Raw genomic sequence first — 144,179 nt, 5'->3', positions numbered from 1 at the left:
CAGCAACTGAAAATGAAAAATGTAAAAATAACATCTGTAAAAATGTAAACAAATAAAAGTAATGGTTCCACAGGGAAACCAAATTCAAGCAACAAGAATGGACGTTGACTCTCCTGATTGGAATTGCTTTATTTTATTCCTCAATTACTTAACAACCTCCAAAATGTGGACTTTCTTTCATCAAAAGTCTTCGCCCCCCCATTTTAGCTCACCACTTGGGACGTCTTGCAAATGAGAATGGGTTGAGTTTAGGCCAATGGCTGTCAAATAGTAGTAGTTGTTTATGATCACATTCTGACGTGAAAAAAAGAAGAAATTCCAAACCCTCCAGCTAAGAGCTAATGCGTCTCAGAGCACATCAGTATTTGTCAGACTAGGACATGATGACACTACAGATATGGACATTCAGGATCAATGGGTGAAGTATTTATCAGATAGGGACCTAACCCAACCAGAAAAGGATGTTTTAGCCAAAGGAGTCAACTTTGCCATTTCTCCACAACAACTTTCAGTGATATACCTCATTACAGCTACTGAATCTGCAATAGAAATGTAAGGTTCAGAAGTTAATATAATTTATATTTGAGTTAATTTACTAAAATGCATTTATAAAGTTATAAGTTTTATAGTTAACTATTTACATATTCATGTTACACAGTTATTATTTATATATTTACATGTTTAAATATTTACAATTGCATCTTTAAATCAGTTAAGATAGTCTGTGGAATCTGCTGTTCTGATTCTTTCATTTTTACCTCAGGTTAGGTCCTAGCTTCTGATTGGTTAGTTCAGTCACATGAAAACTGTGAACAAGGAAGTGTTGTTGTTGTGAAGTGTGGACCCAGATTAAAAGGGCTGCTTCAGAAAGTTATCTGTCTCCATCCTGCTGTTTCCTCTCCTCAAGAGAGCAATCTGCCCTCATCAGCTAAATAATAAAGTGTGCACACAACTTTTTTGAGCACACTGACAGGTGATCGCATGACAGTGGACTGCCCCTCGATATGAGGACGTAATAATTCCGACAGCGACAGGAGTGAGGACCGGGACATGCGAAATTGTCACGCCATTCCTCTGGGAGTACGACTTGGCCGTGTAAAATCAAGGCAGTAAACAGCGCCTGCAAAATAATAACCACCACAGTTCTCAAGGCATCCATGCTTCTTCAGTAAACAAAGGTCGCACTTTAGACTTTAAAGCAGATTTGTTGTTGTTTTGGCGCATATTGTGACGTTCGAAAACGCAAAACTCCGGTTATCTCTGTCTACACGCAGCTGCATAAACGGAGTTTTCAAAAATCTTCACTTTGCCCGGAGTTTTTAAAAACATTCGTTTACGATGCGTTTTTATGCGTTTTCATGTGGATGACAGGTCCAAACGTAGAAAAATATATTCGTTTTAGCAGATACCCGGCTACGTGTGGATGGGGCCCAAAACATCACCATTTTGCCAGCATACAAGGGAAGATGCAGTGTGATTCTCAATAGAGCCGATTATCACAGAAAAATAATGACATCGCTGAGTGATAACACCACCTACGAGGCCCTGAAGAGGGACCTTATAAACAACTATAAGAAGAAAGGCACAGATTACCTTCAAGGCCTGGAAAAAGACAAAGATATTGACCGCTATTTCTACCACTGACTTTTCCCTGGGGAGGCCACACCGTGCATCTATGGACTTCCCAAGATACACAAGGAGGGAGTCCTACTCACACCCATTATCAGTAGCATCAACTCGGTCACCTATAACATTGCCAAACACTTTGCCTCCATCTTACCCCCAACCCCAGGAAACAGGAAACGGCTGCAGAAAGATGACTCAATGAAAGAGAGAACCAACTTCACTCCTGATCTGACCTGTGTCCTGCTGAACCGTTGCCTCTCCACAGAAACAGAGTTGTGCCATGCGATTCTCCAGTGCCCCCCATTGTGGCAAACATTTATATAGATCCATCTTTGAACTGAGGAGGTGGTCTCGCAGCACCTACAATGCAGCATTGTCTCTCCACCTTAGGCAGTTCACAACCACTCACACCTTGGATCCTGTGACCAAAACTCGCCCTTTCAGTAATGTAGACAATTCAAAAGTGAGAATGACTTGAACGACAGGCACATTGATCAGGGGGTTCAGTGACACATGTGAATGTAGTGACCCTCTCTGCCTATAAGGTTTTCAGATGAGAGGTGAAACATCTTCAAGATCCAAAAATAATTCCAGGTTCCTTTATTCAAGCTCTTAGGGTTACCATGACTTGGAGGACAGAGAATCTACATCATTACACTGAGAATTTACATCAACAATCTGACACAAACTTTCCCAGCTTTGAACACAAACTCTAGAGTGGATGTCAACCAGTGTGTGTTGGAAAAAAGCTACCAAAAAACATTGGAGAGGCACAGAGCAGGCACACTTTAATTGGCCATCGGAGGGTGGCTGTTGCTTAGGAGATAGAGCAGTCATTCACCAATCAGAGGGTCTGTGTTTCACTCCCCAGTTCGGCTTCTTGTTGAATCTCAAGTTCCCCCTGATATGTGAGCCTGTATATGATAGAGAAGAGCACTTCACGTGTGTGTTTGTGTGTGTGTGAAGAGAATATGGGCTTTAGGTAAGTAAAGCATTTTGACTCGTCAAGTAATCTAGAAAAGGCACTACATAAATGAAGATGCTCCCCCCTTTTCATCAGCAAGTTCACTGTATACTGAAATTATCATCATGTTTCTATCGTCACTATGAAATTAGGAAACTCAAGTGTAATAAAGACAGAGTGGCGTGACAAGATGAGGTCAAAACTGAAGGAAAATTGACCAAGACAGATTTCTATGTCCTACTGCCATCTCCTCAACAAGACTAATTACACTGACCCTCAGCATGCATTTGCTCACACAAATGAACGCAAGTCTGTGTTTGCCAGATCCCCAATACAGAGCATGGTGTGTTTGAACAAGGCAGCCTGTTAAAGTGTCTGATTAGATCCCTGTTTGAACAGAAAAAGGCAGCGACCTATCAGCACACGGCAGGGCCAGCCAATCATTGCAATGGCTCATCTGCTGTGTTGCTTCTGCATCAAGCTGGCTCACACAAAGACGAAGAGAGGCACACTGACTGACACAATGACAAAGACGTATAGAAAGGCTAGACACACCCACCCGCTAAGCACAATTTTGCCCATAATACATTTATTCGTTCTTATGTGAGTGCACAGCAAATTTACACTAATTTGATTGTCAATGACCTCCCCACTGTGTAGCAGGTGTGGGTCACTGTGGCAAAGGAAAGTCACAATTTCATTATTTTCTCTCTTTCTTTTATTGTTCACAGACAGTGGGATAGTTCTAAGAAATTCCAACCGATTTTTCTTGTCTCATATTCGCATTGGAATAATACATATGTGGTGTACAAAGCTAGTTGTAAGAAGCAACTTTTCGCCATGAAATTTGATATGGATTACCAGTGCACACCAGTAACCACTCCGGTGAGTTGATTATTTTGAAAACGGACGTTTATTGTGCTTTTACGGACCTTTCTAGACATGCGCATGACTTGCCATTCTGAAGCAGGTTGAGAAGAATCAAAATTAGGCAAATACCGGAGACAGCAGTAAACATCAAAAAAGCGGTGAGGGGGGTTCTAAAACATTGCAGACGACTCAGAAAAGAGGCTTAATGTTGAAAATACCGCAGTTCCCCTTTAAAATATACCACTACTTATTTTCTTGTATACTCAGAATGGAAAATCTGTCACTATCATTTACAATAGTTGCCAGAATCTATGTGCCCTCAATAGATTGATGCCAACCCAATCCCTATCCAATCCCAACCCATGTATTCATGGAGTTGGCGGCAACTACAACAGATGAGTCAATGGCTTCTCTCTTTGTCATTTTTATTTCCTTGGCCTGCCCTTATGAAGTTGTAACCATTACAAATTAGTTTTGTTTTTACAAAAAACTCAACAATATTGCCAAAAAGATTGCCATTTTATTCTCATTTAAATGGCATATATATTTATAATACATAAATACATGTTTCTGACATGGTGCATCTATACGTATGTGCCACATCAGCAACAAAGTCTGTGTTGTGACGGGTGCTGTGAGGGTTGGTGAGAAAGTGTCAGGACTTTTGTCCTGAAGACCTGGGTGTGACTCCATTGTGAGACCATTGTTGTTGTTTTTTCCACTTGGCTTGCCTTGGACTTTCTAACAAAGCATCGATTTTGGTTCAGAAAAGCTGGATTTTCTTACATACATATGTAAGGTTTGCGTAACATGTCTTAACCAAAAATTTCAACATCTTACTCTGGATGACAGTCATGCTTAAAAGAAACAAAAATCACTCCTACGGGGATTTGCTTTACTAAATGTGATTAACAATAAACAACATAATTTCTTTGTGCATTCTATTCAGAACATTTACAGGACACTGACACAAGGAACTGAAGCCTCTTTTAGAATGGACATAAAACCAATAAACATCTGACTTTTGTCTTCGGTGAGAAAGAATAATATCTGAATCCAGTCTTTTGTAAAATGCCTGCTATTATTTATTGTCGCTGACGATGTCGCACTTGGAGTACCATCAGTGAGTGCAGTCCAAAATAAGTTTTAAAAGCTTGCATTCATCAACGGCAGCATATGAGCGTACTGATAGTGGGAAAAGAGTCAACCCCCTTATGTTTGCTTGTGCACACTGATTTCGGTATAAAAACAGTGTCATGTCTGAACTCTACATATTGTATGAATATGTTGTAGACTAAGTGAAGGTCAGCCTAAACATAGCTATAACAATAACTTTAGTTGTCAGCAACCGATTTTGCGAACAATGACAACATGACAAATTATTTTTTCGTTTTGTTTTTGTGATTGATATAACCAACTGTTGCATTAGGCTTCATGTAAAACCTATTTGCTGATATCAATTGGTTGTGTATGCACAAATTGGTCTCAGGCAACAGAGTTTAACATGCAGTGGCATAATGTGATACAAAGCTTTTGATCAGCTGTCTTTCAGTGGTTCAGTTCCTAGAGGTTGGCTTAGTCTGTCAGGGTTCCAAGTGCTTGCCTATTGTCTGAACAAGTACTGGAAGGAATAATCTGGGTGTGCGTGTGTGTGTGTGTGTGTGTGTGTGTGTGTGTGTGTGTGTGTGTGTGTGTGTGTGTGTGTGTGTGTGTGTGTGTGTGTGTGTGTGTGTGTGTGTGTCTGTGCGTATATGTGGGGGGGTTGTAATGACTCCTCCTTGACTGCCTCTCCTATCTCTGACTGTCGTCTAGACCCACAGCTAAGTCTCTGCGTCTCCCTAAACTCCCCAGCACAGGAGACACAGACAGTCTGTCTCTGTCAGCAGGCACAATTTCACTCTCAGCACTGACCTTTCACATTTGATCGTTCCTAGACGGATCCATTCTTAACCCCTCACCACGGGTTCCTACCTCAGTGCCCTTCTCACCTCTACAAACACACCCACGTACATGTCAAGTCGCCAGTCTGTCCACACAGTCTTGCTCTGTCTTTTTCTGTCACAAATTTGCCCCTTTCTTTTTGTCAAACCTAACCTGCACTCTATCAATTAAGCCTTAGATTCCCTTTCCCTCTTGAGGTAGCGCCAGCTAAATATTTACTTGTAATTTGGTCAAAACAGATGAGAACGAACAGTCACTGTTTACTTCTCTCTCAGACTTCCCAACCGTAATAAATGAAAAATGACCTAATAATTAAATTTGTGTGACTGTCAGTTAGTTTGTGCCACCTTTTAAATGATATGGGTATTTTCTTTTCAGAAAATGATTACAATGAAAATTAGCCAGGGACCGATAGAAATATCTTTGTTTTGCATATGTAACAAACTGACTTTAGATAAAGGAAGGAGTGACAGCCTAATGAGGGCCAAGTGCAGATTAATAAAAGAATGACTGACTACCATTGGGAAAATAATCACCACACTGTTCAAGTTCTGCATTTACAGGTCATTAAAAATTTCATCTGATAGTACTAATAGACAGCAGGCAATGGAGGGATACTAATTTGACTGAATAATAAGTATAATTACGAATAAATGAGGAGGCTGTGCACGTACAGTTAGGGCAGGATAGCGGTGCCTTTTCCTTTATTTATGCAAGTATATTTCTAATTTTGTCTGAAACAAGACAATTTGACAAGAAGCTCTTGAAACATTTGTCTTAACTAAAGGCCACTCATCATGAGTGCATGCTTAAGTTTGACCTCGAATAAGGCAGGCTTCACCTGGAAGAGGTGACAAATGAGAGAGAAATCCAGAATTCTCTACCAGCTTCACAAATATCTGGAGGAGACTTAATTTACTCTCACACATCAAACATGCCTTCTGTGAACTTTCATCCTCTGAAGAGACGGTGCAATTTTTTTGATCCTAAGATCAATAAATAAGGGTAACTGGACTTCTTCTTGGTTCTTGAAGACGTTTCAAGTCTCATCCGAAAGGCTTCTTCACTTGGTTGGTGGGGAATATCGCCTTAGAAGTGATGGAGGGGCTGTTCACAATTGGTAAGTTGTTACAACCATGTGTGTCACTGAGGCTACGGCTACACGAAAACGAAACGAGGTTTCTTTTGAAAACGGGTACGAAAATTCTTGCGACCACACGACAACGCGCTGCTGTAAAGACTCAGGTCCAGACGAAAACGGATGAAAGCGATGAAACGATGCAGTACACACGCCACTGTGTCACGCCACGCTGTGAGACAATAGAGAAGTGTTAAAATTGGCTCACAGCGTCAACGTTTGACTGACGCAAAAACGTTTTAGCTGTAACAATGGAAACGAAACGAGGCCGTTTTCAAACTTTCCCACTCTGGAACCCGTTCTCAAAAACTATCGTTTTGGGGTAGTGGGAACGCCGGCTCCGTGTGGCCGCGACAGCGAAACGATAAGAAAAAGTATCGTTTACAGTGAAAAACGTTTTCGTGTAGCCGCAGCCTGAGTCTGCCGTTGTTTGAACAACCCACATACCACCACTTTGGTCAGGTGACTAATGTTAAATGTTATTGTTAAATAATGAATTGCTTTTCCAACCATAATGCTTGTACATCAAGTATTTAGCGGAGCCAAAGGAAAACCAACTCACTGTTTTTAAGTATGTGAACTTTTGGAAAGATCATATTGACTGCAATAGTTAAAAATAGAAAATGGGAAAATGGGGGGTTGAGTCTTTTCTAGCCATATTTTGTAGAACAAACAGTGAGTGAGAGTCACCAGAAATGAAGGGCATGATCTAAACTTTGTAGGTCGTGGATGTGGATAGAGACTGTACTACTGTGGGAGTTCTTGTAAAATGCTGAAACACCCAAACCACACATTTTCCTCAACCTAAACAAGAAAGTTTAGTGGCGACACATAACAGGTAGTTTTTTGCTAAAGCCCAACCAAAAAGTCACTAAAAATAAAAGAAACAAGATGCTCAAGTATAAAGTATTGAGGTTACTACACAGTATGCAGTTTTCAAGAGGTTGAGGTTATTTCACGTATTTCTGTTAAATTATTTTGTAGTTTTGAGATAGAACACTGTTGCCTACCGAATACAATCATGTTTGTCATCTGAGTTGCTCCAAATTTTGCTTGGTAATAATGTCTTTATCCCTGCTTAAAGCAAAAAGGGACTGTTGTCTTTTACATAATGTTACCTCTATATCAGCTGATGATTTGCATGATGGATTTCCTTAATGGGATAGTTCGCCTCTTTTGACATGAAGCTGTATGACATCCCATACAAGCAATATCGTTTATGAACAGTGATACAAAGGGAGAGAAAATAGCGCCAAGCGATTGTGAGGTCTGACTTTTTCCTGGAGAACGTTTTTGTGATGCTAATGTATTACTCTTTTGAACGCATATTGTTTTGAGAATCAAAATGCTTTATTTTTTAAACCCCAGACAACTAGCCGGACTACCTTCGTCAACGCCAAAATGAGACTGGAACTTGTCTCACAGGACACAAGTATGGGACAATATTGCTAGTATGGGATGTCATACAGCTTCCTGTCAAAAGAGGCAAACTATCCCTTTAAGACAGACATCCAACAACCTGTGAAGACAGAAGAAAAACAACAATAATACAATACAATTTGACATGTTACAGTAATTGGGCTGTGAATTTAGATCATATTTAAGCTATAAGCTAAGCTAAGTCAGAAATCTAGTGAGAATTATAAGGATGCTACGAGAGTCTACCAAATTAACTGCAACATCTAAAGAAAACAAAAGGATGCGTGCACTGCGAGCCTGATCTTTCCACTCGCCTCTTGATCACCACCAGCCGCAGCAGAACAGAGGATGATATTGTGTGCCAGCTGCAGCTGCTCTGAGGAGGGCAGTCTGCTTTTTGTGTTTCCCCTTCATCAGTAAGAAAAAAAAAAAATCCAATTCTGGGTCCCACAAACACTGAACACACTCCTGTTTGTGACACTTTTCACCCACAGCACATACCACACCCATGCCTCTCCCAGCACAAAATTTCCTGCATTCTCGTCTTCATTCCTCCCCCTCTGCACATACCCTCCACATGCCCTCTACTATCCCTCCCTGTGGTCATCTAAACTGCCTGTGCTGAGCATTTAGGAGCATCTCTATATTTATTCTATCTCCACCCTGCTTCCACCCAGGCAGACCGTGCTATGCATCTTTCATCCACGCAGCTGAATGACCTATATTCACTGTCTAGCCCCATGCAAGCATAGTCCACTACTGTTCAGCTCTGTCGTGCTGCTCAAGCACTGGCCCAAGGCAACAGCTGTGGGTGTGGCAGCCAGGCTGGGAATGGTCACTGCGTGTACCGACTCCTGTTCAAAGAAATCTATCCTGGCTGTCTAGGGCACACTAGATATAAAAAAAAGAATTGACAAAACTACATTATATTGCACTGAAATCAAGAAAAATGACCAGTAACAGGCCCACATAAATGATAAATATTTGAAAAATCTACTGTTTGCTCTATTAGATACTCAACACCACTGAATATAGGTCAAAGCCTTTCTCATAGTACATGACCCAGTTTACCTGTTTTTTGGTAGTTTTTTTCTAGAGCAACATTACATGCTCTAATATGATTCAACTAATTATCGCTTCTTATAACATTTCTGTAGGCTTATGAGCACAGGAAAAATAGATCAAACAGCACATAAAGACGAAGATAATTTGCTCATCAAGAACGCACTCCTAATTCACTGCTTGTTGTCCTTGACACAAAGTTGTTTTTTTTTTTCTTCTTTTTGTTCAGCAGTGAATAAGCAATCAAATATCTATTGATCCAGGTCAGTGGGCTGCTCCCAAACATTCATTCTCTGCCATTATCTTTGGATCTGAGTTTAACACTATAATAAAATGTACCACCCACATGTCTCACAAGAGCAAAAAACTAGATGCAGTAAAAAAAAATTTGTGAATTTTCTTCGTGAAGGTGGTGACATTTTGCTAAATGCAACAGATACAGAGTTGTTGGTACCAAATCAGGCAATGGATGTCTTGTGCCATAGTCGACCTTGTTATTTTATTCAAATGTTCTGTATTGTAGTCAACTTTATTTATCAATATTTCTTTCTGCACCTTCACTAGCTGGATTTTGTTCAGTTTTTCTTCCCATCCTTGTTTCACTCCTGTTTTCAGTGACTGACAGACACCTGTGTTAAGTTTCACCTCCCTCAGTATGCTGAGGGTATCTTATCTTGGTCTTGTCATGATCTTCGCGAGAGTTTGAGCCCACGTGCAGATTACACTCAGAAGACGGGAGAAGGTTAACAGTCTTTATTAGCAAAAACCTGGAAGCAGGAATAACAGGCGTCTTGATGACTTGGAGGTAGAACCGGGCTGGCGTCCTGATGATTTGGAGGTAGAACCGGGCTGGCGTCCTGATGATTTGGAGGTAGAACCGGGCTTGGCGTCTTGGTGGATAACAAAGCGAGCGTCTGAAAGGTTTCCCTCTTGGTGTGCAAGGATCACCTGGAACAAGGTAAGTAACAAAAGTTTGATTTTTAGGAGGTTAGAGTTTAGCCTAGAGGTAACAAACGTACCATAGGAGTCGGATGCCCCTCAAAATCTCGGGCGGGAGGAGGGGCTCGGCCGGAGGGCACAAAGGGCTGATTTGGACTGGTTTAATCTGTGATACATGAAACGTAGGGTGAATGCGAAGGTTGGCTGGTAAACTGAGATGGACTGCAGTGGGACAGATGGAGGTTATCTCGTAGGGACCAATAAAGCGAGGTGATAATTTCTTGGACATGGACTTCAATGGGATGTCCCTAGTGGAGAGCCAAACCTTCTGACCGACAGAATACTGAGGAGCGAGTGTCCGTTTCTTGTTGGCAAATCTTTGATTTTGATTGACTGTGTGTTGAAGCGCGAGGATAGTGTTAGACCAGATGCGTTTACAACGACGGATATGGTGGTGAACAGAGGTGACAGAGATACTTCTTTCATCTGAAGGGAAAAGAGGTGGCTGATAACCTAAAGAGACTACAAAGGGAGATAGTCCCGTGGCGGCAGAGACATGGGAGTTGTGCGCATACTCCACCCAGGGTAAAAACTAACTCCAATCAGAGGGGTTAGACGATGTGAAGCAGCGGAGGGTGGATTCCAGTTCTTGATTCATGCGTTCTGTGATACCATTGGTCTGAGGGTGATAACCTGAAGACAAGGAAACCTTGGCATCGAGAGCAAGACAGAACTGTTTCCAGACCCGAGAGGTGAACTGAGGACCACGGTCCGAGAGGATCTCCAGAGGAATACCATGAAGCCGGAAGGCGTGTTTTACAAGCAGTTGCGCTGTCTGAAACGCTGACGGAAGTTTTCTGAGGGGAACAAGATGACAGGCTTTAGAGAAACGATCGGTGATTGTGAGAATAGTGGTCATACCTTAAGAAGGTGGTAATCCAGTGACAAAGTCCAGAGCAATGTGTGACCACGGCCGTTTAGGAATGGGGAGAGGTTGCAGTAATCCGGAGGGAGTTTTATGTGAAGGTTTGTTTCGGGCACAAATGGAGCAGGCTTGAACATACTCCCTAACATCTCTGTGCAGAGATGGCCACCAATAGTGTCGGGAGATCAGAGCTATGGAGCGACTAGTTCCTGGATGGGCCGAGAACTTGGATGAATGAAACCAGTGAATAAGGCGGGAGCGAACCGTGGAGGGAACAAAAGTTCTGTTGGGCGGACCTGAACCCGGATCTGGCTCATCCTTCTGGGCTTGCAGGACCTGGTTCTCGATTTCCCAGGTTAATGAGCCAATTATATAACTGGGTGGAATAATGGTAGTGGGTTTATTGACCGTCTCATCTGGGGAGTATTGACGAGATAAGGCATCTGGCTTGGTATTCTTAATACCTGGGCGAAAAGTGATATGTAGGTTGAAGCGTGAAAAGAACAGGGACCAACGGGATTGCCTGGAATTTAGACGTTTGGCAGATGATATGTAAGATAAATTTTTATGATCAGTCCAAATCTGAACCGGGATCACCGTACCCTCCAGCCAATGGCGCCACTCTTCAAAGGCCAGCTTGATCGCCAACAGTTCACGATCTCCAACGTCATAGTTTCTCTCTGTGGAAGACAGTTTACAAGAGAAAAAGGCACAGGGGTGGAGCTTACCATCTTGATCAGAGTGCTGAGAAAGAACTGCTCCCACCCCGGTGTCCGAGGCATCCACTTCTAGAATAAATTGTTTCTCCGGAGCTGGGTGAGTGAGGATGGGAGCCTGGGAGAACCTGTTCTTGAGAATTTGGAATGCCGTATCAGCCTCTGGTGTCCAGGTAAAGGTTCTCTTAGTAGATGTGAGTGCAGTTAAGGGTGCGGCTACTTGGCTATAGTTCCGAATAAAACGGCGGTAAAAATTAGCAAAGCCCAAGAAGCGCTGGAGCTGCTTACGATTGTCTGGGATGGGCCAGTCCAGAACCGCCTTGATCTTGTCAGGATCCGAACCCACCTTCCCACTCTCTAGAATGTAACCCAGAAACGTAACTGAAGGCTTGTGGAAGACACATTTCTCGGCCTTTACAAACAGTCTTTTTTCTAGGAGACGTTGAAGCACCAAACATACATGACGGCGATGTTCTGAGAGTGTCTTTGAGTAGATGAGGATGTCATCCAAGTAGACAAAAACAAAGACGTTCAAAAAAATCCCAAAGGACATCATTTATCAGTGCTTGGAATACGGCCGGGGCATTACACAATCCAAAGGGCATCACAAGATATTCAAAGTGTCCTATAGGGGTCTTAAAGGCCGTTTTCCACTCATCACCCTGGCGAATACGAACGAGATGATAAGCGTTGCGAAGATCTAACTTGGTGAAGATGGTGGAATCTTGAACGGGTTCGAAAGCAGATGAGATGAGTGGTAATGAATATTTGTTCTTTACAGTGATCTGATTTAACCCACGATAGTCTATGCAGGGGCGTAGTGAACCATCCTTCCCAACAAAAAAGAATCCTGCACCTAGTGGCGAAGTAGAGTGACGTATGATTCCAGCTGCTAGGGATTCATTAATATAAGTCTCCATGGTAATTCTTTCTGAACGAGACAGGTTGTAGAGCCTGCTAGAGGGAAGTGGAGCACCGGACAGCAGTTCAATGGTGGAGTCATAAGGACGGTGAGGTGGTAAAGACAGGGCCTTAGTCTTGATAAAGACAGATCTCAGATCATGATATTCCTTAGGAACAAGGGACAGGTCTAATGGATCTGGTTCTTGGGATGACAATGATGGTTGACTTGTCGGGACAGCAGATAATAAGCAAGAGGAGAGACACTTAGTAGACCAGGCAACAATGCTTAACTTGGACCAATCTAGGTGAGGGTTATGTTGTCTTAGCCAATCAAACCCCAGAACTAAGTCCGACTTCTTAATAGGGAAAACGAAAAGGGTGGTTAGCTCCTTATGGTTACCAGAAATAATCACTTCCAGGGGCCTAGTTTGATGTGTAACCATGGGCAGGGTTCTTCCATCCAATGCTGTTACATGAAGCGGAGAGTTAAGAGGTTCTATGGCTATCTTAGCTCGAGTGACGAAATATTGGTCGATCAAATTCTTATCACAACCAGTCAATTAAGGCAGAAAGGTTGTAACGGTGGCGATTAGTTAAAATGGCTGCTGGCAAACTTAAGCGTGAGGAACCAGACTCCTGAGTATGGTCCACCGGTCTCCCCACTACAATCGGCGGACCCCCCCTTTTTGCCGAATCGGACATTTAAGTAAATAATGCTCGGAAGAACCACAGTAGAAACACTGGTTCTGTTCCCTGCGTTGCTACCTTTCTTCTTGACTTAGCGATGTGCGACCAATCTGCATAGGTTCGGGCTCGGAGACAGGTGAGTTACAGTAAGGCCGCGACATGGTAACAGGTGGAGACAGAAAAAAGGCTCTGGAAACCGGCCTTTCTAATTTAGCTCGTCTTCTCTCTGATTCGGTTGTCGATTCTATTAGCTAAAGAGAAACTCGTCCAACGTCTTGGGTTCCTCTAATCTAGATAATTCATCCTTTAAAGATTCATCCAGAGCTTGGTAAAAGACTGCTTTCAAAGCCTTAGCGTCCCAACCAGAAGCGGCTGCCAACGTGTGGAATTCTATGGCGAACTCAGTGATAGGTCTACCCTTCTGCCTAAGTGCCCATAATCTACGTGACTCACTGACCCCATCTATCTCTGGCGAAAAAGTATGTTTAAATTCAGCAATGAAATTATTAAAAGAACAACCAAAGTTATTTATGTCAGTAAACCGGGCCTCCGCCCATTTCAATGCTTCGCCAGTTAGTAAATTTATCATAAATGAAATCTTAGCCTGGTCATGGGGAAAGGACCAAGGTGACCAATAGAGAGAGCAATGGAGCAGAAAACCCCCACAACTACCGGTCTCACCAGAAAATCTTTCAGGAATGGGGGAGGTGACGTCACAGGGAGGTGGAGTCTGCTGTTGGGGGCTGGCAAGCGAGCCCCCTGGCGGCCCAGAGGAATCTCCAGACTGATTCTGCTGGCGGAGTCCTGCGATGTGCTGTAGCTGCTGAGAGTCGCTTTGCTGTTGATCCATGAGACGTTTGAGAATGGCTTCATGAGACTGAAGTCGCTGTTGCTGGTCCGAGATCGCTCTTCTGAGTGCGTCTGCTGGGTCTGATTGGTCACAGTATTCTGTCATGATCTTCGCGAGAGTTTGAGCCCACGTGCAGATTACACTCAGAAGACGGGAGAAGGTTAACAGTCTTTATTAGCAAAAACCTGGAAGCAGGAATAACAGGCGTCCTGATGACTTGGAGGTAGAACCTGGCTGGCGTCCTGATGATTTGGAGGTAGAGCCGGGCTTGGCGTCTTGGTGGATAACAAAGCGAGCGTCTGAAAGGTTTCCCTCTTGGTGTGCAAGGATCACCTGGAACAAGGTAAGTAACAAAAGTTTGATTTTAAGGAGGTTAGAGTTTAGCCTAGAGGTAACGAACGTACCATAGTAGTCAACCCTCTGACGGTGAGTTCCTGGCAGCAGCTTCTCCTTTATGCTTTCCACTGATGAGCTCTGATGGAGAACACCTGCCCAGGAACCCAGCAGGAGACCAGACGCCATCTTCAGGGGAGACAAGGAAGCAGCAGCCAAGGACAAAACAGAACACAGCCAGAACCCTGACAGGTCTTTACCAGTTGTACCTCTGTTCCACTCTTGAATCTCTGGATTTTACTTTTTGGGGTACCCGCATGTGAAGTGCTTTTAGTTTGTTTATCAAAGGTTTTGTATGTTTGCTTGTTTCTTCATTTTAATGCCTTCTCTGTTTGACTCCTCATTTGGATCCTCCATTTCTACCAGACATTTCCTGTTCTTTATAGTGTTGCACATAACTCAGGGTTTTATTTATGCTACCACACTCCACTCCCTGTATGGATCAATCAAACAGAAAGAGCTTTTCAGTGAGTGTAAGCGTCTGGAAAACAAGCAAAAATCTTGTGAAGTGGACACTAGAAATCTCAGAAGCTGTGCAGTTAAGAATTTTGTACTTTTACGTGGTGATAAAAATTTGCTCTCCTTCAGTATAGTGGCACTGATGCATTCAAAAGCTGCAGATATAAACATAATGATATTGATCTTCTCAAGTTTGAAAGGACACATCTATTTATTAAAAGTTATTATCCACGCTCGATTTTCCATGCAAAGTAAAAAGATGGCACCAACAAGAAAAATGGTAATCTGATTTGCTTTCCCCGGGGTATGATTTGTATTGCAAATATAGCAGCCCTCTGAAGCGAAGCTGCTGAGTCACAGTTGTTCCCACACCCCCCGGAAAGTGACCTCTCTTGAGGAGAAGACAGGTGTCTGCCCCTTCCCTCAATGGCAAGACCCTCAACCACAGTGTCACACACACACACAAAATACACAGGCATGAATCTAAACACTCAAGCCAGCTTCCAGGTTATGAGGTCACTCTGACATTCACAGGCCAAGCTGTCATGTCAGGCTTTATTAAGAGCCTGAGTGTCTGGGAGATTTAATTAGCGTGGCCTGGTGGAGGCAAGTCCCTTGTGCAGGTTTGAGCTGGGGTCTAATAGTTTTTCTCTGACTGGAGCTGGACCATGTGCAGTTAAGGCTGAAAGCTACATGTGACACGCCATTCTAGCTTTCCCAGTGTGGATTGTCATATTTATTAGTGATAGGCCCTGGGTTCTGAGTTCATGTAAATCAAACAGAGGGAAGGAATCAGGCATTGTGTCTAGTACCATAAAAGATTAGATTCAGATGTTCTGAACAAGAGAAACAAGCCACAAAAACCAAAATAACAACCTATTGTGCATACCTTCATTTAGAATGTCATAGTTACTTCAATACTACAAGATGTCTGCTCATAGGGGTACATACATACAAGTCCTATCCGTCATGTTTGTCAAGGCCAGAATTATATTTCCTTTTAGATGCCGACATGAACAACTGCAAATATCATAATGACTCTTAATTTTACTTTCTTTTATTCTGCTTTCAAACCATTTGGAGGATGTATTCAGGATGCTCTCTGCCAACTACAGCCAAATGTATAACACTACATTGTGCATGCTGTATAAAGCAATACTAATTTAAATAATTTACCAAAATGCTGATTGTTGCCAACTTTTTAGAAATTTCTTTATGCAATACCTCTTGCACAGCAACGCAGAATTTGCAGCTGTGAATTTTATGCTGAAAAATGACATTTTAAATCATCAATATTTCAAAGAGAATTAGATTATTCATCTGGATGGTCAGCAGACCTGATTGTGGTTTTCAGTTGTTGAAGTTGTTTTGGCATGGTGGAGATTTCCCAAAACTGAAGTTTGTATCTTTAAAGGACTGTAACTGCCATTAAATCTTTCTAGTTTTAGAAAAACTAAAAGTTCAGCTAAGTTCGTTATGTCACTGTGGTTATTTGTAAATTCTAAATGTTAGAAATCAAAATAAATGGTTATGTCATTTTAAAACTAGCAACTAAATTTTATCAATAACAATATGTCTAATTTATATGTCAAAAGATTGAGGGAATATCACTTAGTGTCTCTACTTCAAAAAGTAGAATAGGCCACACATACTGTCACACAAACACTCAAAGCACTTATCATATACAGTTTTTGCACTCACGGCATTTTTTTATGTTGTTTTTATTTTTTATCACACACCTCTGAGCACACTGGGGGCAATGTGGGGTTTCAGTGACTTGTTCAGGGACACTTCAAAACTTGGAGGGGTATTGGATCAAACTATCAATCTATCAATCTTCCAACTGGAAGGCAACTACTTTATTGCCCGAGCCACAGCCGCTAAATCTCAGTGTAGTTTTACTACTTCCACTGTGCTTTAACCACTGTGACTATATTGTCAAGGCAGTCTCACACCCGAATGTGCAATGGCTACATTGGTCCACAGCACAAAATGTTAAAGTGTCACAAAAAGGGCTCAAAAATGGTAAAATTACACAAAATTGTTACAAGCCTATGTCTGCCTTTCCAAGTTTTGCATTGTGCAAGAAAATGTACCTTTGCGCACATTTTCTTGAGAGACTGGGCTGATATTATAAAAGTGAATGTGTTACTATAAGTGATGTGTTTGAGTGTATAGCACGTGGCTCTCCAGAGACAACTTTGCCTTTGATGTAGGTGCCAGCCAGCCGGTTGGATGACTGCTCAGCTGTTTCTGAAATGGGAAGAGAGGCTATCAGGGATTTCAGCTCCAGACCCACAAGCAGATGGTATTGTGTACATACACAAACATTAACGTACAGGGATGGATGCACAGTTTTAGAGACTGTAGAGCATACGTATACTCTCACATGCCAATACAGAGACATACAGTTATTCTAATCCACGCTTGCACGGATCCAGCTACACAACTTCTCTCTTAAGTAACAGCAGGTCCAACATGACTAATCAAATATTGACAACAAGAAAACCAGAGGCTTCTTAGACACTGTAAATTACTGTGGCAATAATTGTATTAGTGTAGTGAATGAATTTAGTGGCTGTATGCTTGCAGGCTCTGCAGCAGGACAGAGCAGAGGTCTGCTCTGCTGCAGGTTGCTCTCACAGACCCTGTCGTGTTGTCAGCTGTTCAATGTCACACACCATTACCTGCAACAAGTTTCACAGACAGACCTGCACATGCAAAATCATGCAGTCCTTTGTAGTTAGTATCAAGGGTTTATTGTACATTTTAACTCTGTCAAAATGTGGTTCAACAGCAGGTGCATCATTCACAGCTCTTTGACCCATGTTGTTTGTTCTGTAGCTACATGTAGCTTACCATTGAACACCTGAGGATACTGTGCAGGCAGTCAGGCAGATACAGTGCAGATGGATAACACTAACAAACTTGCCTGCTTGTCACCATATTGATGCACACATGCACTGCAGGACAGTGGCAGTAAGCACAGCCAGCCAGGTGTAGGTGTTGTAAGCTTCATCTCTGTCAGTATCAAAAGTCACATCACATCAGAGATGCTTCTGGTCACAAGCTAAGGGGCTTAGCCAGCTGCTCGCCTGTGACCTGTTAAGCAGCTGAAAAGCCTTCTGAGCACATCACCTGGTGAGTTTTGCATGTTAGATAGAATATTAATAAGTTAGAAATGTTTTTAGCTTTCGAAAATCTTTGAAAAGTCTTAAAAGGCAGATAGCCTGTGGCGATACCACAAAAAACAGCAAGCTTCTTCATTCTTTTCTCTGACTTGTGTGTAAAGAAATCATTCTTCACTTCAGTCTGTTAGGCTTTCCTTATTGGTTACCAGGGTCACTTGAGAAGTCCTCCTATAAGAGAGAGCATACAGATTGTTTGTTGTTATCTTAAATATGACCTTTAACAGCATCTTGTAAAATAACACCCCTACATGAGGCAGGAGAGAGAAGGACTCACATGAGCATTTCCTTATTAGAGCAGAAGTCCTTGTCAAGCCTTTATTTCAAGAAGCCACACAGTACTCGTAACAGAAAGGAAGGAGGGTGGATATTACAGTTACACACAGCACCTTAAAACACGCGTCTCATGTGTGACGTCAGATCAAAACCAACATATGACAACAGCTTTTTCACTTCTCAGTTCAGGAAATACAGCAAAAACACGAAATGCAAACTATTTCACACATTCTGCTTGGGTTTAGACAACAACAATATTTGGGTACGGCTAAAAAATTACATTGATTAGAGCTAAAATACACGCCAAAATGGATGTCATTTCGCTGGTTGTCATGCTTATATGTGAACACTTGTGTTGCTTGGCTTTATGCAGTAACATCTCTAGGTTAAAAAAATTCTTGGTAAAGTAAGAAAAAAAATCATGGTTGAGGTTGAAATATATTATTTTTGTAACATGACGGTAACCCTAATGGATCTGAATTTTTTTACACTTAGCAAAATACTCTTCTCACGACTACGAAAGGTCAGATGTACTTAAGCTGTTTCTGTCTGCATAAATGTATGACCCGTGGGCGTGTTTCAGGGAGGACAGTCTTGTGATATGAGCTCCCCGTTTGGGAAAATTAGTTTTTGTCTGACTTTAAATCAAACCTGAATGTAGCAAAGCAATCAACCAAAGACAGACTAACAGCAAAAAGAAAAACAAGACGCTATGACCTAACCAAACATCAACACACTGGAAAAGTTCAAGTAAAATATCCTCTTTTACAAAAAAATTTATAATGAGGAAATCTACCCCATTTCCAGGTTTCAAACCAGGAACTCTTAACTGATCACTCCACCTTCTTTCGATCAAGAGTGGATTTTTATGGGTCTTTAAATTTCTTCAAATGACCAAGGTAATCACTTGGTCAAACAAAAGTTGAATGTCAAACTTGATCGGAGTGAATTTGTGTGTCCACTGCAACAAATCTGGAAACAGACTTTCTGTTGTTCCAGTGGTGGCAGCACATAGTTTAAAATCATCACGTGCCACAATAACAAAAGACGCTGTAAAAACTTGTCAACTTGTATCTGTTTTGCCAGCAGACAGACCTTGGTAAAGATATTGATTTTAAAATGGAGGAAATGGTTTGGACTAATCAGACAAACGGAAGCTTTCATTGTGGTGGAGGTTTAGGTCAATACCGCAAAATGAAATGAATCCATATTTAAGGAAAAATCCATAAAGTAAGAAACCTAATTGGAGCACATTGACAGCCATCCAGCCATATTTCTGCAATCAATCTAAGCTGAGCAGAGTTCACGACACCAGAATTGTCCAATCTAATTTAGACACGGGGATCTAGGCAAGACACGGTGTCAACGCCCATGAGCTGGAATAAGATCAAACCAAGGAAACAGCCACAATTACCACCACAGCCTGAGCTGGCATCCCTCCGAATGATTATGTTACCATATGATGAAGCTTGAGCACAAATGGGGAATCTTATTTTGTGGGGATAGCAGTTAACATGGCACGAATCCAAAGACTACTGACTGAATAAGGTTGTCCTTTGGGGTGTTGCAGCTGGGACTATCATGCATTATTTCCAAAGTATTAAATAAATACAGGAGAGATTTCTAGAAAAAAATACCTCAGTCTATACAGTGAAGGGCAATGGACATTAGATTTCACTGAAAACTGTTCTTTCCTTCCAAGCTCATTTACATTTGTCTCCTCAGGTTTTGAACTGAATATGCTATTGTGGCAAGAGTCGTTTCCCAATATTGCGAGTGTGTGTGTGTGTGTGTGTGTGTGTGTGTGTGTGTGTATGTGAAGCTGAAGCATCTGAAGGTGTCTTAATGCCTGCGGCAAACTGGCACACTCAGCAGATGGGAGAGACTGATCCCCTGGTTGTTGACTGTGCACTTTAACGTGGATGTTTGTGTGGGAAACCTCACATCATAAACCATCTCCGATGAGTGGTAAATAAATCATAAACAATTCGCTCCAACCCAAAGACCAGTCAGATCCTCTCTTCTTTATATGTGCTTGTGTGTGCGACAGCGAGAGAGAGAGCGATGGGGAATATCTACGGGCTTTGTGCTTTATAAGTATTGAGGTTAATACATGCATGAATTATTAACTTCTATGGGCAGCATTCAATCTGTGGGGGTCAGGAGTAAAAATGTGAATCTGATTGGCTCTAAGGGAAGAAACACCAAAGACAAACACAGGAGTTATTTTAGATCTGATAAAAAAAGACATATTAAGTCAAGCAGACAAAGAGATGGAAACAGTGACAGAGAAATAGAAAGGAATGACGTCCATCATAAATGTTTCATAAGCCTCTCAGAACTGTGAAGGATTCATCGGACCCAGAGGGAGGTCTCTGGACCTTGTACCACTCCCTCCTCTTCAGTTCCTGGCATCTATTTTCTTCCTCTCGCTCTGTCTATTTTACACACACACATACAGGAGCTTTATATATGAGCATAGATAGAATCAGCTGCAGACTTATCATCATCTGGCTTTTCATTTACCAGCTCTATTAGCCCCATTACCCTCTCAGCCAGACCCTCTGCTTGCCCTTCTGCTCCCTTCTCACAGCAAAACCATGATTATCCTTATTATTATCCTCTTAAACCCATCTATTTTCAAAGTATTCAGCTGCTTCCTGCAACTTGGCTGAATACGTAATAAGCTGGCTGAAACACCTGTTTGCTTGCTTCCTCGCTGGTTGACTACCTAGCTCAGTGGTGACTACCTGGCCTGTTGTCATTTAAGGCCAGAGTCCAGACTAAACATGGAGAAGCAGCATTTAGCTGTTATGCTGCTAACAAGTGGAACAAACTGCCAGTGGAGATTAAACTTTCAGCAAATGTAGACATTTTTAAATCCAGGTTAAAGACATTTCTGTTCTCATGTGTCTATGCATGAAATATCTTTTAACTTATCTAGACTGTTGCCTGTTTTTAAATTCATTTAAATGATTTTATTTGTTTCTTTTTATATTCTTTTATGTATTTTTAATGCTTCTTGCACTCCCTGCTGCAATGCTTTTATTTTATGTAAAGCACTTTGAACTGTTTGTACATGAAATGTGCTATATAAATAAATTTGATTTGATTTGATTTGATTTGAAGGTGCCTGAATGAGGAATTCTGCAGTGGGTGAGGAGCAGGCAAGATGGCTTGGCCTCCAAATTCCCCTCCATGTGTATGTGAGGGAAGGTGGTGGTGGGGGGTGTCAACTGATGGAGGGGCTCTGTCACACAACGCACCAGAACTCAGAGCAGCATGTAGCGGACCATGATCCAAATCCCACAGCATACCCATACACACAATAAAAATGATGAATAATTATGATCAGAGATCCCTCGTGCAGATCAAAGCGAGTTGGCACCAACGTGGTCACATTCATTAACAGCCATGTTTAATGCATGACAGAGTTTCTGAAAAAGGGTGGTGTGTTAATGAAGTGAGAGGAGTTCAGCTAATTAAAAGTCAAATGCATGAGTGTGTGATTATGTTTGTTTAGTGTTATACATTGTAATGAAGTATCTCTAATGTGGCTCACTTCATATTATTGTGAAAAACAGCTCCACAAAGACAACCTGAGTCCTTAAGTGGAAGTGACAAACAACAATGAGACCTTTCATATCTGTAATAAAACTGATGTCTCTCCTGATAACTCTTAGCCTAATCAGTTATCATGCTCATATTTTGTTATACTTTTAGTGTATTTACAGAGAATTTACCAAAAGCTTGAATTATACCTCTACATAGTACCTACTCAGAGTCTGAGACCGGATGTGCATTTGTGATTCTTGAAGAAAAAGCTCTCTCCGTTTTTTCTCATTTGGATGTCAACTACAGTTGTTCTATTTCTCTTCTTCAAGATTTGTCTCTGGTTAGGACAACTATTTCTTCTTCCATATTAAAACCACTAACAGCATTGACCACAATGCCACTCGTCCACGCTATGCAGCCTAGAGTATTTGCTTCAAACAAGTCAATGGGAACATGTCAAATTCATCTTCCTTTTTTTTGTTTTTTAATATATTACTTCAGAGCGCACCACTAGTGAATAAAGCCCAGCTGCTGTCTCGCCCACATCTTTTGGACTTTTTTTTTTCGGGAATCGGGTGGAAAAGACTCTAGAGCAAAAGCTGCAAACATTTGCGTTTCTGAATGCTACCGCCCCTTCAGAACAATTCTACAACATTACAATACTGCAAAGGATGTGTGAAAATATCTTGACTATAATGTATTCCTAAAGAGACAAAAGAGTCAAAATGAGCATTTTAATGAATTCTGTATTTTTCTTTATCTAATCAAACATTGGCACTGAATGCAAAAAAATGCACTAGCTCTTAGTATAACCCACACTTTGGCAGATTCATCTAATGTAAACTTTTACATCCAGCAATAGAGGAGTCAATTTTCAGGAGAGCCATATGTGGACATGTGTTAACCTGTGGCAGATAAAGGCAGTAAGACACAAGAACAGAGAGGTTAAAATGCAGTGAAAACAGTAAAGGACATATTTTCAAAACACACGTGACACTCTGCTTTTTATTTTCCTTTGCAGAGCAGCTGTGTTAAACGTCTGTTTCACCGGTTGAGGCTCAGCTGCATGTATAGTGTGAATCAGCCCAAGGCAAGATGGCATTTCAAGGTAGACAAGTCATCAGAATGACTGACAAGTATTAATACAAGCACTTTAACATCAAATGGAGAGACCAGGCCTATAAATACATAATTATGGCCTTAAGGCACAAGGTTGTATATCTACTTGCACATTTCCGTAAGAGCTCCTGAAGATCTAAAGTTTACCTCCATTATGCTGCAAAAATTATCAATTTTCTTAGAATTAATCAAGTATTATTCATTTCAGTGCAATTATATTCAATGATAGAAGGTATTGGACAATTAGTACACAGGTCAAAAAAAAAAAAAAACATGACAACACCTCGGTCCTGCAAATAATTAGGATTCTGTTTTAAAAGCAAACAAACACGGTTTGTTAAATGTTTCACAGAAACAAGTGTAGTACTGTTGCTATGACAAAGCAATTATTCAGACCTAGCTAAATATTTATTCAGCAAAAAAATCTCCCGCATAACCTGAGGTTGGAAATATATCCAACAGAGTGATAAAATAAGCTGAACACCTTTCATGACAGGAGACGCTTTGAATGACAGTAATAGGCCTCTTTAATGTACAAAAAGGCAAGTCTGATGGAACCTAGAGATCAATAATAAATTAAAGACTGCTCCAGCCACTTCACACTAAAATTACTTCCCAAGAGATAAAGCCAGCAAAGTGTCTTTATCTCTCCTGATTTTATCTTCCTTTTTTCAACAAGCAACATTATTCTGTAAAATAACATACTTATTGGAAAATTTTACATAATGTTTCTCTCATATACTTTCAAAAGCAAAGTGATAGGCATTGCTCATACTGAACATGATCACTAAATTGGCTTTTCCACTTACCTGCTCTGCACTAAAAAGTCTTGCATATGTGGCTTTGTTATTGCTGCGTTTTTCTTCTGGAGCCTTTTCACTATCTCCCCAAGTACCTATTCAGATTTTGCTCCCTGGAGACAAAAGTGGTAGAAAGCACTAGTAAATGACAAACAATGGGAGAAAAGTGGTGCGCTGTCCCTTTGGACTGAACGAACGCACAGGAAGAGGGGAGAATTTCCCAAAAGAGGGAATGAAACATAACGTAATGACATGAAGGTCATTCTTTGGAGAGTTTCGAGTGAAACACAATAACAAGAACATTTTATTCAGCTCATGGTGATTCAGGTCGGCCTGTTTGCACTAACTGAGTTCTTATTCAGATGACTGCTGGAATTAAATTATCCATGTTTACTCATCTAGTTAGTGCCACTTAAAAAAAGTTTTAAACTAAATATTTCCTGAAGTAGAAGATAATTAGGTCATAGGTTCTCCTCTCTTTCAAATGTTTGAATTAAACAAAAATAGCAATTGCAGAGAGTGCTCAATATTGTGTGATTAAAGGATAAATGGGGAAGCACATGTCTCATAGAGTAGCTTAATGTTGACTCTACTCAGTCACTCAAAATAAATCCCAAGACTGACTCACTTTCCTGTTTGTTTCCGTTTTCTCTACTGACCAATCTGTTTACTTCAATTTGTTTCCTCTCCTTTAGTGGCCTGCCTGCTTTCTACACTGGCAGAATGTGTTTACTTTGAGGTCCATGTGTAACTTGTCTGGGCTGTTGGCCTTCTCTCAGGTCATGTCACTCCCTAAAGATGACAGCAGGCTTGCAGGGTGAGGTGGATGTGGCCAGGTGGCCAAATATGCAGGGACAACCACCTCTGTTCATACGTAAGACAAGGGCTTGCTCCATTATTTGCCAAATGTTTGACGCTAGTGTTTGGCATGCAATCAGGCCACAGCTTAATGTTCACATCGGTCAAACAGCTCATCCCAGCCCAGCCATGTCCCTGCAGCTACAGCTGACAGAGGAGCTTATTAAAACAAGAACAACATCACTGCTCACGCATGCAGCCAACTTGGATATGAGAATGTGCAGACATGTGGCTCTCAAGAGAGGTAGTCTTTGCCTGCTGCTTGGCACTTTGGCTCTTCGTTTTCTGGCAGGAACCATTGAAATGCAGACCGAGTGGTATGGATAATGGACTGTCCCACAGTGGCACAGTGCTCGGCACATTCTGCCATCCCCTCAGACAGACACTCCTGCTGTAGTCTGCACTACACATCCCCTCTTTTCAACCCCAGGGGGGTGCTGGCAAGAGGCCAACCATCACTAAACGTGTGAGCAGCTAAATATGTGCTTGTGTGTGACTTTTGTGTGAGAATGTAGGAAGCACTTGCTTGCCAAGAGCTATGCTTATTAATGCCCTACAGACCAAGTGCTCTCCTGGCGCTCTGCTCTACACCTACCCAACTCTGCCAATCTCCCTTGCTTTCTAAGTGGTCATTGCAGAGAGAGACATCGGGAGGTGTTTCTGGGGGACAGGGTGGGGTGCAGGAGGAAAGTAGACGAACAAAGAAGAAGATAAGAGGTAGTACACCAGCCGGTTTCGACAATGCTGCATTCTCCTGCTGTCTCCCAGCTGCCTGTCCTGTTTGATGCTGTGAGCGATCAATATACTTAACTCAGAGCTGCGCCTCAGATCGTCTCACACTGTTCGCACTCACCACATACATAGCTCATCAACTCTCACCATGTTCACAATAATAGAATACAGTACTACTGCCAAGCACACCTGATTACTTCTGTTCATACGCTTATTAAACACACAGCAACACGAATGAGTCATAAATCTTCAGGCAGTCAGCAAATGCCTTCTTTGTGCATTAGCAGGACCCGAAGAAGCCCACAGTTTTTTACTTGTAGCTATAAATCCGTGTCATTCACTCACACAGAAATGTCTCTGGTTTTCTGTGTGCAACTTTGTGTGGTTACCCATGTGCTTGGACCTAATATTATTCTAATAGTTCAGCTTACACAGGCTGAGATGGCCATAACTATATGAGTCTGTTCTCGGAGTGTGTATGAAGGTGGCTGTGTAATGAGGCACCTGGGACGAGGCGTAAAAAGGCCCATTGCTCCGGTCTGAGCGAGGCAGGGAAAAGAAACCACAGCTAGTTTAAGCATATTTAAGGGCACTATAAAGATAGCATTGCCACTTCCATCTACTTGAAATACGGTTCAGGCTGAGACTTGTTGTTGCTTTCCCTGGCTGCACATCCATCCTCTAATAAGCCGCCCTTTTGCCGCATCTATTCATAGCTATCTCTTCTTTTCCCAATGTTCTTCTCTTTTTCCAGTGGGTATGAATGGCGGTGTGCCACTTTGCCCTCGGGGCACCCTCGTCTGATTAAGAAGAAGAGGTTTTTGTGGCCATGACATCTGGCTGGGTCAGTCCGCATATAAGGAACAATCCTGTATGCATTCTCCAGCACAGAGCTAACAGAGAGAAACGCTCCTACTGGACCTTCCTGAAAGAACCACATGAATGCAAACAGACCCCAGCACTGTAGAGTGGACCCCTGAATGAGGGGTCCTGTTTGATTTAATCCCAGCAATGCGCCCTGAACCCCACGCACACACAGATTTCACAGGCATTACGTGGGGCCGCTGTTTGCACTGAGGCTATAGCGCAACGCAGAGAGGTAACCCACTGAGGATGCCAAAGGTTTGGATTTTCCCATGATAGCAACCCCTCTCACTGGATAGAGGGTGAGTAACCAGGAAGGAATCTGTCCCTTTTCAATGGCCACTGAAAGAGGAGCTGTGAAATTGTCCAAAATTTCTCTGTGTGTAAACAGAGGACTGAGGGGGGAACCCAGGGACCCCGCCTGGGCCAGACTGCTTGCTTCCCTGGACTCTTTCTGTCTGTCTTTGCCCTTCCTCTCTTTTTCACTACATGCTTCTGTCTCAAATTAATTTTCTGTCTGTTCATCCCCTTCCCCACTGTGAACAAGTCCCACACTGTGAGGACATGGGAGCATTTTTGTACGCTGTTCTCAGATGGTATTAATTAGTTTTGAGCTTCTCTTATCGAGAGACAGATGCTAAATAACTTAAATAACAAGCAGAGTACAGACTGTTTATCTCCCAAAGCAGAATGTTGTCTCATAAATAGAGACCATGGAAGACAGAGGGAAAAAAGAACACCTGTCACATCTTTATTTGTTTAAGCCTCATCTGACAGTGTCCAAAAGTGCAAAAGTATTTTTCTACTTCAACAGTTTAAATCGTCTTCTGCTTTGAGTGAGCGTGACCACACAGAGGAATTTCCCTAAACTTTCTGCTGGTTGCTAGGTGATGGCTTCAGTTGCCGTGAGCATGCTGTGTGAATAAGGAGGGGGTAACTAATGTCCTCACCCAATGACCACACTCTCAACAGACTGCTCTTGTCCAGTGAAAAAAAAACATTATGCTACTTCCACAATGTAATCAAACACACTGCAATGGGCAGGCTGAAAAGCACTAATACTCAACATGTGCTGTCTGATGTGTTCCAAAGTGAAAAACAAACTAACAATGCAAAGGCACTTAAACGTGGGGATATTACTCGAAAGGTGGTGAACATCATTTTTCATTCATTTCTGTTGAGCACGTTATTTCACCTGTTTCCTATGCAAGAGCACAATCATGTTTTGTTTTCAATGAACAGATGGGAAAATTAATTTGTCTAATTTGCAAATATTTTCCAATGTTAAGATGATTTTCTGATTCTTTTAAAAGAATGTGATGACTATAGTGATAAACTTTTCTGATGTTGTGGTGTCTTAAGCAATTTTTGTTTTAACTTGTGATGTTTTACAGTTAACATTTATGACATCTATGTGTATATATTATTCATTTTGTGTTCAGTGTATGCGCATTGTGGTGAATGTGCTGACATTTTGGTCTGGATCCTTTCCTTGGTTAATTTACTGTTGTTCTAAATAAGCCTTTGCTGAGTATTCACAACCAACTAAACTCTTCCTCATTCCATACCTCCAAGTAACAAGTGGTTGTATTTGATAGATTTATTCTAATAAAGTTTGAAATTAATAAAAACTAAAATCATAATACGGGTGTGTTGTGGTCAAGTGGCCCTTTCTCATTGGGAAATGCAATGAATAGTATTTACCACTTAAGTGTTGGTTCATCTTAAGGAACAAGTATTCAACTATTGTGACACGACAGTCTTGAATTAAAGATTGGATATACAATCAACAAGTTGAGATTTCCTTCTGACATGAAAGGGTCATGCAGTTTATCTAGGTTTATCTCTTGATATGCCACTTTTGCTGTGGCCCAACCTCTGTGGAGATAAATGTATCACTTTCTCACAAACTTAGCTAAACTTTCCAGAAACACAAACATTGACACACTGACAAACTGCGGCCCCATCTGCAGCATTTTGAAGTCTATAGAGGAGACTAAAAGGACAAAATTCATCATGGTGATAAACAGCATGGCTTTACTGATGATGCCATTCAATTCACGTTAAACAAGGTGACTCTTTTATGATAAAAACTACAGAAAAACTAAAACAATATGCAATACCAAAAGCCAGTAAGAGCTACTTCAGATGTCCTCTCACTGTGGGAAATATGAAGGAGAGCATACAGGAGGCAGGGCATGTTGCAAAAAGTGCAGAGATGAAATGGCTGGGTTTTCTTTACAGAGTTTAGAGAATAGTTGAATAGGTGCCTTGATGATTTTTTTATGTTCATTTTCACCACATGTATCTACATGTGTCCACAACAAGTGGAAAATCATATACAGGTTAGAAGAAAATATTATGAAGCAGCAAATCTTACCAGCACATGCACTTGCACTCTCACTCTCACTCACTCAGATGTAAACGTTCGAGAGGATTTCGCACATCCTCTCATCTGCTGATCCCCATTTTTTAGGAGGGATGTTGGGTGGAAAACACCAGAGAGTCCAGAGCAAATGATGCAGACATTGTATCCTCACATGCCACCTCGCCATTATCTCTCTCGAACATTTCAGGACTGCAGTGCATGTGTGGAAATGGCTACAGATAAATAGATAGAAGCAACAGCTATGTGATATCACAGCAAACTGCCTCTTGCCCAAAGTCAGCTGTGATAGTTTTCAACCTCTCCAAAGGATAAAGTGAGAACAGCTGTTAATGGATGAATTTTAGAATATGTTTTCAAGGCTTAATGACAATATGCTCGTGCCTTATTCTTTCTTTAGACGGGCTGAAGTCTGTGAAATGAGTTTCAGTACTGTACTACCAGAATCCCCTCAATGACGAGCATCAGTTTTTCAGGCACGCTTCTTGTACACGCACAAACTGACACATGCATGCCAGAAGAGCATGCCCACACATACTGCACACCAGAAGTAAAAACAATTGGATCTCAGTGAGTGGAATAACAATACCTCCCAGTCGTTGAGCTTTAAATCTGCCACCTCTGCTTCCTCATCTATATATTCCTGACAGGCCTGACGTTTAACTAATTTGCTTTAAAACATATTTGTGTCAAATGAATGATCCTATAATCAATCTCTCTGCCAATGTCAGAGCCAATGACAAACCCATCCAGTTGCTCTTTCAGGCTTTCCTTTTTACTATGAGAAAAACAGCCTGCTGAATAACCTATTGATCTCAAAATGTGTCCATGTTCAGGCTTCCCACTGCTCAGTTTACTCTGTTTCAATGCTTTTAATTCATCAAATCAACATAGATACAGTCAGAAAAATATGAGACTTGAGTAAAAAAATAAGAGCTGTGCACCACAGGTAAATCATATTTTAGTGCACTTATAAAACCACTAGAAGCCTGGGAGATGTCCTCACTGCACGGGTGATGGTTAAGGGGACTCTGAGGTACCGCTGGTCAGAAGCCTTTCAACCAACACGGGCTACCAGATGCTCACTCTAAAATGTTCCCTTAAAGTGCTACTCCATCACACGTTTTTTTGTGCCATATGCTCAGAGGTCTGTGTCTGAGAAATGTAATATCCATATTCTTCAGTTAAAATTCAAAAAGTGAATGCAGTCATCTCTTTAAGGTTCAGGGCACATGATGTAAGTGAATTTAATATTGTCCACGTGGAAGTTTCCTGTCTGTGTGTGTAAAATATATACTTCAGTATGTACTTTAGACACACAGGAAATAGTACTCAAACCCTTATCAAGAACTGAACCATTTATTGTCCACACCAGCCCATGTGCATTATTCTCCTGCTATTGCTATTTAGGTTGATCAAGGTTTATTGAAAATCCAGTCTCACATATTCAGCCACTGGACAACATAATTTTCTATTCACAATTCGACACACATTCCACACTTTTTGCTGAAGGCGCAAAAACCTATAGGAGTTGTTTTTTAAATGCATAAAGAAATGTTGGAAAATTTTATCAAGATATGTGTTGTTTTATTTATTTACAGAATACATGGGTTGTTTTTAATGATGTTTTCTTGGTTATTTTGGAACCAAAATCATGTGTGTTTCAAGCAAACTAACCTATAGAGGCAGCTGTAAACCAACAACTCCTATGTTTTGCAAAGTAAAATCACTCTTTTTGTCATTGGAGCCTGGTGACTTTGATGAGAGCATAGGTGGATATAGTGACTTCATTTGAAGTGTCACAGGACAAGATAAAGTAGGTCAAATATTCTAAACTGACCTCTTATAGCTGATGTCTGAAATAGGTTTTGCTCCTGATATCGTTCAGAACTGTTCATGGTTCAGATTGTGTTTATAGAATTGTTCTAAGAGTTAATAATTTCTAATATCGTGAATATTCTTTCCATTGTTTCTGCCTGTTGCCATAGGATCATTATTTTATGTAACATCTAGAAAACTATAAAATAGAACTAGATATTATGAATCTCTTGCAATTAAGATAGGAACAGACATTCACATACACACATTCAGACAGTTGGAGGAAACTTTCATGTGGGCAATGATAATGCAATGGTGAAAAATGCAAGACTTTTAATTTAAGTTCAACACAGAAACAGAATAGAAAACTTGACAAGAAGAAATTTTTTTTTACATCAAACAGATCGGACCATTACAAACAGAATAACATCCTCACAGCCGTGATAGAGCTGCATTGTTAGAAAACAGCTGTTTCATCACAAATAAATTAACCAGAAACCTGTGAAAGCTTGTGTTATTGAGATGGAGTGAAGTAGAGACAGTGTTTAGCTGTTAGATAAAGACTGATCTATGTTTGGAACAATGACTACTCATGAATACTACTGTTGTGATAAATGTGTACACGTCTCAATGTTCCATTTGGGAACAGTGTTGTCAGTAACTCTGAAGCTGAATGTATTTTATCAACTCAAATCAAACTCCTGAAAACAAATGCCCAACTTAATCTTAGACGGTGTGTCTCATTAATAACCTGTACAAACCTGTCCCTGGCTTCTGGGAGTCTTGGCCCGAGAACATACTTGCTTTTAAACCTTGTGCTCACATAGGCAGTCATCTCTTATTTCAGCATAATTGTCCACAAACTTGCCTGTGCTCTGTAACTAGAGGGCACACTAGTGAACCGAGAACTTAGAGTACTTCAGGTTGTGCAGGATATAAAGAAGGAACTTGAACTCATTAAGGAGGTTAGTATTTGGTTTATGTTAAGATGACAGAAACATTTAAAAAAAAAAGTGAAAGCTGTCAATGGTGTGATGATATTTAAAGCCATCAAATCAAGGAAGTTGGATCCGTGCTCACATTTGCCTTAACACTGTCTCTCCATTTAGTGTTTTGTGTGTGCACACTGTTCATTTAGGAGGTGCACAACAGATACTCCAAACAAACACAGGATACATAAGGTAGTTCTCATACACAGGAATGCACATAGTCAAAAGAAAGTATACTTCTAGCCTTAGCAAGTAAACTGGTCGCCTTTTGTATTTGCTGTAATGTTTGTGGACCACTGTTGAAGCTATACAGGAAAACCTAATGTGAAAACTTTATCCTGCAGAAATGACAGTTTAACCTGCTTAACTCTTATGTCATAGAAAAGTTTGTCAGCTTCTTTACTCTGGAATTTATTGAGGCAACGTAAGAGCATCTCACACCAGCAGCTTTAGAGTTGGAACATGTGTTAATACACTCCTATAATATGGGACATTTCTTTGGAGAGGTACAGAAAAGGACTCGCCACCCAAAACTGGAGCTGTCTGGTATGTGGCCAGCGGTAATTAGGGTGGTCACCCTAATCACCCCTTCCTTTTTTAATGTCCACACCACAGGAACTGTGTATGATCACATGTAGCTCATATAACCTTGTTTGCTCTTGTTGTGCTCATAAGTCAGAGTGGGTACTCTTCCCAAAAATTACAAAAAAAGAAAGAAAGAGACATTTGTAAAAACACTTCTCACATAAAGAACATTTCTCAAACTGAGTCTTAAAAACTTAAAACACAGAGGAATAGACAGACGTTGAAGCCCAAAATTTATTGAATGATAGAGGTTTAACAATGTGATTGTAACCCATCCTCTACCCACTGGCTGGCTGTTACTGTACGTCACTTCAGAGTTTTTATATGCCGTGCGAATGCAACAAGTAAAAAAACTCTGCGGTATATAGTCCTTTGGGGAACTCCCCAGTCCCTCTTAACTTCAGCAAGTTGTAAAACAGTTTGATCCAAAAGCACCTATTGGTAGTGAGATGGTGTATCTGGCAATTCTTTACACTACACACTTCACCATTGTTATGCAGCAGCACAGAAGAAAATAGCTATGCCTCAGGGTGACATGCAATCCATCATGCAATCTCTTACGATGCTTGCATCTGCAATATCATGGTAGACTTGTCAGCACCCTAAATCATTGTATATGAGGATGTGCCCATCAGCGTGGTTATGGTTGAAGAATGTACTCAATGTGTAGAACAATAGAACAGTGTCTGTGTGAATGGATAAATGTAACTTACAAGTTTAAAAATCCTAAACAAATACAGCCAACTCACTATTTGTCTGAATATCATCTAACTAAGATAAGTGGTACTGTAATAATACTCTTATAAGGATAGCCTGTCTTATTTATTAGTACTGTATTTGCAACATCCACTTGATTTTTGGGTTAAATAAATTACTAAATTCACACAAAATTTAAAAAAAATAATAATAATAATAATAATGTCCTCTCTGATTTTGACATTGTCCAATATGTAGACTGGTCAAACAGATGATGATGAAGCTAAACTTTTCAACAACTAATGCGGAAGTGAGTTATAATATTCATTCTCTTTTATCAACGCTACTCATCCTTTTAAGTCCTTTTGGGAAAAAAAAAATGTAAATACCTAATCAAGAGAGAACAAGTACATTTTGAGCATTTTCTGAATATTTACGATGTATTTGCCCTTTCCCTTGTGACAATAGTTTTAATGTTCTGGTGACATGTAAATCCTTCTTGTTTGTTTTGACTTGCACTTAGAAATGCTAATAAGGTTTATGAGTATCATTCTAACTTTTGATTTGGTTATTTAACACTATGATCAATCCTCATTTCTGCATTGAAACTTATCCTCTGGGGTCTCGTATGGTGGCAACATCAGTCTGACATTAATCCAGTCTCCGCCTCTAACTTGTGATATGGTTATTTTCTCTGCTCTTATCTAAAGAGTTGTTCTCTATAACAAATTTTTTTATGGCAGGCATTAAGAGGCTTAGTAGCACCAGTGCTTTAGCAGGCAAAAGGTCACTTTTGCAAATTGGGTTCATTAATCTTCAAGAGTATGGCAGCCCTAGTGGGACACTCTTCACACGAAGACGCAGATTAAAGTGGGAAAAGTGCTCATAGATTAGCCATAAAAAAAGAAACTCTCGGAACGATAAAGAGTCTTCTGATCAAGTTGAGACTTGGCTCTCTAAAGTCTGATTGCCAGTTTTACTCATATCAGAGGGCGCGCTGCTCAGCTGTAAAAGAAGCGGGGTATAGGAACCTGGAGTAAAGTTTGACTGAGCTATGATAACACCATCACAGATGATCATAGTCAGACATTCCTCTGACCCAGTCCATAATAGGATCTCTCAGTTTCCCCTCTCAAGATCTCAAGTTAGGTGCCAACTTTCTCAAAAATACCTGCTCGAGACATAACCCCTAGCTTGCAAAGAAGTAAGGCTTTCTAAATGTATTACTTCAGGCTCACTGACCTTGTTAAAACCAAGGAGAAAAAAGTATTTTGCCATATTCACCACCAGAAACTAGTTATATAGATGAGGCTATCAATCATATCAGTAGAGTGAGCCCAAATCATAACACCATCAATCACGTCCCAAATGTTTTCAATTTGACTAAATTCAAAGCTTAAGTAATATATTTATTTTAGCTGCTACTCGGTCTATTTAGCATTAATTACTTCTATGCAAAATCCAAAGATGGGTTTGCTTGAAGTTATTCTAACCTATTATTGTTACCTAATCATACCAAAACTCATTGAAATCCATATCAGAGAGAGTGGAGTTAATCAGCTTCTCATCTTAGCTTTCTATGAGAAAATATACATAACCTAAGCAAGAAAGACTGCACATTTAGCTATTTTTCAGTTACGGATCTTCCCAAAACATCAGTCCTGAAACAACAGCTGAAATAAGTTGCGATCAAATGAACCAGACTCTGACTTTTGAATTCTTTATAATCATCGAGTGATCCTGAGAAAACAAACTGTTGATTTGAAAGATGAGGTTAGTTGATCTTGTCTCCAGGAGACAAAATGCTACGTTTTCGAGATAATAAGATAAATGAACCTGCTATCATGACAAAAAAAAAAAAACATTGTCTCCAATTATCTTTCTTTCAACAATTTCAGGTTCTTTGCTCCTCTACTCGATAATCACCTTTTACTATCAGCATTGCTGTAAAGTTCTACTGTGTAATAGCATAGTAAGTCAATTATGAATGAATAAATCATAAATAAATATTATAATAATCTAGTGACTGAAATGCAATATTACATTCATAAGTGTTTTATTAGTACTTTAGAATCACATGAAACTGTCCCCCACTGTGCACCCACAATACTTCTTAGCGATGCAAGGTGTGCAATTATTGTGTAATTATTGTGCTTTCGCTTTAATGATTCCTTTCAAGCTGTTGTAAGCTATAGACTGGTGTTTGGCATGCCTCTTTTCATTAGTCATTCATTAGCACAGATGAAGCACCTGGCAATTTTTTTATTTATTTTTTCGTTTGAGTTGAAACTAACAAGTTGTTTAGCTTTCATCACCTTTGAACGAGCAGCTTCAAAGGTCCCTTCTTCCAAGCCATGTCGCAACGCAGTGTAACTACAGTAACCAAGAAGGGACAAACAAAACAGTCATTAAGTTTACATGCACAGTTAAATCAAGCTACAGTTGCAGCTCGACTTGGCCAGTCAACAAAACTCCCCTCCTCAGTCCTAGGGATGTCGAAATTTAAAAAAAGTCTTGACCGACCACTGAGCCTCATTAGTCGATTAAAGTCGGTCACCGAAAATTCTATAAGTGCCATTTATGATATCTGTGTCCTGTCGTGCGTCTTTCTCTGCCGCGTGGAACAAGTTATGCCCCCATTTTAGACTGGTTAGGCTCCCACCACACAATCAATGTTAGTTCGTGTCCTTGGTATTATACATTTTCCCCAATCATTGACCACTAGTTCTAGGCGTACTTGTGGAGGAATAAGGGTTTTGGGTAGAAAAATAATTGCTGTGCCTGCGCAGACACGCACAGCCACACATTACGCGCAACGGCGCCCTTCCAGTCACTGTACTTTTTAAACACGAATCAAACGCGGCACCGAACTCGGGCTGTTAAAAGCCCCCGTTACAAAGTCACACACAGAGAACGGTGCATTTGGCGGTGTTACAGGAAAGTAGGTTAACCAATGACTTCGTTAAAAAAAAAAAACTTACCGAATGCCAACAGCCTCTGTGGCGTAGCCTATGCTGCACAAAATCCTTTGCAATAAGTTCCTGTCGTCATGCCATTTAAGTACATATGAATATATCACAACAAGTAGGCTAAGTTAGTCTTGTGTCTTTTGCCATTACAATGTTACAATTATCATTATGTTGTAGTCCACACGCAGCCACATTGGCTTTATTTAGGTTAATAGTGGCGATTTTTTTTTTAACTGCGCAGACAGGACCCGTCATGTACGGCGTGGCCTACAAGTTGCAACCGGTGTAAGAGAGGACCTCTGAGGAGGGCGCTACGTGAGCTCTGCTGCGGTTGTTCTTCCATCGTGGGATGGCTCATGCTCACATAACATTTCTAAAGATATAGTGATTTTTTATTTTTTTTTATTTTTTTTTTTTAAACCGACGGCAGAAAAATTCTAACCGGATGACGTTGATTCGGTCAACCATCGGTCATACGGTTATCGGTTAACATCCCTACTCAGTCCAAGTATGCATACAAGAGAGGGGAATCGATTTAGTGACCTAAGTGTGTCTGACGTCACGACACTAGACTGAGACATTTAACTTCTGCTGCTTCAAATTTATTCTGTGGAAGGTCAAAGTGTATAAAAATTTCCAAGATTCATTGCACAGACATTGTCTTTAACTTACTTAAATGGTGATTTTTTTCAGATGAAACTAATTTCTTCTCTTCCTGTTTGATATATTTATGTAATAAGAAGACCAACTTGGATATGGGCAAGGTTGGATAATTCAACAGGTCACAGGGAAAGGATGCTCACTTATTAGAAACATGGGCATAATAATATACACTTACACTTTACTATTCTTATTAAAAAGGTGCACAGTACCCCTATCCTTGGCTATTCTTTGCTAAAGCTTCTTCTTCTGCGTCTTGGATGGGAACTGTGGAACATGTGTAGCACCCATAGGCCAGTTTGTGAAGTGGAGCTGTTTCTTGTTATGTGGGTACATTAATCCGGCTTTTTGAACTTCAATTTTGTGCGCTTTTAGTTGGACTTACATGATTAAAGTGGCCTAATTCTAAAAAGATGGATTTTAACACAATAATTGTTTGGGGGGGTTTCCAAGTGTAATCTAAACACACTGACTTCCTCTAGACGAGGTATTTGATGTTTGCCATGGTCACTGTTGGGCTAAGGGAAGCTGGGAGACTTTCAATTGGTTTAAGATATATACTGAACTGACTCACGGGCCAGATCTTCCCATATTGCACCAAGATGGAAGATCAGCAAAGATGGCCATCATTTCATTGTTCTTGTAAAACTAATCCAAATCTTTACTATGTAATAAAAGTGAAGCACGTCTGCATAATGATTACACTCTGAAAACAGCAGCTATAAAAGTTAAGACGCCTATAACTGTACCATATTTTCAGCATGATTATCAACGTCTTGACCCCAAATATTCTCTTGAAAAAAATGCAACTAATGAAGGTGAATTAGATCTACATCCATAAATAAACATACTCTAAGTTTCATTTATCCATTTTATCTTTTAAAACCATCCTTATAGTCCAGATGGCATTGTGTCTTTTCACTCTGCTCTACCATCAGGATGTTTATCAATAATGTATGTCTCATAAATGACTTATCGCTTCCTTCTCCATCTCTCAGTTCCTTTTCCTCACTTATGTTTTGGCTCTTTACACACTAAATGGATGGTCAGTGTTGGTCCACAAGGCCAATGAAAATGCATAACCTGCTCTGGGAGCTCTAAAATTTCAACCTGGTAATGAATGCTTTGTTCAGTTACTTGTGGTAATACTTCCGTTAGAGCTGCTGTGGTCTCAACAGCTGGATTTTATGTCAAGCCACATTTTATATAGTTGGCTGATGTCCGTTCTGTGCATATATTAAAATATGAGATTCAGGCCATGACGGACAAGTTATAGCTCATAAAGGGAACAGTATTCTATCCCAAACATCATCATTAAGGAGAACTTTAAAGACTAATTAAACTATACTCATAAAGACTTCCTGTAATAATCAGCACAAATGCAGATGGGATTTGATGCTGCTCACACTCCCACATACAGGGCACACACACACGTCCAGAATTCGCATTTCATATTCTATCCACTGGGTGTGTAATGACGCCCGTTATTAAAGCGGGTAATTGTCTTACAGCGGTGCTGTGTTATTGGATCTGGGGGCTGTTCTGCAGACACAGTCAGGGGCAGCTGGATGTAAAGTCGCTGAGCAGTGAAATAGGGAGCAGGGCTGAGCAGATACACAGAAGATGGTATCAGCATCAAAGGGAGATGCTCACATTGTGCTGTCTGACCCTTGTGAATGGCACTCAGCCCACCTGTTACCTTATCCCCCCTGAGACTCTCACTAACTCAGTCCCCTTGCCTCCTGGAACCAGACACTCAGCTCACGAGAAAATCTGATAAAGAGTCTGCACAGTGAGATTCAGCCATCAAAGACTTCAGATACAGAACCACAGAGACATTGTATCTTGAAGCAAACTGGCCCAGGCGATTACAGCAGGGGGTTCTAACAGACTGTATATATACAAGGGCATTAAAAGATAAGTAACTTATTCTGCCTCTGTCATTATTTAAGAATATATTTGTCCTCATTCTGGTCAGACATTTAAATCTCAAACTACTGGCCATGCAAATACAATGTCATTTTATGTTTCTGGAGACAAAAAATAGTTCAAATGTCTGCGTTCCATACATGCTGTAGGTAATCTACAGTTATTTCAAGTATGTGCGCAATGCGTCTATGAGGCATCCTCTGTAGGTGTTATCAGTTTTGGGTTTATTTTTCATTTTTATTCATTGTACATGCATTACGAGTGCTTTAAGCATAAGCGTATTGCGATTTTTTTAGGACTTAGAACCAAAGTAAATAAGTACAGCTCACTTTTATTATTTGGTTTTCCAGAGTAGGTAGCAACCTCGAAACAGATACTTTCTTTTGGAACTACGTCAGCCGAGGTTCCAAGTAAGCCAAGCAGATAGTATATGGTGAGATAGAAAGGCTGCTGACTGGTAAGATAGAATCATCTCAGGTAACAACTCACACACTTTATTGTTCTGTGAAGTAGTTTGAAAAGCCAGACACAATTTAATCACTAATACATTGCATATTGACCAGAGTTTAGCTCTGTTGTACTCAGTCGTTTTTATCTCTTCCAAAAGATATTCCAACCCTTCTGTACAAGAAACCTGTTGCAAACTTATTAGGTGCAATAACCACTCTATACCCCTTACTTGGAAGACTCTTTGGATTCAAATGTCTGCTAAATCATTGTGATTTAATAAACACAGACAGAGAAATTGCCTTTGTGTTTCCACAATTTCACACTTGCTGTGAAGATAAGCAGCTGATCCTGCCCATATTGAGGGGATGCTGTCTGCAATGGAAATAGAAGCATTGGGGGGAAAAAACTTTCCTTCACTCAGAGGAAGACAGGTAGCAGAAATGCATGTTTGGGTCATTATTCCTTTACATATGTAACTGGTGCTTTCAGTGAATTGAGAAAACACAAATATTTTACCACTGTGCTACTAGTCTTTGGACCAATAAGACATACACATTATTTTTGTCAGATTTATAAAGGCATGCACATGTGTTCTATTTCATCCTTACTGACCGCCAGAGGCGGTGCTTTCAAGCACTGGATGATACATCTTGCGCATGCGCAGGTCGAGTGTTAATACCAACAACGTCACTCGTGACCCCCTGCTGACCCCGGAGAGCCTATATACTTCCGGCAACATCAGCAGGTCAGTCCTTTTTCATCTTCTCGCTGCGCAAGGTAAGTACTGCGTCTGCATATGAGACGATTTCTGAAACCAATTCTACTTCATCGTTCGCTGCTGGTGGTCTCGCGACGTCCCGTCGAGGCTGCGAGCTGCTCGCCCTTCAGAGACCGCGGCGAACTGCCGAGAGGTATGTAACCTTTTTTTCCCTCGGCTGATGAAGTTTACTGCCAGCTGTTACAAGCGCCGGTCTAGGTAGCATGCTCGCTCCTTCTCCCGGTGCTGTGCGCTGCACGTGAGTAACAGTCTGTTTACAGTTGCATTGTCGGTGAAGCTACATTGCTAGCCCTCTCCCGGCATCTGTAACCTACTTAAGCTAAACGGCCAACTCGGTTGTGCCGGTTCTTTGATTTTGTTGCTGCTATTGTTCTGCCCCTCTCCTGGTGCACGGCGGCGTGTGCGCCCCCCGCTCCCAGAACAGGTGGCCTATAGTGGTTGTCGGTGAAGGCACCGTTTGCGGCTCCCGCTCCCGGCATCCAGCTATAACTAATAGAACTTGCACTAGCCCCTCTCCTGGTGCACGGCGGCGTGTGCGCCCCCCGCTCCCAGAACAGGTGGCCTATAGTGGTTGTCGGCGAAGGCACCGTTTGCGGCTCCCGCTCCCGACATCCACCTATAGACGGTGTATAAATACAGCAATAGCCCCTCTCCTGGTGTATGGCGGCGTGTGCGCCCCCCGCTCCCAGAACAGGTGGCCTATAGTTGATTGTCGGTGAAGGCACCGTTTGCGGCTCCCGCTCCCAGCATTCAGCTATAAGTAAAGAATTTTCTTCTAAAAAAAAAAAAAAAAAAAAAAGAAAGAAGAATTAGTACATACGTACTATCGGCAAATATACTGTGTGTATATATATATATATATATTTATATATTGGAACCAGAGGTGGTCCCGACATGGATCACAACCACTCCTGCTCGGCCTGTATGACTCCTCTACAACTTGAGGATGGCCATGATCTGTGTCCTTCGTGCCTCGGCCTCGGACATCTGAGGCAGGGTCTCTCAGACGAGTCCTGCATGAATTGTGGCATCCTGCCTCACGCTGTCAGGGCTGCAAGGCTGGCCGAGGTAGAGCGCCTGTTGGGCCCTCCCTTGTCTCCCCAGTTGACCCCTGACCAGCGGCTGGCCCCGTCTCGGTCTAGCCGACCACGGCGTCGGCCTGCTGAGACTGCAGGCCCCACCTCCGGGAAGAGGGCCAAGGGGTCCGGGCTTACCTCTAGAGTGGATCAGCTGACAGCAGAGCTTGACAGCATGAAGTCCCTCCTCCTGGCTCTCCAGCCTGGGGCTGGAGCAACCCAGCCGGGTGCCCTTGTTCCTCCAACGGCCTCCTTCGGTCCGGAGGAGGATGCGTTTTCCATAGCAGCTTCAGCTACTATGTTTCAGGACTACGCTTCGGACATGCTCCTGGGAGACGAAGCCTCCCGTCCCTCTGCAGCGGGCTCCCTTTCTTCAGCCCGTAGCCCGGCGGGTGGCAGTGAGGAAGGCTCTGTGGGAGCCGCCATTCGTACGGCTCTAGCCAGGCTGCAGCTGGACGTGCCGCAGGCTCAGCCAGCTTCGGCCAGTGCCTTTTTCAGGCGCTCCTCAACCCCCGCTGAACTAACTGTACCTCCATCAGAGGAGTATCTGAGGGAATTACAGACGTTCTGGAGGGACCCTAGGGCCCCTGCCCGTCCGACAGCCGATGCTCGGACCCTGGCAGCCATGCAGGACGCATCCAAGTTCGGCCTGGACCGCATGCCAGCGGTTGAGCCCACTATAGCCGCCCTGATCGTGTCACCCGATGAGGCTCTGAGACGGGAGGCGAGGTGTCCTCGCCCCCAGTGCCGGGTAACGGATGACTTGCTGTCGAAGGCCTATGAGGCGGCAGCACGCATGGCTCGCATGGGTAATTCCATGTCCCACCTGCTGCTCGCCCTGTCATCATCCCTGCAGGAGACCGAACTGGACACTTCTGTCCACAGTGTTACTGACGCCTCTCTACAGGCCTTTGCATTGATGTCTAGAGAGTTGGGACGGGTAATGGCAACTCTCGTTCAGGCTCGCCGCCAGGTTTGGTTGGCGCAGTCCCCTCTCTCGGAGGCCTGCAGGAGAGCCCTCCGCAGTGTTCCGGTGGAACCGGGGGAGCTGTTTGGCTCCGCGGCTCTGGAAGCCCTCGAGCGCACGGTCCAGGCTGGGAAGACCCGACAGCAGCTGTCTGAGCTTCACAGAAGCGCGCCGCCGCCTGGCGACCCTAGGGGCCGTCCAGCTGCCTCGCAGCGCGGCACCCACTCACGGGCCAGGGGCCTCCCTCGGCCCCAGTACTCACGCCCACAGCCTGCTCAGCGGCAGGCACAGTCCTTTCGGGCGCCTGAGCGACTGCCCCCTGGGCAACCTCAGGTCTCACATACTACCCGTCGTGCCCCTGGAGCCCCTAGAGGTCGGGGGGCCCGACGCTGAGGCCACGGGGCCGACCGTCGGCCTTTTTTCCCAGCAGCAGCTCAGCTACTGGGCTGCTTCCACCAGGGACCCGTGGGTTCTTTCCACCTTGACCCACGGGTACAAACTTCAGTTCCGACGTCGGCCCCCGACCCATGGCCGAGTCAGGATGACTGTCATCCGCGACCCGGCGAAAGCCCGAGCCCTCGCCCAGGGGCTGTTCGTCCTCCTGGGCAAGGGTGCCATCGAACCGGTAGACCCCCTGTTGCACCCCGGGGGGTTCTACTCGACTTACTTTCTGGTAGCAAAGAAAGATGGCGGATTTCGACCTATCCTCGACCTCAGGAACCTCAGCAGGTTCCTGAAGGTCTTGAGGTTCCATATGTTGACCACTGCAGAGGTTCTGCGTACGGTCTCCAGAGGGGAGTGGTTTACCTCCATAGACCTGGAGGATGCCTACTTTCACGTTCCTGTGGCGCCACACCATCGGCAGTTTCTGCGATTCGCCTTTCAGGGGCGTCATTTCCAGTTCAGGGTGCTCCCGTTTGGTCTCTCCCTCTCCCCACGGGTGTTCACCAGATGTGTGACGGCAGCCCTCTCGCACCTACAGTCGCGGGGCATGAAGATCTTGCCATATCTGGACGACTGGCTCGTCTGTGCGCCATCCCAGTCTCAGGTGGCCCTCGACACGACGTGTCTTCTTTCCCATGTGGCCCGTTTGGGCCTCAGGGTGAATTCTACAAAGAGTGGCCTGGTCCCATCACAGAGCACAGTTTTTCTTGGGGTGACCCTCGATGCGGTCACCATGATGGCCTGCCCGTCGCCACGGCGGGTGAGCGACATCCTCCGCCACCTCCTCCCGTTTCGGGAAGGCAGGCGGTTCCACTACATGGAGTTCTTACGCGTCCTGGGGAAACTGACAGCTGCGGCTGCTGTGGTCCCCTTAGGATTGCTGTCGCTGCGTCCCCTCCAGAGGTGGTTGCACAGCTTTCACCTGGACGCCAGGAGACACCGGCACAGGAGGCTTGCGGTGTCACACCGTTGCCTTCTTGCTCTGGCCCCGTGGAGGAAGCGTTCGTTTCTCCTCCAGGGCATGCCCATGGGCTCCATTGCATCCCGTCGCGAGGCAGTCACGACGGACGCCTCCCTCTCGGGGTGGGGCGCCGTGTGGCAGAACCGGACGGCTCAGGGGCTGTGGCCGGCGCGGGACCGCTCACAGCACATCAACGCACTAGAGCTGCGGGCTGTACACAGAGCGTTGCAGGCTTTCCTCCCTTTCTTGAGGGGCCGACATGTACTCGTGCGGTCGGACAATGTTTCGGCCGTCTCCCACATAAACCACCAAGGTGGCACCAGGTCTGCACTGCTACTGCAGGCATCCCGGGACCTCCTGCTGTGGGCAGCACCACGCTTAGCCAGCCTAAAGGCAATGTATTTGCCCGGGGAACGCAACCAGACGGCGGACTTGCTCTCCCGTGGCAAGCCTCCGCCGGGGGATTGGCAGCTCCATCCGGAGGTGGTGCTCAATATCTGGGCCACCTTCGGCAGAGCAAACGTGGACCTCTTTGCCTCAGAAGAGTCGACCCATTGCCCCCTCTGGTTCTCCCTGACAGAGGAGAGCAGTCCCCTGGGACAGGATGCTCTGGCCCACGACTGGCCAGAGGTTCTCCTCTATGCTTTCCCGCCGATCCCTCTGATAGCCCCTACGCTACAGAGGGTCCTCCAGCAGGGCCACAGGCTGCTGTTGGTAGCCCCCTTTTGGCCAGGGAGGACGTGGTTTCCACTGCTGCACAGGCTCTGCAGCGGTTCCCCATGGCGCCTCCCCGACAGGAGGGATCTCCTGTCTCAGTGGCAGGGTCAGATCTGGCATCCCGACCCGTCCCGCCTGCAGCTGTGGGTCTGGCCACTGCAGGGCCCGACCCGATGCTGACTGAGTGCTCTGGCGAGGTATGCCATACCATCCTAAACGCGAGGGCGCCTTCTACCCGGGCGCTTTATGAACAGAGGTGGCGGCTGTTCACTACATGGTGCTTGGACAGGGGTGAGGACCCTGTGCACTGTCCTGTCCCTAGGATTCTGGAGTTCCTCCAGTCACTCCTGGATGACGGCCGGTCCCCCGCTACCCTGAGGGTGTATGTGGCGGCCATTTCCTCCCGGCATGCTCGAGTGGATAACGGCACGGTGGGAAGCCACAGGTTGGTGTCCCTTTTCCTGAAAGGTGCGCGGCGGCTGCGCCCCCCACGAGTGCGGCGCACCCCGCCATGGGATCTGCACCTGGTGCTCAGCGCCTTGTGCGCGCCTCCCTTTGAACCCCTTGCTCAGGCAGGGCTGAGGTGGGTCTCCGCTAAGACCGCCTTTCTACTCGCTATCGCGTCAGCGAAGCGCGTCGGGGAGCTGCATGCTCTGTCGGTGAGCGACTCCTGCATGAGGTGGAACTCGGATGGCTCAGGGGTTTCCCTATGGCCGAACCCCGCTTTTCTCCCGAAGGTGCTGTCTTCATCTAACAGACCTATCCACCTGGCACAGTTTGTTCCCCCGGAGGGGGAGGACAGGTTACACCTACTGTGCCCTGTGCGGGCTCTGAGAGCCTACGTGGCCGCGACTGCCGGTATCAGGCAGTCGGACCAGCTCTTCCTCTGCTACGGTGGCCCTCGAAGAGGCTGTGCGCTCTCCAAACAGCGACTGTCTCACTGGGTGGTGGACGCCATCACCCAGGCATATGAGGGAAGTGGGCGCCCCCAGCCAGCTGGGGTGAGCTGCCACTCCACCAGAGCTGTCTCGACCTCATGGGCAGCCCTACGGGGCGTTCCCCTGGAAGACATCTGTGAGGCAGCGTCATGGGCGTCACCAAGTACCTTCTCCAAGTTCTATCGGGTGAATGTTGCCACTCCCAACCCGTTGGCTGTGGTCCTGCTGCCCGACTCGGCTGCTTCCTCTCAATAAAGTGAGTAAGGGCCGGATTCCTCGTGACTCTTCTGGTATTAGTCATCCAGTGCTTGAAAGCACCGCCTCTGGCGGTCAGTAAGGATGAAATAGAACGAAAGTTACGTATGTAACTACGGTTCTATGAATCCTGGATGACCGCCAGAGCGTTCTGTCACTCAGAATCCTCGTATACTCGCGAGAAGATTCTGTAAGGACTGACCTGCTGATGTTGCCGGAAGTATATAGGCTCTCCGGGGTCAGCAGGGGGTCACGAGTGACGTTGTTGGTATTAACACTCGACCTGCGCATGCGCAAGATGTATCATCCAGTGCTTGAAAGCACCGCCTCTGGCGGTCATCCAGGATTCATAGAACCGTAGTTACATACGTAACTTTCGTTTTCTATTTTATAAATATCGCTGTTTTTTCTTCTGAAAATGTCTGCACAACAAAAACTATTAAATGGAAAATAAGTAACAGAAGCCATCATCTCCATAAGTTCAGAGCAAACAACCCTGTCGATATATTTAAAAGAAATAGTCAGACATGGGGATATAAAAAAGTGTACACATGCAGAATTAGCTCACACACAGACAACATCACAGAGGCATTGACTCAACTCGTCAAAATATGAGAGGATATTTAATCGTGACTACTGTTTTGATAACAGATTATAAACTGTAATATATTCATAAGGACCTCTGTAGTTGTCAGGGGAGAAAGCATCTCTGGAAGTGAGCATTAGAGTTCTAATTAACCAGCAATGACCCCTGACAAAAACCAACAGTCTCATTCAGATGTGGCCTTTCATTGACTCTTTGGATCAACAACAACAAACCCATCCTCCTTCACAGCACCCCTGAATTCTAATTTAAAGCTGGCCACACAAAAAAAACATAAATCTTATTCCTGTCCAGCTGTGCACAGTATGAGGCCAAGCTGGCAGGAGAAGAAGGAAATGGACAGCCCCAATACCCTGTGGTCCGCACTCTAGCCAGCCAGCTGATTCCACTGGAGCTTTCCTGACTTGGACTGAAAAGGTGATTTCTCAGCAGGAGCGGCTGTGGTTTTAGCATATTAAATACAGTTCTTTAGTGGGATTGTTTTATCAGCAAGGCACTCCCTGAAACAGTCAATAGTCAAATTGTTACATGAACCATTTTCCCATTCACTTAAAATAGCTAAAGCTTTAGCTAACCTATATAATTAGACCCAGGAAACTTTGTCAGGGGTCATTGAGGCCAATAATCCAGCAGAGTGCCTGATGGTGTCACATTTTTACTTTGGAGCGGACATGGGGCAGGAAGTCATTATGTCTAGGTTTAGCTAGCAGACACTTTTAAAACACTACCCTTCCTAAAGTGTAAAAAAGTCTGTCCCCAGAGGTAAGACAATACAGCATCCAACAGCACCGCAATTTTCAAATTTATAATCCAGCACAAAGTGTTTAATTCTTTGTGAGGCCAAAACTACTTTGTGGATTACCATAGCTGTATCTGCTCATGAAGTTAAGTATGACCTGTAAAAACACCATGCAGTTTTTTTGCAAAAGCACAGTGGCACACTTCTTCTTGTATTTACACAGGGACTGGAAAAGCCAAGCTATTTCCTCCTTTGCTAGACCAAAGGCAGCCAAAAAAGAAAAAAAACAGACATTTCAGCCCATCCTGTGGGAATTGCTTTCCTTTTACCAACAACCACATGCATTTTAACATTAAAGGGTCAAAGCCAAGATTTTTTTTTTTTAGCAAAATACCAAAGTTAAGTTTGCCTGCTGTCTTAATGTATTCAAAATTCTATGAGAAAGGAACAGGGAGAAACAAGGGTAGTAATAAAATATGGAATATTCCATTTGAAATATGTATGCTACATGAGCTGTCAGTATGAAAACACATGCGTGATATGTTGCACCTACTATACCTATATAAACGTACATCGTATGCATCCTGTGTATCAAGTTTTGAAGCATCAGTGAGATTTGCTCTCAAAGTGTCTTCCCATCTACTCCATTCACCTCAGTCACATCCTTCACGTCAACGTCTCGTCTCTTGTCTCATGAAAGGCAGTCCATTACTGCATATTAGCAGCAGAGTGCGGCAGGGAGATAAGGGAGGCTGCTGATCAAACAGACAGACAAATCGCCAGTGACAGAAACACACATTTGTTGCTCAGCATTTAGCTTTGATCTCTGACTCTACCGAGAGCCAAAGAGAAGCAAATCTCAGCCTTTGAACTGGAGCTTTTCAGCTGAGGTATTCCTCCGCTCTCTTATGGAGATCTGCGTGTACACCTCACTCAGTCATCAAATGCAATCCTGCTTCTCAGCTGAAGTCGTCTACATATTCAGCAGGACATTGTGAGTGTGGATACTGTGCAGGGCGGAGAAAAATATTCACATCACTGACAGAGAACATGACACGGTTTATGTTGATACATATAATTCAAGACACTGGGCCTCTGGTGGGCTGACAGAGACCAATTACAGTGAAAATTATTGTTCAAGCTTTAACAGCAGCACCAAAACCTCCATATGCTCCCAAAGCACCATGAAAAACCAAGTGACATCAACAAGTTGTGACGGAAACACTGAGCTTAGATTATGTTTCAGTCTTGTGCATGTAGTCAATAAGTGGATGTAGACAAAGATCTGATTAGCTTTTAGTGCTAATCTTCTGATCTCTAATCTGATCTGACTGCATTTGTATTCTTACAAACACACGCACAAATGTGCATACATTCTCAAACTCAGGGGAGAGTGAAACTGTGGGTTTATTTTTTGGGGGCGGGTTTTTGTTGTTTGTGGCGTAGTACTAACAGATAAGTAGCGGCTGTGTCTAAGCTGTCAGCCATGGATCATCTCATTTCCTGACCGGACCAGTCCAAGCCCCATGTGTGTTATTACAAACAGCCCAGATCATGTGACAGGGGAGAGAGATTACCGGAGAAACTAATTGAGGCTGCTCTGTGTGTTCTCTGCTGGAGAACAGAGGGGTGACTGTTTGGTCAGACAGCATGATATTCGACCCTCTCATGTCCCCCACAACCAAAAAAATGGCCATTACAAACAAAGACCCTGTCAAAGCCAACCAACCTGGCCTGGCTGTTGTGAGCCAAATCATTCTTTTGAAGCTTGGGGATTCCCCCTTATCCTGAAGGGGGTGTAGGTTTTATGGGCCTAATGCATCCACACACCTGGCTCTGCATGTCATTTTATTATTTTGGCTTCATCCTCAAACACCAACTATGCAGAATTATGTATCTTGCTAATTTGGTTCTACATATGAACTGATGGGACGTCAGCATTGAATATACCACTCTCTACTGCACATTTTTCCCAGTGCCTTGACCCAGCTACATTATTGATGGCAAATGTTGCTCTGGCTGTTGTGTGCACCAACTGCACTGGCTGGAGCATCACTAGACCTGGAACAGTGGTATTATTACATACAGTACAACAGAGGTGTAGAAAGGCCAACAGAGCGCCTGCTAGCCCTTACACAAGAACAACTGTCAGCTAGCATTTGTTCTGAGTGGACCAGTATGGCTGTCACACAAAGCTATTATTATGATACAGCCCAGGGTCAGGCTGGGGCTCCCGGGTGAAACAAAGTGATCCTGTGTCATCACTTTCAGCACTGCTTTTCCACATATCAGCATACTGTAAGGCCATAGCAAAGACGCCTTCACATCAAGAGCTACATGAAATACCTTTTGACAGGTGCTACATCGAGAAAACTCACACAAATAAGAACGCAGTCATATGTTTAATCAGGAGGAATGGAAGGGAAGCGGGCGCAAGAGATCCATTTTCAACAGCATTTGCAGATTGACCCCTAAAATCTGCTGCCTTCATGTAGCATAAACAATCAAATACATGCAACTCACGAGAGAAGATCCAGGCCCTAGCCTGTACAGCAGATTGTGGGGGGCTGCAGTATTGTATTTCCACAGGATATAGTCCCTTGTGTTTTATGTGCAGTCGCCACAGGCATGGCCCAGCTCCAGCTTAGTGCCAGTGCCAAGGCTTGTGCAGGCGCAGAAGCTGGTTGGTCAAGTTAAATAGAACTTTTACAAGTGGGAATCTGAGAGCCACTGTGCTTTTAAAGCTTGGCTACTTGTGCTACATCTCAAATGACATCCTCTTGCCACGAATAAAGCAATAATCTTGACCACTCCTGTGTCAAGTGGCTCTCTGGTCATAAGTAATGCACGATCTGTGAGTCTGGGTGATTTGATATGGACTCTTGGGAGTGATTGCCCTTCCTGGATGTGATTCTAGTTTTTGGAAAAGTTGAAATGACAAACGAAGCACAGGTCATCATCATTTTAAGAATTTGCTGTGCAGTTGTCCTATGAATGGTGACCTAAAAGCGGAAACAACCCAGTAACCTCAGATAGATGTTAGATCTTGTGGGAATCTCGCTTGGATTGGATATTTTATAATAAGGCTGTTTGATTTAATAACTTCAGAATGTACACAGGCTCAAATGATGCTGATAGAAACTAAACTGAAGTGAAAAAAAGTGGTTAAGCTACATACTACGCTGTTAATTTTCTTCTATCTTCAATTTTAGTTTGTGTGCACCAAATTTCATGCGCAACAACATGCTCACGAGCTCACATTACTCTTGATTTATCAATTTTGTGACTAGTCTCATTTGAGAAATGACTCTAGCAAAATAGAAAGTAATTTTCAGAGCAGACATACGCTAATTTGTTATGCTCACTTTTGCTCCAGAGCCCCTGATGATGATTATACAAGTTGAAAGATCTAGGCTCAGTAGACCAAACAGTAATGTATCTGAAACATGAATCCATGTCTATGCCAGTATCACCCTTCCAACACACTGTTATGACTGCACTTCCCTACACTCATACATTATTAGGACTACACTACGCTGATCCCAGCTCGTAAGTTACCTACAGTGATTTGTTATTGCACCTCCGTGATGTTGGGGGACCAGAGAGAGAAAAATATCCATAATGAATTGTCAAAACTTATCTGGTAGAGGCAGAGATATACGCAGAGGTTTAGTTACTGGCATAAATCAAAAAGCCTTGGAACATGGCCTTTTATGATATCCTTCTTGCCTAGTAAACAAACCTTAATATACATTTCTCTTGTAATGCAAAATACTTCCTGTTTAATGTAACAAGATGTAATTATGTATTCAATAACATTTAGCTCTACATTTTTGGAGGATCAATCTGCTTTACACTAAAAAACTGCCCCTTGTGCCATTGTAAGTAATGTTCTGATGCATACAGCCAATACCGCACCCACAACAAAATCTTAACACACTCCTTTACAGGTTGTACGAGAGTGACTCTTTTAGCACGAAACACCTCACTGATAATGTGTGTAAAAAACTAAGTACATCCCATGACACACGGCTCAGTTGAACCAGCTTTAGCTGCATGATGTTATCAGGCCTTGACACTGTTGTGGAGGGATTTCTGCTGCCCTTTATAAAAATGTGAGAGTATTTGTTTATGCACAGCTCTCTTAATAAGCTGCCACAGCATTTCAATCAGGTTGAGGTCTGAGGTTTAAACAGGTATCAGACAGATGGCTTCATATTTGACTCTAAAATACTTACATACAGAGGACCCCATGGCTGACTCAATGACTGCAAGGTGTCGACATCCTGTAACTGCAAAACAAGCCCAAATAATCAGCCCTGCACCACCGAGCTAGACAGTCGAGTTCAGGTGTTTGTGCTGAAATTCTGTGTTTTTGGGCCAAATGTGTCGCTGTGCATTATCATTATCATGCATTATCATTATCATGTGCATCTCAACTTGGTCTTGTCTGTCCAAAAGACATTGTTTCGCAAAATCTTGTGTCAACTTTCCAAACCTGAGCTTTGCTGACAGGTTCTTTATAAACAGAAGATTTCCTCTGGAAACCTTTCCAAAGAAACCATGCTTGTTCAGTCTTGTGAATAATTTCCCTCAGTGTAGAATGACGGACCCAATATTGTTTGGAAATGGCCTTATAACCCTTCTCAGATTGCAGCAATTGCTTTGCCAAGATTAATGATAATGTCTGGTATCTTTGGCATTGTGTTAATACACACCAGACCAGCAAGCTGCTAAAACTTCTGCTTTTATAGAGGTGCTCACATTTGCTGTTGATCACTAAATCAACTGCATTCAATTTGCAGCAGCTGACTGCTACTTATTCCTATGGGGGTAGTAAAATTGTAATTACCTTTTCACACACTGTTTCTGCATTTTGGCAAAGTTTTTGTGGAATAAATAATGGGATAATGTTTATTTGTCAGGCGGTGTAGTACATATGAGGTGAGATTTTCCTAATTTTAAGAGTTAGTAAGGACTAGCTGTGTTTTATTCTGTTCTGATATATAAAACCTTGGAATTTAAATGGGGCTATTTTTAAGGTGTTGAAAAACTGGACTTTCTTGCAACATGTTTATCACCAGATCACGTGAAGTTGTCTCTCAGCTGCTTCAGCTTCAAAGAAAACTGATGGCTTTAACACCACTTAAGTTACCCATCCAATAGCTTCTCTAAATTGGTAAATTGGTAAATCAAATCATTAAATTTAAGAGGCTCAACAGACACATTCACCTGCGTCATTGGGTAGTGTTGCACTCTTACAGGGACGTTAATGCACCACTACCTCCGTCTGACCTCTAACCGTTGCTCCCAGAGGCACTTTCATTATCTAACTGATGTGATATGAACTGGGTGGTATTTTACACAGATTGGACATATTAAAGCTAACCTGCTCACAGATGTGGTGGATAAGTGACAAAATCAGTTAGAGCAAATTCATAGGTACATTTCTAATTCGTTTCAGAATTATCATTATCGTTGACCATTCGGCGGCACCATAAAAAGAATCATGCCCCATTCTGAATAACACTGTGGTAAAAAGTGGTTGGCATGCCACGGGGTAGAGAAGTGCATTTGTGTATTTCCAGATGACTAACTGTTGATTACTAACAGTTGCCAACATCAAATTTACAGTTGTGCTAATTTTCTTCCAAGTCATTCAGCATGATAAAGACAACAGGGCTGTGGTTAATTCTCTCGGGGGACTGATCGTGTCAGACAGATAAAAGACACCTACCATTTCTTTTGAACACATTTGATTAGCTTCGTAAATTACTTACATTCCTTGTGGAGTTGCCTTCAGGATACAGAATAACTTGACATGCAAATAGAAATCGGATTGTGATTTCATCTTTGCAAGCAATTACAGTGACTTGCACATCTCCTTACTGTTGACTTAAAAGAAATCGTGCATTACTTCTAGATACATAAGTGTCTTATAATACTGACAAATAACCAACAGCAAAATAAAGGCAAGGCTTGCTGCCTTAATGGAAGAATCATACAGCCTTGATGTATTATGACCATATAGCATATGAATCAGGCAGGGAAATAGAGAGTGAATTAGCATCGGGACAGGTCTCCTTCCCCAGCCTTCCGCCAGCTTCCCATCATTCATTATGATGATCTATGGCTGCTCTTTATGGCCTGACTTGATATTTCAGACTCATGTGAGGTGTGGATCATTAGGGAAAGCTCTTACCATTAATAAGCAGACGTTGTTTACATGACTAATACTCCAAGAGGCAACGAGGTTGAAGCATTTAGAGCAGGGCATCCATCTTCCCCACGCCAGTAAATATCATCTAGATGCTATGCTATTTCTTCTATAAGCCAGTAAATATCAATAGCATCTAGGTGATATTTACTGGCTTATAGAAAAAAAGGCTGGAGTGGACAGAGCTCATCATGTAAGGCAGTGATACTCACTATTTTTTTCACAAGAGCCACATTGGCAGAGCAAAATCAAGGGAAGAGACACTTTTATGACAACATACTAAGTCCCCTTTTGCAAATATGCATTTTTACATATAAAACATCCCACAAAAAAAAGAAACAACACAGCCAATACATTTTCAATTAAGACCACATTTACCTTAATGAGTGGAAGCTGGCATGCATGTCCTTGACTTTCTTCATGTTGTATTTGTAGTTTGTTGTTGTAATCATAGTGAGACATTCAAGATGAGCATGGTTTTTGTGCTGGTTTTTGCCCTTTTTTAATTAAAAACCGATCCATGGTGCCTGCATCTCGCGCTGGCTAAAGGAGCTATCGTGCACTGCGCTGAAGTGTGACGGTGGTTTAAGCGGGCTGCGTTGCCAGGTTTGACAGAGCCCCCTTTAGGAAACACCATTAAGCCTTAATTAATACTTAATAAAAATACTTAATACTGTGCAGTATTCGCTCTATGTTATTTGAAAAAATGTATTGTTATTGTTACCATATTGTTATAAGCTACTATGCGAGTGTGAGCCACCAATTAAAGCTTGAGGAGCCGCATGTGGCTCGCAAGCCGCGCAATGAGTATCTCTGACGTAGCCTAAGGCAATGTTTGAGGAAGAAGGGGACTGAAGAAAGGAATGAAGATAAGAATGAAAGTAAGAAGCAATGGAAGGAAGGACCCTAATCAAAAACAATAAAAATAGGGCATTAAGAAATAGACTTTGTGCAGGTTTCCTCAAACTCAACCAAGATACATGACAGAACCAAGGGTTTCAGTACTATATCACTGTATTTGTATCTGAGTATGTTAGACAAAATAAGTCATTTGGCTTGGGCTGTTTTCTCAAGGAGTTTATCTTTGCTGTTCTTATCACATAAATTAATAACCAACCAATGGTAAACAGGCTGCAGCACTCCATAGCTGGTGCCAGATGATAAGGCAATCTGTTGACCTCTGTCCATATAAAAAAAAAAAAAACTTGTGCATGTGGAAGAACATCCATGCTCACAAGGTTGTTATCTGGAGTTTAATCAAAAATGATTTTACTTACATGCAGAAGCACAGGGACAACTGTGGGCACCATAAAGGCTTACGTGTTCTTACTATAGTATCCGCTTGGAGTCTGCATAGAGACTAAGGTATACCTTCATGATGACATTTGAGGTCACTTGAGGGTAAAAAGGAAAAACTGAAGTGAGCGGATATTGTATTGCAAGACTTTTTATGTTTAGAAAAACAAACAGAATATATGGAACATTGGACTGATTTTCATTCAAGCTTGATTGCTTCCATATAGGGCTGTAGCCATTTCTGACCGTCACTACAGAACATTTTAGGGGTTTAGCTATTACACTAATTCATCTTTGTTTGTTCAGAATTGTACTGTTTGTTCAGAATTTTTTTTTTTGGCAATTGAATTACACTAAATAGGGGCTTCAACTCCCGGCTGGGGCCTTTCTGTGTGGAGTTTGCATGTTCTCCCCGTGTGTGCGTGGGTTCTCTCCGGGTACTCCGGCTTCCTCCCACCTTCCAAAAACATGCATGTTAGGTTAATTGGTGTCTCTAAAATTGTCCTTAGGAGTGAGTGTGAGCGTGTATGGTTGTTTGTCTCGTTTGTGGCCCTGTGATGGACTGGCAGCCTGTTCAGGGTGTACCCTGCCTCTCGCCCATTGACAGCTGGGATAGGCTCCAGCCCCCCCGCAACCTGACGCAACCGGATTCAGCGGGTATAGAAAATGGATGGATGGATGGAATTACACTAAATATAGAATGTAATGAAAATTGGTCGAAAAATCACCTCATTACATGTGAAATATCAACACGATATTGATGATTTATTCTTTTAATATCACAAATATCAGTAATATTGGCATATTGCAACATCATTACTTCAGTGTTCAACGTAGAGCTAATGTTGTTCAGTTACATGCACCTCCACGCCGCCGGCTGGTTTGCTTGCTTCGCTCAAAGATGATGCTGCTATATAAAATATAAATATAAAATGTTGTAGTCTGTAGTTGTATCAGTTTTGCTCTAATGACTCAATGACCTGTACTCTGCCTGTGCACCTATATGCCCCTTTCTTATCTTCATTGCTCTGCCAATCCATCACTTCAGTGGTCACTTACAGTAAATAAAATACTTATATAGTAAATATCTTTTGTATTTTCTGGGTTGTGTTAGTTTTAAGTTACATCCAGTAAATTCAGTCTTTAGTGGTCATGGTTTGAAGTATATTAAGAAACTACTCATAGAAGCGTATAAACCCTGTTCGCAGTTAAGACCGGTGCACACCATGTACAAGTATAAACGCTCCCAACTTAGTAGGCTATGACCCAAGATAAACACAGATTAAATGGAAAAGATATTCCTTTATCACCTGACAGAAAGCTAGGGAATACATGATCTGACAAATCAAAAGGGGGGCATGTCAGGACTTTCTAGCTGCCAGCGATGGTAAAGGTATGTCTTTGTCTGCTGTGGATGATACTATTCTGATGGATTTTTTATTTTTTTTGTATTGATCTGTAGGAATAGAACAGCACCAACAAACACTCTAGGTATTTCTATTACAAAACGCTGTCCATCCCTCTTGACATTTCACATTTTTGTGTTTGTTTTTTTAGTTGGAAGAGATGTGGGTACAAACTGTCCGGTTCACCCTTGCTGCATCAAGCTTGGTCCAAGCTGACATAGTTTAACTCTTTTTAAAATCAGTTTACAAAGCTGTAACTTCTTGGAATGATTTCAGTCACTGACATTACAGGTTGCAACCTGCACAATGACCTAATCTGAACCCAGTTGAAAACTTTGAAGAACATATTAAAATTGAGAAAGACTCTTCTTCACTTTTTGACCAAAACACCAAATGAGGGTTTATCTTACAAAAGAATGGTATTTCATTCTTCCATCAGAGTGCCAAAGACTTGTAGAATCAATTTCACGTAAAACATTTTCAAATTTGTACTGCATTGGCTCTTCCTCTCAGTCAATGCATGCACACGTGCACCGAATGAGCGATGATGGCACAAATTAAAAAAACTAAACTAAAAAGGTGCGAGCAAGCAGAAGCAGATCTATCGCTCGTTCTTTTTCTAACATCACCTTAAAAGGACAATAAAAACTGACTTTGAGTAAATAGCAATATTTATGACAGCTCACAAGGATTAGATGGAGCACTGCTCATAAAAGAATGGGTAATAGACATACCTTTGTGCAGCTCAAACACCAACAAAGCATATTCCAAAAAGCTCTTTATCAATAGTGTGATACTCGGGCCATGGTTTAGCTCACTGGGATGAGCGGGAGCCCACGTACAGGGGCTCTTTGCCCTGTTGCAGCCATGCTGGGTTTGAGTCTGGCCTGTGGTCCTTGGCTGCATGTCTTTCCCTCTCTCTCTCTGTACCCAATTTCCTGTTGATACTTTCAAATGAAGGCTACTACAGCCAACAAAACCTGAAAAAAAATTAAAAAATGTGATACCAGATATCAGTGTCATCAGAACAATTTGTTGTACTTGTCAGGGTTGTCTTCTTTGTCTGAGACTGTGTTAAATTGCATTTATGTTCTTGTTCAAGCTGTAATAGAGCAGCTGACACAGTTACACTTCCTCCTGTCTTGGCTTAAGATTGAGACCGTTATTTGCCACTAGCCAAGAGCTGGAATCACACGACTAATGACAGCACAGAAGTATGACACCACCCAACGGGTTATTGAGATTAGCTTTAAGGTCTTCCCCCGTGTCTCAGACCTAACCAGGAAAAGAAAGTGGTTTAACTTGTCATTCCTTTAGAAACGATGTAATTAAAGGGCTCTGATGAGCAGCTCAATCTCCACAGACAGGAGGAGATTGGCCTGGTTTTTAGATGAGCTGCAGACTGCAGAGGCACACACCTGTGTCAGCAAGAGTGAAGCAGGAGAAAGACGAAGAGAGACACACCTGACAAATAAGTGCAACATCCCTGGAGCTGACTTGTCCTAAAAATGAAATCTTGATAGTTTTCCTCTCATTTCAAACATATTTCTCGTTGATTTAACCGTTTTAGTTGACATTTCACGAATATAAAAACCTCATTTGCAAATAAGTTTGGATTTAATTTTAAACTTTGGCAGGAAAGCCCCATGTATAACTCCAGTGGTGCCAGAAAGCCAGGCAGCACTTCTTCCTGCGTCCTCTGAGGATTTATAACTGAATCTGATTGTGTGTGTTATTTCTGTCTCTGCCAGTGACGTCGGCTCTCAGCATCAGAGGAAATGCTTTCGCACAGAGGATACATGGTTGCTCAGGACAAACTGTAACTCAAAAGAAACCGCGTCATCATTCCAATACGCAAGAATAATTCTATCACCCTAAAATGCTTACTGTGTGTGTGTGCTGTTGAGAATAATTCATTATTCTTATCTACGTCATTTGAACAATGACTATTATTATCTCTCTGAGCTTCAAATGGTCTCTAGACATTTTTTTTAACTCCTGACACAATTTTCACTCACTCTAGGCTTATTTTGCACTGTGACAAAGTCCTGCGCTTCAATGTTTACTTCAAAGTACAAAGAACTCAACCGCAAAAGTCAGTTTGAGTATCAACTCATTGCTCAACCATTTTTTAAGAGATGCTTCATTTGTTTCTTGCGAAAGCATAACTTTTTTTTATTGTGTTGTGTTTTTTATTATGGTCTTTTTTTTTACATCGCCTCATAAAAAGTTAATTGAGCCTATCATGACTTCTAAGATGCCCTTAGAAGCCAAAAAAGTGTTGTTTTTTACTGCAATTGATCATTTGATTGTGTAATGGAGAAATTTGAATTAAAACCTGCTTTAAAAAAAAGTTTAAATGTGAGATATTCATTGAATTACTTTTTTGTCTATTTCCACAGTCTCTGGATATAATAAATGGTGCAGTTTTGGCATTTTTTGAATGAATGCATGCCTTTCACACATACAAGCAAGAATGGGGATTCAGAAGTTTAAGTTGAACAGTGTTGTAATATTTATATCAGAATGAATAAATGGACCATTCACATTCAAATACAGGCAGAAACTATTTCTGTACTGGGATTCATAGCATTCTTTAAAAAAAACTGTGATGTGGTGATCGTCCCCATAAAACTGTTTACGGTGTCAAAGTAAAATGTTTATTGAATGTCAATAAAACGATTATTGATTTGATCCAGAAATAACTGGGTCTATGTTTCTGGAAAGAGTCCATTCTTAAATGATACTTGAACTATACTTTAAAAGAAAATATCATTAAAAGAGCATATAAAAGAAAATGAACTCATTCATCTCACCTAATGCTGCCTTTCAGAATGACCATGAAACTGTTTAGCCAGCTCATATTCAGTCTTCTGATGACATCATAATTCCAACTTCATTTGGGTAAGTGGACCATTCCCCTTAGTAATCTGTCAATATCGGGACGCTGTGAGCACTTAGAGGTAGACACAGTTGGGAAAACACAACAGAAAGCAGAACCTTGTTTAAAGGAAAGTCAAGGCTTCCGGTCATGGGGGTTTTTAACCAAACCTATGTCATGGCTCATTACTCGCATGACTTTAGGATTACAAGCTGCTGTTAAAATTGCTTCAGTTTTGGTGCAATGCAATGCACAAACTTCCCCTCTGTGACAGCGACCCAGAGTCTGAAGCAGCTGAACAGCAGCTGCCAGATAACTGCGTCTAAGCCACACATCCAAAAATATACCACACAATGAAACCTTTACAGATTAGTATGAACTAATCTACACTTGAGTGTTCACAAATCTAATATTCATTCCAGTGTATTTCTGTCTTTCTATATTCACGTGGATGAGATCTGAACCAGCAAGTTGGAGGACACAACCCCCATAAAACCAGGGCAGAAGTGATGAAGATGATGCTCGGTCAATACGATTAGTACTTAATCTTTTTAAACGCAGTCCCAAACAGTCCTATAAGTCACATATGACATAATTAGTTTCTCATAATGTGTGGGAGTTTGCTTATCTCTACTTTTTGTGTTTCTCTTTGTAGATGGAGAGTTCTGTCCATTAGAAAGGTCAGGCTTAAGCAATAACTCTACACCAAAAACAGATGGACGGGTGAACGCTTTATTGCTGGGTGCTGTGTTTTCATGACTTAAACTGTGGGGGGGGTACAAACTCTTGAACTAGGAGCTGAACATTGTGTCAACACTGAACTATAGGATTCAGGATGTTGTGAAATAGGAAAACAACTTTTATTATATAACTATAGGATTGCTGTTTTTCTATTCATTAATCAACTAAGGTGTCCTCTGTTAGTGAAAAAACACTAACCTAAATGTTTTTCAATAATGCCAACTGAGAAAGACACTGGGAAAGACACTGGAACACATTGATATAGAGTCCCAGCCTCAAACTTGCTCTTTCCCCCTCGCTTTTCCTATTTAACATAACTCTGTACTTGTCATGTATTTTCAAAGAGGTTAACGTCCGACTTTCACATGCTGCTAGGTCTTTTTTCACAATCATCGTGCTGTACATACAGCTGCCAATGAAAGGGAAGAAAAGTTAAGTGAGAAAGGACAGTGTGCAAAGAGTGGCACAATGAGAGGGATCGATTCCCCTAACCTTCATAGATGGAGTGAAAGTCATGAGCAAGCAGCATGTGTCCTTTCAAAATCTGAAGGCCACAAAAGTGTAAAGACAACCTTCGCTTTTATTGATGAAAACTTATATATAAGTGCTGCCTGAAAGAGAATATCTTCACAACCCTCAAACATCAAACATACAGTATGTTCCATCAGTGTCAATTACACGCTTTCTCTTTTTGTTCCATGGATTTTGGACATGATCATATTTGCCTTTTTTGGTTATAACCTAATCTTTGCTCATTAACAATGTTCAAAGAAAGCAAACAATATGAAGCGACCGCAGTACATACACTCTTTCTTTGAGATGATATTTTTATTTTTTCGCTCTTTGTTTGTATTACATTACATTCTGTTTTGTTTGTTTTTTTCCAATATTTTATTTAGTGTCCCAACTTTTTTGGAATCGGGGTTGTAGAACAGATGTGGGCGTAGATTCTCAGTCATTCAAGTCATGGTAATCCTAAGAGCCTTAATATGCTGAACTACCAATTTCAACATCTTTATAGAGCAATATCAAATATAGAGCAGATGCTAAAATAAAAAAAATAAGTCACTCATTTATCTCTTTCTTTTATCTTTTATTAAGTTTTACCCTACTCAGCAGATTAAGTGGGTGACACTGAACCAAGTTTCAGGTCACGTGTGATAGTACGCCTTAATCATGACATCATCCATTCTGGAGTGAGGCACGTAATGGACCGTCTGTCTTCAGACATTACATCATACCTCTTATCTCCCCTCCAGTACAAATCCCTAAGAAATTGAATAATATTAAGTGAGCAACACAAGGACACTATTCGAAGTGAAGCCGTAAGAGCATGTTTTGTATATTTGTAGGGTTGTTTCAGTGCTGTGACCTTGATCTATGGTTGTGTTGCCATGTATTGCTTGTAATATTGATGAAGAGTTTGAGACTGTCAATAGTGTAGCTACACTTGAATGTTTCCAGGGTTGAGACAGGGTGTTGTTCGTGTTGGGCAAAAACACTTTTTGTGGAGAGGTTAGAAGTTCCTCTCTGTATGGCTTTGTAACATCAATACATGATGCTGTGGGCTCAAATTAGATTTTTTTCTTTAGCAAAAAAGAGAACTCTTTCAGAAAGAGCCAGAGAAGCCCCTTCAATTAACCTCCTTCCACAGACATATACACACATTTCGAATAACAAGCTTCACTTACAATGCTGCCAATTTCTATTGTTTTTGATAGTGTTTACGTCACACACACACACACACACATACATGAACACACGTACACAAAACTGTCCTCATTAGTCATTCTGTCATAAAAGCAGTGTCAGCATGAACAATACACATAGCTCATCCAAAACAAGGCTTTTGTCTGTCTAAAAGAAATAGTGTTGGCACTCAGTGCCTCTAACAATGCAATAACCATACAGGCCACACACACTCAAACACACACATACCTACATGTAATACAGCAGAATACAGCTCCCTTCTGCCTGTCTGTTTATAGCAGGTGATAAAGTAGCAAGGAATTATCCTGCAGACCATCTGAGGCTAAAACAAAATAAGTAGATGTAGGACAAAGACAAAGGAGAGGAGGGGAGTGGATAAAGCCCAGAGAAGACCATTTAAATAGAGATGAGGCAGGATTATGAGGAGAAGGAGAGTGATGAGGAGGGGAGCAGATAAAGTGATAAAAACATCAATAGTCCCTTAAAAAAGAAAGAAAGAAAAGAAAAGTGCCAAACAGGAAGATATTGTGATCAGTTGGCTCACACTGCTCAACCATGAAATCCTAACTTGGGGAAATATGGAAATTTCACACGCCTATGCACAATAGTTAAGTATCCCCTTCTCTGATGTTCGCACAGAGCACAGAGAGACAGCTCAGCCTGAGACCATATGGTCCAAAATTCTTCCACACAAGCCTTTGCACACATGCCTGTGCACACATGCCTGTGCACACACGCGTACCGATAGACTGGTGAATGCTGGTGAATTTCTAAGGTTGCGCATGTCTAGACGCCGCACAGGCGGTGGCAGGATGCTTCCAGCAGCAGACGAGTGTCCGGATGCATAATTAACAGGCTGGTTTGGCACCTGACAGCCTCAGAGGTCACGGTGTCCTCTCCATTAGCTGGGCGCCAATCAGCCTCTGGATCACCTGAGCACGTCCTTGTCCCTGCAGCAGATTGCCCAGAGGACATCAGTCACATTATACAGCCCAATCAGCGGCTGGGAATCACACAAAAGGCCTGGGTAGAGACAGCTAGAGATAGAGTACAGTGTAGATGTTTTCCAAATGAAGCTGAGCTGCCACTCACTGCAGATGGAGGACATGACAAAAACACACCCCTGCACAAGGATACGACCTTGCAGATGCAGGAGTTTTCCAATGGCACAGATCAACGAAAGAGCAGACTGTTGGACACAAACTGATTTAGCTTCACTGTTGTGGAAATCAAATTGGTTTCTTTACTCATTGCTGGTGATATTAGTTGCGTGTCTGTATATGTCTATTTAACTGGATTTGTTGCAATAATCCCACTGATGGGTGCAAATGTGTTTCTTTTAAATGTCAGTCCCGTCCAGGTCAGTATAATTGTGTTTCTGAAAATGCCACAGTAGTTGTCACCGGCATTAATTTATCTTAGACATTTGGTGACATTTTGTTGAGACGTGTTGAATGAGTTTTGTTATATCAATAAGAAATATGTGAACTTTTGGTAGAGGACCTACATCCAACCTCTGCTTGCGACGAAGACAGAATTTAAAGCAGAAAACCGACACCTCCATCATCACAGTCATGTTAGTTCTGGTGCGGTAACACTAAACACTTAAGTCAGCAATACCTTTGGTCTGATGGAAGTTCTAAAGCTACTTCAGACCGCTCACCAAACAAACCATTTGTTCCCTCTGAGACTGCAACTCTAAATCTCTGGGCTCCCATTGACCCGGAACCAGGCCTCAACACAATACTGAAAGGCTCCTTTGAGAGGGGCCAGTGCGGCAGGCAGGACTAGGAGGGGTTTGAGGGCAGGGAAGCCAGGCTGGGGTTCTGTGAGTTGAGGGTCCCTTAGCTCCTGTTTCCCAGCTTAGAGTGATTGTCCCAGGGAGATGAAAGACTCTCAGACTCTGTGAATTGAACTCTAGACAGGTCTCACAAAACTTGATGTGTTAACACAGGGTCTCCTTCAAAACTACAGAATGACTGCTTTGAATTGGTCAGCCTATTGTTTTTCTTCAGAAAGCCAATGGTTGCCTTCTGATGGTCAACAATGCACTGGACACATGGTGTTGTTCTTGCTAAGTTTAAGGCTTCATTTGGGAGGTTTTAGGTTTTAATGAGGTTACAAACTCAACTTTTGCTTCTTTAATATAGCAACTTTGGTTTGGCAATGAACTGATGTCGGACTGAAATTTAAAACTTCCCTTACTGGATTTAATAAAGAGGCGTATTTTTTCTAAACAAAAGCAGGTGCTACAGAGGCTCCATTTGATGATCTGAGTGTTACAATCAAAGGTAAAATGTTTGAACCTTAGCCATGTATGAAATGTATGTAAAAATAGTTGGCTTGGGTTATGTTTTTCCTGTATCTTGGCAGGCCTCTCTTGCTACAGGGAATAAGTAACCAGGCTAAAATCTCTCTATTCTTTAAGTCAAACTGCTGTCTGAAGCCTGATCAAACAGCATGTTGAATCACTGTGTGAGATTTGGAAAACCCCTTTGCTTTTTCTGGTGTTTTCTGGAATTGTCTCTGTAACTTTCCAAAGGGAGTGATCAAAGGTGTGACAAGTGATCTCTCACACCTTTATTAGCTGACTAGGTTGTGCAGAGTGGTGCATCTTTCTAGCTTTTTTTGCTCCATTTGTCATTTGTTGTCAACTATTTGTGAAACGTTTTATGTTCACAACTGAGTAGAGCACAATCAATATCTTCCTGAATAGATCGTCCCAAATTGTTTCATTATGTTACTGAGATTTATGTGTGAAATTTACTTTGTGCATTAACATCCCTTCCTTCTCTTGACATTTATCGATATCAAGAAGGATATATTTAAAGCAATTGTATACACATGGCTGAAATGTTCCTATTTCATGTTGAGAGCATAAAACACTTTATATCTTACCATAGGCTGTTAGTCGTTATCGACCTTGGTAGAGCAAGACAACTTGAACTGATGCTTTGGTTATGCTTGAACAGTACTGAGGTGACATCCAGTGAATCAGGTTTAACTGTTCCAAACGACCACCCTGGAAGGCAAAGTGAAAAGTCAGCCATCATAGAGAAGAGGGCTATAATACAATAAAATACGGGGCCAACAGCGCATATTTTGAACCTGCTTTTTCTTTTTTAAATAGCTGTTACAGTTATAATCTGATAGCAGAAAGAAAATGTTAGATGTCAGATTGCTGGTTTTAGAGGGTCTTGGTTGTTTTTTAAATTTCCAGGGAGGTTTTCGAAGCTCCTCTGACATGAAATGGCTTCTATATTTGTTGTTAGAATGCTGTTAAACTGGTAACCCATTTCTCCCTAAAACTCATTGTTTTGGGCCAAGCTGTATTTCTTTGTGTTTCCTAGCAAGGTACATTCACTGAAAAAGCATCCTAGTATCAGTGACATAGTATTTGTTTTTCTTTATTGCTTCATTTTTGTTGCAAGTAATTTGTTAGATCTACAGGTGATAATCAGTTTTCACTTAGTTTATTTTTCCAGGATATTTATTCTCTATTTCAACACGTCTCTTGTCTAAAGGCAAAGCTTAGTTATAAGTTATTGTCAGACATTGATTGCCATCACTGCAGCAATAGTAAGCAGTAACAGTACCAATGAAAACTGACCAGACCATCAAACTCAGTCAACTTTAAGCAAAACTGATTTAATTTGGTGTCACAAAACAATAAAAAAACAAAAGGAATATAAGATGTAGAGGACAGGTGCTCAAGCAGAACAACAAAAGAGAACATAAAGATATGAACAATTTGAGGGAAGGTGTGAAATGTTGCTGTGAGTGTGTTGTATGAGTGTGTTGAGTTTAGACAACTTGCAAAATAATACCAATGAAAATAACATGAATTATATGAATAATGTTATTAACACCTTAATTAATATAAGGGAGATACTGAAAGTAATATGAACAATAACTGACTAAAAGTGTAAGAGGAATAAAATATATACAAGATAGGAGGTAAATATATAGATAAATGTATGTATATTATAGATGAGACTAAGATGTATACAAGAATAAGAATAAGACATTATGTGCCAAGAGTTCATGCTTATTCAACGTATTTTCGTGAAACCAGTCTGGTAGTTTGGTAAAGTCACAGAATACATTTTTTTTTTCCCTGACAGATTTTCAATATTTGTCTTTATCTGTTTATTTAGTTATTTGGAACATTTTCAGCTCACCCATAAATTTGACAGAAGCTTTAAAGGGAAAATGTCTGTCTTCCACGTTTCATGGAACGCATACAACAAATGTGAGAAACTGAATTATGTCTGCTCATACAAAGGTGCTATGTTGTAATAAAAGCAAGACCAAACATCATCCACTGACACCCACCTCAGTGCACTAGATACTGATTAACTAAATTAACAGTTAACAAACATGTGCCGGGAAGACAAATTGGGTAAAGATTAAACCAGTATATTCTTTACTATTTGATGATGGTAATATAAACTGTCGTGAGAAAAGAAAGTATAACCTCTTCCTGGTTTACAGTTACAGAAAAAAAAAAATCTTCTTGTCCTTATCAGGTCTTAAGATTAGGAAAATACAACCTCAGATAAACACCAACATGACATATTAAACTTTGTTTATTATTAATTTATTAATTTAACAAAAACTAAGCCAACATGCAGAAGCAGTAAAATCAAAACTTTATTTATATAGCACCTTTCATACTAAAAAGCAGCACAAAATGCTTTACATAATAAAATCAATAATCAAATCAATTCATACATAAACTCACACACAACATCACACCGAAAACCACACTGCACACATACCACCCCCTCCACCACCCCACCACGCACAACATGAGCAACATCAATATCAACAACAATCAACATTAAAATCAACATTAAAATCTGGCTTGACGCTGAAGTGAGGAAACGGTATCTTGGGGATCCGTCCACACCGGGAGCCAGCCCACCAATGACCACAGAGGCCGCCACCACGGGGAACCGCCCAGATCAGGGCAGGCCGGCATCCACACCACAGCCAGGGCTGCAGTGCAGGATCCCCCAGCCACCCCGAACCAGGGCGATCCCCACAGCAATGACCCCACAGACCGAGTGGGCATAGTCCCCATGAGGAAAAACACTGGATAAATCAGTGTATAATATAATAATATATAATAAAATAATTTAAAAATAATAATAATAATAAATAAAAAAGAGATATTTTAAATAATGGATGAATAGATAAAAGTAAACTAAAACAAAACAAAAAAATTAAATAAACAAATAAAATAATAATATATATATGTATATATAAAATAATAAATAAATAAATAAATGAAATAAAATTCAGCTGTACATGTATATGCCATGATTCAGTAGCTTGTAGAACCACCTTTAGCACCATAATTTGAAGTAATCATTTTCTGTATGATCTCGTGAGTTTTTCATATGATGGAACAATTTTGACCCAGTTTTCTTTACACATTACTTCAGTCCATTGAGGTTTGTGGGTGTTTCTGTGCTGCTCCCTTAAGGTCCTGCCACACCGTTTTATTCAGGTTGAGATCTGGACTTTGACTAGGCCATTGCAACACCTTAATTGTTTTCTTTTTCAGCCATTCTGTTGTCTGGTGTGTTTGGATCATTGTCCTGTTGCAAACAACACTACTGATAATAACGATAAAATTAGAAAATAATATTACAATATGTAATTGTTACATAGTTGTTTTGATATGTAAAATCCAAAGAAAAATTTAGTTTTATGATTATACTGATACTAAAAAAATCTCCATCAACAATGTATCATCTAAAAATATTTCTACTGAGCAATAACTGATCATTGTATCTCTTTTGATGTGACAAAGTTAATCCCTATTTACCCCATTTCAAATATCACCAATGATGGGCTCGTGTCTGCAGATGGAAGGAATTGTCCAATAGCCTACTGAGACTGTACTTCTGACACGTCGCACATTGCACCTGAAGTCTAGTTACAATTTAACCAATTTTTTTTTACTTCCACAACATATTCATCTTCGAGTGAAGCTTGATCAGCTTCTTGTTGTTTAATCTTTTCCTCTTGTGTTGGATTTGTCTTTTAATTGCCACCTCTTCACCCTGCTGTAAGCAGTAATTGGTCACACGTTGATTATCAATTTTTCCAGCAATGCATGCATTTTCATAGATGGCAAACCTGAGAACTCCCATCTGTCTTCTCAAACTCACTTAACTGATGTGAGTCAACGTGTGCGACTTGGTCAGGTGACACTGCAGTGCACAAAACTCTTGCATTTGTGCAACAAATGGGGCCCCGTTGCATCAGAAGGGCCCAACGCTCAGGGTGTGTCATGCATTTAAGGTGGGGTGACCCTTAATTCTGATGGCAGCAGGAGGGGTGTACTTCATTATTCACACATGTTGGCTTAGTTTTTGTTAAATAAAGGACAGTTTTATGTGAAATGTGAAGTGTTGTTGTTAATCTGAGATTGCATGTTCTTAACTTTAAGACCTGGTCAGGATCAGATTATTTTTTTTCAATCATGTCCTGATAGGAAAAATGAAAAAAACAGATATTTTCTTTTCCCTTGACTGTAAGTTAAATGTTTGTCACTCAGACGGAAAAGATATTTTGTTGTTTACTTGTAATTTTGGCTTTTTGGAGTATCTTTCAAAAAATTACTTTAATTTTGACATAAAAGTAATTTTTAAAGTTGTCCGTTTTGTTTAAAATTGCAACCACCTGTCTGGGTGCATTCGTTTTTGACAGTTTACATAAGCCAGAGATCATTTTTCAGTGAGTACAAGTAAATCCCAAACAACATTATGTGGCATTTTGTATCCACACATTTGTTGTTGCTGACTAATCCATTCCTGACTTGTCAATAGAAAAATATGCAAAATAAAACATCGGCTCTTTTAGTAACAAAGGGGAGTGAACTGCATTGCCCCTCTGGCCTCTAACGGCATAGTTTGCCTTTCTTTCCTGGCCATGAGTTCACAAAGCTCTTTGAAAGTGCCTTTAATCCTCTCAGAAGTCTGAAAGCGTTTGGCTGGTCAGTCTTGATCATGTGATAAACGGCCTTTTGTTTTGAAGATATAGATGTGGATTGATGGTATCTGCCAACCCATAAAAAGTTTGGCAGAGTTTACATTGAGAGACCATGGAGGGGGATGGATATCCTTAGGCTACCTTTACACGGAAACGATCTGAAACCAAAACGCAAAAGTGGCGTTTCGTTTTCACTTTTAAATCTGCGTTTAGACGAGCGTTTTAGGGTGAAACTCTGCGTGCATACGGAAACGCAAAAGTGCGTAACGTTTCATTATCGATGCAGTAAACACGCCAGATTGCTAGGTGGCAACACTACCAAGACCAAGTCTTTTTACCACTCCATTCATGAAGTTATCCCACCACTGAGAAGTCCTCACAGGTCTCACCCACAGCTGGCTAGGTCGCCTGCTCTCTCTATGAACTTCAAGAATTTCGAGAACGTAGTTCATATTTTTGGTCTGTTCTTTACTACTCTTGCTCATCATTGCTGTTATGTAATGAAATGACTCTTGAACGTCAATTACCGCGAGTTGAAAGTCCGCAGGGACGGACATGTTGATGGCCTACTGATGTGTTTCCCACGGTTTCCTGGCTTGTCACGTCATTTCTATGTGATGAGAAACGCAGTTTTGCGTTTTCATCGTTTACACGGTGGCGCGACAGTGGAGCGTTTTCAAGAATTCCACTCTGGAGGGCGTTTTCACTTTTTTGCGTTTTCATGCCCCCAAACGCCGTTTCCATCTAACAACATCAAACGCAAAACAAGGTTTTGAGTTTTTAACCCGTTTTCGTTTCCGTGTAAACGGACGTTTAGTCATAAAAAGCTAAACAAACATTTCGCACAGAGGAGTTTTGACCTGTTGGAGATGTGAATATAAGGAAGACACGCTCAAGGTTTCTGAGTGAGCTGGTGTTCTCTCTTTTAAATTCAATTTTAAATCTCTTCTTTTCACCAACTGGCCATGTTTAGATATCTTCACTTATTCACACATTTTACCACAGACACAGAAACTGAACAACGTATTAGTTCCAGTGCTATTTGCCATTATTATTCCAGTACTCCAATGAAGGGAGCTGTCAGCCTATGATAAGCAGAGAAAGCAAAACCACTGAGAAACACCAAGCCATAATTCATCAACAAATGATATATAAAAAACCACAATGCAAAGAGAAAGAAATATCTAGCCCTGTGGTCTTATCAATACTTGACATCACACCATCTCATTAGTGCAAAGCACATATCAAGCCAATAAAAAAGCCTCCTGTGACGTACCGCCCCTACAAACAGCAGGAAAGTAATACAACTCCCGTTAACATTTCCACATCAGAGCAGACGTTATTCTCTTGTCATTCATTCAAAAAGCCACAAAGTCCTTATAAGGAGTAAGTAGGAGGGGTGGGTAGCACGTCACAATAAAACTTTGTCTTTGGGCCGGCTGTTGCTCAGGAGAAAAAGCAGTCGTCCGTTTGCCGTCTGTCTGCGGTTCGAGTCCCGGCTTCCTCAAACCATGTATCAAAGTGTGCCTGGGCAAGACACTTAGCCCCTCATTGCCTCCCCACGTTGGTGTGTGAATGTGTGTGATAGAAGACATGATGCACAAGTGTGTGTGTGTGTGTGTGTATGTGTGTGTGTGTGTGTGTGTGTGTGTGTGTGTGTGTGTGCGTGTGTGTGTGTGTGTGTGTGTGTGTGTGTGTGTGAATAGATGAATGTGGCTTGTAGTGTAAAAGCGCTATATGAGCACAGTCCATTTAACGTTCACCATTTACTTCCTGGTTGTCTTTAGGCAATAACATCACTTGGTTAGGACTAGAAATCAAAACTTCTTGGTTACAGATGGAAAAGAATCCCAGTAAGGGCTAAAATGCACTCAGCCTTGCATGCATTATGTTTATACTCCAGATACAGTTACTTCAATGACCACAACAGATTGAATATTCTTGAAATAGAATTATAGATTGTACCTGTCTGCATGAACAGACGTCCCATGGGCACGTTCTAAGGAGGTAGACAGTCTCTTCATATGATACTGAAGCAGAAGCTATATAAAATAAAGATAAAGAAATATTTTTGCCTCAGTAATTTAGCTGAATTATGATTAAAAAACAAAAAGTGAAAAGATGAAGAAGATTTACTTTTTACAATGCTGTCAGAAAGTTTTCCAACCCCTTCAAGTTTTCTGATTTTTTTCTGTTTCAAACTCATCTTAAAGTGGGTTGAATTCACATTTTTCCTCATTAATCTACAGCAACACTCCACAGTAACAAAGCAAACAGCTGTCGGAGTAAATATTTTAAAGATGAAAGACTGAAGTACCCTATTTTCATAAGTAACCCATTAAGATCAGATCCTCCACTTGGTACCTGGGGAAAGAACTTTTGGAAGCAATGGCAGCCTCCCGTCTTCTTGAGAATGATCTGACAAGCTTGGGACAACTTTTTTAGGAAGGTTATCACAGTCTTCAAAGCAGAAACATTTACACTAAAATGTTACATAGCATCACAAAGATATTTGCAAGTGTCTTTAGAGATTTTCCACGAAGTTCAGTTCCAGGCTCTGGCTGGGTCTGTCACAGAGTTTTTCCTGAAGCCCTTCCTGTGTTTTTCTTCACAGCTTATTTTGGTGTTGAAGGCTTGTTGAAATGTAAACATCTGCCCCGATCCGAGAGTCTGAGGACTCTCGAAAATGTTTTAATTCATCATTGCTCTATATTTTCCTGCATCCGTCTTTCCCTCTATTCCCAGGCTATCATTTTTTCAAGCTACTACACTCCAATAATTTTAAATTAATTTCAAAAGTAAAACTTGCATCCACAGTCTAATTTCAGTAGCTTGCTTTAAAAGGTCCCCGACTGTCTAAAGTGTTGGCTAATACTGTTATTTGTCAGTTTAGTTGCACATGTCCAAAAAGACAGATGTTGTCATTAAATGGTAAGTGATAGGAAGACAAAGGGCTTCACCGCTTTTAATATGTAATATCAATAGAGGTACTTAATGAAGTTTCCTTTGGTGTGCCATTGCTGCAAGTTGTGTCAAAATCCTACCCTTTCTGGGAGTCATTAGATTGTAAAATATCAAGAGACATTAGGACTTACCCTTACTAAGGATGGCATTATCTATGATGTCTGCTGTGTATAATAGTCCATAATTCTGCTAAGAAATCTCACAAAAACGATGGTCTTTGAGTCCAGAGTTTGCTTGTGAGTCACTACATTTTTATCTTAGGGCTATGAGGGTAACAAATGAACAGTTTTTTTTTTCAAATCCAGCATCATTTTCATTGTTTCTGTTTGCAAAGAAAGAAGGAACAGAGCTAACAATGTAGCTTTCAACAACGAATATTCATGATTACATTATACTTCCGGTTGATGCTCTTCTCTGCACCACTGAAGCTACGCGCTTTCAAACTAATGTGTTTACATTTTCTGAGCAAGTGCCTTGAATTATGCCCCTGGCAGATAAACAGTCTTTGGGTGGTACATTGGCTTCAGTGCGTTAATTGTCTTAAATGGCTGCACCTGCGTATGGTGTTGATGAAAGGCATTCCTCGTGAGGCTCACAGGAGATTTTACTGTTCTTGCTGCAAGAGTTAAGACTTTTCTGTTGATTCAATTTCTATTCAAATAGAAGGTTGAGGTATAAATTGAGGTTATTGTTAACTGTATACTGTCAGTCGTTCACATCATTATGGATGAATATTGACCCAGTCCTCTTTATAACGTTTCTTCAGTTCGTTGAGATTTGTGGGCATTCATTGATTTGTCTTAAGGTCCCACCACAGCATTTCAGTCTGGTTGAGGTCCAGAATTTGACTGGGTAATTGCAAAACCTTGACTCTTTTCTTTTTCAGTCATTCTGTTGTACATTCGTTGCTGTGTTTAGCATCATGACCCTCCAATGACCCACTTTCAGCCAAGTTTTAGCATTCAGACAGAGTGTTATTTGATTGCAGTGGAGTTCATGATCAAATCTGCGACTGCAAGGTCCCCAGGTCCTATGGATGCAAAACAAGCCCAAATCATCAGTCTTCCATCACTGTCTGTGGAAGGAAGACATTTGTGCTGATATGCTGTGTCTAAAGCAAACTGCCACGACTTCTGCTTTTATAGAGGTTCACACACTTTCTGGTGATTAGTTAATCGAGTACAGTTGATTAGCAGCACCTGGCTGCTACTTATTCTCTTGATTCTTATGGAAGCAGCAAGGGTGTACTTAGTTTTTCACACACTGCATTTTGGCAAAGTCTTTATTAGATAAAGAATGACACAGTGTAAGATGCCATGTGTTGTTGTTCATTTGAGGTTCAAATTTCCTGATTTTAAGTCCTGTCGAGGACCAGATAAGGCGTACGTAGACACACAAAAGCTTGGAACTGAAAGAGAGTGTACTCTCTTTTTAACATAAGAATATGTGCCATGATAAAGATCCTGTTTTGATAATAAACACAGTTGTATTACTATCAAGTTAATCAGTAGCTATTAATTTTATTTTGATAGAGTTAAGCTGTTAATGGAAAGCACGCTAAAATGTCTTGGTAAGTAAATGTGCACAGTGGAATAATTAATCATCAGTCATAGAACAGTGACTTTCTTGGCTTCTTCGTCCTCTCAAAATCCCCTCCTCCCCTGCAATAAAAAGGATGCGTGCTGTAAAATAAACATCATCATTATCAGTTGCATCGTGTTACATAGTAGCACTCATGGACTCTCACTCCAACAACATTGCACCAGCTAATGGCTACATTTTGGCTCTGTGATATGACTATAAAGTTCCTCCTTCAAAACTCTGTGTGTGCGTGGGTGTGTGTGTGTGTGTGTGTGTGTGTCTCGACTGAATATATGTTGTGTCACAGGATGGCCTCCTGAGCCACAGTTTTATTTACTGGCTGGGTTTTGGTGTGTAGTGGGAACACAGCTGCCACAGATCACTACACGACCTTAATTATGTTATCAGTCAACTCTGGGTGTAAATATCCCAGAGAATGTATTGGGCCCAGTGGAAAACATGCACACATCGCACAAACACACACACACAAACAAGTCACAAACTCTGTTAAATGCATCCAGTACCTTGGTCATCATCAGTTACAATCTATTTCTGTCTTGTGACTGATGTGTGTGTGTGTGTGTGATCAGTATATCTGAGGTTGCCAGTGTACTTCTTATTTACAATAAGGATGCCAAACCAGCTTTCAAACAAGGTGAGAGGGAAAAAGTAGAGGGAATGGGGAGACACAGGGGGAGAAAAAAGATCGTTCATCACTGAACAAAGTAGCAGCTTTTCAAGGACGGCTCGAGGCAAAACTGTCCTATCACAGATTTAAATCACGCATTCAGTATATTCACACAAATAGAGTCAGAGTCAGTGCATCTACAGTGAAAATGTTAAATAAAAACCACGACTGTGTCAGTCAGCCCCTGAGCAACAGAGCCTGCATTTGCGGGATAAATAAGCATCCCGTGCCAGAGAGAGTTCAGGTTTGTTTTCAAAGGACGTTCAAGCCAAGTCTGTTGTTTTGGCTCTGAGGGGCTGCCTGGACCCATACTGCAATAATAACTCACTCTGGAGATAACTTACAATATTTTCACCTTCCCCAGTGAATAGCAAACAACAGAGGGAGCTGGATATATGGTATCACAGAGCATGCGATATTCACTGTTCCCGTGGAAGTCAAGAGTTTAAACCAATTTTGGTTAAATTCAAGCCCTCCATCCATCCATCCATTATCTATACCGCTGAATCCGTCGGTCGGGTCGCGGGGGGGCTGGAGCCTATCCCAGCAGTCAATGGGCGAGAGGCGGGGTACACCCTGGACAGGCCGCCAGTCCATCACAGAAATTCAAGCCATTTATCATTTATTTCTGAGGTCAATCAGTAAATCCTCGGCAGCTTAATGATAAAAATGTGTAGATTTTCTGTAAAACGTTGCAGATTCTTAGTAAGTAAACACACCTTCGGCTTCAGATACCTGACACAGCTCCCTCTGACTGTCTCAGTGTAGACTCTTTGTCTTAATAATGCGTATTTGTCTCAGCAGTGTGTCTCTGTGAGCTGCAGCGTGTATTTTTGTGCTACTGGCCTCACCGCAGTGTCTGCGTAATTACAATGTGTGAGACCCTCTCCCATCCTGTGCTGTCCCACCTAATTGTGGTTGTCACTACGACTTCCATTTTGCTCCAGATAAGAAACCGCTGGATGCCGGTACATGCAGACTTAAGAACCCTTTCACACAGGGCACATCAGGAAGATAAATCTGTTTTCTAATAACTCTTTCACAGCCTCTATTCAGACTGTTCATTGCACGCTGGCTGGTGACTCATTCTCATCAGCACAGGGCCGGCTGAGGTGTGACATTACAGTGCTGTGTATAGCTTAAGAAAAAAAGACAGCGATGTGGATATTTAGTGATATGTTTAACAGAGACAAATTTAGCAGACAATTAGGCAGCCATTAAAAAAATAAAATAAAATACTTTATTACTGTGTTAGCCTCACACACATCTGAGAACATACATCATGTTGATAAGAGGTCCAAGCTACTGTATGCATACATTTGCATGTGTCTGCCACAATGTGATGGATAAAGTGCCTATAACTGCTCATCATGACAGAGGTCTAACAGAAAAATGTGCCATTAAATGTTGTGATTATATAAAGAGCCTTACATAAAGCCTGAAGTGAGCTAAAAATACTGAGCCCAGCAGTGTATCCCCATATATAGGTCTGCCAGTGAATTATTCAATACAAGTGAGGTCTGACAAAAAAAATACACAAATTTACGCAACTCAACTCAAGTACGCTGCTTGCCTGCCTGCCTGCTGAGATTTGAGGTTGCCACTGTAAAGTGGTTTGAGCGAGGTATGCAGCCGCAGTTTTAGTAGGTAGTAAAAGGCAGGAAGAGGTGAAACTGAGCTGGAGATGAGCACAAAGTCTGACTGTAGAAAAACATATCAAAGACAGATTCATGTTTTGTTTGCATTTTTCACCTTGGTTTTCGTTTGCTCACTTTGTGTTTGTCTGATTCTGCTGAAGAAACTGAGCTTTTCACATCACCCGGTTGTTCCTTCCCTGTCGTCGGAACAATATGCAACTGAAAATCTAAATTTCTATCCTTTAAGAAATGGACAACGTGAGAGAGAGATGTGTGTTCTCAAAGTAACTGCTTGACCTTGCTGTAGCAGGAAAGAATTAATCAGCTGTTGGCATTTTCTCAGCATGAGCTTTCTTTTATGCAAACATGAAGCTCTGCCCAGAGGCCACTGTTCCACATAATAGAGTTTTCTCATAAACGCATACAGCCACACTTGAATTTTATCATTACATATTAACATGAACATATAAAAACTTAAACATTCTCACCTAAGTTACATTTCAATAATTTTATTTATGACTTGGTTTGTTTAATACAAAATTAATAACACAGCTAGTACTAACAATGATACAACAAGTGCTATCTGTCATGTTATCCTGATGACGAGCCTATGATCTGAGATGCACTGGTACATCTTTACAGTTTGACAGAGAGTGCCTCGGATTCCTTTTGGACTGCCAATCAATACCAAAGACCTCAATTAATAATGAGCACAACAGGTTTTGTTATTTTTTTAATTTCTACTTGGCCACAGGCGTTATCCTTGAGATGTAGCTCATTTTGCACTTCCATACTTGTATTCTAACACTATTGTTCTGACCCAGAGAGGCATTCTCTCATTATCTCCGTCTCGTTCACAGTCACACTCAGTGTGAATTGTGAGCTGGTGACAGGTTGATAAGAAGTAAACAGAACTATATTCCTAAATCCCAAAACAAACTAAAGCCAACAGTGTGGCAGGAAGTCCAGAAATTAAAAAAAAAACATGAACTGTAATAGGCAAGAAACAGGTGTTGACATGACATGGCATGGCAGTGAAACCTTGATATTGTATACGCACTAAGTTAACAAACAACTGAACAGGAGGTGTGGAGCAATTAGCATGTGGTCAAATGGTCCACTCCTTCACTATATAGCCTATTATGTCGTGAGCCAGCCATTGTGTCACTACTGCCATTGTAGTGCTGTTTGAAATTACACCTTTTCATTGGTCGACATCGTGCACTTCATGTCCGAAATGCATCAGTAGCAAGTTACCGTTATCTCAGAGTAAGTTGTCTCTATTGTGAACACTATACGGTGGGTGGGTTAATAAGTTCAACAAGATGTAATGCTAAAACATGAACATCCAAAGGACAAAAACTAGACCAAAGAGACAAACAGAACGAAACCTATAGGCCATGACATTCAACAGAAACACACAAATATCACATAAGGACAAAAACATTTATCTTTTTTTTCTATTTTGAGTTATTTAGCACTTTTTGTTCTGACCTGTGCACGTCTTCCTTGTCTGGTGCTGCAGTATCTATGCAGGAAAGGCGAACACAATTAATCCCAACAAGGAAGCCAGGACAAAAAATAGGAAGAAATCTGTCTCCACACTATTCGGCCAGCATCTTGAGCTGGTGTTGTGTATAGGTTTCCGTGAATAGTTAGTTGACCCTGGAATGGTTTCACATACCCAGAGGGGAGCTGATAGATGGGATGAATGGTGGACCACTTGGCCAGACATAAAAGCTCTCTTGCTTGGACCTTGATGGTTCTGTTTGTCATAGCTCAAAATACTCTGTTTGACTCTATTTGCATGTACAAAGTGGGAGTGCATGTTCCTGTGTGGATGAGTGTTTAAAAGCATCCTGGAATGAGTTTCTTACAACCCATTCTTTTGATCTGGTTTGTGGTGATGCAAATGAGACATCTAGGGGAGAGTCTGGAAAGAAACAGTTTTTTCTTTATTCTCTCGAAGTCATTGAATACAGGTGGTTTTTGAAGTTGGTCTTGATCAGTTGGGCATAATGAGCGAATACAGCTAAATGAAATCAGTTTGTAGATTTTGCTTTTTAACAGTAGTGTTGAAAGATTAAATAAATAGCTAAATTGAATCATCCTAAAACTGTCCTTTGGAGTATTGAACTATCTTAAGGCACAGAAGACGTTGGAAGGAAGACTAAAACATTCCGGTAACATTTCATGAACTATAATGGTTAGCAGAGGCAATTCGCTGAAAATTTCCATCTGGATCTCATCACAGGGAGGCAGAAAGTGGCTTGCTCTTGCTGCGGTGACTGGACTCACTACAAACACATACACACACACAACATGACTCATCCTCAGCAGGAAAGGGAAGTGGTGTGCAGCTAAAACATGTATAACAGTACCTAAAATGAATTGTTGCATCCTATAGTTCAAAAATTCGGACTAACCACTCTTGGATATTCCTTTGGAGGGCATGGCCCATTGACATAAAGTGTATTACCCTGTAGCACATTATGAGAAAAGAACAGATTTTTACCATAAATAAATGACAACAGGGGGCTAGTTTTTAGGCCTGATAAAGACTGCTAAAATCAGTATCTCACTCGCTGAGGTTTAATTCACAAGAAAAGCTGAACTGGAGCAATCTTTAGAAAAGTAAAAAAAAGAGTGATATGAATCAGATGTTTTCATAGACTTGTTTGACGCCAATAAACTAGGCTGTATAGTGTCACCAGAGGGTGGCGCTTGTAGGGTGTGCTGCTAGTGGATTTAAATCAATACATGAAGTATGGATGTACAGATCACTCTTTGTAGCATTTAGTCATTATGATATCTCTCGAAAGACATTCAAACCCTTCTAAACTAAAAGCATGTCGCAAATTGACTCAGTGCAATATCTACTCTATATTCCTCACTTGTAAGTCCCTATGGATATAAGCATCTGCTAAATAAATGTTATATAATAAACACAGAAATGCAGCAGAGTTGTGTGCCTTGTCTGTGTCGCCGTAGCTTCACACACACAGCGCTGATAAAGAGCTGATCCGACCCACAGGGAGACGATACTGTCTGTAATGGAACATTTAGGAAGCAGGAAAGAGCTGCGGTGAGCTGAACTGTATGGTACATCACCATACCCTGTAATGGAAAAACACTATTGTCATAACATATTGTGTTTCCACATAACCAAGGTGACACGCAAAAGTTGTAAAAATAAATTGACACAGTGTTGTGGTAAAGTATTGTGTTATTAACTGAGCATAAATCAGAAACAAAAAGCTGTTGTCACAATTGGTCTTAGACCTGCAACATGAACACATGAATGATTAGAAGCACTATGTGTTACCCTACTACCCAACACCCCCTACCACACACATCCATATAAAAATTTAGTGGCTTCTTAAAGGAAAGACTTACAAACAGCGTCTGCTCTGGTAGTTGAATTAATTGTATTTCCCTCCTGTAGCTTGTGGGGGCAGTTCTTTCCAGGATGCCATTTTTACTATTTCAATTCATCTTTTCTTATTCACATTGTCTGACTGCCAATCACAAACAGGAAATAAAGCCCAACTACTGTAGCCTTCAAACTTCCCCCCTTTATCCCTTTGACAAGTTTAGTACCCCCTGATCCCTCTTAAAAATGTATCAACATTGGCAAAGATTTAGAAAATCAAAAACACACTTCAGTTTCTATTTTATCCCTATAGCCACCATTCACCAGCTGAGGCAATGGAACCGAATGGCTCTCTAACCCTCTGGTTAATTATAGACCACCTGCAAGACCCTCCCTCAACTCAACAAGCAGACTGTATTTGTTTGGAGAAAAAAAAACAAAAAAAACTTTATTGACGGTTAAAGCCATGGCATTTTAATGCATCACAGACACAGTATACATACATGCATGTACATATGCAAATTACATACAGAGTAGCTAAATATAGATTCCACTATACATTTCTCTGTAATCTTTAACAGAAATGTTTGTGCCCGCTCAGAGGCTGTTAGCTGCGGCCACACAGAGAACTGGCTGGTGTAAGTGGACATTTCTCAAGCAGAAATGAAAGAACAGAGATCAAGACAGGTGGAAAACATCAGCTCCGTTTGCTCTTTACCCAGCCACTTGACTTCAAACAGCGCACTCTGCTCTCCGTTTTTTATAAAAAGCCCTAAGAGAAAGATAAGAAGGGAGATAGTGGGGAAAACACTGAATTAAGTCTGCACAGAGGGCAGAGTCCTTGCAATATGTGCAGACTTAGACATGGAATAGACATGGGTATGGGAAGGAGGATAGATACTTCCCTCCTCAGAAGAGTACCTCCCTGACAGAGTAATAATTGTATGTATCATCAAAGAGCTTCTTTCCATTTACTTGCTGCTTGCTATAATTAGACTTGGGCTCTCTCTGGCAACCACCACCTACTCTGGGCGCTCTCTGCCTTGAGCCACCACAGACATACGTTCAGATTTGGAGCTCCTCCTCTAAAGGAAGAGTGTGGGACAGGCTTGTTGATGGGAACCTGGTGAACTCCAGATTAGCTCTGTTCAGCAGTCATTAGGATGGAAAAAGGTTGAAAAACACTCAACAGCAACAGTTAACAGCCACATAGACCCAGTCACACAGACTCGATCGAGCAGCCCTATCTGACCCCTCATAACTCATGCATCCACACACACACGCACACACACACGTGCACTTACAGGCACATTTCCGATCTTTAAAGAGGGCGTAACAGCCAGTTTCTAAAACCAACTGTTGGAGCTGCAGCAGAGAAAATTCCCATGTATCTAGAGTGAGTCTGTGCTTGTGTTTGTGCATGTGTGTGTATACATGCACGCACTTGTGTGCAAGAAAGAGGGGTGGAGTCGAGGCTTTTCCATAGAGCAAAAGCAAACAGTCCATAAAGAGGCCCTGCCACTCTCCCATTTCAATGTAAATGAGTCTGACTCTGTTAGGAGGTTAAAGAACTCTCTAGGGGCCTGGCGACTACCACCGCTGGGGTCATGCATGCACATTATCGCACGCACACACATATACATGCACCCACGCGGAAACACACTAGGCACAAACACGCACACATACACACATATTCTGAGGCAAGAGGCCCAGATAAAGAGCTCAGAGAGCCTGTCAGAGTGTCAGCTCCCATTAGGCCAAAGGCTGTTGTGTGTGTGTGCAGGCAGGCGTACTGCTTTTTACATTTCATTCAGCACGCACACTCTCTTTTTCTCACACACACATCCTCCCTGAGCTGCCCTGCCTGCTTGACATGCTGTTTCAGACAAGACACACAAAAGACAACGGAACCCGCCTGAAAAGACAAACATCTCGTACATTTCCTACATCACACACGACTGGAAAGAAGAGAGAAAGAAAAACAAGCGCTAAATGATTTTCGATGAGCAGAGGTTGCGCTGAAAAGCGTGGAAGCTCTTGAGGATTCCCTACAAGATTAACGTCTCTTTCCTGGAAGAAATTGTTTTTGTGACCATTTAAAGTGTGACTTCATGCGTTATTACAGCAGAGAGAGGAGAAAGACTTGAGACATGACTAGTGCCATGCTGCCCTGACTTCCTGTGGCCAGCAGGCTTTGAGGTTGTTAGGACACGAACACAGAGAAGAGAGCTGATTTCCTCCCACAGAGTCTTTAAAAGCGTAGGCCATTACAACACAAGGAGAAGGGGAGGCACAACAACAACCAAGAGAGGGAGAAAGACAAAGAAAGAGTACGCAAGCAAGAAGGACAAAACTCTTCTAATCCCATATTCTGTCCTAAGCCCCATAAATGGGGATGCACACACCCATATTACTCCAGTCACACATGCCCTGACTCAGCTGACTCAGACAGGTGTGTCAGTGATGCAGCCTAAAGCAGTGGCATGCTGAGGCAGCAATGTCATTTCACAATCAAAAGACTGGTAAACAGAATGATCTCAATCATCGACATCTTTTATTTTTTTGTTTGCATCCAGGTCTTTAGATCTTGTCCTTCTCGCTTTCCATCTTTGCCTTTCATGTCCGGAGCGCAGGCTGACAGCTGTTGCTAAAAACAGTCATCTAAAAAACAGCATATGCTTGATCTAGGGGAACTCCAGCCACCACAGAGCATTCATCCTATACTCACACAAGGCTAGTCATGCTACTGACACACAGCTCAGTCTGCCTCTGCTGCCGAATCACTCCTTCAGTTCAAAAGATTGAAACCACAGCCCAGACCCCCTTCGGCAAGAGAGCGGTTCGCAAACACACTCTCAGGATGGTTTCTATACACAAGCTCAGAATTCACTTTTCACCCACATAAGTCTTCCTGAGGTTTATGGATTTGCCACATATCAGTCATGCCCCTACGTGTACAAACAGGCAGAACGACAGACAAACAGAGGCACAAACATAAAAACAGACAAACTGCTCATTACAAAATTATTGTTGATGACATGTTCATAAAGGCTGAGAAATTGGCACGAGATGCGTTCACTTATCAGGAACCCACCGGTCTATCAGGGATGTACCCAAATGTTTAGGAGAGTGTCAAAGGGGCCAAGTTTGTCCATTCTTTGTCGAACTAATACGCAAATGGAGTTGGTATTTGAAAGCATTAAAATACTTTCCTTATATAGCTTTTTTCAAACTTTAAGTAACAGCAAACATTTTTTGGTTGTTTAACAAAACATTATACTTACATATAGAAAAAGGAATTTTGTAATTTAGTTTGAAAAGTGTATTCTCCAAAGAATTAAAATATATTGACGGATGTTCTTGCCTAATATTCTTCTAAAATACGTAGATGTACTAGCAGTTGGACAACTGACAACATTAAATACTACTTGGCTGACAAAATTATGCCAGTTTTTAATCAACTGACTGTTCTTCAAGAGGCAAATGCCAAATTCATGTTAGGATCTGTAACTATCAGCATAAAAAAAACATTTATTGTGCACATTCCATATGTAACAAGTGTTTGGTTAATGAACTGCACTTTTTAAGCTTTTTTTTAGCTCATCTTGAACATTTGAGTCAGAAGTGACCACATTTGGAGAAAAAAAAATGATTGCTGCTAAAAAGGTTGCTGCTATATAATGATATCTGAAATCTCATTAAGGCTTGATTCTTTTATTCAACTTTGGAAATTTTTCAAAAGAACCACCAGAACACTTACTGGAAGGATGAAATGTGTGAAAGATGGTGTTTATCTATTTATTTATTAACGGGAGTCTATTGGATTCCAACTGAGATAAAATACAAGTCTAGCCATTACAATTAACTTGTTAAACATGCCAGCAATCCACACGCTTTGAACAGATCATTTTTCTTTCCTTTTTTTCACTCATCCAGTCTTCTAGTTTCATCTCTCTGCTCAGCGAAACCAACTCAAACACTGCTACTGTCACACATAACCTGTTGTTGTAGCTATTGAACTCTAAACACAAGGTACAACAAAAAAAAAAGCTTCTATTCAGCTCTGATCCGAATAAGGGCTGGGCTGGTGCTGAGAGAAAGTAGTAAGTCAGCAACATTTACCTCTTAGAGAAATGAGAAAGCCCAGGGCATCGGCCAGCAGCATCCCTGCCTATGACATACAGATAACTGTTTTGAGAGCCCCTATTGAGAGCTGCTGTCACATTTCCAGATCTCCGTAGCATGATATAGTACTGCTGATACCATGATCTACTAAGAAAATAAATGGCCAAGCGCACAACACCACCCTGACAGGAACATACGGCTCAGCTCTTCTCTATGAAGAAATGGATGTGCCACTTAGAGGGATTTCAGAGATAATAAAAAAGGGTAGAGACTCAAAAGTAAAGAGGTAAAAATTCACACAGACAAAAACAAGGAAACCAGAAAAGAAAATGGTGAAAAGGGCAGAATCTCTGACCACAAAACATGATGATAAGCCATATTTGTATGAGTTATTACCTTCTGGTATCAATGATTCCATCTGTAACCTTTGGCCAATGACTCTACTAGGTCCACGACATAGCCAGTAACCCAACAGGAGATTAGATTAATATTCTGCAGCAGCAGTGTACTGACACACAAAGATAAAGACGCACATATAGACTACAATATATAGATAGAATATTGAACTACTTTTAATTTCTTTTCTCACATTCAAAGAATAACCTCCAATGATCTTGAGAGCAACTGCATGTGAAGTGTAAAAATGGTGCTGATGAAGAAGACGGTTGCATGGAAGAATGTATCTTCATCCAGAGCATTGTAGTTTTGATTTCCAATACTAACCAAGTGATGTTACTGCCTAAACCCAACCAGCAAGTGTAAGAGTGTCACCATAACGTGCTGTGCTGACATGTTACCAACAAGCAAAATGGTGTCCAGTGTGGGGATATTTTTTATGTAAAAAGAATGTATTTTAGCCCTGTTATTGAATAAACCAAAACAGGAAATGACAAATGTGTTTTAGTAAAGTCTTATTGGCTGTTGGTGTCAAACTGGCATCCTGTGGTTGAAAGTGTGGCACATAATGGTTGAAAGCGCAATGTGTAATGGCACCATCAACCTCTCTCCTTTTATTTTAAGAGGACTTTGTGGCCTGTGAAAGAAAGAGTTTGCTGCAATGTGGAAATGAGTTGATTTGAAGGAGAAAGAAGCATCCTCTATGTGTGAGATGTGCAACATGCACTGCAGCTTGTAAGGAAAGTTTTTCAAATAACACCCAATGGATCGTACTTCAAGAAATTGACAAATAACCCAAAGGTTATATAGATTGGAGGGCTTGTTGTTTCATTGTGTACACAATATTCACTCATCTCTTACTCAACAAACTGGAAGAAAATGTGGTATGATTAAGAGTAGAGAAAGAAGGATCCCATAAACAATGCCTCTTTGTACAAAGAGAGAGGTATGAGGAGCAGAAGAAAGACTGGACTTAAGTTGAGGAATGGGGACCACAGATGCGGTGGCGTCTTAATTCAATATGCAGGAGACCACTTGTCTACAGCCCTAGGTAGGACAAAAACGCAAATCTAAGCTACTTCCGCACTCCATCCAGCAGGAAAAGTGCAGAGAAAGGATTTTCCTTTTAATGGAAGCCATTAATTATCATATATCCTTACACTTTCCTGTCATCACTATCTGAAGTCGAATCCCTCGAAAGGAAGTGTATACTGTCACAGAGAGGGATTTTCTTGACTGTAGGGAGTCTTTCTGTCCATCTCTCTTGATGGCTTGTACATGCTCTGGAGCCATTTTTTGGAACTTGCTGATGTTATCAACAGATGAATGGTCATGCAGGCCAAATGTCAAGTTCAGTCCTGTTGTTTTGACTCTGAAACCCCATGTGAACACTCTGCTTCTTCTTCTCTAATCCTGGCCAGCTGGATCTGCATGCTTACCTGTACTTTTGTGAGTGAGGCTAATAGAGGGAGGGGGGGGGGGGGGGGGTAGCTGAAGTCAAGGTGTATTGTGTGAGTGTTTTGTGGGGCACGACTTCACAAAAGAAAAAAAATAGATAAGTTTACCGCATTTGAATACAATCTACCTGTGGGAGACATAAGACCTTATTTTTATACAGCAGCAGCTGGCATCCAGCAGGAGCACAGAAATCTATCGAAATATTCATTTGGCGCAACAGGAAGGAGAAATCAATCCCATAAAAACAGAGCACTTAATAGAGTTCCATTAAACTGACTCTTTGAGCTAAACAGAAATGGCCACTCTACTGCAGGGAGGGCACTGAGAGGACACACTGTTTTCACCAGGATATAATTTAGGCTGAATAAAGCCATGCTCCATTTTCAGCCAGCCCTGACAACTGCTTTTTTAAATGACACCTGATACCATCACGCTGCCAACACCAACCCCCCTTCCATCATTCAGCATGAGACATACTGAAAGAGAGGCATGCGTGGGAGGGCGACGAAAAATGGAGTGTGCGAAGGGTCAGGCGCCAAGGCAGCAACATCCCTGTCCCGCCACAACACACAACTGTTTCTAAGTGTGTGTGTTAGTGCGTTTTACACTCCACCTGGTATGTGACAATCAGAATGAAAGTCTCAAACAGACAAAATATAGCGGTCGCATAGGAGAGGTGCGGCAGTGGTCAGTGATATATTTCATAAAGTTGTCTACATTCATTTAACTCTTGTAAATATCCATCACAGTTTAGCGGGTGACCACACGAGTGATCTGTGATGGGGGTTACAAGATTTTTGTCAGACTTTACCCTCAACCTGTCTGACTGACTCTTTATCAAGCAGTTACAGCTGTTGTGAAAGTATTTTGCAAACAAGCTGGCAGTTTATTTTCCCCACGCTTTCTCATGATATGCATGCTAGAAACATCAAAGAGGCATGGGTGCTCTCACCAACTTTTCACTTAATTCTGAAATTCGGCTTCAAACCTTGCAGTGTAAATCTGACATCACCTCTAGCTGTTGTGGATATGCTCAGATACATGCGGTATTGACATCATTAAACAACAATGGTCATTAAGGAGCTACACCCGCTGTTTTCAACCAGAAAGAAAGAAAACACAGCGATTTCAACGTTGTAGTTTTTGCATCACATTTTGCCTCCTCTGAGCTCCAAACAGACAATCAACTCCAGCCCCTCCCTTGCATTTCCAGAGCACTTCTCCATCAGAAAGTCTCCCACTGTGAAGTGTTTGTGTGAACTGCAACAGGGAAAGAGGCTGAACCAAATTGTCCTCCCGCTCCATCTCTGGTGTTGATGAGTGAAAACAGCTTTAGTGACATTTCTAAAGTTCACATAAAATTTGCTCAAAATTTAAATAGAAAAGCAGCTACTACCCTTTAAACTAACCAATTTTCAACTGAACTTTCACCTGAAAGAACATTATTTTAGAATATGTTCGTGTGTTTATGCTTTTATGAACTTGTTGAACGGACCGTTTAATCCATGTGGATTTGATTTCAGTTTGGTAATGACATAAGACACATATCTGAGGAAATGCCAGTCTTTTTCATGGTTAAGCATCCTATCTACGTCATCTACTCATCTATTTCTTGATTCCCAGAGGATGTGTGACACAGAAGCTGGGAAGCAGGAGCTGAAGCATGTTGGAGCTGGTCAAACCCCAAGTGTGGAAGCAGGAAAGCATTAACCCTGAAACGGCTGGTTGAAGAACTGGGTGTGTGGTGAAATAGGAAAGATTTCCCTGATGGTGTGTGTTAATTAGGCTTGAGTTGGTGGGGCCTGCTACAGCTTGTCTGATGGCTGACCTGGAGAGATTACCTTCTCCAGCTGCTCCCGTTCCCGCTACCTCTCCTAATGCCACCTTTATTAAAGGAACAGGTGTCGCTGGCACTATGTCTCACTTGTCATGGTTGGGGCAAAAGGTTTGTCAGCATCAACGTGACGTAGAGAAGGATCAATTCCAGATAATTCAAGCAGCGATAAAAGGATGTATTACTCAGCTTATTTACGCAACATTCCTGGAAATGGTGATACTCCGTGTCTGTCATCCTGTATTTCACAAATTCCCTAGATTCTGTCTACGCACGCAGGATCAGGCAAGAAGGTATAGTGGAACTGATTAAACAGTAAATGGAGCTGATAAAGTGGGCACAGTTCATGGTAAGGGATGGTGTGGCTGGCATTGGAAGCATGGTATGATGTGGGTGTGCATATAAACATTTGTTCTGCAGCTGAAAGAATCTGCATTCATACGAACAGTTGATGTAAATATGATAAGAGCTATGGACGGTCCAGTGAATTCTTGCATACTGGTCCTCCTTGTTAAACCAACCATTTGCCACTGTCATGCAGGCAAGGCCGCTTTTTGTCATTTGAACTCACAAACAACCACACAAACACCCTTGGAACACACCCTGCTGAGTGTGTGCGGACACCTGGTCTGGATCAAGAAGCTCACAGCATTCCTGAGATTTGGAAACTTAATTCCCTAGATTAGCCTTTACAGTCCAACTAAGGGTTAATCAGCATGTAGCATCACATCCCACCAGTGCAGTTTTTATGTGCACCCACACAAGCAAAAGTACCTGCGGGGATATGATTATCCTTTAAAAAAAAATACATATATTAGCAACAAGCTGCTCCACAGCTCTTCTGGTTTGTGTTGCTAATAAAAATATATTTCACATGTTTTTCTTCTCAAAAAGGTTTTTTGCCACCTCTGAGAGGCAGAAAAAATGCCATTTGCAGCATTTATGGTGTTTTGCTGACATGTAACACTGCTCACCCCGGCCTGTGGAGAAAGTCCTGGATAAAAGGCTTTTCCTTTAAATCCCAGATGGTCTTAGAGTGCCAAGGAGGACTTAACTGGTGAATGACAGCAAGAATGGGAGGCGGAACAGGGTTGGGGCTTATGACTGGTAGTAGGGTTGGGCATGGGGTAGGTAAATATTTGGGCCAGCAGATGGACTTAGCAGTTGTTTGTTGGAACTCTGGCAGAGGAGTTACAGGTATACTAATGCGCGATATTCTTTGGTGTTACGGTTGTTCAGCAGGGGAAGACGGGGGATGGGTGGGTGCAGTTGGCTTTGGGGCCCTCGAATGGCACCTTGCAGCTGCCCTCTATGTGAGTCTGTGTCAAATTCTGCGCCTGGTGGTAAGGTCAGAGAACGCAACAGTTACCTCCCAGCATGCCCAGCACAGGCTCCAACACACAGCTGCTCACTGTACAGCCAGTATCACACACAGCACCTGTCTACATGTGTGCATATGTGTGCATGTCTGTGTATGTATGTGTCCCCACCAGATGAGGAACAGATCATTTCATCAGAGTGTGTGAATGGAGCAAAACTTAACCTCTGCGCCTCTTCCTTTCCTGTTCACACTTCAATCTCAGCCTGTTAAATCCTCTTCGTGTATTCTCTTCCCTGCTAAATAAAGTAATTTCCTTCCTTCCGTCCTTCCCAAAAAACTTCCCTGTAACTTCATTACTGTGAACGTGAGAAGGTCTTCGGTCACCTGAATGGTTCACTGCTATGTTTGGAGCATTCATTAGCGAACCACAGTGATGGATTTTAACTGAGATGTTAGGAGATCAATGCTGTAATGATGGGCGTAGTGTGTGGGAGGAAGCATTTATTATCATTATTAGAAGCAATAAAATTTTTGCCCGTGAACATTAAGCTCCCTCCCACCCACAGTGAATATCAGCATTAGGCGTGGGCCATCTTAATTGGTATAAACATTGTCCTAATGGTGTGAAGGTGATATTGCATTAAAAGCACCTTGCTATTCATATTATACACAAGATATCGGGTAACTGTCGCCATCAGCTCAAGTCCAGAAATACTTCATATTAGCTCTCCCACATGAGTGCTTCGATGGTCAACCAGATTAAAACATTTAGTTGGGAAATGATGTGGGATCAATAAATAATGACTCGAAAATGTCATGTGTGCCACTCAATCATCAGCATTTCATTGATATAGCTGCAGCTTATCGGCGGCTGTAAATTACTCACAGCATGAGCCATGAATATGATTTGCATTCTAATTTTCTCCAAGAAAATTCTGATAAACACAATTACATTATATCTGAATTCATTTCATACCTTTCCTGAATAAATGTGACAGTCATCATGATTGCATCAAGGTAAGCCAGATATTGTAATTTCCTTAAATTTTGAGCAGAAAACAAGTTATGACAAAACTGATTTGCTTTCCCCTCTCCCTCAATATAATCTTGTGGAATAGCTGAAGGAGCACTATGGGCAAAGAGAGCACAAAGAGAGCACAGGTCATTTCACTGCAAATTACAGATATATGTTTCAATTCCACCTCCAGTCGGAGCATTAAATCGTTGGCTATAAACCTTGCCACCTCTGTGTGACCTTTGGTAAAGATGAATTTTCTATAAAAGCAGGTGATGAAGTTAATTTGATGGCATTGTTATCAATTCTACAATCTCATTCACACTTCATCTCAAGACTCAAAATAACTCTGAAAAAGTAATGAACTACTGACTCAAAGTCAGGCTGAAATTGTTTAATTTCAGATCAATTTTGGTGTTAGTAAGAATAAATAATATCAATATATTAAAGGTACAGCTGTTCTGCATATTTCTTCTTTGTGTCTGAAAGGGAATATATGGTCAAATTTGAGGGGAAAGCATTACAGCTTCATAGCTCTGGGAGGTCATTTCCCTCAACAGAGGGCCGTGAGAGCCAGTATTGCTCTAAAAGTAAACTGTTGTGGTGCAGTACTGACGTGTGTGTGTTGTAGTCTACTAAAATCTCTGATCTGATGATAGATTATATTTGCTTGCCTGTTCAACAAGCCAACATAGCATTGGTTGTATATCATTAGAAATTCAAGACACAATGGTGGATGAAACTCTTTACACGGGAACCATTCCACATCTGCACTCCTAAACTTAAAGGAACGAATGGTGCAAAATAAATGCAAGTAAATGCAGTCTAATTACAATTGCTAGAGACATTATTGAGTTCAGCGCTTTTTGTCTGTTTATCTCTCAGCAAGATAACCCATTATTTACCAGGCTAGTTTTCGATAAATGTCTAGTGTCTTAGATATAGTGACATCTTGTGACACAAATGGCTAACTGCAACCAGCTGAATACTGGTGAAAGTAATTAAAGTCTGGTGTCTGTGCTTTAAGCACTTCAGGACAAACCTGACATCACTGATGGTATGTTATACAGAAGCTTCTGGAAACTTGAAAATAAATAAAACTGGAACTTTCGAAAACTACAGGTGCAGGCGATTAGATGGGTCACCTGACTATCACATGTATTACAGGTGAACTTGCAAGAATGCAGATGCCTGGAAAGGTAGCTGTGGTACCAAAAATAGGTCCAAGTTAATAGTGCCTTATGCACTGGACTTTTAAGAAATATGAAAATGTATACCAAATTTTCCAAAAGCTAACATCAATCCACCTGTAGTGGTGATTTCCACCATATTGGAATTTTCATATAAATTTGCTTTTGAAAGACATTTCCTTCCCACTAAAACTACTAAATTGGAAGTTGAAAAAAAATTGATACATTATAGACTCAGGACCCCATTTTGAGGCACAAAAAAATGTAACATCTGACCCTTAGGGGTCACTCTACTAAGCAACATTGCATCTTGTTTTGTTGGATGTTTTTGCCTCAGACAAGCAATACTTATCTTAGTATGTTATGAACACAATTTAGAGTATTGACTTTTATGGAGAGCTCCATTCTCAGAGTAACCCTCTACTTATCACTTTAACACTGTGAAAAGTTATTGCTTTGTATGTATACGATTATAAGTCCATATATCATTTAAGTACATTCTGATTCAGTATATCTTGGAACTCCATTTGGCATGTAAATATCAATAGAATAAGTACTTGAACTTAGTTTTTGATTGATACAAAAAAGTACATTACTCACTGATCTGGTTCAGCAACAATGTGCTCTGATTGGTATTTTGAATTTTCATATATAAATGTTTTATGTCCCTAAAAGTCTATGTTATATGCTGATTAGATATCACATGCTCAAAAATTAGTAGTTTTTTCGTATGGCTAACTTTGGTAGTTCCAAATGACACACCTGTCAAAACTCAGAATAACAGTCGTTTGGTAACCAGTCTGCACATTACTTTTTGGTCTTTTTTTGTCAACTTTTTGTTCACTCTTGGTACATTTGTGAGAACATACAAAAGTGGTATACAGTAGCCTACATAATGTTCAGTCCTCTTACAAAAACAAACCTTAAATCAGCTTTTAGTAATGTTGCTACCTAAAATAAATTTGGTGAGATATTTCTTGCAGAGAACATGTTCTAAGGCTTGCATGTCTCTCTGTGTTATAATGCAGCTTTTGGAGTTTACTCTAATCCAAAAGGCTGAGCACCAGAGTGAGTGAACAGATTTTTGACATGGGTGGCCCTGATGGATCAGGCTGTGCTGGGGATTTAGAGAAAAGGTCTGCATGTATATTGGAGGACTCGAAGCTTCTCAACAGGACTGCACAGTCAGGTGACAAATGGTGCCCCAGGCCAGTCAAGAGCCAGAAATGGCCTCTTAATCAATCAGGGGTCACCATGTAGTCTCAGTCCAGACTGCCTCCACAGTGAGAGGCAGCCATCTGACAGATCACTTAATGCCAAGAAGCACACAAGCCTTTGTTCTAGTCAGTAGCACACTGGCTGATGTATTTTGTTTTCATTTTGTTTTCAGCTTTTAATCATGGAGATGTTATTATTTGTCCATTTAACTTGTTGTGGGGGGTTTTTATATTCTTAGGGCCTTTAATTTGATGGTGGGAAATGAAAATGGTTGCAGTAAAACATCTTCTCTCCCTCTAGCCTCAGCCCTGACATTAAGTCTGCAGCCCCCATCCTTGACACATGGCCATCTGTACCACCATTTCAGGCAGTAAATAACGGACCGGAGGGTAGTGCACCTCTCTTGTACGGCCAGCCTAAGGCCAAGCCCACACATTCTCCTGTGCACCCTTGGGCTCACCCGTGCACACCCCTTAGGGTTGACCTACACACTGCGGTGTCCCTAAGGGAGCTTATCAGGCTTTGGGAATAGCACAGGCCTTCTGTCTTCTGTCCACCCCTCCACCCTCCATGAACATAACTCTACTCTCCCACCATCCATCTCTCAACATCAACACATTCATCCCTCCATTCTCACTATCAGTCTAAACCTCCCGGACTAGAAGGCCTTTGTCATTCACCCATCTGCTTCACTTTTATCACTCCAATGTTTATAATTGGCTCTCCATTTAATCATCCTCTCACCAATAATTAAGAAAACCATTGCTTTGCGTGGTTTTAAACAAAAGAAAGACTCATATTTTAAAGACCAGTTAAAATTGTCATGCACCTTTGTGATTGTTTTCAAACCTTATTCAAATAATCAGGCAATAAAGTATATGTATATTGCAGTTGTATTAATCTTAGAGGGTTGGTAAAAATGTATATCAAGTTGCGAAAAATACACCGCAAGAAGATTGAGACAATCAGATGTCTGATAAAGATGACAGTCATGGAGCAACAGCCATCAAAACCAACTGAAATGCTATCATATGTCATTACACAACCAATAAAGAAGTCCATTGGCTCGAAAGAAAAAGACAAGTCAATAAGGCCACCAATCACCACACCCCCACAGATCCATACAGTTATTCATCCGCTCTGACAGTCAAGACTTGCACCTGGCAAACTGGAGACACATTGATCTACCCATCAGATATATCATCTCCTATGTAGAATCTCATGCTGATTCAGTCCCCACAGGATACAAGGACACGCATAAGTAACCCAGGACTGACATAGTGGTTAGATTGAACAGGGAAAGACGAGACGATGAGGGCTGAAAGCAACAAAATTAAGTGTGTCAGTTGAGATAACCTGAGGGAGATCGGACATAAATAACATAGCGCCAAAAGAAAAGGAAAGATTCTTCAAAATGAAAACAAGACAGGATATTGAGAAGTCGAAAAAAAAAAACAAGGAAGAGGGTGGGACAAGCTTGGACAAAGACATGCAAGAAGTGCCAAACCAGGATCAGGCAGATCAGCAGTGTTTCCTATCCAAGTAGTATTGAGATGCAGATCGCACTTTCGCAGCTCATAATGGGGGCTGTCAGGAGCATGGGTGAGGCGGGTGAGGATGTTCATGAGGGGGAGATTCTCACACATCTGCTAACCTGCTTCCTTAATGGGGCTAGAATGGGCCTTCCTTTGTCCGGCTTCGCAGACCTGGCCGGAATGACCTGTCACACTCAATGACTACTTCAGCTTTGCATGCAAACGGGAAGATGCTCACACTGATACACTGATGTTTACATGCACATGCAGAATGACTAATGCCTACGTATAGATCGAGCTTAAAAAAAGAAGACAATTTACATTCCAATGGAGGGTTGTTGTGTTAATGCTAGGCAACAACGTTGGTTAATTTACAGTAAAAGTGTTTGTTGCTTGTATTTCTCTGTTCAAAAATAAAATCAATGCAAACAGCTTGACATGGTGTGACATTAAATCAGGTAAACCTTTCAGTTTACACTCTTTAAATGATCCTAAATGAATAACTAGTGCAGTTTCAATATTAAAAATAAGTTGCACAACACTGCCCTGAATAATAAAAAAAAGATTTATGCCAAATCTCCTCCTCAAAACCAAACATGTCCAGAGTTGTGCTTAACTAAGCAGCAGACCTGCCACAACTCAGCTGAAATGATTTTAACTAGGCACTCTTTCTGATTTGGTGTTGGGGGGATGGGGTTTAACATAGGGAAAAGAGGGGGGTATGGGGTCACACACATGAGGAGAACTGGGGGGGGGGGGCTTTTTCTTTCTCTCCAGGCTCTAGGAAGGAAAGGAAGGAAGCCCGAGCAAAGCAGAGAGAAACCAAACTAACAGAGGAGAGATGGATGATGGGGGAGGGACTGGAGCAAGAGCGCTGCTTATTGGTAGGCTGTGGTCCTGGCACTGGATGGATTGACTTAGCACGGGTCGTATTACACCATTTGCCGTGCATTAGTTTGTTTTTTTCCTCCCAGCCAGGAGAAGTTGATTCACTACGACCAGCGAGATATATCTTTTGGAATTACAGCAACGCACAAGGATACAAACAAATACATTCAGATGAGGTGAGTTCTCTGCAGCTACGTGGATTTACTTTGTTGCGCCGCATTTTGCAGTAAAAGTCGAGTGGGAAACTAGAAAGGAGAAGTCTTTGCTGGGAAACGTAATATTTCTTCGGACCACGTCGCTATGCTGCTCTGCAAAACTGATGGTTGCAGGACAGAAATAGTTCCGAGTCTGGAGTATTTTATACTTTGACGGCGATTCAGTCCTGTGTACAATTCATTAATTTTTCTTCTAAGCTGACACAATGAATATCTCCCAGCGTCTGTAAGAGAGGATAGAGTAAACTGAAAATCATTTCTTCGATCTCCATTTGTGAGTCAGTTTTCACTCATTGAAAAACTGTCAGAAATATCTTGGTTACCACGTGTGTGTGTGTTTTTCTCTCGTATTATTAAACTATGTATAAAGCCAGTCCACTCCAAGTTATGTGAATGAAATAAACAAGCACAGAGAAGTTTTTTGTAAATTTGGTCAATTATATTCTGCTGGTTCTGGGCTGTGTCTAAGCCCTGCGCGCGGACCTTCTGATATTTTTTTAAATAAGCGCCGTAGTGGGGAGAGCGCATCGTCAATGTGTATTCCTTTTTCTCTCTTGCTTTATAAAGTTAATCGTAGTGGAAGGGGCTGGTGTGTTGGTGTGTGAGGGAGGGGGTTGTGTGGTCGTGGCAGAGCTTTGAAGATTACTCATCAGAGCGCAAGGGGCCCAGGGACGGAGACAGTCAGAGTCAGAACGCTCCCGTGTGCCGAGCGGAGCAGAAATCTGTGCGCAACTGGATAAAAGAGAAAGTGGGGTCCGGATGGAGCTTAAAATAAGAGGAATATTGCACGCTGGGGTTTTTATCGCAAATGGATTATCGAAGGAATATGAAATCAAGTCGGACTGCCTCATTCATGTGTGAATTTGGACACTTAAGGTAGGTATCCCGAATGTTGTTGTGTTGTTTTTTTTTTTTTTTAAATGATCGATAAAGTGTTGAATTTTCAGTATTTAGGGTCCAGCCACTGTGTTGAATTGTGGTAGACCTTGGATTTCGACATATTACTACTGTACTCCATATCCGAGGGGCTACTTTATGAACAGAAGCTACACATGAGAATCAAGTATATTTCTAACCAAAACGTAAACCATTTTCAAATCGTAGGCAACCTGATAAACGAAGAAGATTATACTGTTTATCTGCTGGGATCTTTCATGGTGAGAATTATCCTAATTTTCCAACAGTCCCCATTAGAAAAGCCCGTCTTTTCTATATTATTACCACTGAGTTTTGCAAGAAACCCCATGGGGTGAATTTAAGTGTTTTTTTTTGTTTGTTTTTTTTTTTGTCATTTTGACTTAACAAAAAAAAAAACTTGGATTAAAGGTAACTTGCATATTGTTGGACGGACGGGACAACGGGCTGTTAAACAAAAGGAGGAGTAGGGCGGACAGTCAACATGGAGGTTGTTGTGTGTTCTTTTTCTCATCTAATCTTTTTAATGGATCCCAAATTTCTTTACGCCGTCCTTACATTTGGATCGTCAACTGCAGAAGCGCTCGTAACCTTTTTTTGGAGGCAGAGCAGTCAGAAGCCCATCCCTGTGCATCCATTAAGTGCTGTGGAGGCAGTTAAACGCAGCCCCATCACTGTTGTCACTCCACCGCTGTCCCCCGCGTCTTTGTTGTCTATTGTATCAGTCCTACATGTGGACTAAAGGGATGTGAAAAGATTCACCACGGACGAAACTTGAATGCCTTCACGCTCCGGTCCACACAATGCATGCATTAGAGCCATGGCATGTGCATGGATTTATTCTGCGCAAAACAGGGGTGTACCATCCACATGCAAAACTTGCAACAAAAAAAAATATCACAGCAAATGAATAAATGGATCCAGAATTACCAGAAAATAAAAGGAGGCATATGTAAGTATGTTAGTAGTGATGAGAAGAAGCTGATGTGACCAAATGAAGTAGATGAAAAGGATGTGAAAAGCATCCAAATGAGTTATTCTTAAACTACCCTGATGTGGTTTAATTTTTTATGGTAAATGACACAAATGTTCACTCAATTTTAATTGCACTGTGATTAAAATGTTAATGCTAAGTCCTAAGACCAGTGTGATCGTTTGACAGAAAGAAAGCAATCTGGACATGCACATCTTCCCAAAAATCCCCCAAAAAGTGTCTGACCTCTCCCACAGAGATCACAGAGCTTTTCTTATACTGTAATTACAAACTACATATTGGCAAAAACACCACACTGTGGCCAGCTCAAGCATCAGAACAAGCCTTAGCTTCTTTTTTTTTTTCCGACAGCACAGCTGGCTGGTGTGTCACACTTCGCGTCACTGGCCACAGGGTCAGAACTCGGTGACCAGAACGACCACCGTTAACCTCCACTACAGCTGGCTGTAACCCCGGAACAACCACCATTAAACCATACAGTGATCAGCGTTAACCCTTTACTGATGGTTTCCCTAAACCGCTCTTCACAAATTAGATGGTTTTCTGTTAAATTGGTGAAGTGATAAAAGTTTGACCATGTGTGCAGCATTTGGAGTCAGCGTGTTTGTTTAGATTGCTTTGTTCCCTCAGAAGTCCCCTTTAGGAGACCCAACGCAGCTCTACTGAACGCAGGTCCACTGAACGCAGGTCCACTGATCGGGGGTGGGGCTCTATTGTGTGGAGCTGCCCAAAGCCCCTTTTGTTTCTTGGTCACACCTGCAGCTTACGGCTTTTGTGCTCTACTATAGCAGAACTACTGCTGAGAACAGCCTTTCTCCTGTTTCACTCCACTGTTCGTCGAGGTAGAGAGAAAAAGGAGGGAGATACGGTTTAGAGTGGCACAGCCTCCCCCTTTTCTGCCAAATCTCCAAAGCAACAAGTCCAACCAAGCCCCTGAGAAGTGATCCTTACAGAAATAGCATGCAATTAGGGGTTCTGCATATTATTGAAGTGGGAGAAGGGATGGTTATCATTTCTGGGACTGTGTGGTAGCTGCTCTAATCATCTGGCTGATTCACTCTCTAATGTCACTGCATCTGGATTAATTTATCAGAGCCACATAAGAGAGCTGGGACAACCGTTTTACAAGATGTATACAGCTCTGGGCAGACAGTTGTGCATGCTAACATGTGCATTTAGACATACTCAAAGTGGGACAAACAAAGTGCCTGAAACTGAACTCTTTGGCTAGCCTATCTGATTTCCTGTGTTATTGGGTTTACAGTTCAGCATCGTGCAAGATGACAAGTAAAGCAGCCTCAAGCAGCATCAGCCATTGTTCTGCCGGAATTACATCCACCCATCACATTCACACACAATTTATGAAACCTCACGCAATGCTGTTGTTTGCCATCCTTTTTATTATCGCCAATTCCTCCCAGTAGGACCTCCCTGCAAAAACACATCCATTCAGTGGAACAGTGGAAGAGACGTTATGACTTACATTTGCCAATGAAAGCACAGCTAAGAGGAGAATAAGTGTTAATCTGTCATTTTTAAGCCTGGAACATTAAAGCTCGAACTGTAACTACCAGAATGTGGCAACAGACCCCTTCACCCACTATCAGCAGAAATAGAAATCCACCAGATCCCCCTTCCCCCTCTCTCTGTTTAACACCATGGGCATGAGCCAACAACATCAGCAGTGAAAGTGTGTGGTTGTTGGACACTGAAAAGCCTGTAATAACAGAGGTAGAGTGAGGCAAGACTGAATAGCACTGAGTTGCGTGACAAGCCCAGTGTCTCTAGACTTGTTGAGGCCATTATGTGCATGCATGCACACACATACATGCTTGAGGGCAGCAACCGGAGTTCAAAGGAATAGTCAGTAAAAAACAAAAACAAATAAACTAGGCCCACAAGAGATTGAAAAGTCATTTTTTGATCATTGACCTCTGGACGTATTTTGTTTCTCCTTTACATTTAAGTTTCTAAGGGAAGACCATGTCTGTGCTCTGCTGTATGGCTGCTTACCATGCAAGGGATCGTGGGAGATCGAAGCTGAGCCTCTGCCTCTGCTTGGAGTGTTTTTCTCCTGAAATTGTTAAGTGAGGGAGAAGGGAGCAAAAATTGGTGTGAATGTGAGTGCTTTTGAAGAGTGGACATAGAAGACTGTAAATTCTGACAAGTAAGGAGATTATTTACCTGTGAACGCAGCCAAGTTTGGGCTACGAGTACAGCCTCTAGCTTGCCGAATAGCACCATACAATAGAACGGTTGTTTTGTTGGTTTTTTTCCGTTGTCAAGCATTTGGTATCTATTCCAGTCCTCAGCTTTTTCTCGAAACTCAACAGTTTACTGCTTCTGTTTTAAAATAGCACACCTACCAGTCTAAGAGCATCCAGACTAGGTAGTAAAAAATAGCTGCAATGCTTTTAAGGAACCCCACCGCCTCTCTTTTCAGAGCAATGTTATCAGTCCTCATTTAGATTAAGTTCCTGACAGGTGCTCTGTATAGATCAAGGAGCCTGTGTGTATAGATCTGTGGATTGTTTGTGTCCACAGATTAATTTGTATCCTGATTAGAATTAGTGACGGCATATAATTTGTGATTGAACATAGGAAGACAGAACCTTTAGGCCCTCATAATCCTCCCATTTTGTCAAGACATCAAACCCCTAATTTAACTAATATGCGGACTGATGGAGCTGAAGTGCCATCTCATGCAGGCCTTGCATTACTCTGTCCTAATGACACTGCTCTTTAAAGAGCCTCAGTATCCCACAGAGTGCTGAATAGACATGATTACACACTGTTGATGACCAAAAACACATTATTAGTCAGTGAAATTAGTCAGAGCTCACCTTAAAAGCACTTCCTTTTATCGTCAAACGGTAACTGTTTAGACTAACAGTGGATTATTAGTGCTTTGGGTAAAAACGGCAGCATGTTTAATATAAACATGTTGGCATAAAGGTTGTCTTTATATAACTTATGTGCTGACAAAAAGCTCAAATTCTAACAGAGATTTTTGCCGTCAGGTGCTGTGAGTTTTACAATTAATTCACTTGACAGCCATATGCTTTGTTGTTTTTTCAGTGATTTGAGCTAAGAAATATTCCAGATATGTATGAGAAGATGAAAAAATCCCATTTTGATTTAAAAAGGACACACGTTGCAACAGTGATATGGTAAAGTCCATAGATTGTGTAGACAATTGTTTTTTCTGGCTGCTGATCAGCCATGTTTCCTGTGTGGATCAATCAAATCGCTAATGGCTTGGCAGGCCGGGCTCAAAGACAGCAGTGGAGCAGGTGTGCTTTGGGGCTAATTGAAAAATGAGTCGATACTTTGTGTGTGTGTCTGTGTATATGTGCTCTTATTCCCCCCCTCACACACACATACATACACACTAGTCTTTGCATTATACCATTTGAAAGACCGATTATGTATGTGCAGCCTTGTGTGTGTGAACATCCCACAGTGTGCTCCCAGCTAATCCATCCCACTGCCTGTGTGACGTCTCCCAGTAAATTGTTTATATCCGTTCGGGCTTTGCCTGCATGAATAATTTGTTTGCCTTATAAATATTTGAATGTACACCGATCATTAATATGCACAGACATAGTCTGTCTCTAAAGTACTCCATCACACACTAACATACTCACTAAACTCCTGCCACTCCCACAATAAATTATTACCAATGCAGCTGTTGGTGTATCTTGTCTGTAATCAGACGATGTACAAACCATTATCCTGAAAAATTACCACTATGTCAAAACAACTGCACACAAGTAGGAAGTCGTAATGCAAATATGAGTGAATCACTGTGCTGCAATAAAGCACACCGGCTCGATAGAAAACCTGGAGCAAATCCAGCCAACAGAGCGCCAATAGACGTCTGCTAAGGTCAGGGCAGAGGCTACGCTTCTGATGGCGATGAAGCTGCAATGGGCTGATTAGTGTTGGGTCTGGCCCAGTAAAACCAATCAGAGCACAGATGTACTGAGACAGCAGGCCTGCCACGTTCCTTACAGGGCGGACTTCCGCTGCATCCAACACACACGGCGACACCCCACCGGTCAGTTGGCTGACCTTCCCGCAGACAGCAGATGCTGGGAGAGGTAGAGGGGAAGCACTGCCACTAAGAGCTCAGTCATCAATAAATCAGAAAAAAATATTACGAGTGTATCATCGCATTACTGTTCAACTGCTCTTTTTTTTTTTAACACAGTTTTCAAACTTGGATAACGGGATTACAATCAACACTAGTGTGATGAATATACCATAAAATTTATTACGCACCAAGCAACAAAAGCATGCATTTTGTGTGTCTCCAGGTAACATCTCCAGCAGTGTGAAACAGGAAGTGTCGTCTGTGAGCAGCCATGGGCCAGAGAGCTGCGCTTCTGCTCAGTGAGCTTCTGCTGCTGTTGCTGACAGCCTCTCGCACTATCCTCGCAGTCAGCTTCCCAGAGGACACTGTACCCCTTGATGTCGTTGATGCACACTGTGAGTATGGAAATGAGCCCAACAGGGTTGGGATTACTGACAGCAACGATCCCCCACCTAAAAAAAATTACATCTTTTAGACACTAGTCATCACATTCTTTCCCACGGAGCTAAGAAAAAAAATACTCGTAGTCTCGGTTCTTGACGCGTCAGCAGTCCAGACACCAGCGCGCTACATTCATACTCATAGAGTCATCTGCTGTATGGTCAGTTGTAGCATTAGGTGGATTTTATTTCCATTTCTGCGATGTACTGGGACAACAGAGAGAAATACGCTGACATAAGCAGTCATTACTGAACACACAACCAAAACACAGTGACACACAGGCCAGGTTGCAGAGAATATGTAGAACTATATGTAATCATACTGTATCACTACTTTAACTGCAGTAGGATGTATAGCATATTCATGTTTAATTATCACAGCTGAGTTAATTGAAGTAACAAGTGAGTCAGATTTATCCATGCAAGAGTGTCTGCTTCTATCATTAGTTTTTATTAAAAGCATGTGCGTGTGTGTGATGTCTTTGCAGTTTCACGGAGGTACCCGGTGTTCAGAGGCAGGCTCTCTGGCAACGAGTCACAGCATCGCCTCGACTTTCAGCTGATGACTAAGATACAGGACACTCTGTTCATCGCGGGCAGGTACATTTAACGCACCCACATTTGCTATCTCTACCTGTCGCCTTTGTCTTTTACACATCCCCCACACCAATATAGCAACTCAGTCACTCTTTGGCAGGTAAACAGAGGCATACGGGCGAAAAAGCTCTTAGTGTTATTGGATCTGTGGCTTCTAGGCCTGCATCTGATGCATATGGCCAGTATTGATCCAGTAAAGGCGTCTATCATGCCGACCTGACGCGCCGTCAGGGATTTCTTGGCATCTTTACATGTCTTTTTTTGTATTTATGGGCAGTGGGAGTAATCTGACTGCTAGCACTTACACTGTAGCAGGAAATCACTTCGACATCAACAGTATAAAACTTGCTCCTCTGGATACCCTTGCAGTCAATACTCACCAGCACATGCATCTCTGTCGTCAGGTGAATGCTATTCTTGCCAATTAAAAAAAAAAAAAAAAATTCTCTTAATAAATTAGGAGTAATCTAAACAATTACAGTGTCATTTAAAATGAATTTTAGATGGAGACCTCTGATAACGTGCAAATGACAAAATATTCTCATAATGGCAATTGATAGAAGAATTGTGAAGTAATACCAATTAGTTGCTTATTATGAATCATACATACATTCTGCATGGTAAGTCGCTTGAATATATATATATTTTTTAAATCTAAAACACAAAAATAAACCCCAGAACTGTGTTTCTTGTTGAGTGTATCACTGAGCTGTATATTTTACTCTCGTCTCTCCTCAGAGATCAGGTGTACCTTGTCAGTCTGAGAGAATCCTACAGGAATGAGATCATTCCTTACCGGGTAAGATTCTTGCCACAAGCTGCTCTCTCAATCCACAAACTCTAAAAGGGCTCCATAGAAAATACAGAGCCATTCATCACAAACTGGGCAGGTTGTAAAATGAGAGAGTGGAAAAATGGAGGACTATGTGTGCGTGTGCACGTGTGTGTATTTTTGTCTGCACGTCTCTAATGCTTCGTGTGGGTTTTTACAGAAGTTAACATGGCGATCGGGCCAAGCTGACAGAGAGATGTGTGCAGTAAAGGGAAAACACAGAGTATGTATTAAAATAGAAATTTGAAAGAAATTTTCACTGTGAGCAGCACAGCTCAACACCTCTCAAAACATCCTATGTTGTGTGTATGTTTCCAGGACGAGTGCCACAACTTCATTAAAGTGCTGGTTCCCAGAAATGACGACCTAGTGTTTATCTGTGGTACCAATGGCTTCAACCCAATGTGCAGATACTACAGGGTCAGTATCCGGGGTCAAAGCCCGCCATCTTAGGGCAAACCATAGAGAAAGATGCCCAAAACCTGGACTAGAGTTAATCATAGTTTTGTTTCAGTTTATGATGCCCTTCAATGTGGGTTTGCATTTGCTTTATCTCTTGACAAAATTCCTCTAATGTGTGGGTGATTGCTGTGTTCCCTACAGCTGGATAACCTCGAGTTTGATGGGGAAGAGATCAATGGTCTGGCACGGTGCCCATTTGACTCCAGGCAAACCAACGTTGCCCTTTTCGCTGGTACGGGTCAAACACACACCCGCCCACACACATAGTTAGCCTTGCTGAAGAACAACTAATGTGTTCCTACTTACGCTCTCATTATCACCTCGGTGTCTTTGCCACAGTATAACTGTGCCTGCAGTGATAACAACTCAGCTAATTAAGCCTTATAAAAGAAGAGAAACAAACCATCGAAGAGCAGCGTTCCCACGTCTTTTTGTAACTGTGTTCCTTTTTTTTTTTTTTTTTTTACCTTTTTAGAAGGGAAGCTGTATTCTGCAACTGTAGCAGACTTCCAGGCCAGTGATTCTGTCATCTATCGTAGTATGGGTGATGGATCAGCCTTGAGAACCATCAAATATGACTCCAAATGGTTGAAAGGTAAGCAAATGCTTCTTACTCACTCAGAATCTTTGTTTCTCTAGCCCCTCCTAAAAATACATGTGCCAACCTGCCAGAAAGCTAAATGCCCATGGTGCCTTAGTGTATATGTACGGGGAGTCAGAGCTGTTTTTGGAGTGATAGAGAGCTCTCCTGTCTTTCCAAGCTCCACGGGAATATGGTCTGTTCTCTCCCAGGCAATCTAGGTCACCCCTGTCATATACTGCCTTTTACAAATCTCTGAAATATTCAACATGCACACTGGTGGTGACAGTGCAGAAATACACTTTAACTCTTTGCCTCTGTCTCTCCCTCAGAACCCCATTTCCTGCATGCAGCAGAGTATGGGAATTACGTGTACTTTTTCTACCGGGAGATCGCAGTGGAGCACAGCAATCTGGGAAAGGTAAGACAGTACACACGCTGTTTGTAAAGGAATAACGTATTCCACACAAATGGAGCACACAGGCCTTTAACCAAAAAACGGCTTACATCTCCCTCAGAGCATGTGTTTCCGCTACAAATGGTAAACAGGGACCACTCAGTCGATGGCTCTAAATCACATCAGAATGCTCGAGAAATTTTAACAACCAGTGTTTTCCAGGAATGCTTGACTAATGTAAAACCATTACACAGTTAGAGGATTTGTCTCCTCGAGACTGCCTGCCTTGGGTTTTCCTCTCGCTCTGACACACACAGTCTGTAGATTATCGTAGGATGTTTCAACTTCACATTTGACCATGTCTCATCCTGGGCTGGTCTGACCGAGCCACAGAAAGCCAGCATCCTCCATCAGCTACTAAATATTTCAACCCTACTATTGCTGGGGCGACACCTGGCCTCTGATGGAGGTTTGCTCTGGTAAATTATTAAAACTGTCTTGGCCAACTGCTTTATCTACCCCATTTATGCTCTGTGCTTTGGTAATATGTGCAATCAAACACATTTTTTTATTTTTAAAGTTTGCTTCAGTCCCAGCGAACAATCTCCTCATGATAAGTTGAATTTGAGAGGGTGTGTTTGTTAGGTCATTTGTGCTGAGTTGCTACAGTATGGAGTTATTCATTATTCAGCATGTTGAAGTGTTTTTAGTGACACTCACTGAGCTGTGCCTTCCTCTTCCACCCACCTCACTCCCATCCTCTGCTTCTTGCAGGTTGTGTATTCTCGCGTGGCCCGAATCTGTAAAAATGATGTTGGCGGGTCACAGCGGGTGCTGGAGAAGCACTGGACATCTTTTGTGAAGGCCAGGCTGAACTGCTCCGTGCCAGGGGAGTCCTTCTTCTACTTTGATGTGCTTCAATCCATCACTGACATCATCGACATTAATGGAGTTCCCTCTGTGGTGGGTGTGTTCACCACACAGATGAACAGGTGAGCCAAAGCTGCTGTCAGTTTAGTTCAGCTGATCAAGATGGAAATTTAGACGTCAAATGCGTGTGTTACTTCGATGTATTTGATTCTCCACAGTATCCCAGGGTCAGCAGTGTGCGCCTTCTCCATGGCTGACATAGAGAAAGTATTCTGGGGCCGGTTCAAAGAGCAGAAGACCGCCGACTCCGTCTGGACTCCATTTTCAGAGGACAAGCTGCCTAAACCCCGGTGAGAATTGTTATTTTCTACTTAGACTATTTTCACATTTAAAATCATTCAATGCACACTGGATCCAAGAGTCAAAACGAAAGAGCGATGCTTAAGAAATATTTTCAAATGTTAAACATGACATTTCTTTGGGCAGCAGGTGTTTAACACAGCAGCTGTTCACCACCTGTCATTTTTCTCCCTTTTTTTCTCCCTCTTTGTCCACATTAAACGCTGTGAAATCAAATCTTTTTCACGAGTAAAGGACCAGGTTATTAGCTTTGACCCAGCACACGCATTCACCATCTGCTGATAGTTAAATAATTAATTTGGCATAATTAGATGCGTTGAATATTTAACCTGTTTACAGTCAGCACATATAGCTGTTGCCCTGCCCTAAGTCCAAAATACAAAGTCCACGAAGCACCTCATTACCCCAATAAATCATTGATGGACGATAATCATGCATATGTATATTTTATGTCTCCAGCTGAGGCCTTTTTGTGATCTTCAAAAGCACCTGCCACTCTCCCCCACACTCTTGCTGCACTTTTCCATCCATATCATTGCACTGAAAATGCATCATACACCAGGGAGTATTATTACTCTCTGGTGTGTGATGGTATAGGCTGATCTTTTACCTGTGTCCCTCTGTGCCTGTACACTCTCTGTCCTAGACCCGGGAGCTGTGCAGGTCACGGTTCAGCTGCATCCTTTAAGAGCTCCATCGAGTTCCCGGACGATACCCTGCAGTTCATCAAGTCCCACCCCCTTATGGACACAGCTGTGCCTTCCATTGGAGATGAGCCTTGGTTCACCAAGACACGTGTCCGGTAAATCTATGAAGAATACATTTCTGCGCTTGTGTCTTTGTTTGAGGGATATGAACTGTACCACCGTCCTCTTTTTATGCAAACATCTTCAGTCACATAAGTATTTCAAAACCGAAATAAAATCCGAGAGGGAGACTGTCCCCTAGTGAAATCTGATTGGCCCCTGAAGTGCTCCTTTTTCAGCCAATGGTGGCTTGACTCTTTTTGTTACAAACTGTGCCACTTCTTTCAACTATAAAGATAACATTTAAATGTTTGGTAGAAAATGATAAAGAAAAAAATCAAAATTTATTAATATACCGGATGTTAATAAAAGGGTATGTATGAACGCTAAACTAACTCGAAGGCACCATGATAGCGTGCTCCATCTCAGTTTCCAGTCAGAAAAGCTTTTGATTCAAACGTTCAATCCTTAAATCTACAAACATCTAAGATAATAGTATTTACTGGCATTTTAAATTATGATTTTTGAAGTATGTTTCTAAGCGTACAATGTTGAAGGCAAATATTTAGCAAAGCAGACTATGTTTGGTAAGTCAGTGGCTCAAATGGTCTTTCCTAGTAAAATTGTAATTAACTCAAATAATGTATCCTTCTGCTGTTTATGAAGATACAGGCTGACAGCGCTGGCTGTGGACAATGAAGCAGGACCCCACAAAAACTACACAGTGGTGTTCGTTGGTGCTGAGTCAGGGGTCGTCCTCAAGGTTTTAGCCAAGACCTCCTCTGTATCTCTGAATGACAGCCTGCTCCTGGAAGAGATGGATGTCTTTAACAGAGCCAAGTAAGAATGCGCTCACTTTTTACTTCCCCACTGTCTGGCTTGCTTCTCTCTTTCTTTTCCTTTTCTGTCCTCTAGCTAAAGAGTCAGCAAGCTCTGTTGGGCAGATGGCAGTGTCTTCCTGCTCTTTGTGTATGCACAATATGAGTGCATGCTTCTTCTTTTTGCTTTAATTTGTGATTATTTGTGGAAACACACTGCAGCACACTGCCCTGAGTCAGAGGTTAAAATCCAGTTAAACTGTGAGAGAAAGCTTGATGTGACTCATTCACCTAACAAGTGATTAAATCTGCTGAGACTGAAATAGAAGACAGACTTATCTGACAGACCTCTGATTAGGTTTCTCTCTTCCCTTCCCAGGTGCCTGTCTAATCGTGAGGATGACAAGCGTGTCCTCTCACTGCATGTGGACAAAGACGCACACAGCCTTTATGTCGCCTTTTCCAGCTGTGTCATCCGTGTTCCCCTGAGCCGCTGCGAAAGGCACTCTTCCTGCCACAAGTAAGTGATGCCCTGCCGCGCACATAGAGGGCTGTATGCTGAGTCACAGGTTTGGGAATTGTTTTGTTTTTCAAGTAAAAGTCATAAAGGGGATGATAACGGCTTCACCTTATGTCTTGTGGTTAATGTTCAGTCAGTCACAAATCATTATGGTGCCCTTTCCACAATGGTTAAACCTGGTGTGATTGTCTTTGTGTACTTTTGTGGTGCCAGGTCCTGCATTGCATCAAGGGATCCTTATTGTGGCTGGAAGCCGAGTGGAGCTTGTGAGAGGATACAGTCGGGTGTTTTGTGAGTTCAGGCCCCCGCTGCAATATGAACCACAAATAATAAAAAAACGAGACTACAGGCATTTGTTGCAGCTTTTTGATTAATATCCAAGTCTGTCTCCTTTCTGGTTTCAGGACTGGATATGAGCAAGACATCGAATTTGGAAACACTGCCCACCTAGGAGACTGTCAAGGTATGAATCTCATCTCCATACCATGCCATCTATCCTGAGACATGTACAAACATACAAAGTTTCACACACAAACACTGTATGCAAATGCAACACAAACTCATCTTCACATACACCATGAGCCTGCGCACTCACACCAGTAACCACTTCCGTAAATCGCGCCTACATGAGTCTATGTGCAGTATTAACACACACATCTACACACAGTACATGGTCACCTGTAACTAATACTGCCTGTGAGAACAAACATGGACATGTGCAATTACAGGTCATGTTTAGCTGGTGCAAAGGACAGATGTCTTATTATATTTCATGGCCAGAAATGTTTCTTTTTGCAACGATCACTTTAATGTAAATTTCCCTTCATGTGCATCAGCTAAACATAACCCGGGCTGAACATCAGTACTGATCAGAACCAGAGGGCCTCCAGAGAAAATGACACTGCTTCCGAGTGCTACATATCTATATTGTTAAACTGCACTCTTATTATCTCTAAGGGGTTTTATTTTTTATTTTTATTTTTTACTTCTGAATTCCCTTATAATGATTTCTTGTCCTTTTAATTCTTTTAGCATTTTTGGGCACTACTTCAGCGCCAGATTACAAATCATTTGGCGACCCTACCTCTGGTTAGTTTGATCTTTTACTCAAATGGTTTCTTTCCTTGAGTTTAGCATTTCCAGTCCTTTCTTTCCACCACTGCTACCATTCATCTTCAGTAACAAACACCTCCTGAATGCAAATGCTTCATTTTCATCCTTTCAAATAGCTTAACTACTAGGCTACATCAGTGCTCTAGCTCAGCACAGATTCACTGCCTTTTTTCTGATCCATCCTACCTCATGCATGCCCACTCACCATCCCTTGGCATCCTCACTGTTGTGTACCAACTCCTCCTCCCCAGTGTCCTCTTTTTTTCCCTTTTCCCTAACCAAGAAACAAAAATGTACTGTCATTTGTCCTTAAATGTGAGAGAACTATCTTAAATTTGTTTCAATAAGTTTTACACTTTATTATTTTCTCACACTCTGCTCACGCCTACTAACCGGGATGATAACAGTTTGCTTTACACTCATCTGCACAGTTTGTTAACCGTTTGTTTGTCACCACAGACATGGAGTTTTCATCAGCGCCAGTCACTGTCCAGCCCAGTGGGCCCATACACCCCCCAGTACTCATACCCACTCAGACCCCCAGCTCTGAGCCAGGTCCAGAGCTCTACGGCTCAGGCTTTGTGCTGCAGGATGACCCATCCACCTCCCATTCTTTAGACTCTATCCCAGGGGGGCAAGAGGGTAAGGCCCACAGGGAGGCAGCGAGCATGCTGCATTGAGCCTGATCTCAAAGCTGCCAGCAACTGTCAGAAATGTGAACCAGCATATATGCATACTATAAATGCACATGTAGCTAGCAAAGTTTCCATTAGCTAACATGACCTTAATTTAGTCTCTGTATTTATCAAACTGACATTTTTCTATACATATTGTTTTCACTCCTTTTCTTTCATTTTTATAATTTCCTTTTGTTCTTTCTTACTTTCCTTGTTTCAAATGATTTATTACCTTGGATCTTATCACTGAACGTACATTCTTTGTTCTCATAACATTTCTTTAAAATCTTTCGTTAAGCTTTTGTCTCTACCACTATAGATTTTTAACTAGCTCTAGTGACAGTTTACCCTGGCTGGTAGATCATTGACTGGGCCTGCAATGCCACATCACTGCTGTGGCAGCACGTGGATGACTAACTCTTTCAGTGTCTGTGGTTACTAACAAACTCTTGCAGAGCAGCAGTTATCTGAAAACTTAGAACGCAAACACCGCTTTTCTGTCCTCTGAGCAATTTTCGGCTAGTTGGTCACTTTTGCGAACACTTTGATTTGGCTCACAATCTCAGATAAGAGTGTACTCCTTACCCTTTGGTACTGGATGCATGAGACAGCCTCTTGTGGAATGTGAGTCAACACAACACTCTTAAGTTTCCTTGCTGAACTAACAAAGCGGCGCTTCCTGTAGATGGTGAAATGGATGTGGGTACATAACGGTGTCCACCAGTTTTAACCATATTTCTCCTTCATCTGTGTTTAGATGACTAGTTCATGGAATTTAGCTGTGGTTGACCTTGTGGGTACCTTGTATGGGGAGGTGTAAAAGCAGAAAATCACGCATGGTTGTTTTCACACACAAACATGCACATTTCTTCAGTGTGGAAATGGAGACATACGCATTATTTAGCAGTTCAAATCATGCCAGGGTGTTAAGCAATGCCTCGTTGTTTTGTAGGTGTATGGGATAACCATACAGGTGATACCAACCAGATGGTCCACATGAACATCCTCATCACTTGCGTCTTTGCTGCTTTTCTCATGGGTGCTCTTCTGGCTGGTCTGATTGTTTTCTGCTACCGAGACTCTTTCCTCCGCAAACCGAGACACGTCCACAAGGATGCAGAGTCTGCACCATCCTGCTCTGACTCCACGGAACTCGACAAGCTCCATGGCCTCTTTGACAGCCCTGTAAAGGTACAGCCATAAACACAGTTCCTGTGCTACATTATATGTGGAAAACAGTGACTGAACAAGATGAAAAACTGTCTAATCTTACTTTTTTATATTTTATTCTCATCTTTTAGGAGTACCAAACCAATGCTGATTTTTCCAAACTGTATACCAATCTGCTGAGCAATGGCAAAGACTTGAATACACCCAACGGTGATACCAAAACCATGATCCTGCGGGATGGTTGTCAGCCCCCAGAGCTGGTGGCTCTGCCCACGCCCGAGTCCACCCCTGTACTTCAGCAGAAAGGCCTGCAGCCCATCAAGAACCAGTGGGATAGGGCACATGGTAAGGTCAGTGGACCCCGAAAAGAATCCAATTCATCAGCCATGAGTCCACAGTTCCTTCCCTCTTCTCCTGCTCCAACCAATGCAAACTCCCAACACCCGCACCTTCCCCTCGGACACTCCCACATCCCTAGTGCAGTTGTTTTGCCCAATGCCACACACGATGACCCTAACCTGGAAGATGAAGATGAGACTCTGCCTAATTCATCTGAAAAGAGGCTAATGAACCCAGACTCAAAGGGATGTAAGAAAGATCAGAAAAGATCTGTGGATGCTCGGAATACCCTAAATGACCTTTTAAAGCACCTCAATGACTCTGTGGCCACCAACCCAAAGGCCATTCTTCAAGAGGGATCAGGGCCTCGCCCAAGGCCACAACTCACACTGGATCCAATGGAGGAACTGACTGAAGTACCCCCCAAGGTACCTAGTCGAGAGGCTTCCTTGTACTCTCCCTCCTCCTCCCTGCCAAGGCACAGCCCCACCAAGAGGGTTGACGTGCCCTTGCCCAGCACTCCCACAACACCAACGGGAAGCCTGAGCATGGGGGGTACGCTAGAGAGGCAAAGAGGGGGATACCAACTCCACCGGAGCGCCTCTCATAGGCACTCCTTATCCACCTCCCCAAATGGAGTTGCCATGGGGGTGTCTGTGTCTCGCCAGCACAGTATGAACAGAGGGGGTTACATGCCCCCAACACCTCCCTCCAGACTTGACTCACATGGTGCAGTGTTGGCACCAGGAATGCACTCACCCCACCCATCTTCTGTGCCCCGACAGAGCAGCTACAGTGGGCATGGCTCACTCCCTCGCACGGGGCTTAAACGGACCCCATCCTTAAAGCCAGATGTGCCCCCTAAACCCAATGGGTTTTCTCCACAAACTTCACAAATGCGAGTGGTCAACAAGTACAGTTATTAAAACACCATGGGCACTTGTGAGTGAACTCTTGGCCTATAGAGCACTGCACCCTAAGGATGGGTTATGGCCTACTGTGTGTAAGTGTATCAACTTGAAGTGTGTTCCCCCTTTAAATGATATGCACAGTCACGCATAAAAAAGGGAAAACCACACATGTGGCCAAAGATACTCATTGGGGCTCCCTTTGACCCCATCTCCCTCCCTGTGCCCGGTAGCTGCAGGATACGAACGGCAAACGGTGGTGAATCTGCTGCTCCCCACTGTATCCGGGCCTGGGTGTCACTCGTTCCCATATTAGGAACAAGGTTTAGAACACCTGTGGGGTCCACTAGGGTGTACGTGCACGTGGTACCAGATCAAAAACAGTGGAATACTTGAAGAATGGGTCTCAATTGTTGCTGCCCTTGAGCACTGTCTTCCCACTAATGTGAACTGGACAGAGAGAAGAGGTAGGCCCAGCCTTTGTTCGTAGGATGGCAGATGGGAGAAAGATTAATAATCAAGGTGTGTGAGTTGCTTTAGATACATATGACTACAGCCAGCTGAATCAAGCAGCAAGCAAAGAGAGTACAAATGAATGTTTAAATGTGTTTTTAGTTGACTGGAAAGCAAATTTATGTAAAAAGAGTTCACATAATAGGCCTTTGAGAGTTGTACCAGAGGAAGCACCTCAAGACCTGTTGAAGACCTAAGTCACTGTCTTTCATTTCAACAATATTATCTGTTCATTACTTTTTAATTCATCTGAACCAAGCCTGAACCATATATCTGTGTCACTTTGTAATGGTAATTAGGGTGGGCTGCAGTGAAGTTGATCATGCCGGGCGTATTCTGAAACAGGGACTGTGAATGTCACTGGAAAATTTGACTCAACATTTGCTGCTATTGGTTTTAGACAAATGTTTGTCTTTGATGCATTTTTGTTCCCGCAACCATGCTTGGATAGCCTCCGATAGGGGTGTGCACATCCATTTGTGTGTGAGTATATATGTTATATTACAGACGGAGGCCAAGAAGTACAGGTTTAGGCAAACAAACACACTCTTTAAACTGATTCATCAGATAAAGTGTTTCTTTGCAGGACTGAAACTTCCCCTAATCTCCACTCTCAGTTGTAGAAATTATAATAGTGGTTCAACAGTCTTCTGTCTTCGTGTAGCAGTGGAATTAAGAAAAAACATTGTTCAACTCATTCTATAAGTTGCTTTTTGACATTCTAACTTTCTTTTTTATCTTATTTAAAGAATTCACCATGTGAAAACAAGGCAACCCCAACAATTATGCCCAGTTGTCATTTTAGAAAGCTTCTATTCTCTTAAACTTGTCCCCTAAAAGAGCCACAAACAATAATCCTATTAATGATATAGAACAACACATGGATGTAACATCTTTGTCACATGTTCTGCTGGTTCTGCAGCCTGTGTCCCCTGTGCAGTCTCACTGCAAGTGGCCAGTGTACAATCAACGCAACATTTACCAATGTGTCAAATTGAGTCATGCTGGGAATGACGAGGTCCTGTATATACTTAAATACTATAAATAAGGAATATAAATATTTTTAGGCAAGCAAACCTGAATCTGTGCATTGTGTGCCTTATTCAAAAAATGAACAAGTACATTATTTAATATTGGTAATGTCAATTGGTCCTCTGTATGTTATTGTCATATGTTCTATAAACATTTTCTATACAAGCGATTTGAAATTCAGCAGGATGTGTGTTGTAAATTCACTACCTACTTCATTCCACTCGGGAATACCAGTCATACATAAAGACATTTAAGATAAACACTAATTCGGATTTGAATAAATTATTCTCTTTTGCTGCCAGTGTGTGAAAGAATTGTGTTATTCCAGAACACAGTGGTGCCATGTAGTGAATGTATTTCCATGACCATGGGATGTAGGGTGGTCAGACCTTGCACTGTGGAGCGGTCGGCTCAACGCAGCACATCCTGCCCACAGCCAATGTATTAACACAGTGTTCACATGAAAGCCGTCTCTTGGCATGGCAGGCAGTTGCGCAGAATTCATAATACCCAAGGATTGCAGTGAGAGGAACTGTTTTGTCGTTTTTTTTTTGTTTGGCCAGAAGGGACGACCGAGGGATCATTTCTCGTAGCAGTGTGTACATGATTTGGGTTACTTCTGCAATCCTGAGCGTCAGTTGCCTGTTAAGCCCAAAGCCACATTTTGTTTACAAGTGATGATTGTATGTAAAGACTTTTCTGCCTGTCATCTAACCAGTATTTGGGCTCTCCTTTTTTTACTCAGCATATGCACACTGACATGACAAACATACACTCATCATACACTGCTCAACTGCCTTGTATATTGCAATATGACCTGGGTCTTTCTGTTGCAATCTAAACTGAAGCCTTTATATTTCAGTCAGAGCTTGGTGTATGTGCAGATGAACCATTTTTTGTCATGTAATCTTGATTTAAAAACAGCTGTATATTTGATCTCCAGAGTATTTGAGCGTGTAGATATGTTATAAAGTTGTACTGTGAATGTGTAAATAATTTTTTTTCATGTTTTTTTGTTGATTTTTTTTTAACACGGCATGTATAGTTGAAATAAAACATTACTGCACAGACAGTGTGGTCCTGTGGGTTTTTTGCCTTGTTGGATTTCATATGGCATCTTAGAATTAAATTGTATGATGTGGCTAAGATGGTGAATAACTAAAAATCTGATTGTTAGAGCCTTGAGAATTCTACATACGAGCTATGAGATATAGAAAATGTTTGCAGTGCGACAGGGAGGGAGTAACACTGTCCTAGCTGGGCTCTGTGCGCCGACTATTAGAGACGTTATGAGTGCGGAATGATTGAGGCTATTTTTAGAGCTGGGTTGTTTTGATGTTTGAGACCAACGCAGAGTCAACCACACCAGATAGCAAGTGGGAAAGTTTCCAAAGTAGTATGTTCCTCTGCACACCAAACATCTGGACATACTACTGCTTGGGGCCTTAAGATCTAAGCCTCAAATGAGCTGTGGAGGAATGCACACACCACAGCACTTACATGCATTGACATGCATTGCAGCATAAATATCCATAACATGATGTTACGCACAGATAAGGCTCTGACAAGATTATATGTAAAGAATGAAGGGGTGATGGTTGGACAAGGGTAATTATTCATCACACATTCAAGCTGGTTGAATGGAAAATAATCAGTCCTTTGAGGAATGTCCACTCATTTGCCTTAAACACGCACATGTAATCTCAAACTTCAGATGTGCATTCAGGCCCAGTTCTTACAAATAAAGACACACTTTTTAACTTTTTAAAGATTTAGGGTAAGAATATGTTTAACAATGTGTCAATAATCTTTTCCAACAGTCGGATGTTGAAGTCACTTAGTGATCGAAATCGTAACAGCAACTTTTCTTTTTCTTTATAAATAACCTAAATCTGAACGCTACTCTTTGTGGATGCTAAAGTTTAAAGTGAAAATGTTTAAAGCTAAACAAAAGTTGTGCATCAGATAAAGTTTAAGGAAATAGAAAAAATCTGACTAAATTGACTTAATTTGACACTCCTTTGGTTGTGCTGGTTTGCTGTACAGAAGGACCTCATGCAGCTGACATGAGTTTCAAGTCCTGATCTCTGGCTCTTTGCTGCATGTCACCCCTATCTCCCTGCCCTAGTTCCTCTTAAAGGCCACAAGAGCCAAAATAATCTTTAAAAAAAAGAGAAAAAAGGATTTGCTTTAGGTTGTTTCTGCTTCATCAAAAAAAGAAAAAAATTGCAAAAAAGTTGGGACGGCTCTGTTTATCACTTTATAATCCTGTCTTCTTTTAACAACAGAACCTGAGGAGAAAAGTTGCTGGTCCTTTGGGAGAGAAGTTTAGTCCCAATCCTGTCTGATATGAGATTTTAGCTGCTAATCAGTCCTGGGTAAGAAATGCCGGCTTTTGAACTAAGCGCTGATTACAAGCCGGATGGTCTCCCTCTTTTTTCATCTGGAGGACAGTGTCCATGGTTTCCGAAAAGAGTTGTCCGACCAACGGTTTTACAGTCCATTTTAAAGGAGTTTTGGCCTGGACATGACACCAGTCTTCCTGGACTATGTTCACAGGTCTTCTTCCTTGCATGATAGAGGTTTAACCTGCATTTGTAGATGGCAAAGTGAACTGTGTTTACAGACAACAAAGTGTTCCTGAGCCCATGCAGTAATTTCCATGACAGAATCATGTTTGTTTTTAATGCAGAGTTGCCCTGAGCGCCCTAAGATCATGAGCAACCAATGTTGATATTTGGCTGTGTTCCAAGTGCACAGACATGTTTTCAAATTTTCAGAATATATTGGCAATATAATGCAAGGTAGACGATAGAATAATCATAGTCTTTGCAAATTTACATTTTAAGGACCATCATTCTGACACTGACTTACAATTTATAGATGCATCATTTTTGCAGATTGCTGAACCTCTGCTTGTCCAAACTTTGTTGAGACATATTACAACCATCAAATTCAAGATGAGTTCATATTATTTAGGAAACAGTCAAATGCGTCACTTTCAACATTTGATATGTTTTCTAGGTTTTATTGCAAACAAACTATTGGTTTATGGGATCTGAAAATAATTCCATTCTTTTTTTACATCAATTTTAACCAATCTCCTTTCCCAACTTAATTGGAATTGGGGTTGTACAAGGAAACAAAGTTACTGATGTGCACATAAAGAAGAAGAGGCCAATTATACTTGATTGAAGATGTGCACACAGACTATGTTGGGCAGAAAAACTTGCTCCAATTATAGTTTCTGTGTCATGGTGGCTAAAGCCAAAACGAGAAATGGACTCAAAAGCAACATATCACCAGGGCAACACAGGTTTATTTAGTGAGAAAAGAAGAACTGGGAGAACGGCCGGAAAAACGCTGGGCAAGAATAAACCTTGGCTGGATAACTGTATGGAGAGATAATTAAGGGAAGAATGAGTTCAGGTAAGTAAAGTCCAGAAAAATCCAAAATTGGGTGTTAAGAGGTCTTACAGTCCAAGCAGGGAAAACATCCACAGGAGGCAGAAAGAACCAGGTGAGTGAGTTACTTCTGTAGGAATGGAGACTGAAGAGGTAAAGGGTCCAAGCTTGGAACGGAGAGAAGAGTCCAGGTGGGTACTGATCTCAAGGATCAGAGAACTGGGCGCAGGAATCAAACTCTGGGAAGTGAAAAAGGGGATCAGAACAACTACAGGTTAAACAAGACTCGAGGAAAAGTATCTAGGCCTGATTTCCACTGAAAATGGTTCCAAGATCAAGACTGGTGCTCCTGCTGCTCCTTAAAGGACAAGACCGTTTTTTTGACATTGGGCCCTTGATTTCACATTATAACATGATGTTCTACTCACCCCTGCTTGTTGTTGGTAATTTGGAGCTGTTCCGAAGATATTTGAGAGGCGTCTGGCTGCTCTCTTGAGATATTCGGCCATGAAACGGTTTCCTATGGGCAACGTTATACAGGCACAAACTATGCTGTTTATAATTTATTAATTACTATACACTAGCACTGATAACGTGGAGGTGCGTCGCTTACTTAAAAAAATCCGGGTTACTGTAATTTTGAATTTTTGTCTTAAAGTGGGTGTTACTGACGTCATCATCGTGCTACTACCACAGACAGCCCACAGACCCACTTTACGACAAAAATTAAAAATTACAGTAACCCAGTAAATCAAGCTTGTGAACAAGTCTGCAGGTTCACAAATAATTTCGATTTCAAGGTCGTCCACAAAAGCTCGTTCGCACACCTTGCAGATGACATTTATAATATTTCCACCCACCAAAGCCTTGTGCACTCATTGACGTGCATAGTATTACATCTCTGCAAGTGTAGGAGTACAGAGAGAGCACAGCTTCTGCTTTTTTACGGGGGGGGGGCAGCCTTTTGGATGTTTGGCCAGGGGGCTTTGTGGCTCATCACTGCCGTCTTGATGTTGACATAAGCACTCCTTCATTTGCTTTCAGCAGGACCTCCCGAAAACTCACACATCTTAGCAACGAGGCTCTCTCGCTCACACACACATAAGGAAAACACTCTCCCTTACAGGGTATTCTGGCGGGGGTTGGGGTGTAATTTGGTTGCGAATAGCGAACAACAAAGAGGCGCTTCTTGCCATTCTGATGTACATTCCATCCTCTCAATTTATCAGATGGTCTCTTTGAATTAGTGGCAAATCAAACACAGCCAATGATTCTGTAGCCGATTCATTCATTTGTCTGTCCGCCTGGCCACACTTAGTCTCATTACTAGCACCGACTGTTCCCAGACAAAAAGCATGCGTTTGTTGTTATAAAGACATGTCTGTGTGTATGTGTTTGTTCATTTCTCAAGGGACAGAGGAAACAGATGCTTAGAAAATAATAATGAAAACACATCTCTTCGTTAAGTATAAGTGGAACACAGCAAGGTCACTCATTTAGATTCAGGCAGATGAAATTAAGTTGCCTAAGTTAGAAACATACATTAAAATGTGCCTTTATTTCAAACATAAGATGCACACACTCCACACACAAAGCACATATAATTAAAGTGAATTGTTATCTCTACTTCTCTGCTTTTTGGTTCTATCGGCAGCGTCTCCTTTGAAATTTAAGGATAATGATTAAACCAAAAATCCTCCATCTGTACCCTTCCGTCCTCTTACATAAAAAGCAAAGAAATAGAACCTGCAATTACTTTGGCAAGTCACTGTCATGGAAAGGTGCTGCTTAAAGGGTTTCTTTGTGAGCTTTAGCAAGTACACGCACTCACTATGAGTCATCATACTTTGACAGAGTGTCCAGGAAGTGGTTCATTTGAAAGCACAACTAAATGACAGGGAAGAAGCCGAAAGTCCTCTGAGTTGGATTGAAAAAAAGGGTTCAAACACTTTTGCAGTACAGTTTCCACAGTTGAAGAAAGACCCATCAAAATCGAATCCAACTTTCGATGACAGTCGGTTAATGGCACCCACTGCTTTGAAAGTTTACTTTAAAGGGAGGCAGGCAAAAGCCGTGAGGAGGGGGGTGTTGTTGAAATACAAGGAATGGAAGAACAGATGAAAAGACAATTCAAGCATTTCAGCTGTAGACAAACAAACAAAAATAAAGATCTCTGCAATCAAAACCACTGACTTCACAGAGAAAGACAAGAATGTAGTACTCTTCCACAGAGTTTTTGAAATACTATTTGATGGTTATTTAGATTTTTTTACTGAATGGCTGTAATAGTATCATCAAGTAACCCTTAAATATGTAACATAAAAAAATAACGTGTTTCTAAATGTTTAATCATAAGGCATGTAATTATTATTATTAACAAAGAGTACGGGATGGAAAGGTATTGATTTAATTATGCTGGGAGTCCATAAAGAAAATGCAGAATGAAGTTAAATCCAGAAGAGGCATCAATAGCATCATACAACAGCAGGAAAGGAAAGAGTGCTCCAAGTACTTTATTGTAATTTCACTTCACCTTCCCGTGTGTAACTTTTAGGATTATCTTTATTCAGGAATGCCATTCGAGTTAGGTTTTTTAAATGTATGTTTTTATTCTTGTTGAATTGTTAAAAAAAAAAAAAACATCATTGCCGTGTTTTTCATAGAAGAAGCCATTTGTGATATGAAGTTGCATAACACATAATCCTTTTTATAGAATATCAGCATAAACAGGGTATTGCCCCAAATTCTAATTTCTAATGTCACAGTAAAATTTTTGATTCGATTGAATACCATTGCGGCACAATGCAGCGCTTTTTCACTCCTCTGGACAATGAGTAACATCAGTTAATATGTTTACCGGGCACGAGAAAAAAATAAAAAAGTTATTGTGTTTGACCTGTCTGATCAAAAATTAACTTTAAAAAGAGTGTAAACACATTTGTTGACCTAAATTGTACAAAACCGAGCTTCTCAAAACAAGGCTAAAAGCTCCACACCTAGATAATGTGGTTGTAGCTTGATTTACTGCTACATATTTACGGTCAACTAGACTTAAATGGGCCAAGGCGCTCTACACATGCACCAAAGCTCCATTTTTGGCATCTTTTGGTAGATAGAGTAAAGTGCAAAATTCCTATCAAAGCAATCTCATACACATATTTTTCTGTTTTATTAGTTAGAAAGCTAACCACATCTAGCCTGGGAATTCCCATGCTGCTTTGCGCGAGATTTCATTCACACTGCAAAGGCAGCCTGGAAACCACCGCCCTTATTTTTGCCTGAGTTAGGGAACCAATCACAGAACGAGGGGGGGGGGGGGGGGGGGGCAGCAAGACGATGACGACGTCTATGCACGACACCGAAGCTTGTAGAGTGTTAATCCAACATGGCAGCGGACACAACGTTACCGTTCGATGCAGCCTTAGAAAGTGTTTTAAGTAGCTTAGAACGCAAGTTTACTTTTATTTGACTTTTTTTTCTTCTTCTTCCTCATCGAATTTCTGTCGCTCTACAAACGTCATCTGGTATAAGTGATACAATTGGCTATGAATCGCGCGCAAAGCAGCTTGGGAAGAACCAGACGCCATTTGATAGACATTCGTAGCGCCCAATAAACGGCTCTAGGCATTCGTAAACCACGCCTCAAACACGAGAAAATGCACACCTAGTTCCCAGACCACCATCTCATCGAGATTGTGGACGCGTCAGCCAGGCTAAACCACATCAGAAATTATGACTGGAAATCAGGACAGTAGGACTATGTGTCATCTCATGATCATTTAAAGCATCTCCAGCCGTTCTGCTCTAGTAACATTTTGAATTTATAACTGCAGCATCATCTGATAAAATCCCCATTCAAGTAACGTCAGGACAACATCTATGCAATGTTATATGTATGATTATGACAGAAAGTTAGACGCAGCAGAATGTTTTCTCACACAGTCCATTGTGTTCAACATGCTTCAGTCAATGACTTCATTCAGCTCCCATTAATTTATGTTATATAAACTGTTGTTCAGTTAAATGGCCCAGTCCATATCCATAACCATAGATTGACTGTGCATGTAAACGTGCTGACTAAGAGAACTTAAAATGCCGATTCCCATCAACGTCAAGTAGCTATCGTAAAAGTTGGCCTCTATGACATTTCATCTTATGTAGACTTTTTTTCTGTTTTACACTGTAACAAAGACAATTCATACAGCACCAAAGTCAGGTACAGCGAAATAAACACTAAAGTCAAAAATACCCAAAAAAGTGCACAGTATTTGTTACGTCAAAGCTGATCCATGAGAATTTTTATGTTTCTGAAGACTGAAGCTCTATAGTCACAAACCATGTACAATAAGGACAATCCATTTTTTGTTTTCTCTCAGTTTTTCTAGCAACACTTGGACACACTGATATACTAAATTGTTTTTTGTTTTATCTAAATCACACCTGGACAATGGAATTAAGTTTTATTCAGTGTGATGGAGAGCCTTACAGTAATAAAGAGTCACAAAAAGCAACTCAGGACCAAAACAGTCAAGTGTTTGTAAAATGGGTTAAACTAGATCCAATGAAGATAAGATAAGAGCGAGGACGGATTGGATTTGAATCCTTTTCAATCATCAATACATAGTAATGATTTATGGAGCAATTTGCCGTATATAAACCTTGTCTTCCCTAAAGTTCCTATCATATTTAGCCTGTTAATAAGTGAAAACTACCACGACAAGGTAACAAATCTAGATTTATGTCATTTGGTGTTACCATACAAAGCATCAACCTTAGATATTGGCCAGTTTGAGTGAAAGAACCAGAGGACGCAGACTGAGAGCAATGCAAGCACAGGGTCAGAAAGTGAGATGCATATCTGTTCAATATGGTCCTTTAAGATTCACAGACCCTGCTCCAGCACCTGCGAGTAAAGGTGCCTATCTGTCAGATTTAATCTGTTCACCAGGCTGTGTGTGTGATGAAAGAGTGCGTTTTAAAATAGAGTTGGGTGAGAAGAGCAAGTTACAGCAGGCCTATCAAGCCCACATTCACTGACTGAGACCCATTTCTGAGTTTGACTCTTGTGGTGAGGTTATCATGTGTGGATTTTATTAGGATTGTCACAACAAAGCATCCATCTGATAGCTACATAACTGTCAAATTGTTGTTTTTTCCTCTCTTTTCTTAAAGGAAGATACAAAAACAGACAAACATTTCTCCTCTTTCCTCCTTTCTGGTTCTCTCCCCTCTCCTCCTCTGCCCCCATTTGGAGTCTGGCTCAGATCCTTTACAGTGTGGGTGTTCTGGGAGCTTTGCTGGTAAACCAGCAGATTATCCCAATTGCTTTATGACTAAAGCCTACCCTACCATTACAGCACTTTGTCACAGCGAAATCACATATTCCCCGACACACACCCTTATCCCCGAGGGGTGACAAGAAGACACACATGCAGGCAACGGGACCTTCATCACCTGTAAAACCCTGAGCATGGGAAAGCCCCTGATGTAGAAATACATGCAAACACACATAAACACCCTGTAATGTCGACCCTCCCGCGGGCGAATTGTTTAGCTGAATGAGCAGGATGCTGTGATAATGATAAATGGCTTACACCATAACGCAGCAACGTTTCTTCCCAAAACAAAGAGGACTTTAATTTCTGCTCTGACCAGAAATCAAATTTTAGACAAACAGAGCACCCCTGCACCCATGAATGGCAAAAAAACCAAGATATAATTATGTCCCATGGAAGCGATTATGCAAGGCGCTTGTAAGTGCAACTCTCTGCTTTTGTTAACAGGCTTAATTGAACATACACAATATTGCCAAAAGTATTCACTCACTCATCCAAATAATTACTAGGCAAGCAGACTGCTTCTACAAACATTTGTGAAAGAATGGCTCGCTCTTTGATTTTGATTCTGATAACCAATTGACACATGAGTTCAACAAGTTTTACCTTTGACTGCCTTGATCTTAGCAATGAGATTTTAAATCTGAAAAAGAAACTTTTCTGTTCTGGTAATACTCCTTTTGATGTCGTATCTGTGGCCAAATCTTTAAATTATTCTAAAGTTGGAAAAAGCCCAGGTCCTGATAATGTAAGTGGTCAACTGCTCTCCTCCTGTGTGGAACAGTTAGCTTCCATTTTGTATCATATCTTTCAGCTGTCATTTAACCAACAGAAGGTGCCATGGTGCTGGAAGCAGTCCGTGGTGATACCTGTGGCTAAGACCAACCACCCTAAAGCTTTTAATGATTTTAGACCTGTGGCACTGACTTCTCTTGTCATGAAATCTTTTGAAAAATTGATAAAGAAAGATCTTCTTATTAAGACTGAACACCTACTTGACCCTTTACAGTTTGCCTACAGGGCCAATTGTGGAGCTGAGGATGCTACTGCCACCTTATTAAACTGGCTTTTTAAACGTCTTGAAGGTAACAAAAACCATGCTAAGCTGTTATTTGCGGATTTTTCATCTGCTTTTAACACAATCCAGCCACACATTCTGATCGATAAGCTTATTAACATTTTTCATTTAGATTGTAATGCCGTGGGCTGGATTCTTGGCATTTTAACATCCAGAACACAGAGAGTGAGGGTGAATGGATGCATGTCGGAAGAGATGACATTATCCACTGGGTCTCCCCAAGGCTGTGTCCTCTCCCCTCTCCTCTATATTCTCTACACCGACGATTGCCACAGTCGGCATGAGAATAGATTAATTTTCAAATTTGCTGACGATTCGGTAATAGTCGTGATGACGAATATGCCCATGGTCCTGTGGTCAATGAATTTGAATTCTGGTGTGACAATGCTTTTCTCCAGTTAAATGTACAGAAAACTAAGGACGTGTGCATTGATTTCAGACAAAAGCCCTATTACACCAATCTAAAAACAGTAATCAAAGGTCAGACAGTAGACATCGTCAAAAATTACAAATATCTTGGGACTATTCTGGATAATAAGTTAAATTTAAATTGCCATTCAGAGAACCTGCAAAAAAAGGGCCAGCAACGACTGTCTTGTGTGAGAAAACTCTCCAAGTTTCAGTCCCTGAAAGTCCCCGATGATCTTATTTTACAGATCATATATTGAATCTGTGCTGACCTTCTCTCTCCTCTGCTGGTTTGGCAACCTTAAAACAAGGTCCAAAAATGCACTGAACAGAGTGATGAAGACAAGCAACAAGATTCTGGGAGTTGAACAATGCACACTTACGGATCTCAGACTTCCTCGTATGAAGAGCAACAGGTACAAGCACTCCTTCGTCCCTACAGCTATTTCCCTTTTGAATTCAGGACAGGGTAGGAGGAGTCGTACCTGATTGGTTGATATTGTTTTTGTTTCTTCTTTCCATATGGTGTTATTGATGTTGGCAGAAATTGATGATATGCACTGTTCGCACTTTCGCTACTTTGCAGGGGCTGCTACTGATGTTTCAGCACACTGTATTATCCCTCCCACTTAGACTTTTAATTATATGTCTTTTATGTTTTATGTCCTTTTTACTTGCTGCAACACTAATTGCCCTACGGGCACACAAATAAAATTGAATCTGAATCTGAATCTGAATCAGTGAATTCTAGCATGGTGCTATGCATGATAGGACCTCCAAACTTCATGTGGACTTCAGGTTAGCTCAAAAATAGTGCGTAGGAGCTTCATGGAATGGGTTCCCATGGCCAAGCAGCTGCATCCAAGCCATACATCACCAAGTGCAATGCAAAGTGTTGGATGCAGTGATTACTCGCCGCCACTGGATTCTAGAGCAGTGGAGACGGGTTCTCTGTAGAGACGAATCACGCTTCTCCATCTGGCAATCTGATGGATGAGTTTAGGTTTGGCGCTTGCCAGGAGAACGGTACTTGTCTGACTGCATTGTGCCAAGTGTCAAGTTTGGTGGAGGGGGGGTTACGGCGTGGGGTTGTTTTTCAGGAACTGGGGTTGGCCCCTTTGTTCCAGTGAAAGGAACTCTGAATGCTTCAGCATACCAAGAGATTTTGGACTATTTCATGCTCCCAACTTTGTGGAAATAGTTTAGGCATGGCCCTTTCCTGTTCCAACATGACTGCGCACCAGTGCACAAAGCAAGGTCCATAAAGACATGGATGAGCGAGTTTGGTGTGGAAGAACTGGCCTGCACAGAGTCCTGACCTCAACCCGATAGAACACCTTTGGGAAGAATTAGAGCGGAGACTGCGAGCCAGGCCTTCCCCTCCAACATCAGTGTCTGACCTCACAAATGCGCTTCTGGATGAAAATCCCCATAAAGACACTCCTAAACCTCGTGGAAAGCTTTCCTAGAAGAGTTGAAAAGCTGTTATAGCTTCAAACGGCTGACGTCACATTAAACCCTATGGATTAAGAATGGGATGTCACATATGCATGTAAAGGCAGATGAGCGAATACTTTTGGCAATAAAGTGTAGCTTGGATCTGATGCTGGCGAATAACATGAATTTTGCTCTCTCCTGCATTACTGCCAGAGCAAATTAATTCTCCCCCTCAGATCAGTGGGCTTATGGTCTATACGTATCAGCACAGAAAGATTTCACAAGCAGGCTGCTGTAGCTGCTGCCGAAATTTCTGCTCTTACTCCACGGCCATCCCCCCAACTAACCTTGTTTAACATTGAGAAGAAATCAAATCGACATGCCGAGGCCACTACACAGCCAACTTCCCCCTGTTGTGTCCTTTTTTCATCTATTTAGGTGCAAACATAAACTTGCCCTCACTGCCCTACCCAGAGTCCAGATCAATACGTAATGGGCGTCACACTGAGCAGATGAGCTCTTTCTCACTCTTCCCACCCCAACTGAACACTGTGTCTTTGTGCTGTTAAGGCACATCGAAGGTCTCCGAGAGCACGAAGAAGGAGAGTAGCTTGAAGGAAAAAGAGAAGTGAGGACAGAGAGTGGCGGAGGGGAGAAGATGGCACGAAAAGGAGGGAAGAGCTGAGTGCCAAGATGTTGCACAACAACCTCTAGTCTTTCCAACAGGCAGAATTATCATTCAGGGCAAAAACACATCGACAAAGATCCAAAACCCTGGGCGCACAGGATACAGCTTAACGCCACCCCCATCCCCAATGACACATGCCCACACATAACCTAAAAGAAGCTTCCAATCATTTTCATGTCTATAGCTGTAGCTAGGAAAAATCTTTTTCTACACTTTTCAGCACCCTTGTCCTAACTCCAGCAATAATACATAAGTAAGTACATAATAGTACATAAATAAGACATTTTGAAATAATTGAAAAAGTATTCCTTCAAATAATGTCACAAATACATAATTAGATTTTCTGAAACAAAAAGATAATGATTTCATAAAACAGATAGGCACTGCAGTGTCTTCTTACAGGGATTAATATCATACAGTTATCCACAGTGGGATAGACTCGTGATAAATTACAGTGGCTAAATTCATGATAAAGATAAAGTAATGCCAGACAGTGAGCTTGTGATGCTAACTGTGTTGCTCATATTTTTTGGGAAAAAAAGTACACTTCCAACAGAGGCTTACTACATCAGAAATGCATCACAGACTGTAGTAAATGATTGGCGTAGCTACAGTGAAGCCAACGCTTAGAAGGATGTGGCTCAAACATCCATCGCCCCTGTTGAAAAACTCCAAATGAAAAAAAAAATCTCATTAAAGAGTAAATCAATGGAATTTTTCCTACAAGTCACTGTATTGTATATCAATATCTTAATTTGTGCCAATTGTCATTTTGAGAACAATTCAATTTATAAATGGATGTTAGAGATAATATTTTTCTTTTTCCAATCACTTTTCAAGAATTATCCACCTGTTCCATATTCTCTTCCAAACACTCTATGGCCCCCTCTTTCTCTAAAAGGACCAAGACAGAGATTTTCCAACAAGTGCTTTCATCAAAACAATGAAATAAGTTATTTGTTTACAACCTTAGTACAGCCCAAAGGACAGCTACAAAATATCACACCTAAAGGCGGCTGAAAGGAAATACAATTCAAGAGCATTTCCACATCGGAGCAAAATAAATATCATTCCTAAAAATGTTTCCTTTAACAAGCCACAGAGTCATCTTAAATATGCTGGAGGGAAGGTGGAAGGCTTTCAACCATGGAAAACCAGTTCAACACCCTGAACTGTTTTATCACTTCTGGATTACTTTCAGTCACATCAACGCATCACTTAAACATTTTTGTCACTTCCTGGTTTGGATTCGGCAAATATGTTATTTGCTTAGGGCTAGAAATCAAAACTTCTTGGTTGGTGTTAAAAAACAACATCATTTTTATGGGCCCACCGTCAACATAACAGACAGAATTTTGACAATTCATATGAAGTTACTCTCATGACTCTCTTGCATATTTGTTTAACATTATGATAGGTCACTATTGCCAGGATGAACAAATAACCAGTGAAGTCATTTTTGGGATGAGGACTGTCTCGTGCCAAAATCATCAGTTCACAAACTAGTAGGTGACAACAACACCACATGTAAATAACATCAGCTCACTGGTGACTTTATGGTTTTTTAGGAGTTTAATGAAAATAATAAACAGGTGATCAATAATCTTCTTCTTAACAACAAATTCAAAACTACTGTCCCAGGTTCTCCTCCAATAACAATAGAGACACTGATAGAACTGTTTGGATTTCATTTAGGAATTCGATTTTTTTTTTAATATTCCAGAGGAAAAAATAAAGTTCTAACATTGAGTAAAGGTAACCAGATATTTGGTAAATGGTATATTCATCAGGCTGCACGGTGGTGAGCACCGTCACCTCACAGCAAGAAGGTTCCAGGTTCAACTGCCGGCTGGGGCCTTTCTGTGTGGAGTTTGCATGTTCTCCCTGTGTGTGTGTAGGTTCTCTCTGGGTACTCCGGCTTCCTCCCACTGTCCAAAAACATGCATGTCAGGTTAATTGGTGATTCTAAATTGTCCCTAGGAGTGACTGTGAGCATATGTGTGGTTGTTTGTCTCTGTGTGGCCCTGTGATGAACTAGCTGCCTGTCCAGGGTGTACCCTGCCTCTCGCCCCTGATGACTGCTGGGATAGGCTCCAGCCCCCCCGCGATCTGACCGACAGATTCAGCGGGTATAGAAAATGGATGGATGGTATATGCACCTATAGATGTATCTTGCAACCTTTTTGCTTCATTAAGTACTTTACAATTTTCCCTTGAAAAACTTTGTGTTCAGCATATTCACAGGAACGCTTCATCATTTGGAACCAGCGGAAATGGATTGACAGGCCCGAGTCTAGTGTGGACAAAACTTTCTTCCACTTGAGCTACAGCTGTTCTTGAAAAGTAAATAAATGCAATGAAATGGGAGGTGATCTGCAAAAGCTTTTTCAAATGATTTATTTTATTCCAAAAATTACTTCAAAGACAATAACCACACAGAAACTGCATCCTGCCCAAACCACCTGATTTTAAAACACACTTTATACCAAATCTTTACGTCTCAAGTCCTGTAAAAAAAAAGAAGAAAATTGTGAGGAAAATGCCCTAGAGTCTTTAGTCCCCTATTGTCTGGCCTTGGTTGCTGCTCTTACAATCCCGGGCGAGTTGAGTAGTAGATCTAGCTTAGTGGTTGCTCCTCTGCATGATGCAGAAAGTAAAAAGGCTTTCGTCTGGGCTTAAGAACACTTTAAAAGGCCCAAAGCAGTGTGAGCTAAGCACCAGTGACACTCACAGGGGGTCACAGGCTTGTGTGTGTCTGTGAGTGACGTGTACTGTATGCGTGTTCTGCTGCACAGGTGCATGTGTGTTAGCGTGTGGCTGTTAATGTGCGTTTGTGTGTGTGTAAAGAGGGAGGGAGGGAGGAGAAGCCTATTAAAAAGCTGCCTGAGGAGAGGACTTTCAGTTGGGAGTCTGTGGGGGGCAGAGAGGATGGCAGGGCCATTGTGTGTCACAGTTCCATCCAGAGAGCTGGAATTAGAGCCTTTCTCCTCTGCTCGGCTGGAAGATCGTGTACCACCGCCGACTCCATATTTAATTAGAGCAGCTCTGGAGAGACAGCCGAGAAGGAAGACGAGTAAAGAGTAACAGAAGAGTAAAAAAACAGTGGGGAAAAAAATCATAAAATCAGATTCACACCTTTTGGCAGTGCAGAGCAGGTCTGATTGGAGGTGTAATGAAGCGAATTATAAAAACATGACATGAAATCTGATAAAGGTTAGCTCTAATGTGATCACAAGAATCTAAACAGCAGCGTATAATAGCAGCGTTCAATTCAGTTAGTTTCCTCATTTTCAATGTTACTCACACAAACACTGTTGAGAAGTGCATGTGTGGATGTTACAGTCCAATCAAATCAGGTAAACAAACATTAATGGATGGTAATGAATGTGGGCATTATCTCAAAAAAGGGTGTCCATTAATATTGATGACTGTTTTTATACCAATGCATTAAATCCAAAGCAACATCAATATTTGTTGGAGCAAATGAGCATGAGGTTGTACATTTTTCAGAGATTGGATGACTAAATGGATAGATGGAGGAGATAAACACAGGCTGTTTTCTCCTCTCCCGATGATCTATCCATTTAGGCCTGTTAGGTTCATTCATGTTCAATGGGTTGACTGTCATGGTAAACAACTTTGTTGGGCTTTACTCCAGTGTAGCTCCTTCTGCTTAACAGTTAATACCATTAAGGCCAGCTGGTGAAATAATTGGTCTTTGAAATACTAGCTTGCTTCTCACCTGGCAGAGCAATCATAAGGCTTAACCCCGTTTGAAAGGCACGCACGTTTCTGTAAAGGCTGTTGCTGATTTGTAAGAGTGTTTTTATGCCCTTTAAACCTAAGGTCTTCACAAAAAAGAAAACAAGGTTTAGTTTTGTTTATGATTAATTTTCTTTTACCACAATAAGGCAATTTAAAAAAAAAAAAAAAGACCTATCATGGAACATTACATGACTGGTAAACCTACACTTCACACACACACTCATAGCATGATGTGTGTCTTGATCCTGCCTATATTTGGGCTTTCCCTCTTCCAGTACGTCTTAATCCTGCCGTCTGCTGCGTTCGACCTGATTAGTCTGATCATTCACTTCTGACAGGCTCATTTCTTAACCCTCCACAAGTGTACACGCAAACAAGCACACACACACACATTCAGACTGACTCGAAGAGCAAGAAAGCCTGATGAGTTACCCCAGTCACTGACTCACAAGAAAAATGCCCCATTATAGCCTGCTGTTACCTGGGTCACACACCACTTGACAAGGCCAGTCACAAAAGCCGGGTCGTTTAATATTTTTGGCACACACGCGCACACACACACACACACACACACACACACACACACGGTCATAATTAAAGCTTATCCAAGTGTATGAACCCCTCAGGAGAAGTTTTCCAAACCAAAATATAAATAATGAAACTACATACAATCTACTGGGGTGGATTCAGCGCAGAGATATAGAGAGCTATGAGCTCACAAGGAAGGATACAAATGCAAATTAAAGGTGCAGCTGTGGGTTTGAAGCTGGGTTTCCCATACAATGCCTGAACAATATTGTCCTTCACCTGCTGAGATCTAAAGCAGTAATCAAGAGGTGCGGAGAGCCATGGCGACTATTTCTGTGCGGGGGAGCTCGCTGACTCTGACTGACTCCCTCAGGCTGTAGATAAGAGTCAGAATATGCATGTGTGTGTGGGTGGGTGTGTGTGTGTGTGTATATGTACCTTCATGCATGTAACTGAAGGACGTGTATCCCTACCCCCCTGGGATAAGCCGTCTCCCTTCTCTGTTGCTTCCCCCCTCTCATTGATCTTGAATTCCAAACAGTTCCTCGATGACCAGCCTGCTGTTAGAGTTGTTGTCGCTGAAGTTGATTTAGTTCAGCTGGCTGTGCCTGAACCCAGAGGGACTTTTGTTTTCAGTGGCTGCAAATGAAATTACATTTATTTACAGAGATCAAAAGAGGGAGAAAAATGTGTGGGTGACATATGTTGTGTATATCCAAACCAAGTTGGTACCTCTTTCAAATATGTCACTTTCTGTAAAGAGCATGAAAGTCAAACTAGTAGATATTTTACAAAACAACAATTCAACAATTTTGGGGTTGCCAGGTTGGAAAAATCGATGTTTTGCCGATTTGTGCTCCTGTTTGTCCTCCTTCAGCCTCACTTGTTTTGCAATAAAAAAAACTAAAAAAAAGAACCTTTGGAGAAAGGATTTGTTTACTGCTTGTATGTTAGGTACGAAGACTGATTCTACTTTAATATCTTTAGGATAGATTTGTAGCTGCAGCCAGTTAGCTTAGCATAAAAACTGAAAGTACAAATATAAAGACACACACCTGTCCCAGCATTGTCTGTTTAGTTTGTTTAAGCACCAGAGAATAAGAGGTGGGTGAACCAAGCTACCAGGCTTGTAATCTTCCTCTATTTGTGGCCTTTGTGCTTTGTATGAGCAGGAATTCAATACTGATATCAGGAACTGGTCCAATAAGGACTCTGAGCCTTTAACTCAATTCTGCAGCTGCAGAAACCTTTTCTAATCTTTTCAAGTTTCAAGCAGATATGACATAAGATGGTGAGGCAGTGCATTAATGATTTTTTTTGTTTGTTCGTTATATTTTTCCTTTTAACACCACCTTCTTTTTTTTTTTTGCAAATCTCACAAATTGTTATCATTTTTAATTTAGTTTCAAGCTAGAATGAGTCCACCATGAAGTGATGCTTTGGTGTTTGCTTTTGTAAAATAATCCATGACACTAATGCTTTAATGTGGTCTTTCAAATAAAGAAAATAGGAACCTAAAGATTAATAATGGCTATAACTCTACACTCAAATGCAGTTATACCTTTGCAGAAAAAGGTGACACAACAGCAAGACATGAATTTCAAACTGTGCAAAAGGATTTGGAAACTGAGACAAAACGATCACGTTTCTATTTATGCGCACGTGAAGGGAAATGATTCTGACAATTATGCAAAATGATTTGGGTTTGCTTAAAAAATGCAGGGAGGAGATCGTGTAATAACTGTAACAGACCTGCTTACATATAAGAGAATGATTCTCTGTCTCTTCCTTACGATGAGTTTGTTGATAGCTTATTAGTAATGCACAGGTGGAGCCATGACTTGGTGGGTCATGATCAAAGTGACATGTATTAATGTGCAGTCACAAAGGACCAAGAGGTTCACAGACACGCTGCAGCCTGTCAATTCTTTATTATTTCTGTGATCTTTCAGTAGCATCTGCATTACAGAAAACAGCCAACAACTCAGACCAAGCCACCTTTATGGCAATTATTCTAGGGTAGTCGTGACAACAGATACAGTTTTTACTGTTAACATTTGGTGTAAACAAGAAGAGAGCCTTCTTATCCACCACTGGTTAGTTGCTGTCAAGAAAAATCCAAAATCCATTTATAAACACCAATTAAACTTTGAAATTGACTGTTATCTCACATGTCATCCTTTACTAAGCTACCAAGCTTGTAATTATACGTGTTAAAACTGATAAATAAATGGAAAAATTCAAGTCTGAGTCATTTCTTGCTATAAAATGGACTGTGGTCTAGATGCTCTACAGCATTTTGGAGAAACTAAGTGATCAAGTGGTCTAAGTGGTCTTTCAGAAGAATTAGAATAAAGCTTCTGGAGCCTGGCAAACCTAATACTACTTTCATTAACTGTCTTATAAGGAGAATTATAGGCCTGTTAGCCAATTATAAATGCATTATTGAAAACCTATAAACCATTTCTGATAAGATGTTGACGCACAGATTTCATGGTAATCCCCAGTTTGCATTCTACCCTCACCTAAACCACAAATCCCAGTTCAGTCTAGACCACACACAATGAGATGTGGCTGCGGTTTGGAGAAGGTAAACACAAACAAACTTTGCCAAAGCGGCTCTCTCTTTGTCTCTCACTGGTGTAATAATCCTCTTCCAGCCTGAGGCCAAGATCCTTTTTGTTTATGCAACATCATATGGTGTTTTAGATGACCCTACCTGAAGCTATCCATCTTCAAGATCTTCCTCCACATCCCTCTCCCTGCTCGGGCATCAGCTTAGCCACAGACCAGATATACGGTTTCTTGGACAAAAGCTTCACTGGGATGTAACTCATGCCTGCACATATGGAAAGTCACGACAAAGCCTGCTATTCTCCTCTTGCAACAACAACACCTTTTGTCCTCTCTTACAAAAGAAAACACACTGTGAGAACCAGCCAGTGAGATAGCACTGAATGACACATAAATCCAAAAAGAACTATTAAACCCAATTCAGAAGATGCCCTCCTCATTTGTCAGATTGGCACTTTGAAAAGAGCAACGTAGAAAAAAGCCACTGCTGGAATGCTGCAACCAGGCTCTTGTCTCAGATTTTACTTTTCTGTCTGCTGCTTATCTGATTGGCTTGTGATTGCTAATGTGTGCAAAATGGTATTGCACCACATAAATATTAAAGGTCACAAAGAAACAGCATGATGATAATTTTGTTTCCATAAACAAGATAAGGACCTGCAATGAAATCCAGTGAGATGTTATTTAGATATGTGCAAACATCATAAATAACTATTGGCTGATTCTGCTAAATGAACAGATTCCAGTCAGGACCCCAGCTGTGTGTATTATTAAAACTGCGATTTAAAGGTAGGAAATTGTGTGTTTCCTATCAAAGAGGACCAACAGAAGTAATTTGTCAAAAGACTTTTTGCACGTTTGAATGTTTATAGGAAACACCTGCTATGGAAGTAATAAACCTGTCTCTCATAAGTGAAAATATCAGGTGATGGTACAGAGAAATAGGCATCATAACAGTAAATGAAACATACTCAAAATATATAATTACAACACACCGAAAACACTAATCCCAGTGACACTATCAACCCCCAAATTTATTTAAAGATCCCGTATCCATGAATAAGGCGGTATAGTGGGGACCACACATTCCAGAAAATACTTCATTTGTGTTTGGTGCATCAGTCTCAGAGTATTGTTATGTCTAAATTGTCCCCCTACCAAAGCTAAAGTGTCCTTTCCATTCTACCCCTTCTCTTTCCCCTCACGTTTTACATATCGTTTCACAATGTGAAAGCTTCTGCTTCTGCTAAAGCCAGAGGACAGAGCCCGGCTTGGCATGGTGACTTGGAGCTAATATCAGTGCAGAGGAACCTGATATTGCTCAAAGATACAAATGGCAGACACAGAACACAGACAGGAATTCAGAAAACACACAAGCAAAGTGTATCACACCTCACCTGTAGCTATATCACACTAGCACATGACAGCACGTGATCTTGTGTGTCCAAGATGTGTAGCTTCCAAAGTCATACTGCAACAAAGTTACAGAACACCAAAGCACAACAACTCAAGAAAATTCACAAGATGAAGTGTCAAGATTGTACAAAGAAGTACCTGAAGACAGTTAAAATGAGATTTTCTCCTGGTGGAGAAGATGGATGGGCCTGGCTGAACACATGGCACAACATGGCTAGATGGAGGGATAGCATTGGTAAGCGATCCTATTGAAGGGGCAGCTTAAGCTTGGGGAAAGAGTCTTCCCCGGGTCCATGGGCATCACACCGAACCCTACGTTGCGTATGACTGCATAGAATTAAGCACTGACTAAGACGTGCTGTATGAGTGTGTGAGTGAATGGGTAAATGTGGCATGTAGTGTTAAAGCACTTTGAGTGGTCAACTAGACTAGAAAAATGCGATAGGAGTACAGCCCATTTACCATTATTAAAGATGAGTTAATTTGACCTTTTCAGGTAAAAGATGGAACAGAGAACCAGAGAAGTAGCCTGAAACAAAACTTGGAGGAAAAAGACGGAAACAAAACCAACCACCTTGGCCACGTGAGAGAGAGATAAAAATGTTGAGTTCTTGAGTTTTTCAAGAAATCTGTTTGGCTTGGTATGTCGTGTTTTTGTGTCCAAGTACAGGCCATATTTGTTTTTCAACAATCAGACAATCAGAAACAGCAACTTTAAAAAAAAAAAAAGGCTAAACGACCTTAAAATTTGTTGTTTCAGCAACTTTTTCAGAAGATTTTGCATCAAAAGCGGTTGATGAAAACCTGAGAAATGATATGAATCCTGAGAATGGCAACTTGTCAAATTATGTTGCAAGCTGTGTGGCTGAAGTAATTACTTTGACACAATTTTTTTTGCTATTCTAAATAGAGCTAAAGATCAATTACTTTACATCAAATGTATTCATTATTTTGTTCCTCTTACTGTGTATGACAAAACATGGAATCTACAACTAACAATATTACATGAGGCAAAGAGAAAAAAAAGTTGCCTATCATTACTTATAACAAGGTTATAATATGGTTTCTTCAAAAATTAAACCAAGCACTGATCCTTGCTGAACAAAAATGAGGACAAACCCTCAAGTGACTTTTTATTGGTGAACCAAATGGCAGCCACAGCTTGTGGACAAACTGTGTAGGGAAGCCCAGGCAGGCCTGTGACAGATGGTCAGAGTGAACTGGCGACTTCTGACAACGTGTGCCGCATTCGGGAAAGCACGTTCGGCGCAATGACACCCAGATGGACAGTGAAGAACCTTAAGCTTCTGTGGTGTCACAGCAGACATGCAAACCTACCCTCAGGATGGATGGAGACACACAGAGACTCAAACAAACACACTGTGACAGAAAAATACTCTATCATGCAATCAAGAGGGACACAGCAGCCTGCAGTCAATTTGCTACTAACACCCTAGGAATCATGCATGGTAAATTTTTTAAGTTAATTTTAGTCCCCCCTCCCAAACTCATTCTCACCTGCTCTCCTCCTTACAGCCAAATCCAAAGACAAACATTACCCTTCCAATCCCCACATAATCAGTCTTTTTCTTTTCTTTTTGTCCTGCTGGCTCTTTGCAATTAAGCAAATGGGTCATTAATTAATCGCTGCAGGGAACAGGACACGCGGGAAGTTAATCAGACTGGATGGATGGACTGCTGGGAAAGATCGTGACACACATACACTCCCACACAACGCAAGTCCATTTTCAATAACTATTGACATTTCTGAAAAGTGAGCCTCCAGTAAGACATGCATGAATAGAAATTACAGAAAATAGTAAGAGCTGATGAAAAGCGGTTTGATCATTGATTCATGTAGCCAAACTGTGCTGAGTGGCAGTTTCTACCAGGAGGAAACTTTGCTTGAATCCTTGCCTCAGGCCATCAACATTCAGAGTGGGAGACGGATCATATTTTTCCAGCTTCTGATGGTACACAACTCAGTTGTTGAGTATTAGGGCCAAACACTGCTGACAAATCATTTTCATGAAGTGTGTACAAATGAGGCTATTGATGGGAAAGCCAAATGGAATTTACATGGGATGGATTTATATTGGAGCAAACTGGAATGATAAGTACAGATACAGATCTAAACAGGTGCATGCTCAGTGCTGAGGCATCGCTTTGTGTGTGGAGACAGAAGTTAATTGTGAATGCAGACATTTAGTGCTTTAAAGACAGTTTCTCCAAAGGCACACAGAGCTTTTATTCTTTTTCTCCATTCCAAATGTGTGCGTGTTTGTGCAATTTATGTGAGCGATGGAACTGTGGTAATAAAAGCAAATGGGGGAAATGTTTGGAATCTACAACAGAAAGAGATTTTTAAAAAAAATCAGATGTTTCCCACATCACACAGCAAAAAAGAAAGAGAAGCTTTGATTACCATTGATTTTAATGATCATAACGTTTAGGCAGGGCTACAGCTACAACCATTAATTTATTTATTTTTATCAGAGCAAACTGAAAAATACTTTAACAGTTTCCATGTTGTGACAACAAACTGGCACAAGTAGCACATTTGCATATCTAAAAAGCTATAATAATACCTGGTACTTTGGCTTGGAATTATCAAAGTGAATAATCATCAGTTGTTGATTTATTTGTTCTCGATCAACTAGTCAATTATAAAGTAATAATAATTCTCTACAACAAACTAAAAGTCACCACTGTCCCCTCCTCCTAAACATCAAGCATACAGTGGTGCTTAAAAGTTGACCCTTTGAAATATATTTGATATATTACATATAAAATACATTTCTTCTTCCAAAGAAGTCCTGAAAATGAAAAACATAAACTACACTTGGTTATTTATTTGCTGTGCGAACTTATCTAATATTGCAAGTCAGTGAGTTGAAAAGCAAACCTCCAAAAGTCACAATTATGTTTAAAAACCGAGGAGGAGTCAGGTGTTTTCAATAAAATTAAGAGATATTCAGGTTTGAGAGGACATTCAATCTTTAACGAAGTGGGGGTCTGATCTTCAAAGCGTCTGCTTGTGGAAGTACAAGACAGCAGAAACAAAGGGGATTTCTGAAGAGTTTTGGCTTCCATAAATCTACAGTCAGATGGATTATGCTCAAATAGAGGAAATTCGTGACCAATTTTGCCTTACCTTTGAGGAGCTGAAGAACAAAGATCAATCCAAGATTAAGGTATATGAAAGGCTACAAGGTCACAAAACAGCAAAGAGTAATGTCTGAGTATCTGAAAGTTTTCTCACACTGGGTAATATTAATGGGCATGAGTGCAATGAACAGTAATGGTCGCGCAATGCTGTAAGGACACAGTCACCACTCTCCAAGAGAAACACTGATGACCATGTGAACATGCGAGAAGGCTGGTGGAAAAATTTTCTTTGGACAGACGTGACTAAAAGAGAACTTTCTCATTTGAATAAGAAGAAATATGCTTAAAGAAAGGAAGGCTCTGCAATTCAGTATAGGAACATTATCCCGTCAGTGAAACCTCGTAGCGGTGGAATTGTGGTGTGGCTTTTTACGGCAAGTGGTCCATAAAAGGCTGCCATAATTGATGGAACAATGATTTCATAATGAGAACAGCAAACTCTCACGGAAAATGTGAGGACGTCCATGCAGGACCCGTATCCTAAGAGAAAGATGAATAAGATAATGCTTTGGACTGCCCAAATCCAAGTTCTGACCTTAATCCAATACAAATGTTCCAGAGGAACCAGAAGTGAGGACAGCATGTGAGGAAATATCCCTTGGCAGAAGCTGTTCTATTTGAAGGAATTAGCTAATATCCCTAAAAGCCAATAAGCAGAACGGATCGATACTTACATGAAATCTCCCTCAACCCACTCAAATACTGATGAGCCAGGGGGCGAGGGGAGGGGGTCTTTCTACAACCCTGTTGTCTGGGTGCTGCCTGGGGCCGGAGGGGCCAGGAGGAGGAGTCGGTCTGCTGATTTGGGGTCTGTGGTGGCTGGGGTGCTCCTGGCCCCAGACGTGCCCGCCACGCTACACCTTGGGGGAGATTTGGGGAGGGGGGTTGGGGCTGGGAGGGGGACCATGAGCGGATGTGTGTGCTGTGCGAGTGTGTGCATGTGTGTGAGTGGGTGCGTGGGTATTTATCTAGTTTTTCTCTTTATTTTTTTCTGATTTGTGTGGCAGTGTGGGTGTAACCTGGTTGGCTGTGGCTGTGGTTGGGTCTGGGTCTGAGTCTTACTGTCCTCTGGCCTGCTTGTGCTGTTCCTGGCGGGAGGGGGGCATTGCCCCGCCTCGCCCCTTCCCACTGCTTGCAGCTGCACCCACATGTGGGCACGTCTTGACTCTCGGGACACTTTGCCGGGGGGCATTTGGGCGAGCGCTGGCCCACTATTTTCGGCTGTCTGGGCTGCCTGGCCCTCTCGGGTATTGGACGGGGCCCCTGCTGGGGGGTTTGCTGGCGCTCAGGCTCATGGGGCCCGGATCCAGCACTCGACTCGTGTCAGGGTGGCAGGGACCGGGCGTGGCCGATGGGATGTTTGCTTACAGGTGCTCCTGGTGGTTCTCCAACTGGATTCCCCACAGAGGCCGTGGGATGTCTTCTGTTTGGTTTCTGCAGGTGTAGCGGCTGGTTGTCTGGGTTTGTCTTGTTTTTCATTGTTTTCTCAGATTGTTTCTTTTATATTTATTTTTCTTTATGACAGAACAAGAGGAATAAAAATAAATAAAATACCTACATGAAATTTTCAGTTGCGGTTATTGTTGTACAAGGGGGTCACACGAGATACAGAAAGCAAAGGTTCACAGTTTTGACACTGATAGTTAATAATTGATCTTCATTTAGGACTTGTATGTAAATCTGAATGTGAAGGGTTCTTAAAGTTTGAAGTAGTATTATCTGCTTAAAGACTCAAATGTGCTCAGCAGTAAAGACATTCCACAACTTCTCCAGAACATCAAAGCAAGTAAATTTAGTTGCAATCATATTTTTCCAGCAGATGGCAGACTTGTAAGCCTTGAAGCCTATTTGATAACCTCTACCAAACCTGATTCAGATTTTTAAAGAAAAGATGAGTTCAAATTTGAAGAAGCGATGCACTAATAACAAATGAGGCCTGTTTTTTTCCACCTACAATGCAGTCATAAAATCAGGTGACAGCACTTCCTTCCATTGAGTCAAAGGGGAAGAGGTGTCTCTTCCTCAGACATCCGCTATCTTGCTTTAACCTCGGAAGCTTGCCCTGTCAGCTTGCCCTGTCTCTGCTGCCCTTGTCAGCAGAGAAAAAAAGAGCAATGTTTCCAGCCAACATGACAAAGGACAGGACAAGAGGGGGAAGTAACAACAATGACACAGGATGAGGTTTGTGTTGTCCGGTGCACTCAGCAGTATCTGATCTGCTGGAGGGACAACAATGAGAAGGAAGGGTTCACAACATAAAGTAGAGGCAAACCTGAAATGCTACTGCTATGCTGGGGACTTTAAATGTATGCATAAAGTGTAAAGTAGACTCTTGCTGGTTAGATGTTGCTTGCAGCAAACACTGCTGCAGGTGAGATATAAACCAGATAAACCACCAATAGAAAGGCAGCTGATTTTCTTTAAGAGAAAAAGATGAGTCAGCCTAACAATGCTAGTATAAACCTAGTTCGTGTAATAATAACCCCGATTCACAAAAAGTTGGGACACTGTAAAATGTGGAAAACACAATGTGATGATTTGTAAATCTCATGAGCCAACATTCTACTCACAAAGAACATATAAAATGTATAAAATGTTCAAAGTGTAACATTTTACTATTACATGAAAAATGTAATGTAAAAAAAAAAACACTTATTGCATTTGATAGTAGCAACACATCTAGAAAAAGTTGCGACAAAAGTTGTCACTGTGTGACATTATTTCTTCGTTTAACAACAGTATTTTTATTCTGATGCCCAAATGTTTTCAGTTGGTGGAAGGTCTGGACTGCAGGCAGAACAGTCCAACACCTGGACTCTTCTACTATGAAGCCATGCTGTTGTAATAGATGCAGTATGCTCCCTGAATAAGACATCTGGATAGGAGACATGTGGGTCTAAAAGCCTGCATACACCTTCAACGGTGTTGGTGATTTTCCAGTTGTGCAAGTGGCCTGTTCCAGAAGAACTAATGCACCCCCACACGAACGTGTATGATGCAGGTTTCTACACTGAGTGCTGATAGAAAGCCCGATAGTCGCTGGATGAGGATGGGGTGTCCGTGATTTCAAGAAGAATTTTAAAACTTTGTTTTGTCAGACCAAAGAACAGTTTTCCATTTTGCCAAAGTCGATTTTAAATAAGCTCTGACCCAGAAAAGATGGCAGTGTTTCTAGATCATGTTCACATATGGCTTCTTCTTTCAAGACACAGCTTTAACCTAAATTTATGGATGGCACAGTGAACTGTGTTCACAGAAGATGACTTCTGGAAGCGTTTCTGAGCCCATGCAGTGATTTCATGACAGAATTATGCCTGTTTTTATTGCAGTGCTGCCTGAATGCCCAGAGATCACAGGAAAAAAAATGATTTCTGGCCACTTGTCCACTTGTGCACAGAGATGTTTCCATATTCTCTGAATCTCTTGATGACATTATTAGCTGTAGATGTACTGTAGATGATGGAATATTCAAAGTCTCATTTTGGAAATTGCTGAACCTCTGCACATCTTTACTCGTGAGAGACTCTCGCTCTCTAAGGTGCTCGTTTTATAGACGATCATGTTACTGACCTGCTACCAATCAAACTAATTAGTTGCAACATGTTGATCCAGCCATTTCTTTTTAGTACCACCTACTCTTCCAGCCTTTTGTTCCGACCCTCCCAACATTTCGAAACATGCAACTGCCATCAAATTCAACATGAGGTCAAATTTGATATTAAATTGTCTCACTTTCAACAATTGATAGTTGTTTATGAGATTTGCAAACCATTGCATTCTGTTTTTGTTTACATTTTACACAGAATCCAAACTTTTGGGAATTAGGTTGCTGTGGTTGCACTTCATTACTGAGTGAATGAAACACAGCGGGAAAGGGAAGTTTGTACAGTACACTCAAGAGCTTGTGATCTATTTTTCCATATAAGCAGAACATAAGAAATGCTTTATGCTGTAGCTTACTCAATAGCTAAATGGACTAATTTGTTTCTTACTGTACTTTTGTAATCTAATTTTTCTCCTTCATTAGGATAATTACTCAGACAGTCTGGGACAAGAGAGGCTGAGACGAGACCCACTGTAATTTAATTAGAAAGACTCTCTTTCACTCTGCTGAAGCTGCACAGCGGAGAAGAGAGACCACACGGAAAGATGGATAGAGCGTGTAAGAGAGAGAAGTGATTTACAAGGGACCAAAGATGAAGAAGACAAGTAGGACTCCTCAGCTGGATCATTAAAGTATACAGCACGTGAAGTACTCCGTTTTATTATGCCAGGATTTATTACTGTGTGCATTCCATTCATGCAAGAAATTCCCTTGAAGCACCTGAAGATGAAAAATAAAACGACAGGCCTGGTTTGTGACCATGCCATGATCCCATCTGAACTCATCATCAGTGGTAAACTTATCCACCAGGTGGTGCTGCAGGACAGCCATAGAGAGACACTCATAAGAGTACGGGCCTTTTAGTCAGGGCATTTAGCAATGTTTACCAGGTTTAATTAACCACAAACACAGGCTTATGTGTAAAGTTTACTGTTCAGTCCCAAATGTTGCCCAAGACGAGCACGAGGCTTTTACTGCTATTACTGTGCTGGAGAAGATAAGGTCTCAGGCCTCTATATTGGTTAATTGCGCTGTTTGGTTCTTATCTGAAACCGAAGGTCAAGTGTGGCATTAGAGTACAGCCACCGACTAGAATGCCATTAAATGAAAACCTTCTGACTCAATTTTCTCCTTAACAACTGCAATAAATCAGAGGAGCGCCACCGCTGAGCAGAGCGCGCCTCTAAACACGGGACTTGCCAGTTGTTCCCATCCCAGCCGGTTAGTTCAGTATTGATTCTCTGTCTTACCGTTATACCACTATAACCATCTGACCTATGAATGCTGAGCTCACAGCACAGGTCTGAAATTCAGTGGAAGCTGGCCTCAGAGGGAAGAGCCAGTAACCCTTTCACTGGAAACCTCACACCTTGATAATCTACCTGTTGTAACGTCAACACATTTCATCCTGACTCACTGCATCATAGTATTACTCTCATCTTAAAATATTTCAGTCAGTCTTTGACTTATGGGGAAACTGAGACTTTCAGGTATCATATCAAATAAGCACAATGTTCTGTTTTATTTTTTTAAAGAGGGAGAAAAAAGATCAATTAACGTGGATACCAAGTGAGCTAAAAGGGGGTGTTGGAGCAAGGCAAGGCCTGAAGACACAGAATTTACTATCTGAGAAAATAAACATGTACAGTGAAGTGCGTGTGAGAGGATGCTTTAGATCTGTGACCGCTGCCATGCATCTGTTTGTTGCTTTCTTGTAAGAATACCTGATATTTACAAGATTCACCTGTTTCAGCTCCTAAAACAGTCCCTGTGGGAAGAAAAAAACAAGTCTGATTTAACTGCTTCCTCACTTCATGTTAACACCATAGTCTGTGCTATAGAATAATATGTGGACATTAATTCAGTTTAAGAGGTTACTAGTTACAAAAATTGGAGAGCATCAGACCTAAAAAAAAAAAAATATGGTTAAAAGTCTTTACAGTGGCTATACTTCTGAAGCAATGCAAAAAGATCATGAAATAATACTTCCATTCCACTGCTGTACAGCTGCATATCTCTGCCTGCTCAGTCAGGCCCTCCTACTTATGTGGTATGATGATTATCCAGCTCCAGCCACTGTGCGTGCGTATCAGCTCCCACCTGTGCAGAGGTAATTATCCTCCCCAACAGTCTTTGGGAATAAGACTAGAACTCTGAAAGTGAGAGGTGACTTAACCACACACACCTGTCTAATGCAAACAGCCCAACTGTACAGTCACACTCATACATTCCCTTCCCACGCACACATCCACAAACACATTCTTACAAACATGCATGCTTGAAAAGTTTGCCTCATTTTGAGGGATTTATTGCATTCTAATAAGCATCAATGTGATTTCATACAGAAAGGGATATCTATTTTTACAGTACAATTTTAAGACTCCTTGAATCTGTAAAGCAGGAAGGAAAATGATTCAACAATAGAAAAATATATTAAGTATCATAATCAGTATATCCCCACCAGCAAACATAGAAGTGAAACAGTTCTTTAGCTTTATCATTTACTGAGGAACACACGTAATCTCATGATTGCTAGAATCATAAACACGCTAAAGTCCATAAACCATATTAAAGTTCAGAGGTAGACAAGGACTGAATAAACTCCATTCAAAATAATTCAAAGGCAAAACCTGGAAGACATGTTCATATACAACCATTTGTGTTCGCTGTTTAACCCGAAATCAGCTGTTTAGGCATGGAAAGGACCAAACGAATATCCCTTATTATCTTCATATCAACAAATTCATGGCTGATAAACAAATCTAAATGTATGTCATTTCAAGAACCATAAAGATGATTTCCCCTTATCTCAAGCTTAAGAAAACATTTTCAGAAGAGGACGTACAATTCTCCTTTCAATCATCTTACGGCTGTGTCACTGCAAGACTCAGGTCGTAAAATGTAGATAGTGTTTCAACATGTTTCTTCGAAAAATGTTTCTGAAAAGCCTCCGGTGATTTTCTTTTGCTCATGGTAGTAAAATGTGCGTCATGCTGAATTTGCAGTGAAGGGCGTGTACATAAGGGTGTGTTCGCAAATTCGGCCTGACAAGCTGACTAAACCCAATGAAAATGGAAAAAAAAACCACCACTGCTGCTTAAAAACAGAAAGCAAGTGAAATAAACACCAACTGTATGAAGAAAAATAAATTGATTTAATTTGAAAGGCGGTGGTTAAATTTCTATGACAATGCAAGGTACAGAGGGAAATTTGGCCCCAGTTTCAAACAGACATTCAAATTGTCTCCTGCACTTCCTTCCTAACCTGTGTCAGCTGTGTTGCCTTTGCAAAACAGAAAAGTGACACCAGTCTCACTGCACGATTTCCTACTTTTCAGAATGCATCTGAACCATCTCAAGCTAACTTTATGAGCACACCCATCGTTTTCACACTTTTACCAAGATCAAACAATGACAGCCACCTAATCAAATAAAGTCCATTAAGTCCAATCCTTGGATTATTTTCTTTTTTAATGTATTTATTGAAGCAGGTCTGTAATAATGTTTTCTCCTACTGGAGCATGACAGTGGGATTCCATTTTGTTGTTTCAACATATATCGGGGGGAAAAATCTACCTCAAACAAGAAATTTAACGTCCTGGTTTGTTTTTGTTTTGTTTCCAGCTGTTGCTCATTCCCTTGCTGCCTCCAAGTCTCCCTCAAAGGCCCTGTTGTCATAGCGATGCTGGTGTTGGTCTGGGCCGGGGCGCACTGGGCCATTCAGTGGGACTTCATACAAGGTGTCGTCTCCTGTGACTGAGACCACGGCGACCTCTGGTGGTGATTCTGTAGAGACGTTCTCTTTGGTCTCCTCCTCAACTCCAAGAGCCTTCAAAATGTCGCACTTACACATGGGGCAGGTTCTCCTCTCCAGCAGCCAGGGTTCGATGCAGGTTTTATGGAAGATGTGGTCACATGTAAGCACCGTCACCACATCGCCTGCCTTGTAGGATTCAATACAGACAGCGCACAAATGGGTGTCAGAGGTAGTTTCCTCATCCCCTCTTTTCAGCGTGCGTACTTGAAGGCGCTTAATTGCTTTCTTGGCCTCAGTTTTGAGCCTATTCTCACTGATTCTGTGCCTGCTCAAACCATAGAGACGATTGGCAGAGATAAACACAAAGTAGGCGATCGAGGCTGCCGTGACAATGAAGAAGGCTATGGACAAAAAGTACAGCCAGTAGGTGTCCATCCAGGGTCCGTGGGGGGTGCCCACATCAATAAGCATCTGAACATCTGTTCCGTTTTTCATCAACCTGACAATCTCTAGGCCCTGACTGTTGCCAATCATGATGGCCACAATACCATCTCCATCTTTATGTGCCATGTGAGAGGTGCTGTTTCCACTGCCATCCATATTATACACGACCACACCAGCAGCTCCTTGACGTTTTGCAGCATTGATCTTTTCACTGAAGGTGCAGTTTCCCCTTTTCACCAGGGCTATCCAAGGCGGAGAGCTGGAGTTTCGGTTGTAAACAGGATCTGGGCCACAGCCTTTAGGGTCCCCTTTAGGGAGTGTAACTATGCCTGAGGCTTTGTCCAGGGGAGAGTTACGACCATACACCCCACACTCACAATATTTGTCCACAGTCTCATTGTTGCTGTTAGCGTAGTTGATTTCCACCATGGCTGTCCAAAACATGTAGGCACCTGAGCGGTGAACAAGCCCAGGCAAACACAGCAAAAGCAGCAGAAAGTCTTGTGTCTTCATACCCATGGTAACGCTCTTCGTCAAAAAAAATAAAAAATCAGGAAGCTCTTTGTTTGCTTCTTTAGTTTCTTTTTAAACACCTCTGTTAATCCAAGTTCCTGGTTTGTTCCGAGCCACAGCGATCTGAACACAGCTATGGTTTCACCTAACCTGCTGTCTTTGGTAATATGATCCTTCGGTAACACGAGCTATGCGTCAGCCACTCACCTCTCGTTATCTTCCTGAACCTTGAACACAGAGCAATCCACACAAGGAAAGGGTGCTGCTATTCAACAAGTTGAAGTCCACAAAACACACAGACACGTTCTGTTTCGAGAGCCAAGGAACAGTGTTCTTGAAGGAATAAAAGAGATAAGCAGATGATAAGAACAATTTCTGTATATCAGTAAAACCCAATTGCTGTCAGTAACAGCAGTACAGTGACACTAATAAAAGCTGCTGACTTGCTTGTGTAATGACGAGAAAAGCAATTCATCCAGTTTGTCTGGCTTGACTTGTTTCCTTCCTCATTCTCCAGATCGTTGGTGCTTTAAGCAAACTGACAAGTATTTCTACTCTACCAAGTGGTTATCCCCTAAAGACAAATAAAACCTGCTTCTACCAGAGATTATTTATTATTTGTACAAAACATGCAGAAACAGATAAACTAATCACTGTCCTTTAAATCACACAAGATATATACACTATGACGAGTGTTTTGCCTCCATGGTTTGGAGGCACAACATACGGGGGACAGCTGAG

At 41.6% G+C, this 144,179-nt stretch overlaps 3 protein-coding genes across 7 annotated transcripts; 2 read left to right on the top strand and 1 right to left on the bottom strand.

Annotated features, from left to right (window-relative positions):
* Nucleotides 1–40,795: 40,795 nt before the first annotated feature.
* On the top strand, nucleotides 40,796–44,797 carry LOC142383412 (uncharacterized). The gene is made up of 2 exons (XM_075469184.1): nucleotides 40,796–41,388; nucleotides 41,582–44,797. The coding sequence occupies exons 1-2, from the start codon at nucleotides 40,796–40,798 to the stop codon at nucleotides 43,887–43,889; spliced, it is 2,901 nt and encodes a 966-aa protein (XP_075325299.1). The 3' UTR covers nucleotides 43,890–44,797.
* A 47,945-nt stretch (nucleotides 44,798–92,742) lies between these two features.
* sema6d (semaphorin 6D) lies at nucleotides 92,743–112,390 on the top strand. Of its 5 annotated transcripts, XM_075478255.1 has the most exons (21): nucleotides 92,743–92,900; nucleotides 93,507–93,815; nucleotides 99,168–99,339; nucleotides 99,873–99,984; nucleotides 100,720–100,780; nucleotides 100,974–101,036; nucleotides 101,132–101,233; nucleotides 101,417–101,507; nucleotides 101,751–101,870; nucleotides 102,188–102,276; nucleotides 103,027–103,244; nucleotides 103,341–103,472; nucleotides 104,129–104,284; nucleotides 104,895–105,068; nucleotides 105,426–105,566; nucleotides 105,780–105,857; nucleotides 105,971–106,029; nucleotides 106,599–106,655; nucleotides 107,139–107,321; nucleotides 108,309–108,547; nucleotides 108,658–112,390. In XM_075478255.1, exons 3-21 carry the CDS (start codon nucleotides 99,216–99,218, stop codon nucleotides 109,789–109,791), a joined length of 3,333 nt encoding a protein of 1,110 aa, XP_075334370.1. In that variant the 5' UTR covers nucleotides 92,743–92,900; nucleotides 93,507–93,815; nucleotides 99,168–99,215; the 3' UTR covers nucleotides 109,792–112,390. The 5 variants fall into 5 exon arrangements, with proteins under 5 accessions (XP_075334370.1, XP_075334378.1, XP_075334361.1 ...); XM_075478263.1 differs by lacking the exon at nucleotides 93,507–93,815 and having other exon boundaries at nucleotides 104,901–105,068; XM_075478246.1 differs by lacking the exon at nucleotides 93,507–93,815.
* Nucleotides 112,391–141,007: 28,617 nt separating this feature from the next.
* Nucleotides 141,008–143,873, bottom strand: rnf128a (ring finger protein 128a). Its single transcript, XM_075478232.1, has one exon. It carries the CDS (start codon nucleotides 143,442–143,444, stop codon nucleotides 142,356–142,358), a length of 1,089 nt encoding a protein of 362 aa, XP_075334347.1. The 5' UTR covers nucleotides 143,445–143,873; the 3' UTR covers nucleotides 141,008–142,355.
* Nucleotides 143,874–144,179: the final 306 nt, after the last annotated feature.

Source organism: Odontesthes bonariensis, chromosome 1 (genome assembly GCF_027942865.1).
Source record: "Odontesthes bonariensis isolate fOdoBon6 chromosome 1, fOdoBon6.hap1, whole genome shotgun sequence".
In the NCBI taxonomy this organism is placed as follows: Eukaryota; Metazoa; Chordata; class Actinopteri; order Atheriniformes; family Atherinopsidae; genus Odontesthes; species Odontesthes bonariensis.
This window is presented reverse-complemented; position numbering and strand designations above follow the sequence as displayed.

Coding starts and splice junctions, on each gene's coding strand:
- sema6d (XM_075478246.1), top strand. CDS start 99,216: ATGGGCCAGAGAGCTGCGCTTCTGCTCAGTGAGCTTCTGCTGCTGTTG. Junction 99,985..100,719: donor ACTCTGTTCATCGCGGGCAG/GTACATTTAACG, acceptor GTCTCTCCTCAG/AGATCAGGTGTACCTTGTCA. Junction 103,245..103,340: donor TTCACCACACAGATGAACAG/GTGAGCCAAAGC, acceptor GATTCTCCACAG/TATCCCAGGGTCAGCAGTGT.
- LOC142383412 (XM_075469184.1), top strand. CDS start 40,796: ATGAAGTCCCTCCTCCTGGCTCTCCAGCCTGGGGCTGGAGCAACCCAG. Junction 41,389..41,581: donor CGGGTAACGGATGACTTGCT/GTCGAAGGCCTA, acceptor ACTCTCGTTCAG/GCTCGCCGCCAGGTTTGGTT.
- rnf128a (XM_075478232.1), bottom strand. CDS start 143,444: ATGGGTATGAAGACACAAGACTTTCTGCTGCTTTTGCTGTGTTTGCCT.